At 35.9% G+C, this 121896-nt stretch overlaps 4 protein-coding genes and 1 long non-coding RNA gene across 6 annotated transcripts in view; 2 read left to right on the plus strand and 3 right to left on the minus strand.

The window, feature by feature from the left end:
• The window catches only part of LOC128999749 (E3 ubiquitin-protein ligase RNF185-like), a 13099-nt gene extending 7577 nt beyond the window's left edge, over nucleotides 1–5522 (plus strand). The window contains exons 4-6 of one of the 2 annotated variants that reach the window (XM_054426446.1): nucleotides 1371–1425; nucleotides 1926–2037; nucleotides 4448–5522. In XM_054426446.1, the coding sequence (XP_054282421.1) occupies nucleotides 1371–1425; nucleotides 1926–2037; nucleotides 4448–4557 (277 nt within the window). In that variant the 3' untranslated portion in view covers nucleotides 4558–5522. The remainder of the gene's footprint in view (nucleotides 1–1370; nucleotides 1426–1925; nucleotides 2038–4447) is intronic. The other variant, XM_054426525.1, reaches the window with a different exon arrangement.
• A 2616-nt stretch (nucleotides 5523–8138) lies between these two features.
• LOC128982463 (probable cytosolic Fe-S cluster assembly factor AAEL012261) lies at nucleotides 8139–30732 on the minus strand. Its single transcript, XM_054401426.1, has 10 exons — nucleotides 30544–30732; nucleotides 28297–28392; nucleotides 23418–23573; nucleotides 21732–21843; nucleotides 19403–19558; nucleotides 13029–13148; nucleotides 11886–12005; nucleotides 10898–11117; nucleotides 9607–9764; nucleotides 8139–8438 (listed from the first exon to the last, which is right to left on the minus strand). Exons 1-10 carry the CDS (start codon nucleotides 30607–30609, stop codon nucleotides 8197–8199), a joined length of 1446 nt encoding a protein of 481 aa, XP_054257401.1. The 5' UTR covers nucleotides 30610–30732; the 3' UTR covers nucleotides 8139–8196.
• A 6897-nt stretch (nucleotides 30733–37629) lies between these two features.
• On the plus strand, nucleotides 37630–81517 carry LOC128999947 (uncharacterized). The gene is made up of 11 exons (XM_054426779.1): nucleotides 37630–37755; nucleotides 56829–56928; nucleotides 59634–59754; nucleotides 63657–63867; nucleotides 64316–64491; nucleotides 65126–65306; nucleotides 65857–66038; nucleotides 67697–67874; nucleotides 77310–77507; nucleotides 79442–79639; nucleotides 80282–81517. The coding sequence occupies exons 1-11, from the start codon at nucleotides 37656–37658 to the stop codon at nucleotides 80419–80421; spliced, it is 1785 nt and encodes a 594-aa protein (XP_054282754.1). The 5' UTR covers nucleotides 37630–37655; the 3' UTR covers nucleotides 80422–81517.
• Nucleotides 68282–72993, minus strand: LOC129000017 (uncharacterized). The gene is made up of 3 exons (XR_008491332.1): nucleotides 72877–72993; nucleotides 69949–70051; nucleotides 68282–69468 (listed from the first exon to the last, which is right to left on the minus strand). It is a non-coding gene; the product is annotated as an uncharacterized LOC129000017 (long non-coding RNA).
• A 3227-nt stretch (nucleotides 81518–84744) lies between the features above and the next one.
• On the minus strand, nucleotides 84745–120328 carry LOC128999339 (ATP-binding cassette sub-family C member Sur-like). Its single transcript, XM_054425788.1, has 29 exons — nucleotides 120204–120328; nucleotides 110984–111214; nucleotides 110452–110622; nucleotides 109917–110072; nucleotides 109030–109194; nucleotides 108618–108755; nucleotides 103692–103854; nucleotides 101341–101519; nucleotides 100888–101028; nucleotides 100236–100313; nucleotides 99776–99890; nucleotides 99283–99388; nucleotides 98139–98400; nucleotides 97681–97818; nucleotides 96851–97063; nucleotides 96190–96449; nucleotides 95388–95498; nucleotides 94913–94990; nucleotides 94147–94244; nucleotides 92750–92955; nucleotides 91473–91694; nucleotides 91058–91215; nucleotides 89793–89988; nucleotides 88942–89179; nucleotides 88396–88514; nucleotides 87868–88055; nucleotides 86326–86429; nucleotides 85908–86104; nucleotides 84745–85114 (listed from the first exon to the last, which is right to left on the minus strand). Exons 2-29 carry the CDS (start codon nucleotides 111176–111178, stop codon nucleotides 84968–84970), a joined length of 4542 nt encoding a protein of 1513 aa, XP_054281763.1. The 5' UTR covers nucleotides 111179–111214; nucleotides 120204–120328; the 3' UTR covers nucleotides 84745–84967.
• Nucleotides 120329–121896: the final 1568 nt, after the last annotated feature.

Consider the following 121896-nt stretch of genomic DNA (forward strand, 5'->3'; position numbering starts at 1 on the left):
CTCTGACGTATACAGTTCTGAAGACGAAGAAGACGTTCTGCCTAATGTTGTCGAGATAAAAGAAGAATTTTCTTTTGAAGAATTGGTGCGAGGACTATTTGTTGTAGTGACATTTTTAACTGGGCCTAAATTACAAACGCCAAAGGACTACGTCGGCATACTTCAAAACGTTGACAGTCTAGATGAAAGAGAAGTCGAGGTAATGTTCATGAAAAGAAATAATATCAAAGACAATTCGATATTCTTTCCTAATGAGGCCGACCAATCGTACATTTCAGTAGACCAAATAAGAGGAATCTTACCAACGCCCCTAATCATGCCAGGCAACAGGCTCTATTACAAATTTGAGGGGCCAATTCATCTAAGATAAACGAAAAAAAATCAATGAAGACTGTGTAAATATGTAAATAGTGTTTTTTTTATGTGTTGTAAAAAATTTGAAATCTTTTTTTGTGTTTAGTTACGATAATATTAAATGAGTTGTTTACAAGATACGACAAAATTTACTAGATAGGCCTAATAGAAAACTTCAAGAACTTCCACTTGCCAAAAGGTAAGATTTTCACCTTATTTTTTTGTTGTTTTGCTAAATAATTTTAGGTTACCAAATTTGTTTAAGTTGGACCCTTTTTGTAAACTGAGATATATCTCAGACACTTCAATCGCTGCCGTTTCTCATTACTTCCGCGTCTCGTCGCTCACGGCCGCATCCCGTCGCCGACGCCGTCATGTCCCGTCGCCGACGTCATGTCCCGTCGCCAACGTTATTTCCCGTCGCTCACGCTCATACATTCGTTCTTAACTCGATACAATTCGAAAAAAAAAATATAAATGCTGTTTCACTATATTTTATAAATAGTTTACTTTAACATTAATTTGAATTTGTTATTTTCCTGTTGCAAAATAGTCATGTAAACTGAAAAAATAAGTTCAATTTTTCTTACTTACAAAATATTTAAACAAAAATGTTAGTTAGTTAATAAAAATAAAAATATTAATATCAAATATTATAATTATGTTAATTGATGCCTAATCAGTTGTTTGTTTAAGCATTTATTTTTATTATTCTCCCAATAATTATAAGGATTTTATTTTTTTTCTTAGTCAGTGATCTGGTTGTTAAAACCTGTACTCCAAGACTTAAAAAGTTTATAAATATTAAAAAAAAATTTTTTAAGCTCGACCGCTACTTGGAAGTTGAAGTTAATTATATCTAGGTCTTAATACATAAAAGGTAAAGTAAAAAACACATTTTTATTTTTTTATCTTTTTATTTTGAAATTCCATCTCAATTTGACATTCACCCTTAACTCATCAGACATTGCTGTTACAGCACACAATTCTTTATCAGCCGTTTATTTAATTTTCAGGAACAAGACACCACCTAGGCCTCCAGGCCAGAGATCTGAACCAGAAAATAATGGGGTGAGTATTATGTATTTAAGCATGAGAATATTTAATATTGTTACTGAGAAAATATGGCATTACAGAAATCTGTTTTTGCTATAAATTCAATGTTAAATTTTGTTTTAAGAGTGGATGTTAACCAATAATTTTATTTAAAAGCAAATATATTTGTTGGTAGACAAATTTCTAGTAAATGCATAATGTCTATAGATATACCAAGAACAAAACAACCTGCGCAGAAACGAAAAGATCACGTGGTTCGCGCAGGTAGGTGTGGCGTACCATTCAAACCTGCGCGGCTCGAAACGGCCCAGGGTTCTTTTGTTTCTGGTATTACTATAACCCATCTTCAATTTGGATCTTAAATGACTATTGGTATAGTCCTATTGGAAATAAGGTTAACATTTTTTATCTGACCAGTTTTATTGTCAAATTCTTCCATTGCTGTTTAACTTATAATAGAATTTCATTCAGTTTCATCCTATGTTTCTTTTTATTTGGCTTTATTTTATTTTTAGGGCTTCCCAGGATTTGGATTTGGAGAGGGAGGTTTCCATATGTCTTTTGGGATTGGAGCATTTCCATTTGGGTTCTTCACTTCATCATTCCAAGTTGGGGACAGAACTTTTGGTATGTGAAGTCTGTAAATTTTCTCATTTAAATTGAATTTTGTATACAGCTGTTTAATAAAGCAATTTTAATTGGTATTTATTGCACAGCCAGCTTTAACTCCAATCCGTGGCCTTTGAAGTGGCGACGTCACAAGTAGTGTTGTTACAGCTGTTTTGTTTGGAGGCAGCTAATCAGGCCTGTTTTTGACTATGTCAGCGCCCTAGGCACAACTAACATAGTAGCGCCCCTTTGCAATATATAACAGGGTGACCACCAACCGGGAAATCTGGTAATTAAGCGTGAATGTTTTTGAACCGGGAATTATATGTGAATTTTGTATTTCTACCTGGAATCGTCAATTTACCGCCATGGTGCATGACAAAAGTGACGTTTCTGTGCCCACGGGAGACGATAATATGTCTCCACAAGGCCTTGAGGGATGATCAGAACTTTTCCGCGATCGCATGAGACGATGATATTGTCTAAACGACCGCAGGATATGATCATGATTTTACCGCGATCGCTCAATACTACAATAAGATCTACAGAGCTGCGATGGATGATCAGAACATTGCCGCGATCACAGAAGACGAAGATAATGTCCACACAATGGCGGGAAACAGTCAGAAATTTTCCACGATCACGGAAGACAATAATGATCTCCACATGACTGCGGGATATTATTAGCATTTTGACCTAATCACAGGAGATGATTAGGATGTCTTCACAACCATTGGAGACTATTATGATGTCTACAGGACCACGGGAGTTACAATAATGATGTCTAGTCTACTCTGCACAGGGCTGCGAGGGATGATCAGAATTTCACCGCAATGTCGCGTAAGACGATGATAATGTCTACTCAACCACGGGAAAGATCAGAATTTTGCCACATTCGCAAAAGACGATGATGATCTCTAAACGACCGCGGGAGATGATTACCATTTGCCACAATGGCGGGAGAGGATGACAATGCCTCACGACCGCGGGAAGCGATGATGTCTTCACGGCTGTGAGGGATTATCAGAACTATATCGTGATCACGCAAGGAGATGATAATGCCGTGACCCCGGGAAAAGATTACAATTTTGCCTCATTCGTGGTAGACAGTGATCATCTCATCACGACCGCGGGATGTGTTCATATATTGCCACGATCAAGGAAGATGATAATTATGTCTACGCGTCCACCGAAAATAGTCAGAATATTGCCGCGATTGCGGGAGACGGACGATGATGATGTATACTCAACATCAGGAAATAATTACCATCTTGCCGCAATTGCGGGAGACTGTTAAGATGTCTACACGGCCGCAAGGGATTGTCAGTTTACCGCAATCACATACAAATACAGCCCCATACTTTTCCAATTTGTTGGCGCCCCTCAAAAAAGCCAATCGCCTCGCGCCCTAGGCACGTGCCTACCTTGCCTATTCGGTAAATCGGCCCTGCAGCTAATGGTATTTTTTGGTTACTGGGCTATGAACATATTGACTCCATTTTAAATGTTCAGAAATAGATTTTCAATTTATATTGTTTGTTTTGGTCTTCAATTCTATTTGTTTTAGTTTAAACTTTTAATAAATTTATGATCATAAATTTAAATTTGAATGATTATAATGCGAGCTAATGAGCTGGTATCACATGTCTGCCATGTTATCTTATGGGAAGTCTGGCGCTAAACAACACTACTTGCGACGTTGCCAATTCTACTAGTCCGCGGCCTGGAGTTAAAGGTGGCCGTGATGTATTGTTTAAGGAACTACATGTAAAGCGAAGAATCATTATTTTATTTTGTATAACAGGAAAATATCTTAAAAACCCCAGCCATAGCGAACCTGTACACAAAGCATACTTTCTGTTGCTTTATTGAGTGTTTATTCTAACAGGTCCTTTTAAAAGTAAACTATTTGATTGCATTAGGCTACTTGGTATCATACTTTCTGTGGTCCTTTAATGGAACTTGTGCCATTTATTTTTTTACCAGTCAAAATCATTCGTACTTACGTGTTATACTGTTCACACTTAACCTAACCTAAGGGTGGTTAGGTTAGGTTAGGAAGATTTTGTTATTTAAACTAGTTAAAATTTTATTTGGAATGATTTATCGATGTGTTCAGTATGATAAGTTTAAGTAATAAATCATTGTGATTTTTAATTGTTGACAATATACCACCTCTTTTCCAGTTGCACTGGCAAAGTCGATTTATTTTTAATCAAGTAATATTTGATTTTCGCTTGTTTAGAGTGTTGTAGATTGAACAAAACCAAATTGTACTTTTTTTTTAATAGTATGGCTTAATATTTATAACGTTAACTTAACAGAATAGTCTTAATTTAATAGAAACTAAATGTTCTTTTCATTAATTTGATCTACTTAATTTTAAGTAAATAAATAATATTAAAAATGTTAAGTAAAACATGTTTAGGCCATGTTGCAGGTCAGAGAGGACTGACTCCATTTGAAGATGAACAGTTCATGTCCAAGGTGTTTTTGTGGGTCGCAATCCTGTTTGTGTGTTGGCTTCTTCTTGCATAGTGCTGCCTTCCCCTATATTGGCAATACACATCGCTCACTGTACCAATTTACTGTGGAAAATGTTATATACCTAATCTTTATAATATTTAATAATTCAAAATGTGTGTAGGGTGTTTGGATGATTTTTATTACGTCTAATATGTATTAAAATTAAGTTGTAATAGTTTAGATTCTTTAAGAGATTTTTTTAAAGGATATAGTTTGCACTCAATATATTTAATGTATGATTTGCTTTTATGGAGTAGGCCTAATCTGAAATAGTGAGTGTCACATATTGATACCGTATTTCGTAGACAATGAGTAATGGAAATACTTGGTTCAGAGTTGAGCTTAGGCAGTTTAGCATGGAGACTGGAGAGTGTAACGTTTACACCACAAGGTCTTGTGGGTAAATATCAGGAGAGTTGGAATTATAGAGACGCTTTATCAAAGCCACTATTGCTGTGATTGTTAGGATAACATGCTATGTATATAGAAATCACAATTTGCCACAAATTGTACATAATATTGATATTTATGAGCCTTGTTAGTCTGTATTTTGAATAGGTTTAAGATAATTTCATGTCTTGTAAAATCCATTGAGTGGTCAATACAGTACTTTTCTCTTCAAAAACCATGTTTTTGGTTTTTTTTAATTTATTTCTAATAGTGCTGCAGTTTACACCATTTGAATTACTGCATTCTCTGGTCCTCTTATGTTATTTATTTTGTTTATTATTCTACTCGCTTATTTCCCATGTCTTTTTATTTTAAATATTTCATACCAGTATGTATTTTTTTTACTATTTGTGGCATTTTGAAATGTGGGTTGGATATCAAAGGAGTGTAAATAGTCAATAATTGTGTACAAAGCATATCATAATATTATGTTATACACTTCAGTTGCTCACTTGTAGCTATTATGTACCAGTATTTAATTTTACCTGTTTGTACAACTGAAGTAGGAATAAAAGTTTGTGAGTTAATTTGATGTATTTTATATCCTACTCTCTGCTTCTCAGTTGATTTAGTTAACATTTCAAACTAAAATAAATTTACAATTATAAACTGAACATGTTCTCACAATAGTGATGTGGAGCTGAGGCTAAAACTGAGATAAGAACAAAAACCAACTTTCAGGCAAGGTGCTGAATGTTTTTAGAAAATAAGAGTAACCTTTAATCAGTCACAAAGAAAACAACTGTGCAGGTAATAGTTATTTGTGTAACTAGTGGTGAAAGTGGCACTTTGCTGCACACGAGAGCAATGTTTACAATGAATGATCTTGAGTGCAGCAAAGGCCTTTTTCACTCGTGTTACACATTATATTTTTCCTACAGTCACTATAAAGCATATAAATAATTAGTCTTTCAAACACTATACAAAGCTTTTTTAGGTTCAGCTGGCAACAAAAATGGTGCCCTAGAGAAAGTAGTACCCGCGGTCCGTATCACTCCACTATTTTTCCTCGGCAAGAAATTTGCTACGCGTTTTGAGAATATAGTTCCGTATGTTTTAGTAATTTGAAGTGGTTTCCGCGCCTTAAAAAATGCTTAAAAGGTATTTTTTTTTGTTTATTTAGATCGTAGGAATATTTTAAAAACGTTTAAAAGAAAAGTCCAGAAAGTTCAGGAATACCGAAACTATAAACACGAAATGACAGGTTAAATCGTAGTTATAATTAGTCAATCAGCTGCTCATAGAATTATTATCTTTAAGTGTTGCCAACCTATTTCCAAGCGTACACGGATTACGTGCATAATAAAACCACGCTGTTTTGTGTTGTTTGGTTGGAATCCTGATGTGCGGCAAAGTATAAACCGTACGGCAAAGTATAAATTGTACGGCAAAGTATAAATATGCAGCAATTAGCAGCTTTCTGTACTATAAACAGTACAGGGAAGCCAACTTTGTCGGGCGACTGTAGGAAAAATCAATTTATTACACATCTTAGCACTCAAAGGCATAAGCCTATTTTTTATTTCTCTGTTAATTGTTTTTAAGGTTGTCCTTTTATGGCTTTTATTTTACAACATATTTACTTCAACACAATATGTTCATATTTAACCAAAATAAAAGTAAATACTAATATACCCCTGCCGCAGCAAACCTGCCAACTAAGCGAATTCTTCCCATTTGCATTAATTGATTTCAATTAAATCTATATAATTAACATTTAGGTTTAACGAGTTTGCTCCCTAGGTTTGGTTTACCTAAGTTTGCTGCTACGGGGAAATTTTAGTGTGTTTTTTAGTAAAATAACTATAAGTTATAAGATAATAAATTTGCCAAGTTTGATCAAAATATATCCATAAACAAGCAAACTACAACATTTTACAATATTCTCCATAAGAATGATATTGGAATTTTAAATTGAACAATTTTATGAATTTTCTCCAATTTACCAATAAACCAATAACCGTACAAAAAAACCATTTGATTTGATATACTAAATGTTTTGTTTTTTTAAGCTCCTTAAAAAGGTCTGGAGAGAAATTGGGAAATTTGGTGTTTTGAGGGAAAAAAATAATCAAACCCCATTTTTACCCCATAAAACCCTCGTTCCCATGGTCCGATCATGCTGGTTAGCAAACTCATTCAAGTTTATCCCGCTTTACACCTTTAAACCAAATTCCATCAAAATCGGACAAAAATTACTCAAGTTATCGTGTTCAGGAACATATATAACTCAATTTAAAATGTAAGAATTCGAACGAATGGTGTTTTTGGCCTCTAGGGACATCAAAATGAACAAGTACTATAAATCGGTCCCGGGCCTAGGTGTTACCGTGCCACCTACGGTAATAGCTACTACTTCCCTACACAGGGAAATTTGCTAAAAAGAAATCTGTGTCCTTCTCTATACTAATGTAACTCACACATCTGCCCAATTACTGACCGGATAACTCCTTTGGGGGACGGTCCACAAGGAGTCAGACAAATAGCAGCATACGTCGAGTTTGGTATCAAATTAAAGGTCTCCGTTAGTAAAATACAATGCCACAAACCCAAACTAAAACGGACAATGGAGTAAAAAATGACAGCTGTTCAAATCATCATGAATATCAGTAGATCACCCTTAACCTGTAGCCTGCTTTAAGACCATTAAGAGGTTTTACAACTGCAACAACAGACTTAAATTAATTCATGGTTTCCCATGAGCAAACAACTGGGACGGGTGGCGTCGTCCTGTAATCCAGCTACTAGGAGGTCACGAATTGTGGATATTTATAGGGATGCACTGTGGATGCGATGCTCCCTGGTGTGGATTAACGTCCGCACTAGTGAGTACTACGACTATCCGCAGTACTATCCTGATAATTAGACCAATTCGTAAATTACAAGGAAAAATGTGGTTCGGATTCCACTATTAACTGTAGGTCCCTTGGTTGCCATTAGCTGTATGGGCTATTAATTAACAGCTGTGTCTAAGGAACATGTCGGCCTAAGTCACTAACAAGACTACAAGATCGCGCCACTCATCCATCACTCATATTTGGGTTAAAATACGCACATAGTGGCGTCCCCATCTTAAATAATTGATATTGATATTGAAAAATTAAAGAAAAAAATACCGGTCTCAAGGAATTAAGTATACTCACTTTACAATAAAATTATATTTTTTTAGTTTTTACACTGTACAAATTCATTTAAACTCTTTCACCACTTGATGTTGAGCGCATTTGAGTTTTTCTCAAGCGCATGGTAAGTGGTGTGTAGCATTGCTTTAGTCTTGTCTGAATGTCGTCCTTGCAGCCATGTCTTGTAGAGGACTTCAACTGTGGAGTTGTCCTGGGACCTGTGTAGTGGTAATAATCTGTACAAGCTCTCCAACTGACCAGTCCACTCTCTTGGGGACACTCCGTCTTTGGGACGCACCTGCGCACCTCCATTCAAACATCCTGTTAGGACAATCACAGGATGTTCACATAAATAAACATAAATAAAGGATATGATCAAAATCGTAATCTTAAATTAAAGGTTCAATTACATATCAAATAAGCTGTGTTTCTATATCACATAGTAGCATAGTTGTAAATCAACATATTGTTGATTAAGCACAGGACAAATGCAAATATTAAGTGGAACTTAATTTTTGCAGAAATTTGTTTGCATTTGGCCTACATATTATGTGTGCATTAAATTTTACACAATGTTACAATTATTTCAACTTAGAAGCCAAGTTTTTCGATGTTACAATCAGTAGTTGCTATATCAAACCAAGAAGATTTGAATAAACAGACTTTGCACGCCAAAGTCTATCATTAGTAAAGCAACTAGAGGAGTATTCAATAATTTCAATTTCATTGAATTATTGGCTACTAGAAGGTGCATACATTTTTTTATAAATTTGTTATATTATAAATTAGAAAGTAATATTCTTAAACAAGTTAGATTTATTCCCTGTTTAAATAGGATTAGTTAAACTAGTACTTAGGTTCTCTTCTACAGGTAGGGTAATAAAGTGTATTTTTTAGTTACATGTTACTAGCTTTGTATAAAATAAATCAATTTGTCAAGTTTGATCAAATACAGCAATTTAATTATTTTTCCATAATTTTTTTATTTTCTCCATATTAACTGCATAAAAACACTTCATAATACTAAATTATTTGTTTGTTATTGTTGTTCTCTATAAGGTTTATAGAGAATCTGAGAGATTCTATGTCTTGAGGGTCAAAAATTAGAACAACCATTCTTTACCCTATAAAACCACATTCCCATAGTCTGTTAAAGCTGGTTCCCTAACCCTTACCAAATTTTATTAAGATCCTATAATTTTTACTAGAGTTATCATGCTAATGGACATGTACACACACATATGAATAAGAAACGATGGTTTTACATTTAACAACATAAAAACAAAAAAGTAAATCAGTCCTGGGTCCAAGTCTTACCATGAGGCGATGAGACCTTTGTTATATTCCCTACAATGGAAATTTTCTTATATGGGAAATTTTCTAAAAGATGGAACAACCTTGACAAATAGTTATCTTAATTCTAAACATAAGTAGGCCTATGCAATTGTATCTTGGTTTTTAAATTTTTTTTAAGATGAAACACACATACCTGAAGGACAAGCCATGACCTCTACATAATCATAAGGACATTTTCCCCTCTTAAGCTTTTGTACAAGATTCTGAATGTTGCGGAAACCATTCGCAATAGCAAATCTGAGCAACACTTTCCCCTCCTTTTCCAATGTTACTTCTTGGAGATCTTGGTTTCTGTAGGCCAAACACACAAAGAATAATAAAACCGTGAAATTACCAAATGGCAAGAAATCACTTCAAAAAGTTAGCAAACCAACCAATTAAAAAGAAATAGTTCATTGATTGAATCATCTGGGATTGTTACCAGTATTTTTGCAATTGTCCACAAACTATCTCTGATTATTAATGAAAATATTACATTTTTAGAGGAAAGTAGAGGACATTGCTGATATTGTGATCAACTTAAAACTATGAGTTATGATTGGATATTTAAGGAAGGATTAGTCTTAAACTCATCTATGCACTTTGTAGTTTACTGCAAACAAATTAATTAGGAATGTGAGTAGATCTGAACATGGCACGCTGGTGTTCGAAATGGTGTTGAAACATTATGGGAGTGAATATTTCATGTCTGATGCATTTTCCACAAAAACTGAAAACGAGATTGAAATTTTCAATAGAGGAGTGTTTTTTTATGAGTTTATTTTAAGTTGCATTATTAATACTATCATGCAACTTTGCAAAATCCAAATTTGATGGCTTTGTAAGGATTATACTGCATACAGTATTAGTATTCATATCTAGTGTTATACAAGTTTAATACTCTGCCATTCCACTTCAAAACAAAAACAACTAAACGTATATTTTTCAAAACGTGTATTTACAGTATACAGTATATCAACTTTGCAAATAATAAACCCCTTTTTCAAAGACAATTAGAGTGCATTAGTTAAAGATATGTACTTTGTTGAGTAGCAATTAGTCCTTTGTAGGATACATCTGACTCTTAGTTTTTGGTTACCTGTTGTATACCGTACTCTGACAAATTAAAATGTAAGGGAACTAAGAAGCCTATGAAAAATCTGCAAACAGCTAATCACCTACTTTAGCTGTTTGCAGATTTTTCATAATCATTAAACTTACAACATTAAAATTACAAATTATGAAGAATTCATCCACATAGATCCTGACAGGGTCAGAAAGAAAATGGAAGAAAGAAAAAGGACAAATTTATCAATAATTGAGAAATTGTATAGGAAAAGCATAGGTGTAAAGGTGAAAAGTGTTTCTAATATTTTGAGTAATCCATTTAATTTTTATGATGTACAGAAAACAACAACGGTTTTTTGAGGTTGATGCTAACTAACCTGAGAGTTCTGAAAGTAAGGTCAGGCTGGCAGTCTGGGAACAGTTCTAATGCAGCATATCTGAACAATTGGTGAGCCCAGCCTCCAGAGCCACTACCTTCACAGGCAGACAGTGGGTAGTGGTGGAGGGGAGGGGAGGGGGTCCAGGGGTAGTCAACCTCCCCCTCCTCCTCTGAGGTGAGAGAGCGGCCCTCAGCAATCAGCATCTGTTCTAGCTCAACTGTACAACAACCACAATGAACTCAAATCAACAATGAAATTCCAATAGCAAATACAAATGTGTGACATACCCTGGAAAAGGTTGATCTAAAAAGAAATTTCTTGTGCAAAAGGTGGACATTATAGCTCTGAATGAGCCAGGGTCCATAATACACTTTTGGTCCATGTGATGAACTTAATAAAATAATTCACAAAAACTCAATTTTGCACACTGTTAACCATTAGCTCTCAAAATGGTTTCCTTTTTGTGGCAAAACAAGAAAGTTGTATACAAACGGCTGTTATTGTTGTTTAGAATTAAAATGTTTTGTATTTTTTGTTGGTGGAAGGTTCTTTCACACTGAAATTCTGTAACATTTCAATTTGTCTAAATCTTGATAAAGGGGGAAATACAGTTTGTTCTCAAAATGTAGGTGGTGTAGGCCTAAGTGAAAGGTTTCCTGTGTTCCCACCAGTTTTCTAGCTTAATGTATACATACACTGATCAGCTGTTGGCTGTTATTTCAAAGTTCGGCAGGTTCGGGTGAGACGGAGGGGATGGAATTGCTTCCCCTCAATTGTGTATGGAGTATAGTGAAATAAACTATAAGACACAATTATGGCACAAACAAATTTTACAGAAAAAAAACAATGATTACTAGATTTTGCAGGAATTATTTATGTCATTACTTTTAGAAGATTTTGAACACATAATTAATAATTGATCATAGTAAACCACGTAAGGCACTAATAATACATTTTAAAGCTTAAAAAGGAGTGGTGAACTTACTTGCAGTGATAACACAATCAACCTCTCTACTTTGGTCAATGCTGCTCACAAAGTCCTGTCTGGAAGCTTCAAGTTTCTTGTCATAGCAAGGCATGACTGTGACATGGTAGATTGGCCTGCCTGCAATGATTCAAAAGATTTTTGCAAGATTTCTGCAATAATAGCAAGACTAAACATAGTAAAACACCTCACGACGTTCTAGGACATAGTTACTCAGTTTTGTTTTTTAAGGTGAAGCCAATTAAAAATAAATGGGTTTTAGTGGTTTTAGGGGACTAAACCAAAACAAATGCCCTTGTACTTGTTATAGTGTTCTAGTTAGACCACATATTGTCTATTAAGATCCATCTAGATAAAACTAATAGAAGGGTAAGATATGGGGCAAATATATAATGCAGAACCTAGCTGGTTGTCACAAGGAGCTAACACTCAAGTTCTGCACTTGTTGGTGCATCATCTCTTGTCTTCTTAGAAACTGGATACTGTATTGAGTTTAAAAAAAGGATTGTTGATGATTAAATTATGACAACATTATTAGAAGATGGTTCTAAATATTTAGCTCTACAATGGGTCAAACTTGAACATCTTGTGTAAAAATATTTTACTAACCTTCTGTTGTACTACAGTAGGTAATTGTTCAGTTCTTTAAAATCAGACTAAATAAACACATAGATATTATTATTAGTGTTACAGTAGACTCCCTCTTATCCGGACATCTTTTAACCGGACATCGGTTTAACCGGACTACACTCGGTAGAAGTGAAATCTCTTTATCTGGATAATTTTTATCAGCACATAGGTTTAACCGGACTAGATCGGCAGGAAGTGGGCGGTACTGAAACGACTGTTCTTGTGGGAAAGTTTTGAGACCAGTGATTACATTTCTGAATACAATGCTCTCCAAATTTTAAGTCAAATATTGTATAGAGTATACATTTAAATGGTCCGTTTTAACAAGATTTTGGGGACGTCGGTTTAACGGGAAAAACCTTTATTCGGACTGGCCTCAGTCCCGAGGAGTCCGGATAAGAGGGAGTAATTGTGTAAACAAATTATTTATATTATTGTGTAATGGGTGCTACTATACTCATTACTCATCCATCATTGATATATAGAGTAAAGTAGGCACCTGATGATACTAACCCACACTAGCTGCCAAGTGGTCCTTGATGAGCGAGCCCATCACTTGCTGAGGAGATCGAGTTGTACTGATGTATGGAAGAACAAAGTTGCCATGAGTCTTCTCTGCATAACACACCCATCCTGAAACATAGCCAACCCTTACTGTGTTAGTAAAGAAAGTAATACATTTTTGCTAAAGTATACATTGTTAACTATTGAGAAGAAATATTTAAGAGGGTCGTTTGGCACTTTCTAAACTCTGTAAAGTGTTATATTACACATTTACTGAATTTTTAACCCTCATTCTGCACTTATTTGTCACCAAACAGGATACAGTAGAAACTCAATCATATAGGGGCAGGTCAACAATGATTGATAAAGATACATCTAAAATTACTTACATAACAATAGTATCTCATGAAAAATACAGAGACAATAAAAAAATTTTATTTTATAATGCTAGCGTGTTAAAATGTATTGAATTAAACTAACCATTATCGATAAGCGGTAGGTCTTTCATATTATTGTTATTAAAACATCACATATTTGATGAAAATAAAAAATAAAAAGCAGAACAAAGTAATATCAATGAAGAGCTCCAAGGTGATGCCACGCTTGCGTTAACAATTGTCTGCTCCTGCTGTGCACTACGTCACAACAGATCTCATTAGCTCCTCTGATGATGACGTAACTCTTGGAAGTCTCTGATTGGATGATCAGTAACCATAACAACTTGTGGAATGCAAGGACGAAGAGAAAGAATAGAAAATTAAGAGAAAGAACAACAACATTTTGATGTTGTTATCTTATTGCCCTTTTTAGGTGTGTGATATTAGTGTGGCCTTAATATTAGCCTACTTTATAAAGTACTTGAACGTTTAAGTACCTGACGGCTCATATCCGATCCGATTCGAACTGTGCCTTAACTATATGATTAAAAAGGAAATTTCACTATCCCCACATCTCCACTAATAAGCCCTCTTACTAAGTAATGGCCTGTCTTGCTAATTAATCCATTCTCGAACTACTCCTTCGATCATCCTATTAGGTATCATGCACCTCACAAAATTTCCAACGAATAGCTGCAACCAAATACTTTTTTGTCGTAAAAATCTTGTCAGAGTTTGCACTTTTTACTTGGCAGGATCTACTATTATGTCAGTGATTTTGAGGAGCAGTAAAATCAAAATGAGCGACCATTCTGTCTTCACACTACCATGGCCACAGTGAGACTGCCCTGACACACAGATCTATACGAGAATGGCCGAGCTACCCCCACTGTTCTCCCTCAGTGACTTACCAGGTTAATTTTGGAACGGCTTTTGTAAGTTGAGTCAGCTAAATGCATTTTAGAATAATACTAGCTGTTTCTCATAGGCTTAACCCCGTTTGACTTCATAGGTATTAATTACTGATGGGTCAGTACTTCACGTCAAATGTCAGTTCCGCCGGTTCTTGGCAAAAGAACCGGAACCGAGAACCGATGGTGAAATGGTGGTACCGGTACTTTCGGTACCAATGTCGTCTCGATCGCACAAGATGACGATGATGTTTCCGTGACCGCGGGAGATGATTTTGCCACAATCGCTATCGCGGACGACGACGATGACGTTACCTCGATCCTGGGAGTCGATGATGACATCTAGATGGCCGCAAGAGATGTTCATGATTTTGCCGCGATCGTGGAGGAAGACGAAGACGTTTCCGCGACAGTTCATGATTTTGCCACGATCACGGGAGACGATGATGACGTCTACACGATGACGTTTCTGTGACTGCGGGAGTCAATGATGATGTTTACATAGCCGCGGAAGATGACTTGGCCGCGATTGCGGACGACATCGATGACGTTACTGCGATACCAGGGGACGATGGTCTACATGGCCGCAAGAGATGCTCATATTGCCGTAGTCGCAGACGACAATGAAGACGTTTCCATGACCGTCGGAGTTCATGATTATGTCTACACTGCCGCAGGAGATGTTCATGGTTTTGCCGCGATGGCGGGAGACGATTATGACGTCTACACGACCGTGAGTGATGTTCATGATGTTGCCGCAATCGTGGAAGATGATGATGATGTCTACTTGGGCCGCGGGAGATTTTCATGATCTTGTCACCATCCGAAAACCAATAATGATGTCTACACGGCCGCTGAAGATGTTCATGATCTTGCCGCGACCGTGAAAAACAGTGATGATGTTTCAGTAATTGAGAAAGATATTTTGGATTTTGCAGTGATCTCAGAGCACGGCGATTATCACGATATTACTTTGAGTTTAACCATACTGAAAATATCAGGCTGGCACACTTCTATATAATACCTTAAATATAGTAGTTATTTGATGTGATAAGAAGGGTTTACACTTGGAAAAAGTGGTACCAACCCATCACTAGTATTAATATAACTATTGATTGGTAAGTATTTAAGCTGAAATAAACAAAACAGAATACAGTAACACAAACAAATACTCACACCTGATTTTATACATTGAAAGAATCAATCAATCAATCAATCAATCTTTATTTGCCATAAGGATACATTTACATATCATTGACAAAGTCTATTTGCAGTTTTCAAACCAAGTCTTAAAATAAACATACTATTGAATATTACAATTAACATTCAACTCCATTCACATTCTTAACTGAAATTAAAACCAAACTAAAGGACAATTTCTCCCAGTTTAAAATAATCATCCAGACTATAAAAAGGGTTCTGAAGTAGATAATTATAAAACATAGCCTTAAATTTGTTAATTGAATGAAAATTTAGATTATTTTTTACTGAATTATATACTTTAATTGATAAAATTATGTGGCAATTACTAGTTTTACTAAGACGATGGGATTCTAACAGCGCAGTATTTTTAAAACGAGTGTTGTGACTGTGATTATTAAATTGAAGATATTCAGGGTTTTTTAATATATAAACAATCAGATCATAAATGAACAAATTAACTGCAGTTTGAATTTGCAGATCTATAAAAAGAGGTTTGCAATGATCAGGGTGCGCCCCTGTCATAGCTCTTAAAGCCCTTTTTTGGAGAATCAAAATTTCTTTTATTCTACCACTACCACCCCAAAGCACCAATCCGTATCTCATGATTGACTGGAAGTACGCAAAATAGGCCGTCCTTACATATTTCTTAGGAACCTGATTTACAAGACGATCTAAATGATGCACCACACGAGACAATCTTGAAGATAAATAATCTATGTGAGCATTCCATGTGAGTTGATTATCAATTTGAAGGCCCAAAAATTTTACAGCTGTGCTATTATTTAGATCACTCATGGTGGGGATTTGTTTTAGTGTAAAAATCATGTTTTGGGTTTTTTCTTCATTAAGCAAAAATCCATTCGCATTAAACCAATTTGATGCTTTTAGCTTTGTTTCATGGACAAGATTTTTTAGTTCTGTTAGGTTGGGGTTTACATGAAAAAATGTTGTATCGTCAGCATAAAGAATAGTTTGACTCTTTACTGCCAATGGTAGGTCATTAAAATAAATTAAAAATAAAAGTGGACCAAGGACTGAGCCTTGGGGAACGCCCCATTTTACATTCTTTTCTTGTGACGTATTGCCATTAATACTTACTATTTGTTTACGATTGTTTAGGTAAGATGAAAAGAATTGTAGAGATGGCCCTCGAAACCCATAATTTTGTAATTTGTTTATAAGAATTTTAAAATCAACGCAACCAAACGCCTTGCTCAGGTCACAAAAAGTGCCCTGAGCAAATAACCTATTTTCAAATGCCCCATGAATCTGACGAATTAGATTATCAAGAGCATCAATAGTGGACATTCCCTTTCTAAATCCAAATTGGGATACATTAAACAAGTTGTTCTCCTCAAAATACTCATTAACCTGTTCAAAGACCAAGATTTCAATTAATTTACCAATTACCGGAATTACTGAGATAGGACGATAACTTTGGGGTTTATCTCTTGGACCCTTCTTATAGACTGGACAAACACGTGGGACCTTCAACAAGTCTGGGAATACTCCAGCTTCTAACAATGAGTTTATACAATTAGCAAGAGGTACATGTAAACTATAAATAATATTTTTAAGTAAATTATTTGACATTCCATAAACATCATCACTTTTTGAGTTTTTCATTTTTAGAACTGCATTAATAACATTTAAAGGCGTTACAATTTTCCAACTAAATGCAACATCGTTTAAATTAATACCACCATCAGTAAGGTCTATTGGTGAGCTCTGCATTTTTGTGTTATCAAGCTGTAGTTTAATATCAGCAATAGAGTTAATAAAGTAGTCGTTAAGGACATCAGACTCAATAGTTAAAGGAAGCCTTTCAGAACACACTTTGTTTTTCTTTATAAGATCCCATGCTGCTTTACATTGGTTATTGCTACTTTCTATGAGGTACACATTATACATTAGTTTGGCTTCTTTTATGGATCTTTTATATTGCAATTTCAATCTTTCATATTCAACATTGATAATGAACTTATAATTACTTGAATCATTTAAACCACATTTTAAATTATACAGGTTCAACAGTTTTTGCTTAATATACGCTAAGTCAGCTGTGTACCATTCTTGTTTGAATTTAATTTTACAATTTGGCTTGTTGACATATTTTCTTTTCACAGGGGTCTTAAAATAGTTCAAATTATTAAGTAATATGTTGAAGACAAATTGAAATTTAGTTTCCGACTCCATATAATCAAGTTTTAATAACAAGTCTTGCCAATCATATGAAGCTAAATTATTACATAAATTATTAATACTACGTAAGGCTACTCTAAACTTAGTTTGTGGAACATGTTCTGTCATTGTAGGAACTGTTTGTTTAGTTTTCCTGGGTGGACAAAAATTAATAACTACTCCACTATGATCAGAGTAGGGAAAATCAAAAATACCTTTAAAACAAATTGAGGCCCTTTTTTTACAAACAAAAACGTTGTCAAGACATTTGTCCCCTCTTGTTGGTTTATCATTTAGATAATAAAAATTGTATTGTTTAAAGAGGTTAAGTAATTCTGTTACAGTTTTAGTTTTATTTTGAACGTTGAATTTGTTATTAAAATCCCCACCCATCACTATATTATAACTAGTCCAATTAGATATGAAATGTAAAAGCTCTTCCATGATCGTTAAAAACTCATTGGAATTTCCATTAGGAGAGTGGTACAAAGATACTATGATTAATTTTAATTCATCAATAAAAACAGCTGATGCTTCAAAAGTCAATTCCTTGCAAAACCTACCAACATCAAAAATTCTGGACTTATACTTATTATGTACAAATATGGTGGTGCCTCCTCTGATATGTGCAGATCTGCAAAAGGCACTAGCACAGTAAAAATTTTCTGGAAAGCTTTGATCAACCCCATTGTTAGAAAGCCAATGTTCAGATAAACATATAATATTAATCTTAGAATTAATTAAAAAACTATCTAAAGTACATATTTTAGAAAAATTTAAACCCTGAATATTTAGGAACAAAATATCTAACCCATCTTGACAAATATCATGATTTTGGAAGGTATTTCTGAGTGGTTTTATGCCACATTTCTCAGAGGTGACATCACCATAATCAACATCATTATTACAGGTTTCTAATACTAGACATGTTTCACTGGCAATTCCAATAAAAAATGACTATTATCACCTACACTTTGATCACAACCCACTACACCATCGGGAGCCTTTTCAAGCAGTATTGAAGAAGGTAGCGGTGGAAATTCCTCCATGGAAGACATGTTAGGTGACAATGGTAGACATGATTGGTCCTGCAGGTCTGCTGGTCTCAGCGGAGTGGTCGGCTTGGTAACAGGACTTGACAGCTGTAGGTTGGTGTTGGAGTAGTTGGTGGTATCCAGTTTGCTCTCCTCAGGCTGCACAGATCCCTCAGTTGGTGACTGAACCCCTGTAGATGGACTGCATTCCTCAGGTGGTGACAAGGGTTTTACACCATGGTTGCCAATACAGTTTTTTAGTTTTTCCAAAAACTGATAGTGTGGAAGTCCATTCCACAGTTGTCTTCTAGCCGTCGGTTGGTCATATGACACTACACATATTGTAGCGTTGGTGATTTTATACAGCTTTTTAATATTTGTAGAAAAGCGCTCCATACGTATCTTGGAGCGTTATCTACTAATAACAAACAAGTAAGAAAAGGTGAGGTATTTTTAACATTAGGTATATGGAAAGTCCCCTTTAGAAACGGATTACGACCTTAAAGGGCATATGAAATAATGGATAGTTTGGCGCAAGGTTTCTCGTCATAAGTATATGGTTTGTGGGGGTGTGACTTGTAGTTTTCTCAAAAGTCCATGGGTACTTTGGGATTTATGTATGGATATTTCAGCCCCTGGATGGATGGGTATGAGATATGGTGGATATGCTGACTAACCTGGACAGGAGGAGGCCAACATTGGTAGTGCCTGTTTGTTGCCCGCCTCTCTGGCACGGAATCTCTCAACAAACTCCAGCTGAGCCTCAGTCAAGGACAGATCATCTGCTACAGTCATGTCTAGAACCATGTCTGCCCCTAGTCGCTTCAGGTAGCCTTTAAACACAATGACACTTCAAAACTAAATGGTGAAGTGGTATCAGTCAAAATTACTTAAGGGTATTCCTTCTTATAATTTAAATTTTAAAGCTCGTATATCCACTACTGGACATTTATAAACGTAATTTCTTTGATTATTTAAAAAACTTGTTGTTAATACCTTAATACAGTACTTTTAACTGACATGGCGACCATATGAATATCATTTGTTAAGCCTGCCATATTGAAGTAATCTAGATTTCAGGGAAGCTAGTTTAGTTTATGGGTGAGCTTGTTACGTTTGGGTATTGCTTTACAAAAAGAAGGGATCAGACACATGACACTAAAACCTTGGATGGATTAAAATTTGTGTTGTAAAATGCCCAGTATAATTTTCAAATTGCTAGTGTTAAGTGATAGGCCTAAACTTGTAAAATTCAACATAAGAGTGTTAACTGTTCTACTCACTTGTTTGCAAAAATAATCCAAAAATCAAGACATACTAGTTTTTTAAATATCAGTTGATCTTTGGCTATCACAAGAACGTTTATTTTTATGTTTTCTAAATTGCTTCATTCAAAACAGAAAAATATTATTCTTTCATAGGTGTAATAACTGGTATATGATTTATTTGTACGAATTATTGATTTATACATTAAACCTTAACCTGCACAAATACATTCATATCATACTTCAAAAACACAAACACATTCTTTGACCAAATTAAAGAGTTAGACATGTAACAATCCTGCAATATGATCACAGTAGAAATCCTTTAATCCTACATATTTGAGACTATAGGGATACATTTGGCGTTCAAAAAGGGCCAGATGATCCAGAAAAAGACAATATTAGACACAATCAATAAATAAACCATAGTTGATGGTGAAAACTAGGTAATGTTGGGAAAAAGTTTATCCTTTTGAGTTTAAAGCTCTCAGAAAAGTAACAAAACGACTAACTTAGAGAATATAAACATTTTCTTTGTTTTATTCTGTGTTTTCTTACGAGTTTAAAATGTTCTCACTCGTTTATAAATTAAAATTTGTAATGATGTCAGGTTAAGTGTAATGAGAGAAGAAAGGGCCATGTGGCCCTAACTTTGCCTGTGTAAATAAATGATTTTTCATTTCATTTCATAATGCAAAAACTAGGTTTTTTAAATCAACTCATAACTTTGAAAATTTTCACTAAGTAAACCAAACTTCAGAACTTCATTAAACTTTAATGCAACATAAACACATACATTACGAATAAATGTGATTGTTTACCCAAAAAGCTTTTGTTGTTAATTTTGATATTTTTAGCTGTTAATCAGACTAATACTTCCGTGACATCAACGTACAATGTGAACACAAAATACACCACAGTACAAAACATAACACATCCACAATGACAGGTACAATATGAGATAAGGCACAGCAAGGTAGGACTTGCAAAAAGGCAAGAAAACAATAGACCTAGTGCATAATGTGCGATAGGAAGAGGGCCATCCACACGTCAACGCAATTATCAGGACAGCCATCCCTCCAAAAAAGAGCTCAAGTCTCCAGTCAGATTAACCAAATCAGTAGACCAACTGAGGACGGATTAGACGAGTTCTACTCATGAAGCCTACAGTGTAAAATATCATAAACTAGCTGACCCGACAGACGTCGTCCTGTCCTAATGTGGTTTTATGTGAAATGCTCGTCCATTTTCAAGATGAGCTCGTTCGCATGGCTCAATCACAACCTGGTTGAAGTTCGTTCGCTACGCTCACTCACCTTTGGGTTGCAAATTAGCTGTTGTCATAAATTTAGAAAAATAATAGTGCTGCACCCTGTTAGTAAACATATTAACTTTTTAATGCTATTGAACATAACATAATCAAATTGTTTAGTTGAACCAGCTGTTAAGATTCTTTTATTCCATTTAAATATGAGTACTCATAAGGTTAACGTGGGAAACTCCAGAGCCACTGGGGTGGAGCCCTTTTGACAGATCTGCACCAAACTTCACACAAACCATCCTTGAATAATGCTTAATAATGCCTGAAAGTTTCATTACAATATGTTGAGCGGTTTTGGAGTCCATAAAGGACAAACAAACAAACATACAAACAAACATACATTGGATTTTATATATTTAGATAATATTTACAAACCAGAACTTCACATACGGATAAACATGCAAGTAACTAAAGAAGAACCTGCAAGTTTGCGGAAAGTAGTTTCTGGTGACAAGGACTGTGAAGCTGCCAGCGAGAGTACAGGCTGGATGGAGACTGATACGATGATCAATTTAGCCTCATCACTGGCTGTCTGTCAAAACATAAAAATGTCATCAATCTTAAATGTTATTCAACAGAGTAAAATTTAAAATTTGTTCACTCAATTTATGAGAATAACAAGCAAATAAATGAACTAACATTAAATTAAAACTTGTGAAAACACTTAACATCAATGTCTCAAAAAATAGAAAAAAATCAACGACGTAAAGTTAATTTTCCTATACAGCTAAATAAAGAGGTAAAATAGAGTGGTTATGTACTTCAGGCTTCTAAACCTCTTTACCTCTTTAAAAAATCCTAATTTCTCCCTGAACCATTTTGAAGAGATTAAAAAACAAATAATTTAGTATGTATTTGCACAGTTATTGGTTATGAAGAAAATTCAAAAAAAAGTAAATTTAAAATCTGCATGTTATTTATATTATGGAGAGTAATTAAACTGTAACTAGTGTACCATTTGCTTGAATTAGTGCAACTGGAAAGTATTACAGGAGCTATTTCAAAATGAATAATAGCCACAATTTCCCATGAGTTTAAAAGAGACAACTCAAAGATTTGTAACTAATAGAAATAACTCAAAGATTGTGTAACTAATAGAAATGCTCTCAATGGACATATCAGTTGACAACAACAACGATAATAACGATAACATTAGTTTTTTTCCAACAAAAAAAAAAACTTAATACACAACTGCACACCAGGCTCAGTGATAGTAAGTAGGTTAGTTTAGTTTATAGGGCAATCCAATCACCCTCACACCAAACTAAACACGCTGTCGCCGGCTTACACAGTGAGGAACCGAGCTGAGTCCAAGGTGCCCTTTCGCTAAGGTGTCACCTACAGTAGCGGTCACCAATGTTGCGGTCGCGCCGGCAGCCATACACATACACTTACACCTACATGCCAACCTCCAACCAAAGTCACAACTTAGTTATTTTTTATGTACTTGATTAAAATTTGTGGTCGAGCCATAATTTTTATTTTTAAATTTCTACAGCTCGAGCCGGCAAACCGTGACTTGTGGACAGAGGAAGGCAAGCGCGCACATACACTTCCACACCCGCACACGCACACAGATAATTATATGGATATCTTTGTTAAATGTTTTTTGTTACCATCTTTTGTACATTTATTATTGTTCAATGTTCCATATTTATTCACACATATAAGCCTACTGCATACAGTGTACAAGTGCATGATATATTTATATTCAATACGAAAGTAGATTTGTGTTCTTGAATCTTGCCTCTATGGCTATATATTGAATTTTCTGTTTTTCTTGTATGCCACTTAATTTCTCTCATTGCTAACCGGACCAACGTGAGCCAACACCCACCCTGGGCCCACTCTCTTCTCTTTGGCTGCTGGTGGAAGGGGGGGGGAGATCTTGTGGAGTTCAACCTCCACAGCCACTTCAATATTCTACCAAAAGGTATGAATAATTTAGTTTTTAAGTCAAGCCATTGACCAACCCAAGACTTGGCTCTCGCGCATGCGCGGGAGGACATCACGTGGATCACGGGACGGAGTCGGTGGTCAACTGGAGAATAGAAAACATAGCTGACTAGAGTCACAGATTATTTGATTTTTTACCACTAACATTACCTGTTTCAGTTTTTTGTTTTCATTGAAAACACGTAGCATCTCGTCCTGAGATTGCTGAGTAATGAGGACACTCTCTGCAGATGTGATGCATCCACTACACGCAAGGCAGTCTGTCAGGGATATGTCTACCCGCTGTAGCTTCTGAGCATAACCGTCCTGCAATAGGTAAACTGTATAGACTGTGTGACTACCTCATACCCAAACAAGGAAATACAATTATTATACGTAAATCATCATAACTTATTTGCCATTGCTGGAAAGGGAACTCTTTTAGCTAGGCCTAAATGTTTGATTAAATTAAATGCTGCATGTTCATTTTGTTAGTATTGGTAGGTAATATCTTCCATTTTGACTCTCTGGTTTGTTCATTTTATGTTTAGGCCCTAAGTTATATGTTGTTAACTTATTACCTTTAACAATAGAAAATATGTCACTCACATAAAAAAGTCTGTCTCTACGTCTTAATCCCAAAAATAACAACCTCTCTACGCCCGTATTATTTGAAGTAGACTAGTATTTTTGGAAAGAGAGTTATTTCATTACTCACATCGTACAAAAAAATGAATTATTGAATTATTTTTTCAAGTGCGAATTGGCTCAAGTTTGCAATTTAAGATAAAAATAGATCTGTGAGTGCTAAAATGATAATTATTAGATGTAAATTACAATCAATAAATGTGGCGTAGTACAAAATTAGTGAAATTGAATTTTATAATGTATGTACAATCGCCCTATTAGAATAATTATAATTATTATAAGTTATCAATTTCTGTGAAATTTCAGTCTAAATTTACTTGAGTTAAATTTCATGGTTATATCAACTATTTAGTTATGACAGATAAAAGATTTTTAATCTTTGAGAGAAACCAAATTAAAACCGCATACCGTATTGCATACAAAGATGTACAAAAATGTATCCAACATTGCAACATTAATCAGATTATTTTACACCCAAGGCTCTTGGTTTTATTTAAAGACATTTTAATAGGAAATAATAGTAAGACAATTTTAAAGAGGAGTTTCATTGTACTTTTTTAGGTGCTTATTATTTGCTTCCTTAAATAGCTAAAACCCTGTGATGTACTAACAATTTTGTAGGCCTATATTCGATTTTTGGGCGTTGGACTGAACTGCTTATCATAAAAACATTACTTTTAATCTATTTTGGCATTCTGAATTTGTTATTCAAAGTAATAAAAAAAATTAGATGTTGATTAGAGCTGTTATTTTAATGTAAAATCATGTAAAAGTTTAATTAATGGAACAAAAGTATAGTGAGTGGTGCGGATTTGAACCAGCGACCCACCACGCGAGAAGCGAAAACTCTACCTCTGACCTACGCCCTGCAATAGCGTCTATTATGCCATGTTTTACTATACTTGAAAACCTACTTCTCCATTGCTTGTAACGTCGTTGCAATTATTTGTTACGTCAATAAACGTTTAGGCTTATTATTCATGGTTTGTAGACTCAAAATTAGAATATCACCTAATGGTTTTTAACCAAAATATTCTTATGCATTCGAATATTTGAAAACAGAAAACGTTCCAAACAAAATGTCCTAACACGATTTAATTACATTCAAAATTCGAGCATTCTTTTCTTTACTCATAGCAAGCTTAATTTTATATGTCAGAATAAAAAAAAACTATACAAATCACAGCGAATGCGGCAGCAACAGATCAACTTCCACCCAACTCTGTTGAGCGCCGCAACTAGGCCTACAACCGGCTACTACAATCACCATGTTGATTGCAGCGACGCGACGCCACGATGTGCCGGCGCGTCGGCGGGCTCATTGAGGAACATAAATAATAGCGGTTTGATAAATAATGTGTGATTGTTTTACCTATGTGTCTATATAGTTATTAATTAAAAGAAAACACTGCGTTTCTACAACTATTTACTTTTAGTATCAAATGAAAGAAAAAATTAAAACGCTTTTTGAAGCGTCAGAAAACCCGTGATTGAGGTTAGAAATTTGTTATGAGAGCTCACTTGTAAAGTTGGTCACGAGACTTGTTGGTTCAGTTCACGTGACTAGTAAAATTCACTAGTATTTACTAGCGGTATAAAAACGTATATGAAACACAAATTAGTAGGACAAGTAAATACGGGACTAGTATTTACTAGACTAGTAATTACTAGACTAGTATCTTTATGAAACAGGGCCCTGGTTGAAATTCCGGGTTGGTAATAATTTTAGTAAAGATTGTATTTAACGGGCCTTGGCAGTATTCACCGCCACTGTACCTCTCGCATATCTTTCTAGGAACATGAATCATTTTCCACACTCACCCTCTTACATTTAGTTTCTTGTTTGTTCGCATAACAGACTGTTCAGTTTGACCAAGTAAGAGTGACGGAGTTAGTGTGGTGCCGGTTTGTTCGACCGTGAGTGAGGGACCCCGAAAGTCAAATCGTAGTATTATGAATTTGATTTAGTTTTTTACTTATTTTTGGGCTGTGTTTTACTTGAAAATATCATAAATACTATGTAATAAATAACTAAAATTTGAATTTGAAAAAAATATGGTCTGTTAGTTTATGTCTCTCTTGATGAAATTTGCTGCAAATCCAAAGAGAAAATTTTAGCCTACTATATGTGTGCAAAAATGGACTCTATTGAATGTGTTCATTTTCCACTTAATTAATTCTATCCTATTCTATAGTGATTTTATGGTTATTTACCATATCATATCCAAGTTTTGCTTTTATATCTAAAGGCTATTTTTTATAGTGTGAAGTAACTTTATAGTATTTTTTTATACAATTTCTTTTAATATTTCTTGTTATTACTATTCGAGGTACTGGGGGGAACTAGTCTAGTAGGTAGTAGAGCGTGGGGCTTCAGTGCCCAAGGTCCCGGATTCAAATTCCGTCAATCTTCAGTGGATTTTATCTATGTTATGTGATGATGCGGCAACCCTCTAGGACCTTGAAGTAATGTGTAAAACAGTTCTGAGCTAGAACCAGTGTCCTGAGGGGGCATATTGTATATATCCAGGAAAACTATTCATGTTATTTCTACCAGCACCAGAAAACTGATACAGTAGAGTCCCGCAAACTCGGCGTGATGTAGACTGGAAGGGTACCGAATTTGTGAAATGCAGGGTTATCAGGAACTAGGGTTAAAAATAAGAACAACACAATTTTTAAAAGTCTTTTAGCTGCCTTCTTTATTTATATTATATTACAAGTCCGTATTAAGTCATCAAATATAGTACAACAAATCCTCGGTACGAGTTGCGAATGATTTGACTTGAGGTGGCTTGTGTCCATGATTAACTCGGACTCAAAAAATCACTAATTTTTTGAGCCAGGTGATGGGCGAGTTATCCAGACAGCCGGGTTAACGAGTGCCGAGTTTGCAGGACTCTACTGTAGTTACAAGTCAAACAAGAACACAATAATTTCCTATCTTACTATAGTTTATTGCAATTTTATCGTAATTTAGGCCTACCTGTTCCAATTTTTTGTTTTATGTTTTAAGCCTATTTTAGACTCAAACGTGTGCAGTAACTTTTATTACTTTTTTTTGTAAAAACTTTCCTATAGTATTTCTTGTGATAACAATTTTGTATGTAGCAATAATGAATTTAAAATTCAAAAGCACACATCAAACTGATTTATTGTTCTACGATAGTGGTTAGCCCGGGATCTATCCTCCTTAGAGTGTAGCTGGGCTGGTTCTCAAACTTAATTAAACATAATATGTTAATTTACATGTTTTGTAATAACTACATGAACATCAGAGCACTTATTACGAGTGGGTTTATAAATTCGGACTCGGACACTGGCACATTTATACTGTATACTTAAAATCAAATATGGCATTCCCTAACAATGAAAATTCACATTTACTTAAACAAATTATATAAAAAAATTCAAAATAAAGGTATTTTAACAGTTTAAGTGTGTTAAAAGTGTTTTAACACCAATAAAATACCTATATTATTGAACTTTCTTATATAATTTTGCTTGAAAATCAATAATAAAAAATAAAAAAATGATGGCAGTTTTTTTAACCCCGGTCAAAAAGACCTTGAGTGAGTACTTACGTTTTCAATTCAAAGTGAGTTCTGCAAGGTTAAGAAACAACTACCGGTACTTATTTAGTATGTTTTTAAGGTCAGTTGGCAGTAAGAGTTATAAAATAATTGCAAGAGTAAAGAAAGTGGGTCGATTCTGCCATACTGTAACTTACTGTGTATAAATATGTTTCAGAAAACACATTTAGAAAAGCTCAAGTTGAGCCGAGTAATGAAATACCCTTTCAAAAAAATTCTACCACTCAAGTACTTGCACAAACCTACTAATTACAATATAAAAATATATTCTAACTCTAACAGAGTAAATCAAATGTTTGCTTTTTAGAATTTTTAAAATACATTTGTTTTTGATAGACCTATTATAACGGAAGGTAAATAAAAGATATGTCTTATAACACTTAAAACATATATTTACGCTTATACTGTTACTCACAAGATGGTAAATATACAAAAAAGATGGTAAGTGGTGATCGATTTTGATTGGACACTCCAATTATCATCAGACCCAATGATTGGAGTGTCCAATCAAAATCGATCACCACTTACTATCTTTTTTGTATATTTACCGTCTTGTGAGTAACAGTATAAGCGTAAATATGTTTTAAGTGTTATAAGACGTATCTTTTAATTTAACTTCCGTAAATTTAATAACACGTACAATGCTGATCAAGAAGTTACCTATTATAAAAAACAAATGTAGCCTAATGGTTAAAAAGGTTCAGTAGCCCTATAGGGAATGACCTAAAAACAAGTTTACTATAGGCTACATTGCTAGTTTGTTATGTAGGCTAGTGATATTAGCTATTAGCATCACCATAAAAACTCACCTCTTTAACTTGCAAGTATGAGCCATCCTCTTCAATCTTTATCTTTGCACCAGTCCCTCCTGATTTCTTGTCAATTTTAATAGGTTTTATACACTCCTGAAATAATCACATAGGTTTGTTAGTCTGTTCTATTTAGCAGATTTAGCGATATGACTATGCAAAGGTAAGTTAAGTTATGCTGTGAGCTAAGTATGACAAACAACTGAGACGATATCATTTTAATTTTCACTAAGTACTTTCATACACTTAAGATAGCCCAAAGAGAGGCATTTAGTAGAATGACACTCTCCTTACTCCCATGGTATTAAGTTGAGTAATTTTTTTCCTCATCAACTCTTTCCCATATCCCCGGAGAATACCGGATCTTGATGTTAAAAATTTAGCTCTGGGGGATTTCTGCAAAAAGTGAGTAATCTCCTTGTTTTTACTCTCTAATATAAGACATTAGGCCCTACCTATATACAACAGCACTTTTGGAATAAAATAAATGTTTGTGTCATTAAAATATGCAGTGACTGAAAAATGCAACTCTCGTACTCTCTACCTACTGACAAAGTTTTTTTTATTCCTCACTCAGTTTCACTTCATGGCCAGCAACGTCCTTAGTTTATCGTCTGTTTTATTGCTCCCAGTCCTTCAATTCACATCTGCCGGCCAAACTAGCAGACAGAGCGTTTTGTTAACGTTATTCTGTTATTTGTTACGTTTAGTGAGATGTGACAAGCAAGATGCTGTAGACATTTTTTCTTTCACATCTAGTCTGCACTTTAGTTTACGCCCCACATTTAAGTTACTCACATACGGCATGTTTGTGTACGGTTAGGTTAGTTTAGAACAGTTTCATTTTGTAAGTTAATCAGCTAGGTAGGGTAGTCAGTTAGTTAATGTATAATAAGTTAGTAAATGTGGGGCTCAATTACTGGCCCCAATGTCTATAAGGTTACTAATAGCCGTAACAACTGGTTTGGCGGTTTTTAGACAGTTCCATTTAAATAGGCTTTTAATAAAAACACGTGTTTACTTTCGGGCCAGTGACATAATTTTCTTATGTCCCCATACCGTGTCTGTTATGACATCTGTGCTATACAAATTTGTTAGCCCGTATTCTTGTTAAGTTATAGTACTTTAATACTTTTCAAAGAAATGGCGACCATACGAAGTAGTGAGGACCGCTAGCTGAAATCTTTTTTTTACAAATTACAATAATGGTAACCCAGCAGATGACTCAAAACTAACTTGGTACTTTCCTGTTAAAAGGGAACTCATTATTATCGAAGATTTTTTTTCGATATCTCGATTATTGATATTTTGATTAAATTATATTAAAATATCAAATATCGAAAAAAATCATCGATAATAATGAATGTTCCCCTTAACACGTTCGCTGCTACGGACGTTCCGGAACGTCAAACCGGCTACGGCGCCAGATGTTTAACGTTACCATGAATCAGCCAGCTCGTCACGAGCGTCCTATATTTCTTTGCAGCTCGTGGGGACGTACTTTTCTAACAATAAAAAATATAGTTTCCCAAAATCACCACCAGGGTCGTTTAGAACAGGGCTTTGTCCCACCTCTTTCCTGCTAGATAGCGACACTAATTTACCAACTACAACCTGGGCAGTGCTGCTATCTATCAGAATCACTTAGTACTATGTCCAAAGCCAGTTTTATTGCAGAACATTGCCATCCAGTACAACTACTGTTGTTTTTACTGTAATTCAGTGTATCGGCAGCAATATTTACGTAGCGGCGAGCGTTAGTTCAGCTCCTGGTGCCGTCCCGGCATCTAACGGTCAGCAGCGAACGTGTTAAAAGGGAAGTACCACTATCTTTCCTGTCTGGTTTAAGATCAAGATAATAAGTTAATCCCATCACTAACTTAACATTTGGATTTGCATCATGCTGAATCTGATAGTTTGTTCTAGGGGAATAGACTTAAATTTCCTAAGCTTGTAGGTGACTTCACAAGGCTAGGGATAGGCGTAGTTGCGAGAACAACATTGACTGACAGTTACAACAACACACAAACACAACAATTGATGACATAGGGCCTTCAACATTCTAAATATATTTACCAACCGCATAAAACATAACCAAGGCCAATTAAAATTTGTTATTTGTAAGTTGATATCATTGTAATAACTTAGTAATAAATCCAATCAGTTGGAATAAAATAGCTACAACTTAAATCCTAGGTTTTGTCCTGAGTTGTTTACTTGTCAGCCTAGAGTTGCTGGATAGCCCACCTGTGATGGTGTAATGAAATCATCTAGATCTGTGAGTTGAAGTACTCCACTAAACCTTGATGCCATGATCCTTTCACGCGATCTCTTGGATACCAAACATATAGGAATAAAATGTCTTTGAGGAGCCTAAAACGATCAATAACAACGTAACCTAACTCTTCCTTCAGTCTTGCTCTTGTTTTTCCTTGCTTGACACTCTTGACAGCTTGACATTTGACATTTTATGAAATAGCAATACCAACCATATCACGGACGGAATGATTGTACTGATTGGTCAATAGTGATGTGCGATACGTATCGTATCGTATCGGAATATCGCGATACGCGAGGGACGATACGATATTTCGATACGATATTTGAAAAACGATACGTATCGTATCGCCTAAAACGATATTTGTATTTATATCGGCACATAGAGCGATACGATTCATGTCAAAACGATATTTTTAAGCTTTTTTGCGCAGGCCGAGCAAACTGCAAAATCTGTACTCTGTGGATGTGTAGTCTGAAATAGGAGTTTTTGATGTCTGTATTTTTGGTTTTTACTTGATAATGTACCAGTCCCATCCACTGAGCTAAAATTATAACTGGAGGTAGCACAGCCATGGCAGAAGTCTGTCAAAAGCGTGTCGCTGATTTTGTTAGGTTGGTATAGCAGTGGGTTTTCTTATCATAGCAATAACATGGCTTCTTATAACTAGGTTGGTATAGCAGTGAGTTTTCTTGTCATAGCAATAACATGGCTTCTTATGACATGACACCCGCCTCACGCAAACATGGCGGCTGGCGACACGCATCTTTGACATTCAGTGCTACCTCCAGTTAGATTGATAACTCAGTGATCCCATCCCAGTCCATCTCCACTAGCGTGCTATGGCTATCTGGCAGTCTGGCACTAGCAGTGCAGACTGCAGACTGCAGAATGTGGGAACTGTCTGTGGCTGTGGCAATTACATTAATGTATATGCAATCCTAAAATGCTATGGGAAGGATAGGGAAACAGGTCCAAGACGTAGGGAGTTGTGAAGGAAGTAGTAAAGGCGAGCAGTGTGGAGTGTGGAAATGGAAATATGTATCTGCAATACTAAGACTGTTTTCAGAGTAAACTAATGATTTTCCTCGAGCAAAGCTTGGTCCCCAGGTACTTATATAAATTTGCCGTTTCTAGGTTAGGTAGGGGAGGGGGGAAACGATACGATACGTATCGTTTTTCGATATTTTTGACGATACGATTCGCGTATCGCGATACAGACGCCCGATTCGATACGGCGATACGATATTTTTTTCCGATACGTATCGTATCGCTGTATCGCGATACGCGTCCGTATCGCCCATCACTATTGGTCAAGCAGTGTTTCCAACAGGAGCGTCTGTAAGTGCCGCGCATTCGCATTTCACACTAGCAGGAACGTCTGTTTGAAGAAATGCTGAGTAAACGTTTCGGTTACTTTTAATGTAACGGTTGTGAAACGTCACGTGTTGTACCAGTTACATAACGAAACGAGTGCCTGGTATTTTGTTATCTTGTTCCAAACTTCTATTTTTGTCTCACGGGAGTGTTACCACTTAACCCCCGAGCAGAGCTGACGCCACTAATTTACACTCTAGGTTTTATAATTTAATTTGTTCTCATTAAATTCAGAACCGTGAAAGGTGCGTTTAATTTCACCTTTAATTTATTTAACTCAAGTTTTGCAACTCCGAGGCCGGATAAAGGTCGATTCACACATATCAGTTCAGTCACAGTTCCGTTACAGTCCAGTAACAGTTCAGTCTCAGTTGCATCCGCAATTTCTCAGTCAATAGTCCGTCAGTTTGTTTCAGTCAGTCTTCCGTCTCTAAAATTAACAGTAATTTACAGTCAAAAGTTTTAAATTATAAACCTATATTCTATCAAGTTTTCATTGTCCATCTTGTTGATTGTTACAAACAGTACTCAAAATATAAACACAACCATTTAAATAACAATAACACTATTTTCTAACCTCAAACAGTTCCGTCAGGCGTCCGAACAATCAAAAAGTATCGTTGGAAAGAAATCTGAAATTGACTGACGGATGCCGGTAGAGCGACTGACGGGACTGCAACGGATAAGTGTAGATAGCGCAATAGAAAATCCATTAAAGAATATTTTTGTTAACTGTGACGTGCCTGAAGTGACTGGACTGTGACGTTCCGTAACTGATGTGTGTGAATCGACCTTTACCCCTAGTTTGTGTTGTCAGTTTTTGCTTAGGGAAAAATTCCAGGGTAATAAAATTCAGCTGAGTTACCTCCTGTTTTTTTATACAGGATGACAATTATAAGTCTTAGGACGACTTAATAACTTTACAACTAGAACACATATCACAACCAAATTCGGCATATGACTACTGGTAATAGTAATTAAACCACTTTTTTTGTGTAGATGGTGATCGGATGTCAACTATGGGGGACGGCCCTTGGGGAGTAAGTTTAAAATCCTCAAGGTAAGCATAGGTTGATATGCACATCAAATTAAAGGTCTTGTTGAACTATAAACAATGCCACAAACCGGACCATCAGATGGACAATCGGGTCAAAAATGACAGATGTTTAAAGATTTCTTGAATCTGCCATTTTTTACTCAGTTGTTCTTTTAGCTCAAATGTGTGGCATTGTATTCTACTGATAAAGACCTTTAATTTGATGTGCATATGACCTATGCTCACGTTTATGATTTTCTTCCGTCTTCTAGCGGGCCCCCCTGAGGAGATATAGCGTATAAGAGTGAAAATTTAAAAACGTACGTTTTCAGGAAAAGCACTTTGCAAATTTTTTTCCCCTTTTTTCAAAACTTTTATATTTTTTTTTATTTCATTAACATTTGAAGTTTCATAAAATGTCCATGGTAACGCAATATCTTTGGTAGTTTTCTTTTTAAAGAGCATCTTTAGTAGAAAAACACAAAATCCTGTCACGACCATAACGGACGTTTAAATGAATATTAAAAATAGTTAATATTATTTTTATAACTATGTTTTGCTATAAACTAATTTACTTTTATGACCATTATACAATAAAAAGGTCACTGAGCTTAAGGTATATTCGGTCTTTCTAGAAAAAAATATAAAAACTAAAAAAATAGAAAAAAGCCAATAAAATCTTTTAAAGTTTGTATAACTCCGAAAAAACTTACCTGAGACCCGAAAAGTCTTTATGTTTGTATAGAGGTGTGCTTCTTTTGTGTATAAAACATTGAAATATGACGATATTTTAATTTTTGAAATTTTTATGATAGAAATCATAAACGTGATGGTCAGGGACAAGCGGTACGGTCGTGAATTGTCTGAACTAATCTAAATCTTTCTAAACAATCCTTCAATTATACTGTTAGTTATAATAAAATTATGTGTTTCAATTGAACTAAACTGTTCAATTTACAATTATATTAAAGTTATTGTCACGACCAAACACACTATAATCCATAAGGCTGGATTGGTCGTGAAAAAAACCGCGATGGTCGTGAAACTTTGGTCGTGAAATTACGTGTTATTTGGCTCTGTTCTGGCGGTAGCCCTGCACCTCATGTTCGAGGATACAAAGTGTACTTCTAGGTTAATCTAGCAATTGAAATATCTTATAAACAAAAATTAACACCATGTCTACTTCATCAAATGACTACGTACGGTCATGGACACACCGAAATTACAAAAAACACAATCTTTCCTTTATTAATCTTGTGATTCCTCCTTTCAACTCAAAACGACCTGCACTACAATCCTGACGTACACCCCGAACTAGTCTCTAAAACCAACTGACTCCATCGACGCCAGGCTTGCCACTGTCGTGCTCCAAAGTTGAAAATTTTTCCCAAATGGTCGTGACGCCAAATCGAGGGACAGACTTATTTTGTCATGGTAGTCAGTCTGCAATGACAATAAAATTATAATATGCTCCTTTTTTGTAAGTTTAATAACCATTGATGACATAAAAATATGGCTTTATATATTTCGGCATGAATAATTAGTCTAAAAACAGCGTGAAAGTTGGAAAATGTACCCTAGGGACACGTCATGGTCGTGAATTTCGAGACTTTAAAAATACGAAAAGAATACCTAGAACCTATTTAAAACCAAATAAATGTGTGTAACATGTTGCCCCCGTCCCAAAAAATATTAAAACACATAATAATAAACTACAAATCCAGTATCTACGAAGTAAAAGGCCAGGGACATGAAAACGTACGTTTTTAAATTTTCACTCATAAATAGCATTGCAAATTTAACGGATCTTCAAACATCTTTTTGACTCGATTGCCCATTTGAGGTCTGGTTTGCGGCATTGTTTTTAGTTCAACAAGGCCTTCAATTTTATCTACATATCAACCTATGCTTACCTTTAACTTTAAGATTTTAAACTTACTTCCTAAAGGAGCCGCTCCCTATAGGTGTCTTCCGATCACCATGTACACAGAAAGTAGCTTTCTATTACCGCAGTAATGATGATATACTAAATTTGGTTATGATATCTCTTCTCTTTTTAAAATTATAAATTCGTCCTAAGATTTAATTGATTACCCTGTATAAACCAAATCAATTTTTCTGCAGCAAAAACAGCCGTTTTTAATGCATGCGTTGCGGGTCTAAAGTAGCATATTTTTAGTCTCTAGGGAGTAAATCAGCTTTTGTAAACGGTTGTAAATTTCGATTATGGCAATCGTATCGATCGAAACTATTTATCGGTTGATTTATTATGTAAAGTGTTAGCTTATTGTTGTCGATCGCTCGACACATCGATGGTAATGTAACATAATCGTAATAGACGAAATGATTGAATCACTTACTAAACAGCTACTTATTTGCATTTTTAGTAGAATTGAAAACAAGCTGGAAGTCGTTTTGAGAGGTAGCCTAATCTTCAAATAAAAATTATTTCGTTTTCTAGCCTTTGTTAAAATGATGCAATATGACGAAAAATATAGTTCACCACACAGGAAAAAAGTGTTTTTTGCCATCGCTCATTTTCCGACCTCGGCTTCGCCACGATCGTAAAACTCGACCTCGGGTCAAAAAGAGTCACGTTAGGCCCTCACTATACTTACAGTGATTAAGTATAGGCTACTACTCTCTAGCTACAAACTAACTTGTAGATTCCCCACGAATATTAGAACAGAAAGTGGTGGGTCATTAAAATAAACAAATGGTGTTACTGGTCCAAAAGTAAACATTACTTAACATAACTGAAATAGAACTGTCCAAACCATGAAATTATGTTAATGTTATTGTTATAATAGAATTCGTACCAGTTACCGGTACGTCATTTTGTTTACGTGTATGATCCATATACCGCTTTAGTTGCCGTTAGTGAATTTGAGACGAAGTCTTTCAAAATAAATAAATTAATAATAAGTATATGACTATTAATTGCAGGCTACAAGCAATATACAGTCCAACCTCAGTATAACGAATCTGAAGGGACCGAACAGAATATTCGTTATATCAAGGATTTCGTTAAAACGGGGTTCGTTATATAGAGGTTAGGTTTGCAGGAATTTCGCTAAGTCGAGGTTCAGAACCAGCGTCGGTCAATATAGGTCGGGATTTGACCACATTAAAATACAATTAAAGTAGCATAGCCTACAATACTTTACAGTACAGTGTTTACATTGTACAGTAGAACCTAAATTATTCGGCATAATAAAGGGGAGGGATCTTGAATATTGCGCAATCATGACAATGGCATTGACCTTGGTATAGGTTAAAAGCTGTAAGTTTAAAATCACAGCTTGTTCTAATCCTCCTAAAACCTAGCCAAACACTGTATTGCGTAGTCATAAACCATGTAAAGAACAAAACAAAACAGTAGAAAGATTTGTAAGCTACTGCCCGCGATAGGCCGGTAGGCTACTTACAGTACAGTACTGATTTATCACAACAGAGGAATGTCAATAATAATCAATAACTATAGCATTGGTGTTGCTAGTTGAAACAAATCGTATTGAAAACAATAAATTATTAGATAAGTCGTTATAAAAGTGTATAATCATAGCCAACTTAAGGATAATAAAAACACTCATAAAAGGAATGTTAAAATAACTATGTTGCTATTCTTTCTCTTTGGTTTTGTTTTTATATTCTTTCTTAGGTTTCTCTTTATCCAAAAATTGTACAATTCGCCATAGTTATCCCATATCGCCCTATCACAGCTTACTAACCATTACGTCGTCATCAGTCCTCAGAGAATTAAATCAGTTCTCAGTTGTAACATAGCGCGCGCAGTGACAGAAGACAAAGATGTAAAACGGAGCAGGAATGTTAGCGCAAGCGATGACGTGACCTTACCATTTAATTTGATAAAGAAACAGATTTTCCCAAAACAATAATTGGGTGGGGGATTTGTTATATCGAGGGAAAGACGTAGACAATTCGTTATGCAGAGGTTAAATTCGCAATGTAGAGGTTCTGACAATGACAAATTCGTTATATTGAGGTGTCTTATTTTAGCCGAAATCACGAAAAATTCGTTAAATCAAGGTCGTTGTTATGGTATGTTCGTTATGTAGAGGTAAAATATACATTGTGTCTTATGGAGAGTTCTAGGGGATTAAAAAAAAATCGTTATATCAAGGAATTCGTTATATCGAGGTTCGTTATATCAAGGTTAGACTGTACAGTGATACCCATTACCCATCAACGCCATACGGTTTCGTTCCAAAGTAACAGAAATAGCTACCCGCTATAACTAGTTTGACGTTTCACAACCGTTACATTAAAAGTAGCCGGAGCGTTTACTTGGTATGGTCTACTAGTGCGCATGCGTGGCACTTCTATACCCAAACGCTCCTGTTTCCACTGGCAGCTCTGTTAAGTGTTTACCGATCAGTTAAAAAGAAATAAAAGTATTTAACTATTATTAATATGTATTGTAAAAGCTGAAGAAATGTTCTTACCAAACTTGGATTACTAATTATCCATTATTTGTTTGAATGGATTTGTCAAGGTTCCATGGCTGTTTTATAAATATATTTTTGCGCAAACGTTGTCCGGCCTGTACGTTACTCTCCAGTCCAGTGTGGTACAGCTGATGTAAAAAAAACATACGTCAGTTTCAGATGCAGACGACACTTGAGTCGATATCTCGGGGAGTGAACGATGTATGATAAGAGCGTGTTTGTTTGGATTTTTAGATGTAGTGTTTTTGTCGGTTTATTATCTGCGGTTGTAACCGTTATATATCTCACGCCAATTCCAGGTGAGAATTTATTATAGGGTTATATTTAATTACAGAAGGTTAAAAACTTGATGAAAAATTACTAGCCATTAAAAGTGTAGTTTAATCCATATCTTATTCCAGTATATTTCCTGAATTTCTTTATCTAGCTGTTAAATTAATATTTTATAAAATCCTTACAGTAGTTATTATTTTTTACTGATAGACTTCGATGATTTTGCTTGTATCTTATATTTTCTGTTTGTTGTTTGCAATGGAAATTCGTATTGGTCGTTATAATTACGTACTCTTACTTAAATTTTATTTTAGAATATACACAATACAGTATAAATAAATGTATTATGAAAACACCCATATTATTTGCTGCATAAATACACAATGCGTTAAACATGTTTCAATCTAATATAAATATTAGACTATCTGAGACGATAATGAAAGAATCTAAAAGCCTCATTAGCCTACCACAATCTTCTCCACCATCAAAATTAAAACCTGAGAACTGATGTTTAAAATAGGTCTACATAGCAGAATACAATAATTTTACAGGAATTTTTTAAACTATAATTGTCAATAAAAATATTTGGCCACAGATTTCACTTCACACTAGAATTTGGGCTTTACAAAGTAAGATTTTTAAATATTAAAATTGACGGCAAATTTTATCAATACCTCTATGGGGCAAAAACAAATTATTGATGTCTTGTCATTACAGTCGTTTGATAAAAAAATTTTACCTTCACCTAAAAATTAAACAATAGCCTAGTGTTATTTGACGTCGACTACATCTACTTGACGAAATATGATTTTGCCATTATTGAACACCAATGATACGCAGTGTAGATTGATTGAAAACCCATCGACATCCAAGCCAAGTATACTGCGGTAGTACGGTATACTTTGATTTATACAGTTGATTAATTATCTTTCAAATGATTTCCAATTTCCAGTTAGAGGAAGACCACCACTCCATAATCCATCGCCATACATACAGTCATCGAGATACTTTTAGTTTTTAGGACGCCTTCTATACTACCCTTAAGTTTCAGAAGTTTGTTATATTTAAAAATAGGTATTTTATAAGGATCTTAATAAACTTAGCTTGTTTTAGCGAACTTCCCTACAGCTAAGTATCTATTACCGTAGGTGGCACGGTAAGACCTAGGCCCGGGACCGATTTACTTTTTCATTTTGATGTCTCCAGAGGCATTTATATACCGTATACGTATATGTATACGTCCGTGAACGCGATAACTTGAGTAATTGTTGTCCGATTTTGATGAAATTCTGTTTAAAGGTGTAAGGCGAGATAAACTTGAATGAGTTCGCGAACCACCATGATCGGACCATGGGAACGGGGTTTACGGGGGGGGGGGGGTTATAGGGTAAAAATAGGTTTTCCCATTTTTGACACTCAAAAAACAAAATTTCCCAATTTTTTTCTAGAAATTTTTAAAGACCATAAAAAACAAATAATTTAGTAGCCTATATCAAAGTGTTTTTGTACGGCTATTGGTAACGGAGAAATTAAAAAAAATTAAATTTCTAATTCTCATGTTATTCTTATGGAGAATATTGTAAAATGTTGTAGTTTGCTTGTTTATGGATATATTTTGATCAAACTCTGCAAATTTATTTATTTTATTCAAACCTAGGTACTCGTTAAACCTAATGTTATTTAAATAGATTTGATTAAAAATCAATTCAGACAAATGGAAATTCGCTTAATCGGCAGGTTTGCTGTGGTGGGGGTATTTATAATTATTTTTAAATTAATTTTAATATCAACCAAGAATGGGTGATCATAATCTTATGATAAGTAGATTACTATGAAACACTGTTCATTCACTACAATATTAAGGATATTCAAGTAAATGTTATGTGTTCACAAGTTCACCCCTATCGCATATTGAAAAAATATGTGCTGTTCAGAATTTACTGTTGATTGTATTTTTTTACGATTTATTTGGTGCATGTTTGGTACGTAGCTTCCCGCAGCACGATCCGTGAGCGAATGCATCAAACACGTGAACTTTTGTGACAAGACAGTTGATTATTACACTAAAATCAGGTGTTGATGAACAGCACCTGACTGGTTTGTGGTCTAGTGCAGAGCCGCGCGCGGGTTGACCCAGATAGGCCTGGTCCATAGGCGCTATTGCCTCATGAAACGAAAGTCACTTCAGCTTCCGCGTCTACGTTCCCTTTTCAGCTCCTGCCAATGAGCTTGCTATACGACTATCACACCTAGGACGTGTCGTCCTCAAAGATCCAAAACATGCATGTATTTTATGCTTGTACAAGCAAAACATATTTATTGGTTTTTAGATATGGAATTGTAATTACTAAAAATAGGTTCTACCTTTCGTCCACAGCTCGATCAGTTATAGCTAGCGTTACGGTATTTTCGGCATTAACATGCCATCATCAGACATCTTCAGCTGAAGCAGCGTCGTCACAGCAGAAACACATAACACGGACATATTTTACAATTACAAAAATTCGAACATTAAATTAACACATTTGAGTCGGCATCCAGTTCAGATCATCTCAACCGGTACCGCGTGTGCAACAGGCCTGTTAATTTTATATTCGTATTTTTGTAATTGTAGTAAAATGCGTCCGTGTGTTTCTACTGTGACGACGCTGTTAAGCTGAAGATGTCTGATGACGGCATGTTAGTGCTGAAATGGCCGTAACGTAAATTACAACTGATTGAGTTGTTGACGAAAGCTAAAATATATTTTTAGTTAAATCACTGCTCAGGGGCTAAAACATGGATTTTAATTGAATTAAATCGAATAAGTATATTCGGTCGAAGTATATTATACCTTAAGTGCAATTAAATGTTTAAAACCTTAACATTTAAACTGTGTAATACCATAGTCGAACTTTTTTTTTAAATCTAATTATAATTTTCCTGTCGGTGTAAGTGTTTGCTAGTTTAGTTAATGCACTTTGAACGTAAAGGGATAATTAACCCTCTAATAGACTAGCTGTTAAGGTTGATTAGAAACCTAGGTTATTAATTGATTTCACATATCATTACGAGTGTCTTAATCTAAATGGATGAGAAAGTGTCATTTACAAACCGTGATCTATAATTATCAACAAGTTAAAAATAAAATAAATTTATAATTTGCATTATTTGATCTCCTTGGTACCCTTTTTACATTCATTGTTTTCCAACTACTAGTTTCAACGCTTATCCGTGTTAACTTAAAAATCATCGAAAATGTAATTATTGTTTACGTAGTGAAACGTATGTAGGTGCTTCAACTAAATGAAGCATAAAGTGGGTATTGGTAGCATTCTGACGAATAAAACCCCTGAAAATGATATGTAATAACATATCTATCTATAGTTTATTCATACATGTGCATTTTGATAGAACTAGGAAATTGAGAGTTTACCTCCTACAGCGATACTATAACCGATTCCACCATTAAGTTACAGTCTAACCTTGATATAACGAACCTCGATATAACGAATTCCTTGATATAACGAATTTTTTTTAATCCCCTAGAACTCTCCATAAAAGACTATGTATATTTTACCTCTACATACACATCTCTTTTACACATCTCTCTGTCTGCTGTCGCTGCGCACGCAATGTTGCAACTGAGAACTGATTTCATTCACTGAGGACTGATGACGACGTAATCTGTAGTAAGCTGTGATTGGGTGATAAGTAAATATGGTGAATTTTACAATTTTTGGATAAAGAGAAATCTAAGAAAGAATATAAAAACAAAAGCAAAGAGAAAGAATAGCAACATCGTTATTTTAATATTCCTTAATTTACGAGTGTTTTTATTATCTTTAAGTTGGCTATGAATATGCACTTTTATAATGACTTATCTAATAATTTATTGTTTTCAATACGATTTGTTTCAACTAGCAACACCAATGCTATAGTTAATGATTATTATTGACATTCCTCTCTTATGATAAATCAGTACTGTAGCCTACGGTAGCGTACTGGCCTATCGCGAGCAGTAGCTTACACAACTTTCTACTGTTTTGTTTTGTTCTTTACATGGTTTATGACTACGCAATGTAGTGTTTGGCTAGTCTTTAGGAGGGTTAGAACAAGCTGTGATTTTAAACTTAAAGTTTTTAACCTGTACCAAGGCAAATGCCATTGTCATGATTGTGCAATATTCAAGATCCCTCACCTTTATTATGCCGGATAATTTAGGTTCTACCATTGACTATTAGATACAGAAGGTTCTACTGCACAATGAACACTGTACTGTAAAGTATTGTAGCCTATGCTACTTTAATTGTGTTTTAATGAGGTCAAATCCCGGCCTATATTGACCGACACTGGTTCTGAACCTCGACTTAGCGAAATTCCTGCAAACCTAACCTCTATATAACGAACCTCATTTTAACGAAATCCTTGATAGAACGAATATTCAGTTCGGTCCCTTCAGATTCGTTATACTGAGGTTGGACTGTATTTTCATATTTGGATATGGACGATATAGCATTTGGCATTGAATAAATAATTCCAAGAAAGAGTACGGTTTGTATCTCCGAATGTAATCATTACGTTCAAGCTAGCCACATTGATACGCAACTATTATTATTATTATTATTATTATTTGTTGTCATGAGAGCCGAAGCCCCCTGACTGCTTACCCGGTACCTATCCTTCAGGACATACCCGGGCCCCATGATGTAGGCCGAAGCTTACGCATCAACCTTTAGCACATCATGGGCGGATGACTTAAGGTCATCAGGCTCGCCGGCTGCCGAAGCAGACCCTTCGGAAAGAGGGTTGCCCCTCAATCCTAACCAGGGATTCCGGCTGCTTGTTTAAGCGTCACTCCACCTGGGTTCCACTAGGTCGGAACCTAGAGGTCCATAGTAGAGCGCCCCGACGCATTTAGTGCAAGCAACACTCGGGACCTATCTCATCCCTGACAGGCAGAACCCGCCATCAATAGCCAGGAGGAAGGGGACCATCAGCACGCTGACGGGGGGAACCCCAACCTCCCATTTACACCGCTGCCCGATCGAGGCCTTACCCATTGCTGGGAAACCAGAGATAACCAGAGCGATAGATCCCCAGATACCCATGGCGGGCTCGGACCCAGCACCCGATCTACTTCGTTTGCCCGTCAGACCCAACATCACTGCCAGGCCATCAGGGTTTCCCAAAAGGAGGCAGGTATAGAAGTGGGACCCACCCGGATGAACCTATCCACCAGAGGTGGCGACACCCTTGACTCAATTGAGGTTCCGGGAAGAACCCCCCACACTCAAGATAACCATACCGTCCGTGCAACTATACGCAACTAACATCTTTACTAAATAGAATAAAGATTTTCATAAAGTAAAACTACAACATTTAATCCTATGCTGTTTGTATCTGTGGTTCAGTTCGCCAATACATGTACATTATTTTAAAAGTAGCATGGTAGTACACAGCTAGTGTAGTCTTGCTTGTCAATGTCAAAGTCGACAATGGCTATCATTCTCCATTAACATTTATACTTACAAACGGCCAAGCCGAGCCGTAAGATACTTTCGGCAAAAATGAATACATTTTATCGGATGTGTTCTTTCGACATCTTTGTGAAACTGTTTTTTTATTCAGATTTCTAGTTGGTTCGTACGTCGTTCCCGTGGCACCAGGCATCTACGCTAAGGACAGAACGTCGCGTCGTATCCATATCCTCTCTATGTCACCTGTGAAAGTGACAATCTATACAGCCGAGGAGGAAAGTCAACTCTTGTCGCTTTCTGCATTGTCTGCATCCGAATCTAATAGAACGTGTGAAACCAGTGTCGAGATTGTTGTACAATATAATAAAAGTTTCATTTTGAAACATGCAGCATTCATGACCAGTCAGCTGTCCAGGGCTGGAGATGGAGAGAAGATGAACTGTGTTACTGTGTTCCGATTCCAACGCTCCATAATTGGACCTATACAATTTGTTAAAGTGATTACATGATAAGAAAAAGACAACTCACCCTAGATGGCCTGAGACCGTCATCGTGGTTTTTATTTGAATGCCAAATTGTCTATCCCGATTTTACAATCAAAGTAGATTGCTTCCTCCTACTTAAACCATAGACAAAAAGAACTTTTTGTCTATGGTATTACCCTACCACTCTGGTAGCAATCCTGATATACGTAGCAGTGTCACTATGGTTGTGTGTTGAACAACCGCTTGTGAATCTAAACTACAGGTCCATAGAGTAAGTTACTATATATGGCGGCATGACACTGTATAATAATATCCGTCGTTATAGTGAATCAATCCACGACTATGCACTGTGAAATGACGCCTTTTTTTCAACAGCCTTGCGAAAATTAATATAAAACACCCCATTGACCATTTAAAAATATCTATTGATTTTTAAGATATTAGTACTCTTCAACTGTTGTTCAATTCAAGATCATGTCTCGCATAGACGTGGCTATCAGTAGAAACTTGTGCCTTCTGTGATTGGACCAACGTAAATATCGATACTATTCATTGCGTTTCTGTTGAATACCCATTAAGTATAGGGGTTTGACCACTCAAACATTGATTCGTTAGTTGTCTCTAATATATTTAATTAGTAGTAATGTAATGATAGGAACATAATCTTCCCAGTATTTGTTACAATAAATAAAATGTTCTTATCTTTAGGGTTACTAACCACGTACATTTAGTATCTCAATTTAGCGAATCGTGCTGCGATCGATGATTTGTTGGTAAATGAGGTCTAACTTCATAGAAGGAGCCTCGAATACAATCCAGTTGCTATGCTATCCAGTGCGCAATGTTTCGTTGGACGTTGGGCGGTACGGGTTTATGACAGACCGTTCGTACCCTCTTCCCTATATAGGCACTAGATGACTTGACAATGGGACTTGAGTACCTTTCTCCATTTTCGACTTTACTTTCCCGCGCAAATCCGCACCATCATTCCCGCGCGACTTTCTACGGAAGAGAGGTTAGGAGACGTGCTTCACGACCTCCATCTTCATATAGTGTTGTGATAACGGCGGCTGTGGTTGTTGACGGGTGCTCGTTAAGCAGAAGTCTGTGACGGGTTCGCTGTAAATTTCGACAATTGTGATCTTCGAAGTGTGACAAACTGAAAATTATTGCATTAGTCCAATATTTGTTTTGTTGGCAAAACATCCAACTTTTAATTTAAACATTCAAAACATTGTGGTTCGCTCATTCAAGTTTATCCCGCCCTACACCTTCAAGCCAAATTTTATCAAAATCGGACAAAAACTACTCAAGTTATCGGTTCACGGACGTATATGTACATCTATAAAAATTTGAACTACTAGTGTTTTTGGCCTTTATAAGGCCTTATAGGGACATCGAAAAGAAAAAGTATATCGGTTCCGGGCATAGATTTTACCGTGCCACCTACGGTAACTAATAGCTACAGGGTGCTATAAGAAAATTCGCTAAAATGGACAATACAGTATCTATCAAGCCTGAGGTCCATTGGCTTTATTAATGCAAAATACCAGCTCAATTACTTATAATATTAGTTCCTTCAATTTAAGTCATTGACTTAATCGGTAATTAACTAAAAGTATTAACAGGCTACTCCGTTTCCCAGGCATTGTGTTTTTAAATACCCCCGCCGCAGCAAACCTGCCGACTAAGCGAATTTCCATTTGTCTGAATTGATTTTCAGTTAAAGGGTGTCCCAGTAAGAACGCCGGATTTGAGGAGCGTCTTACCCTAATCTGTATTTCAATAGAAATTCCCAAATTATCAGCGTTGTTATCAGTATTAGGTCCCATTTGTAGTCATGAATCGCTACATGGTGAATCAATGTGTGGTCATAGATAAAGTGCACTACAAGCACAGAAGCTGCGCGCTATTTACGGCCGGAACAATGCACCAAATGAGCCATCTGTCCGAAGATTGATTTCTAAGTTAGAATAAATTGGCTCAGTTTTATTCTGGGGATATTTAAAGTCGTTTGTTTTCGCCAATAATCCTCAACCAATCCAAGACTTGAAGGAGGAAATGATTCGTACCATTAATGGAATTCAACAGGAAGTGTGTGAAAAAGTGATGGAAAACTTTGTCAAGAGATGTCGGGCCTGTCAGTATTCAGCAGGTTGGCACTTACAAGACATAATACTCAATTACTAATCGGAGATACTATGCTTTAAGATTCATGTTTCACATTGTAAATTTAGCATGAAAATAAATGGTTTGTTAACATTTCAAATCCGGCGTTCTTATTGGGACACCCTTTATATTTCAATAACATAAGGTTTAACGAGTACTTAGGTTTGCTGCTACAAGCAAACTACTAAAGTGTGTTTTTGAGTAAAATATTGATAGCTTAGTACAAAATAAATAAATTTGCCAAGTTTGATCAAAATATATCCATAAACAAGCAAACTACAACATTTGACAATATTCTCCATAAGAATAACATGGGAATTTTAAATTTACAATTTTTTTAATTTTCTTCGTTACTAATAATCAAACAAAAATACTTTTATATACTAAATTATTTGTTTTTTAAGCTCTTTAAAAAAGTCTCAAGAGAAATCGGGAAATTTTGTGTTTTGAGGATCAAAAGTGAGAAAACCCAATTTTACTCCATAAAACCCCCCGTAAAGCCCCGTTCCCATGGTCCGATCGTGCTGGTTCGCGAACTCATTCAAGTTTATCCCGCTTTACACCTTTAAACCAAATTTCAACAAAATCGGACAAAAGTTACTCAAGTTATCGCGTTCACGGACGTATATATATATATATACATATATAACAATTTGAACGAATGGTGTTTTTGGCCTCTGGGGACATCAAAATGAAAAAGTAAATCGGTCCCGGGTCTAGATCTTACCGTGCCACCTACGGTAATAGCTACTTCCCTATAGGGAAATTTGCTAAAAACATACGAACACAATACATAAAAAAATAAACTAAACTAAATAATAAAAAAATAAATAAAAAATAAAGTTGATAAATTATGCACTTAAAAATAAAAACACCCTGTATACAAATTATTTATCTATTAAATTTAAAAACATAAACTAAATGCTATGACCTGTGAAACGGGTGTAATTAGACACACATTACACAGTTGATATTATTCAAGCGATTATATGTTTTTGGTTTGTAATAAAACTATGTTTGTAATGATAAAATGTGTCTGATCATGTATATTATTTTAACTGTTAAAGCCAATCAACCACAACCGAGCACAAGACTCGGTCCCCTGGTACTCAATTATAATATAAGGGAGTTTTAACTGACATAAAACTGTTATGCTAAAACATAATAAAATAGCAGAATCTCAATTCGATTAGAAGTACAGTAGTCGCGGGAAAGCGGAAAATAATCGTCACCGCCGTGAAATGAATACATTGGGTTTCTGGTTGCATGAGGAAATTTGGGAGCCATTTCGAAACCAATATAATTTATTTAATTATATATTTTTCTTCTGATTTCATTGGAGTACGTGAAAAAATGATGGGAGAAAAATGCTGTTTGAGTAGCACTTAAATTTAAGTAAGATGATATTTTTATGTTAATTACATTTATGACATATCTTTACAATACAAGATTGTTATTATTTCAGCGATTAAACTACTATGGTTTGCAAGAAATCATTTTTTCTTAAACTATCAATTGTGTCTGTTTATAATATTGATTTAATTATTAAACCCAAATAACCACAACCAAGCAAGGACTTTGCTGAGCACAATGGGTATGCAATCTTTGGCAGATTTTTGACCGCGAGTGCAGGTGTATGTACCCGATCCCACAAGGGCCCCCGAATTTGATGCGTTAGTTTATTGCCTACCTGGTGTCTAGAGACGGTAAAAATAACGAATAATAAATACGTGTCTATACACAGGTGCGTTAATAAGAACGTTGTGTGTCATAATTACCTAACAACCAAAAACAATTCAAAACAACTCCAATGCTAAACTGACAGAATATTACTGGTAGAGATGAAGAGAAGCATTTTTACAACACTGATGATCTCGTTAAGAGTTTGAGAGCTGTTGCATTTTTGTACGTAATCTCTCGCGAGTTACACTGTCCTCGGCCACTTGACCTATCTGTACTGCCTACTGTATGTGTTACTTGATAACTGAGTTACTGAATACCATACACATACCAAGGTAACTTCATTAAATTCTCCCAAGGCCGAGGCAACATTGTGTACTTCAGATGGAAACAATACGCCATATCTTGTTGCATATATAACTTCTTGGCTACTTATACTTTCTCACACGTTAATTTGTATGTTACATGATCTCATAGGGACATTTTACCTTAATTCTTGTTACATAATTGTTACTTAATTGTTCATAATTATTTAATATTACTGTATAGACTTCTCTAGTGTTGATCACTAGTAATACTCTTAAAATTTTCGTAAGTTTTAATTTATCAATTAATATTTTTATAATTTCAATGAGGTAAATTTTTTATAAATCGTTCATCGTGAGTACCGTACCAACATTCAAAAATACGATTTAGGATTCTACATGTCTCTTCTGTCAATGAAATATTTACGGTTCTTACAGATTATACTTAGATTACTTTCAAATCTTAAACTTAAAACGGAGTTTCGACTCCTCAGGTAAATTTAATGGCCATGTCTCGGCCTTCGTGAGTTATGCTCTGTAATATGATTTTATTCGTCTTGTCATCCGTCAGCCAACCTTGAGTCTTGGTATGACAGACGGGCGCTGCGACTCAAAGGTCATAACGTTGGAAATCCCCAACGAACATTTTAGGTATCCGAAAAGATGCAACTGATGCTCACATGCATTCAGCCTTGGCAAAATTGTGAAAACTAAAGGAATACAATTCTTTCAATATCTTTGAACCACGTGATTTCAGTGCAAAGAATTGAAACAAGTTCATACTATTCATAGATTATATTGAAAAGGTAGTACAATTTTTACGGATGAATGTCAGTGGGTTCAAGTATAGATTAAAGAGTGTACATAAATTTGTCTTCTCTTTAATCTATGGGTCAAGGAAACGCAGTCTTCAAGCTTCAAGGTGTAATGCAGGCTGGGAAATGTATTCAAATGAAAGCAGTTATAAGTTGAACTCAGGAAAACTTTACGCGATTGTGAAGTCTATACTTTGTTCACTATACACAAAAAAAATCTGCATCGCCATGTGTACATGGCCGAAAATTACTCATATCTGCACTCGCATAAACCGTCAATATGTTGCGAAGTGTTCATGACATGATTACAAGATACAAGATTAAGTGTCATCACACCTCTATGGCCCACGCTATACATAATGAGTTTAGCAAACCCCACAAGATGAAGTGTCATCACACCTCTATGGTCCACGCTATATCGCAAGAGTTTAGCAAACCCCACAAGATGAAGTGTCATCACACCTCTATGGTCCACGCTATATACCATGAGTTTAGCAAACCCCACAAGATGAAGTGTCATCTCACCTCTATGGCCCACGCTATATAGCATGAGTTTAGCAAACCCCACAAGATGAAGTGTCATCACACCTCTATGGTCCACGCTATATACCATGAGTTTAGCAAACCCCACAAGATGAAGTGTCATCTCACCTCTATGGCCCACGCTATATAGCATGAGTTTAGCAAACCCCACAAGAAGAAGTGTCATCACACCTCTATGGTCCACGCTATATAGCATGAGTTTAGCAAACCCCAGAAGATGAAGTGTCATCACATCTTTATGACCCACGCTATATCGCAAGAGTTTAGCAAACCCCACAAGATGAAGTGTCATCACACCTCTATGGTCCACGCTATATCGCATGAGTTTAGCAAACCCCAGAAGATGAAGTGTCATCACACCTCTATGACCCATGCTATATCGCAAAAATTTAGCAAACCCCAGAAGATGAAGTGTCATCACATCTTTATGGTCCACGCTATATCGCATGAGTTTAGCAAACCCCACAAGATGAAGTGTCATCTCACCTCTATGGTCCACGCTATATAGCATGAGTTTAGCAAACCCCACAAGATGAAGTGTCATCTCACCTCTATGGCCCACGCTATATAGCATGAGTTTAGCAAACCCCACAAGATGAAGTGTCATCACACCTCTATGGTCCACGCTATATAGCATGAGTTTAGCAAACCCCACAAGATGAAGTGTCATCTCACCTCTATGGCCCACGCTATATAGCATGAGTTTAGCAAACCCCACAAGATGAAGTGTCATCACATCTTTATGGTCCACGCTATATCGCATGAGTTTAGCAAACCCCACAAGATGAAGTGTCATCTCACCTCTATGGCCCACGCTATATAGCATGAGTTTAGCAAACCCCACAAGATGAAGTGTCATCTCACCTCTATGGTCCACGCTATATAGCATGAGTTTAGCAAACCCCACAAGATGAAGTGTCATCTCACCTCTATGGCCCACGCTATATAGCATGAGTTTAGCAAACCCCACAAGATGAAGTGTCATCACATCTTTATGGTCCACGCTATATCGCATGAGTTTAGCAAACCCCACAAGATGAAGTGTCATCTCACCTCTATGGCCCACGCTATATCGCATGAGTTTAGCAAACCCCACAAGATGAAGTGTCATCTCACCTCTATGACCCACGCTATAACTTATAGCATGAGTTTAGCAAACCCCACAAGATGAAGTGTCATCACACCTCTATGGTCCACGCTATATCGCATGAGTTTAGCAAACCCCAGAAGATGAAGTGTCATCACATCTTTATGACCCACGCTATATCGTAAGAGTTTAGCAAACCCCACAAGATGAAGTGTCATCACACCTCTATGGTCCACGCTATATCGCATGAGTTTAGCAAACCCCAGAAGATGAAGTGTCATCACATCTTTATGACCCACGCTATATCGCAAGAGTTTAGCAAACCCCACAAGATGAAGTGTCATCACACCTCTATGGTCCACGCTATATCGCATGAGTTTAGCAAACCCCACAAGATGTGTCATCACACCTCTATGACCCACGCTATATAGCATGAGTTTAGCAAACCCCACAAGAAGTGTCATCACACCTCTATGACCCACGCTATATCGCATGAGTTTAGCAAACCCCTGGACATCGTAACCTGACCAATGCACGATTAGTCACTGTAACACACACAACTGTATGTGTGTAGTCCACGTTATCACATACATATTGGCCAAACCCTGGACAACATAACCTAGTCAATGTACGATTGTCCACGCTCTGGTAAGACGTTTCTCAACCCACGCTGTCGGTGTCTCGGTCCAGACGGAAGTTATCTGACAATGGTCGTAACTTTCCCTCTCGACGGCACTCGCTACACATCGTCGGCGTCACTCTCACTGCGTCGCAGGGGGCGGAGGCCTACAGCTCTAGGATGTTGGAGATCCCAGGAGTAACTCAGCTGGTAGTTCGCGCCACCTGGGTCTTGTTGCTGGCTTCACTAGCCGGCTTCGTTCTTTGGTGCACTCCATTACCCAGTGAGTAAATAATTGTTAACGATGATGATAACAGTGCGGCATAGTGTTGTTCTATTTGTTGTATTTGTGTTATCAACGGTGTTGGGGTTTTTTTGGAAATGTCCAAACCCTGGCCTTGTTTACATCAATTCTCGATCTTACGTCAAAGCATCATAAATACATGCCCCGATGGTAAATAACACTATTTGTGTCCACCAAAATCGATCTCACCAGGAATCATACCAAGATTTGAAGGTAAGCACTATGATAGGATAGTTGACAAATTCGAACATTTAAAGCTGTGCACAAGTCTACCATTTTACATGATCAATATAACATTTAAACTAATTTGATATATCTTCTCATTTTACTTTGGGAGATTTACTGCCAATGGTGTCTACGCATGCTTATAAAACACTATAATACTTTAATACTTTTCATTGAAATTGCGACCATACAAAGTAGGTATTTTAAGCCAAGTGTATGTAGGTAACTGTAATGACACAAACATAAACTATCACGGTTAGTCCATGCTATCAGTAACATACAAACGCAAGAGCATAGAGAAAAAAGAGCAAGGGCAAAATTTTGAAATTAGTTAATAATAGAAGTTTGTATAATCGAATGTGGATTTTTTCTTTTTTACTATTAACAAATTTTCAATTAATTTTCCCGTAAACTTAATACCTCACCGTTGGATGTAGTTTCATTTTTTTATCAGAACATCCTCATACAATTACAAATTTATTTCATATAAAAGTAACTTCTGATCACACTATTTACACGTTTATGTACAGTAATAACATACATTTATAATCGGTCGTAGTAAACAAACCTTATCCCCAATAATAATCTTAACTTTAAAAAGTTATCCTTAACAATTCCCATTCATGAATGCATCTAGGGCAAAACTAATAATTCCAAAATTAAAAAGTCTATCATCTATATTGTCGGAAAACGTGCTTGTCCTCGGAACTGTTTATTAGTTTGTCCGGAAATATCAAAGTCACCAATCAGATTATAGTAGTTGGGTAGCTTATCATTAACACAAAGATTGGATCATGACTTGGCTTGCGACTTGTTGTGGAAAACAGTTTTCAGCACAAGACACTTTTATCGTAGTTTTAATTACTGCCCAGCCCAGTAATATTCAATAATTACATAACCGTATCCCTATAGGAAACTGTTATAAATTCCTAATATGCAATACAGTATTGTAATACAAATTCACTGTTTGAAATTGTTTACACACCGGTGGCGTAATGAATTTACATCAAGACCGAATAAAAGAGGTCTTTAAGTTAGTAAAAGTCCCACCACTATCGTCTACATACTTTGAGTTATCAAACATAGAACCACCAACGACAAATGCACCGTAACGTACACGCTAGAGCTATAGTTAATCAACTACTGGTAGCCTATTTGAGGTTCACATAAACTTCAGTCATTCCTTCAACTATACAAGTAACCGCTCTATTTCCGTGTCACTGTCATGTAGCTAACAATCAACAATCATATTCTAATTTTCATAGTACAAAAAATGTAGCAGGAGTTCAAGTTTAAAAAATCTGCGCACATGTAGAAAGCAGCTATTAATTACAAAATATTACAAAATCCATAGCGTATTGCATATTTTCATTTTTTACACTGCGAATAATATGGTACATATTTGTTTTCTATAATCATCTAAGTTATCTAGCGTGGCGAGAGCTCGTTATGTTGCATGTCGGTTTGCTGTAACGTATGTATACACTTTGTTTGAGGTTAACCTGCTTATAACTGGATCGATAAACTTGAGGTCCTAGGTCCATGTGGAAGAGCAGTTCATTGCAAAATTTGAATAGTACAGTACAAGAAACCTGTAGTCTCGGCCTCACCTCCACTGCACTTACTTATAGTCATCCTCGGAGTCAGTGACCTTGACGTCTCTGTGACCTTGGCTCGACCTCTGGTCTGAGGTCGCAGTGAGAAGCTCCTTCCTCAGTGAAGACTGAAGGGTGATCGGACCTTTTAAACAAACCCTGTCGCCCGGTCATCAAGGTGCAGTTTGTCCCGCGTGCCAGCAATAATCAGGACATTGACACCATTTGCCATGCTAATTTCTTACTTTCATGAATATCAAACACACACATGATTTAAACCAAAGATTTGTTTTTCAAATCGACCGAAAAATAAACTACCCTCATGCTTCTTGCGTGCACAAGTAAATATTGTAAGCCTAAAGATGAAAGAAATTAAGAATAAAAAAAATAATGATACATTGTAATGTATTTGTTGGAGCACACTTTATAAGTACCGGTATTACATATTCGCTGCCAAGTATAGGTTGATAGGATTTAAAAAAATACTATTATTCGTATTAATAGAACTGATTTGATCAATAGTATTCTGAAATAATGCGATTAAACGACGTTCCTATGTTGTCATGGTAGTGCAGCGCACAGCGCACTGTTGTAGGCCCAAAAGAGTGGAAGTCCTCTTCTTGAAAATACCACTCTCCGCAAAGTTACTGATTCATGGTATGTGTTTTCCTTTCTTTAATTTCTATCATTTATTATCATTTAAATTTTCTATTTCTGTAAGATATCGAATGCGACGACATATAGATCATAATAATGCATGCGTTTGATGTTAGTCCCGTTAAATACAAACATGCAATAATAAACGTTTGGATTCGTCAAAGCCTTTGATGACGTCACAATAATTAGCTTTGACAAGTTACCGCTCCTACCGCACCATCGTGGAGTCAACCATCATCTTCTCATTGCAGACATGGACTGACTGGCTCGTTGTTGTAAGATGCAGTAATGAGATGGTAGACATCAGACATTCCTCCTTCATTGCTGACTCTGACTCCGTTTGCGGCGGCGTTACCTGTATTATTAAGCTATACATGCTGTTATCACTTTTGGATTTATTTCATTGCACTTTCGGATCAGCATACACGGGAAGCTGGATCTTTTCAACACGTCCATTACAGTTTACGTTTCTTCTCGTGTAAAGAAACCTCACTGACTGAATCTTATACCATCCTTTTTTAAATTACTAAACGGGGCTGAAATTAAAAGGTTTGGGTCGTCGTCGAGGTCCCAGAGATTGTTCACTACATGCTCACACGTTGATCTACTTCATGGACGGTGCTGTAGGCGTACATGTGCCAGTCCCGGTCCCAGTTGACCTCGCACAACGCAGTTATTGTTCCTTCAGCGCGTTGACTCGCTGATTGGATGATTGGCAGTAATGGCCGCCGATGTACTCTGTGGCGGGATTCCTCTACGGATTACTCGATGGATCATCATGATGGACAATAAAGTGTATTTTGGCGGGAACCAGACTGGAAAAAAGAGGGAAACACGTCCGAGCTGTTTGTTGATTGTGCAGAAAAACACCTTCAGCCAAATTAAGCACGTAGTCTGTAATGGTTTGTACGTTTTGTCTCTGGCGTGTCCGCGGTGTTCGTCTGATGTTTTCTTTGCAGACAACCACATAGACTTTCGTAACAAAAACTTGAGTTTACACTTAATTCAAAGTTTACTTACAAACAAATAATTAAGGAGATACATGTAATAAGTAGATTTGTATTTAATAATTTCAAAGTTTATGATACAAATAATAAAGGTGAGGATGGAAATGTGCATGCAAATTCATTTCTTGAAAGTTAAAATCGTCAGTCTTTTGAATTGTAAAATGAAAATTAGATTGCAATCTACCCAAGATTAATTTTGCTCTCGTGGTTATGTAGACACATATAATGCCTATTATTTATTCTGTGCCGGAGACCATTTATAAATGTTTATCACCTTCGAGCGAGTATGCATTGTAGTCAGTGGCGATGTGACGAATATTAGAACTATCATCAGTCCGTCACGTGATGATGATCGCGTGCCTCACTCACACACGCACACTCAGTCGATTCTTTCTTTTGCAGTTAACGACCAGACCAGGACTACAACAAGTGAATTCTCAGTTACTTAACGCCTTTTTTTGCTAGAGAGAGTATTTGGCAATCATAATCCATACGATTTTGATAACACTCCAAGAACTTGCTATAGAAAATATTACAATTAATATGATGGATTTGTCATTAGTGTATACGCCTGAGTGTTTCACCACAAAGACTCTGTCACAGCTGCCTGCTGTGTTATTTACTTAACGTAGGTAGTGGTGTATAGTCAATGGTTCTGGGCTCGCTAGCGTTAGTACTTCTTTATTATCTCAGTAATTACTCAAGTTCCTGGTAACTAGCCTTAACATTCCGTCATAACACGTCCTTGAGTTACACAATGGATTGCATAGTAGTTCAACACTCTAATGGTCCACGTTACATTACTGATAGTGATATCAAGCAGCGCCTACTGATGTAAACCATCATGCATATTGGTGTTAGGTATTGTAATTGTAAAGTATGATTAATGTAATAAAATAAAACGTATATGATGGTCATGGACCCGAGCTCTATGTGTAAGATGGCCTTAATAATAATTATTGTGGGTGTCATGGCGTCAACCACATGTAGTTTAATTACCAAAGGCGACATAATTTGACCATTACTTAAAATGTTAACAATGTTTAATTTGAACCTTTGAACGGCTGCCATTTTTTTACTTAGTTACAGTATCCGTTTAAGTTGGGTGTGTGTTATTCTATTCTACTAATAAAAACCTTTAATTCTATGTGCATATTATCAAACTATGATTTTCATTGGTCATTTTCTTCTAGCCCCTAGTCTCCCTGAGGAGGTAGCATATCACTAAATAATGTTTTAAAATAGTTTCTATGCCTAGTAGGTAACTTTGTTCCAAGTTTCGTAGCTCTATATTTATTGTTGTTTTTTTATACTTAACTGTCCTAGGTTGTACAGGGATTTGTTGCTGCCCTTGTATGATATGTGTTTAACATAATGCACTGTATTAATTACAATGTATGAATTACGTACAACTGTTCTGAATTGTATTACATTTGCATCTTGTTAGTTCCTTTAATTTGTATCTCAATCTAATCATCTATGTATTGGCGTCAGCCGTTGAAATTATAAATGAACTAGCTGTAACCCGCGGGCTTTGCCCCGTTTAACTTATTAATTTTCAAGATTATCTCGTTCGCATGGCTCAATCACGTCCTGGTTGAAGTTTGTTCGCTACGCTCACTCACCTTTAGGTTGGAGCTCGTTCGCTACGCTCACTCACCTTTAGGTTGGAGCTCGTTCGCTGCGCTCACTTGCCTTCAGGTTAGCTCGTTCGCTACGCTAACTCGCCTCCAGGTTGAAGTTCGTTCGCTACGCTCACTCACCTTTTTGTTGCAAATTAGCTGTTGTCATAAATGTAAAAGAAATAATAGTGCTGCACCCTGTTGGTAATCATTGTAAATTTAATGCTATTGAATATCATAGAACAGAACGAACTTGTTTAGTTGAAACAGCTGTTAAGATTCAATAATTCCATTTCTCATAAGGTTAACATGGGAATCTCCAGAGCCACTGGGGCGGAGCTCGAAAGGATTTTTGAAATAAGAATATGCCTATATGTTAATCGGGAATGTGAGCTATCATCATGCCAAATTTCAGCCCAATCCGACCAGTATTTTTCGCGTTCACTTGTCACAAACATACATCCATACATCCATACATCCAAACTTTCTCATTTATAATATTAGTAGGATGAACTGTATTGTTCCAGAGCTGCAGCACGCATCATGTCTGCGGCAGTGCCACGAGCTGGACTGGCCGATGATCTGCCGTGTCAAGCTGGTACTGGAGGTCTCGTCAGCTGTTACAAGGTACAACAGACACAGACACTACATCATTTAAGGCTCATAAATATTTAAAGGCGGCTTAAATTGTTATTTGTGTAACTAAAGTGTATTAGTGTATTGGGAAACGCTGCACCAACTGATCGTTGATCGAAGTCGTAATAGGCTATCTTTAAGTGTGCCAACTTATTTTTAAGGGTACGTACGGTACATGTATTACGTGCCTAATAAAAGCACACCGTTTTGTGTTGTTTGGTTGGGATACTGGTATGCAGCAATGCAGCAAAAAAAAGCATGAGCAAAAATAAGTAAATGTAGCAATTTAACAACTTTCTGTACTATAATCATAGTGCAAAAGAAGCGCACTTTGTCAGGCAACTGTAGGAAAAAAAGGTTTATTGTAAGAAAATTATTAATTTGGGAGTCTTTGTTATGCTTAAAATAATCACAGTTTATGGAATGCTCATTTTTTATCAATAAACCATCATACAATTCAAATAAAAGAAAAATAATTTAATGCCATTGGGAGCCACACATGCTAATAATTATTACTAGAAATCACAATAATTTTGCAATACCAGCTCATCATAACCTGGAATTATTATTTAAAAAGAAGTCCAATAATGCTGGCACAATATTTTTCCAAATTTAGTTAATGTTAAAGAATGTATTAAAGGAAACCCTGCAATAGAATAGACCACATGCATATCTGACGACACCATATCTGTTAGGCCTAAATTAACTTAGGTAGGCCTACTATGTTTTATCTGGTAGGCCTACAATTGTGTCTGTACCTAAGAAAGTATTAATTAGTGAAATTAATCTGTATGCGTTGTATATAGTGTGTTTGAAAAGTCCCGGAACAATGTAATATATTTTTTACCGTTTTAGATAAAGTAATAAAACTTGGTATATCAATAATAAACATGAATTGCTACTCTTTCAAGCTATTTATTACTTTTTTACCTTTTAAGGGGGATGGCCGGATGGCCCACGAGGAGTAAGACAAAATTCTATTATAGCAGCATAGGTCACGTTTGGTATCAAATTAAAGGTCTCATTTAGTACAACACATTGCCGCAAACCCAAACTCAAACGGACAACCGAGTCAAAAATGGCAGCCGTTCAAATATTTCTTGAATCTGTCATTTTGAATCTTTTGAACGGCTGCCATTTTTTACCCAGCTGTTATTTTGAGCTCAAATTTGCGGAATTGTATTCTACTAATAAAGACCTTTATTGTGATGTGCATATCCTATGCTTACGTTAATGATTTTCTTCCGACTTCTAGCGGGCGCCCCACAGCATTGCAAATTTAAGGAATCTTTGAACGGCTGTCATTTTTTAATCCATTGTCCGTTTGGGTTTGTGGCATTATGTTTTACTAACAGACACCTTGAATTTGATACCAAACTCGACCTATGCTGCTGTTTAAGAATTTCGCCTGACTCCTCCTTGGCGGCATCCCTTAATTGGTAAAAAAGTAATAATAGCTTAAAATAGTAGAATTTAAGGCTATAACTGATTTACCAAGTTCCATTTCTTTACTCATAAGAGTATAAAATAAATTAAACCGTTCCGGGACTTTTCAATCACACTGTATTGTGTATTTAGCTGATTAGGCGCAAAACCTTAAGGGTTACTCCAATTCTGATGGGTTTCCACAAATTATAAATTTAATAAAAATTAGAATGATGCCAGGGGTTTTTTACAACAGTGTCTTCTTTCCAGGTAACACTTTTTCTCATAGTCTGAGTGGGCTCCCGACCACTGAAACTAATTGTAAAAAAACTACACCAGGGATTGAACACCTGGGATAGACTGATGCTCATCAATGACTTTGTTTATTTCCATTCATTTAATTTTTATATTGTCTTTGACTTTTGCTCGGAAAAATTCACCATCTCAACAGTGGTGGCGATATTGGGCCCCTAGGGGGGGGGGCTGCAAGCCTTGACCTGGATTTCCGGGAAATTTTAACAGGCCCGTTACAGTTTGACGGGCTTCGCCCGAATGATAATTTTGACACTCATAACAATATTTATTTGAGAATTACCTTAAGTTTTTTTTACAAAAATTTGTTAAAACCGCAGTAAGCGCTAGGACAAGTAGTTTACAACATAAACTGGCACCACACTTGACCCCTTGAACGATCGATAGAAATTGCATACAGTACTAACCTAAGTAAATGAATTGTCATACTGTATCAGTCATGTGGGTTGTATCAACTGACCTCGTGGACTGCGTGAAGGCGCTATAATAGGGCCGTATTTAGATCCGATGTGGCCTCTGGCGGATCACACCAGAGATCCTTCTATGCTGATTCAAATAAATGAACTTGACTATTTTTTACGATCAAATCGGCTAATAATCCTAGGAGATTAGGACACTAGCTAATAAATAATTCCATTCTTTCATTGATACTATTAATTAGGAGGCTACACTTAAGATTTGTTTACTTCGAGTCATGTAAAAAATGTTACTTACCTACTTTTGAGCCAAGCAAGAGTGCAGGTTTATGCGGAAATACCTGTGAAAATGTTTTTAAAGATTATTGGGATAGGGGGGCCCGCGACCTCTTATCACGGCCACTGAATCTCAAGAAACTTCTCAATAATTTAGTGATAGCTGTGTAGACAACTGAACTGTACACAACAGCTAATGGCCTTTATCTAGACCTACACCAAGGAGAAGTGTTCCATGACTGTAGATTATGTACCTATATGTTCCAGGAGCAGCAGTTCCTGTGGCCACAACAGTACAGAGTGTGTGGAGGGATGTGGCAGAAGAGTAGGACCAATCAAAGCCAAGCTGCTCACAGCTAACGGCCTCGCACCTGGACCAACTATTGAGGTGATGGAATCATGGATAATAATTTAGGATTGATATTAGTCATGCTATGTATAATGTCACCTAAAAAAATAACACTATCCCAGCCCACATTGCTTCTTTTTATTTATTTATTTCATACGGAAACACCATCATACAATAAGTGAATCTTATATGAATTAGTCCAAAAGAGTCTTTAAGTAATTATTTAGGAAATTGTTTCAACAAACAGGCAATGTAGTTTATAATATCATGTTAAGTGTTATCATCACTTACATGTATTCATTTTTTTTTATTTTTTTTTTTTTTTAGAAAACAAAACTTTATTTATACATTTCAAACAATTCAACATATGACTATGATTTTCAATCAAATATAAATGTTTAAAAAATAAAATGAAAGCTCAATAGAGCAATGGGGGAATTGCGGCACCATCTTCAAATTGAATACTACGAATTTTTCGTCTAGTTCCCCGTAGCCTAAGCGAAACCGCTCGAATGATGGAAAGCTGGCTTTGGATCCTCAACCATCCGATAATTTGGGAGTATGGTTTTCTCCATTTTAAAGCCAGGGCTTCGCTTGTTCTCCTCTGAAACGCTTCATATTCTTTGTGGGGGACTCCTTCCGTGGAACATATTAATGGTGTGAAGCTTCCTCTGATGTCTTCGGCTGCTTTGTCATATTTATTGTGTTTCTGAACAGCATGGTTTCGAGATATTGTTCCCCATTCTTGGTTGGCGTAAGAGGGAGCGTCAGCATTAACAATGCGATTATCAAAAAACGCTACTCTCTCAGCCTCCCAAATACCATTAACTTTAAAATCAGCTTTTAAAGCAGGCACATTGTTTGCAGGGTCAGCTTCTCTCATAATAGGCTCGACTTCAACCCCTTTCCAGGCCATATTTGCTATCGCAGCACAGTGGTCTCGATGTTGATCATGCCCATGTTTGATCAATCCTCCTTTTTTACAATTTAAAGCATGGGTAAGATTCATAGGTTGATCACAACCATCACATCGTACTGGTAAATTTCTTAGTGTGCGGCCATAGCGAATTGACAAAGCATCTCTGAATTGATCCGGGGACAAATCCGTATGATCAGATGCACATGGTGTCACAGTTAACCATTGGCTAGTATTCCCTGCTACAATTCTAATTATTGGCTTCTTTTGAGTTTCAGGAAGTAATTCCATAATTCGTTCATTATTTGCTTTAGCCAACGTGTCTTTTTCTAGTTTTCTCTTCTTTTTTACATCTTGTAGTGTTGATACATGATCATTAATCTTTAATGGTTGTCCATTTTTAATGGCTAATATTAATTTTTCTGTGCATTGTTTTGATGTTTTAAATGAAATACCATCGTTCTTTGTCGGGTCCTGAATATTTAAGCCTCCAAAACGAGTAGGGAGAGAGAACAAGTCATGTTCAAGTTCAGAAATCTCTTGTTCGAAAAGGTTGGGAGTGAAATGGCGATGTATGGCAGTTTTTAAGTCTTCGTATTCTTCACTAAATCCCTCTGTTACTCTTTGGAGAAATGCCCATTCATTTTGTAATGACTTAGTAAAGGCAGTATACGCTGCTTGAGGACTTTTATGTGCAGCTATGCCAAATTTCTTTATACAATCAACCCATTTTTTTACCTTTTCTTTCACGAATTCCTTCTTTTCTTCTGAGCTACCAATAATACCCCCTAAAAACCTGTACGATGTTACAATTTTCACTTGTAGGTCTCTGAAAATTTCTTCTGCTTTTTCTTTATATTCAGGTTTTACTATCAATACACTTTTCTTGGGTTCTGGGTAATACCCCCATTTTGGCCCTTCAACACGTAAAGCATTAAACCATTCTCTAACTTTAAGTATTTCACCGAAACATGCAGAATCATCAGCGTACCAGTTTTGCTTCCAATTTAGGCTTTTTAGTTTTTTTACCAAAGGTAATATGCCAATTGCATACATTAGCATGCCTAAAGGGTCTCCCTGAGTGGTTCCTTCTTGACTAAGGATGATTTTATTGCTTCCTCTAAACATAATGGTTGCATAGCCTTGGTATGTATTGAATAGGAAACGAGCGCAACGAGGCCAAAGCACCCTAGCATTCCACAGAGTTAAAGGCCTGCTCAAGGCGTTGAACGCATTTGAAGCATCTACAAGTAAAATACAATTTTGGTTATTTTCATTGAATAGGTCCGTCATAGCATGTATAGCACCTTCTATTCCAGCTTTCGTTCCGGCGCAGAGTTGGTCAGATCCACATATTTCTTGAACATCGTCACCTGTTACAAAAGCCATGGTTTTTGCACATAGTCTCTGCAAAACTTATCATTGAATTACATTACTGTAATTACAAATTCCTAACGCTGAACTCAGATAAATTAATATTCAACTACCTTTCAAACTTTTACTATTGATAAAACTTCTTTTCTTTATCCAATACCCAATTCAAGTTTTCATTCATCTGGGTTAAAATGAATTATAACATTAAATGTCGAAAAATTAAATAAGAAGAAGAATGCAGCCGAACGTTGAACGTCAGCATCGGACACTGTCGTTGCCATAATGGCTGAAAGCGTCCGTTGTCTGCCGATCTTCCCTACTTTTCATAACGTACAAAAGCATAGTCAGACTTGAACGATCCCAACCCAAGTTTTAGGTTAGACTTTGTAATTAGTCCTCTCGTTCGCTACAAGTGTAAAGACTACAACGTATTTCAATTTGGTAAAACGATCTGCAATAAAAATTATTTATGTTTCCCTGGTATAATAGTTTATGTATATAAAAAAATATTTTGGGGTGGGTCATGACCCCCCTGACCCCCCCCCCTGGGACCGCCCTTGCCTGGTTTAAGACACATCTGATGTTGCTAAAGCAATATCTTTAAGACAGCTGAGTTTTATTTTCTTTACCAAGGAAATCATTTTGATTGTAAACTTATACTGAATGAAAGAAAGTTGATACCAAACACAAAACTCTTAAACAATAACTTAAACTTAGATTAAATCAGTTAATAAAATAACTTCAACTAATCCACAGATTTCACGACATCTGCTCTTAGTAAAAAAGCCACACAAGTTAATATCACTCAATTCTACACACATTGTTAAGAGACACAAATTTCCTTCAGGTAAAAAAATTTTGCATTTTGTTTCATTTCAATGTTATAATAACATTAATACATAGTAAAATACCTAATTCAAGCAAACCCCCTAATTGCAGGGCTGCTGAAACAATCAGAGAGTAATATCTTCCGAATACAGATTGGAGACGCATAAGGGTGGTTTTAACGTATTGTGTCTGCTTTTAATGTAAAAATATTTGGCTATGCTTTTTAGAGGTCCTTTACTTATGGGAAACAATGTAATACAGCTGTAGTCCACTTATTTGCAGGTTTAATTTTTTTCTTTGAAGAGTCTTCTTTACATGTCGATGTCCAAGGAGCTTATGGCATCATTTGTTGTTGCCACTTCCCGTAAAATTACGTCCTTAGGATGCATCACATTTTGGAGATTGAACCTACATGAGAATTCTTTTGTATTTGTATTTAAGATGGGAATGATATCATGGGGTCCAAATTCAAAGTAAACTCGAAAAAGTTCTTCGCTTTTGATATAGACTTGCCATTTTGCACATACGCATCAAAGGCACATACATTGTTGTACCGTCTTTTACTCTATGGTTTCTAAAATGGCATCATATACAAAGATAAGTGACCCCATCACATTTATACTAGCCATTAAAATATATCTGGTTCCTGTCGGTCATCCTGTACAGTACTTGATTGTCTGCAAGGTCAAAAAACTCGTGAAGTTGGATAGTTGTAGCATGAATACATGTTTTGCAAACACATCCTTAACATTATTATTACAGCTACAATTAATCGTAATGGTGATTTGAAGCATCGTACCATGATAAGACTGACTATGTTCAGGTATGTGAGAAGGACATCCTGGTAGTGGACGTGGTGAACCGTGCACCAGGGGCAGCAGTGTCAGTCCACTGGCGCGGCCAGGCCCAGCGAGAGACCCCGTACATGGACGGAGCCCCCATGGTGACCCAGTGTCCCGTCAACACATTCACGACCTTCCAGTACAAGTTCAGGGCTACCAACCCTGGCACACATGTCTGGCAAGTACATACAGGTTGGTATCTATCTTTGAGGGTTTGTTCAGCATTGTCTATAGAGAGTTGCAGCAAATAAACACATTATAAATTGTAAATAACTGAACAGTGACAATTGGTGGTGTAATTTTGTTAGGTAATCATATTGGGTAAACACATTTAGCGACACCTCAAAAATTTATTTTGTGACATCAAATAAGGATTTTATTTTTGTATACATTAAAATTCAAGAATATATAGGATCCTTTTTTTTTAATTGTATGGAAGGTTTCATTTTTAGTACCGTAAAAAAAAAAACAAAAAAAAACTAAGCAACAGTAAAATTTATTTTTAGAGTCATACAGGGTAAATTAAACTTTCTAAATCAGATCACTTAGTGTACATTCATGTCTTTAGACTATTAAAGTTAAATAAACAAATATTCCAAATTGAATTAATTTCGATGCATTGGGTTTTCTTTCCTTACAGGTAACCCAGAGCTGGACAGCTTATTTGGAGCCCTGATAGTCCGTCAATCACCTAAGAAAGAACCTCATCATGACCTTTATGATGAAGATGATCATTTTGTTCTTATTAGCACTTCTCCTTCTATTGATAACTTGGGCTCTGGAGCCCTTCTTATCAACGGGAAACCATTTGGCCAGGTTAGTGACTTAATTTGTTGTCCAATTTACCAATCAATAATTTTAATGATTGGTCTTATATACCTAATCAAATTGTGCATATTTAAGAATTTAAGATGAGTGTAGGGAGTGAGATGCCTTTGGCCCCTCTGTTACTGACAAACTGGTTGATATTATTTCCAGATTCATTTATTAATTAATAGCAAAGTTTTCAGGTGGTTAAAGAACCTTCCTTGCAATCCAAAAGTTGTTAGTTTAAACCTGAGAAAAGCATACAGTATTTTGATGGTTCCAAATTGTACCCAGATAAGCCCACTTAAGTAATAAAGCAGATAATATTGGTCCTTTTCTGTTTCTCAGACATCCAATGCTTCCCACGTATTGAATAGGAAAACCTAATCTATGACTTGGAGGTATCTTCTCAGGTGTCTTTGCAGTATACACTCAATTTGTTTAGATTTTAAATCAATCTGGACCATTTAGAAAGGTTGTACATTTAGACTTAATTATCTACAAATTCTGCATGGCAATTCCATCTATTTATGAGTCATACACAATTTATCTCACATGAAAATTTGTACTTGATATAAATGCACATTTCAACCAGAAAACGTTCTCAAAAGATAAGACAACGGTGTGTTTTCTGTATCACCAGGAGGGCGAGGCTCAGTTGAATGTGACGTCATACAAGAGACACAGACTACGGCTGATGTATGCTGTAGCATCTATTAGTTGTCCTGTAACTGTGGCAATAGACAGACACTCACTGTTGGTCATAGCACTGGACGGTCACCCCATCAGACCTGTGGAGGCTCTCAGTGTAGTCATGGCTCCTGGTGAGTGTGAGGCAAACTAACAATCAATTGCAAGTGGTTTTTTATGAAATTTACTCCATTGGTTAATCCAAGGCACCACTAAAAACAAGGCCGTAATGCTCGTCCAGCATGACGTCATGATAGAAGACGGCAATGACGTAATTTTGCCGTTTGTGATCAGCTGCTTGTTTTAATCTTTCATTGGAAAATAAATAAATAAGTACTTATACATCATATAGCCGTCTTCTATTGAGACGTCATGCTTGGCGAGCATTACGGCCTGTTTTTTTAGTGTGGCCTTGGTTAATCTGTCTTTTAGCGAACTTCCCTATTTGACACTAGAATAGATACGGTAGTTTTTATATTTCCTCAACTCTAAAAAATCTATTGCGAGTTGCGACTGTTATTACCAAAGTTTACAGGAGCAAGCGGCTATATAATTTCTTCAATTTTTGATTGCAAGCCTGAAACCTCTCTATGAATTTAAGTTTCCAAGTAAAACTCAATATTCCTTTGTTCTGATATTTTATTTATCCAATTTCTAATTTAATTGTTTTTATGGACTCACCAGGAGAGAGAGTAGATGCTGTACTAACAGCTGATCAAGACCTTGGTGACTATCAGCTGAAGGTGACCACAACAGCTGAATGTACCACCAAGCTGCAAGGATTAGCCCTAGTCAGCTACCAAACTCACCAGAGCGCTCAGTCACCTCTCACGAGGCTCCCCCAACACCAACCTAACCTGGTCAAGGTAGGTCCCAAATACCACCAGTGTTTACTATTATAACTAACTAATAGACATGCGACATAAACAATGTCATTAATTTCAGTATTATTTGCATGAATCAACAAAACACATAAGAATAAAGTGAATGAAATTTGTGATTTTCAACTAAATTTGTATCAGCATAAGTTCTAAATTAATATTTTAAATTGAAAAAACCCGGCCTGACTAAAATAAGTTTTCATTTTAAGTTTATACAGGGTGGGACAGGGAAATATCCCTACTTTTAAGATGGCACTGTGAGTAATGGGGGTGTGCTGGAGGAATGGGGTTAGGCTCAAATGAAGCTTTTGTTTTGGGAATTTCTAAGAATATCACTAGTAGTAGACATGGCTTGTTCAAGTGAGCAATGTGCTTTTGCACTCGAGATGTTTTTTTTTTCAAAAATCAGTCTATTGTTGCTGTGCAGCTAGCGTTGGCTGCGAACTTGTTATCGGGTGGCCAGCCGCAAAGCTGTTACAATTTGGCGTGGGTGAAGTACTTCCGTGTATGTGGTGGTGTGTTGCAAAGGATATTTGGAGCTCAAAGAACCGTCCGGACTCCTGAAAACATTGACCTTGTCAGAAGATCGATTTTGCAGTCTCCTCAAAGTTCTGCTTGTAACCATGCATCTGCGCTGGCGTTGTCTAATAGTACTGTGCCTCGTATTGAGGACCTACACCTCCATCTATACAAGAGGGTAGTTGCTCAAGAACTCACACAACGGGACTGGCAACAACGAATGCAGGCATGTGAAATCTTAATTGCGGGACTGCCTCATGCTGCTCGGGTTTTGTTTAGTGACAAGGCACACTTCCATATTTCTGAGCGGTAAATAAGCAGAATGTGCTCTATTTGAGTGATGCTAAGCCTAGGATAGTTCAAGGGAAGACCCTAAATGCCTTGAAGGATGCAATTCACCTTGAGTTTTGCCACATTACACAACCAATGCTTCACAGAGTTATGATAAACTTCAGAACCAAAATACAGCAGTGCATTTACGATTAGGGACACCACTTGCAGGATATGCTGTTTAAAACCAATTAAAGTTATATTAAAATAAACTCCAAGATGTAACCTTTTAATCTCAATATAAAGTTTGGTTCTAAAATTTTTGGTTGTCTTTTAATGTACCTTCAAAATTAGGGATACTTTCCTGCCCCACCCTGTACACTATTGCAACAAATAGTAAATGCCTAATATCTTATTCAACGTAAGAAAATTATTTCTTCATTTAGAGGGTACAATCTTCATGACTGAGCTACTTATTGTTATACATTAATTATCATTGTTAGAACCATGTTAAAACTGCAACTAGTCCAGGCTTCAGCTTCATTATGAACACAGGCTGGATGCTGTATTTCAAGGAATTAATAACTCATATTGATTCTACTAGCATATATATTGTTTATTCACAATGTTTTACAAATATTTATAAAGTAGTGCAATATGGAGGCTGGTACACGAGGCGAAGAATTAACTGAGATTTGTGGAGCCACGACAGTAAGTAAGTAAGTACAATATGGAAGTACATAGTTATGGATAAAGTTCAAGAACAATAATACTATTTTATACCTGTAAATATGTAAAGTACCTACAATAACAGTCTTTGTTAAGTTGATAACTTGTATCTTCTCTTTCTACAGGGTCTGAGCACAGTAGGGAATGGAGACTGCAGCACAAGTGATTCTCAGTTCTTGTGTCTCTCCAAGATACAATCCCTGACTAAACTCCCCCCAGAACTCACCCCCGAGAGATTACCCTTCACGCTCTTCTTGCCCTTCGACTTTGTCAAGCCTCCTCCTCAGTACAGTGTCTTTGATGGTATGTTTAGTGAAAAAAGCATTAACCCAGTCAGCATAAAAATTGTTGGAAAAGAAAATAAATTGTTTCAAAATTGTTTCAAAATTGTTTCGAAATTGTTTTAAAATTGTTTTAAAATTGACAAATTTGGAATTTTGTCTATATTAAAATGAGTTTAAAATTGTTATAAAATATTTTTGAAGTTGTTTTAAAACAATTTTGAAATTGTTTTAAAATTGTTGTATAACAATTTTAAAGTTGTTGTATAACAATTTTGAAGTTGTTTGGAAATTGTTTTAAAATAGACAAATTTGAAACTTTGTTAGGGTTAATTTCTATTTGAGTTCATAAATAGCAACTGATTAAATATAACATTAATTGATTAGTTTACTATCAAAAACAATGGTGAATAAATAAAAACAAATAAGTATACTGAAATTCTTCTATTTGAAGTAAACAAATTAAAAAAAGTAGAGAAATAATAAAAACAAAGTCTACTACATTCTGGATTAAAAAAGTAGAAATGGATGCATGGATATAAAAATAAAATATTCATGGACAAACTTTAAGTTCTCTACCAGTCAGCACAGAATAAATTATTATCTTTTCAATTGCAAAGTTAACATTCATATATAGCAATCATTAGTTTGCCTAGGCCTAGACCTAATTATTTAGGAGGGCTTGTATACACTAAGTAACAAACAATGAGGTTATAATAGCAGCAAATTATCATCATTCTAGTTTATAAGATTTAGATTGCTTAAAGCATACAACACAATAAATAAATATGGGGAACAAAAAATATTGAAACCCAAACAGCCAACAATAAAAGACAAAGATACATGAAATGCAAGGACATGATTTTTTGAGACCAAGTAGGCCTGAGTTATGATAAAAAATTAATGCAAACAACAATGCTCGTGGTTTTGTCAATTGAAAGATAAAATGTCCATAAAAAAGGATTTAACTTATAAAATAACACTGTATATTAATTCGAAGTTTAATATGAAACCGTAAACAGTTTTGAAGGGAGTAGGCAACGGCCAGCGGCAAATTGAATCTTAAAGATGAAAGTACAAGTAAGAAATTAAATTTAACAGCTAATATAAAACTATTATTCCCATGATCAAAAAGGTTTGGGATCTAATGATAATTACCCTAGTAATAAATAAATAAGTTGTCAAGGAATGACAGTGATACAACTTTGATGAGCTTTGCTACTGAGTCATAAGTTTTTTGAAGTACTTGACTTGATGTGATTGTCGAGATAAAATATTTATGGCTTTGAGACTGCTAATGTGGTTCCTATTTCATAATTACTCTATAGTAATAAATGATGAAAATGTAAGCAAACATTTGATCAAAAACCTTTTATGTTCTTCTAACAAATTTTTATGTCATACTTAAAATGGCCCACACAATTATTTAAGGACAATTACCACTAAAAACTACCCATATTTACTAAAAACAGTACATTTCAGAAAAAAAATAAGTTCATTCCCAGATTTCCCAGTTCGTAGACACTCTGACAATACATTATTTACACATCATTTAAGCGTCGGCGGCTTCATGATCATCATCTTCCTGTTCTTCAGGTGCTCTTTGACACCCTGCCCTAAAATTATAACACACAGATTAATATTATATTTCGTTACTAGGGACCCCTGAATGTTTACAGCTGTTACATTAAGCAAATGGCATTATAGCAAAAGCTAGTCTAGAATGTTGACGTCGGCTGCTTGACTTAAAAAAATGAAAACTTAATTTCTAAAAAACTGAAACCCTAACCTGAAATTGTGCCTTTCACATTCCCTAGTTCTCAGAATTATCTTTCTTTCGACACCAAAATAGTGATAATCCATCAAGTGGTAGATTCAGAATCGTGAAATAAAAAAACCCTGTCAAGTATTAATGATTGTTGCAGTATTTGTCTGAGATAAAGAAAATCACCTGAGCTTTAGTATAACAATATACTATCAAAACTGAAGCATCCGGAATGAAGAGAGAAAGCTAGTAGCATATTGTTTTGTTAGCCTATGTTTTTATTAACCTCACTAAGTGAATTTTGTAATACAAATTATCACACTATACATACCCTTTCTAAGTCTTTGATTTTAATTGTGTCTGTGGCAGCCATGAAGCAACTGATTTCTCTATCTTGCTTTGTTCAATGTTGGCCCATCTCTTCTTCGTCATTTCTTCAAAAAACAAAATGCATTTAATAGAACATTGCAAAAAAAGATTTCTGCAATTTTTGTTGGGTTAACATTTATCAATAATTATATAATAAATGAATAGCCTAACATGTATGTTTGCGCTTAATATTTTGTTATAATTTATAAGTCTACAAATATTTTAAAATAGCCACTTTGTTCTAAATTTTATAAGGATTAGGCCTACAAAAATATAATAATATAAGGAAGTAAATTTGAAAATAAATAAGTTATGGGTGAAAAACAGATTTCGTTCATTAAGCGTTAGCTAAGAATGCATAGCCTAACCATAGCTAGGAATCTGGCCGATAATTTACATCAATATCCACTACCTACTTCTTCAGGATCATCAACCAGCCCTTCAAAATCACTTAAATCTTCTTATAATCGACCACGTATTTTTTATTTTTAACACTAAAACAATGGAAACGTTTAATAAAACACATCAGTCAGCGGTGGTTAACCAAGTTGTTTACAAATACGCACGTCAGCTGTCTGCTAAAATATTTTTGGAACTAAAATGAAAAGCGTCTAGAAACATACATCAGGAGAAAGCTTAGAATCTCCCGAAAACGATACCAATCTTGATCCAGTTAAATCTGATTAAGTCAGTCCCAGAGCCTTCGCCATAAACGATGTTTGTGTGTCGCAAAAGCGACGCTTAACACCACGGCGGATGTGTTGTGCATCGATTACGCGATGCTTAACACTCGGAGGGCTAAATTATGAGTTAACCAAGTTTCAAGATCTAGTAAGTTAACCCTCCGAGTGTCACGCGTCATAAAAACGACGCACAACACACTTTGTGTAGGGTCACGCGTCGCTTTTAAGACGCACAAACATCGTTTACGGCGAAGGCTCTATGACTGACTGAATCGGATTGAACTGGATCGAGTTAGGTATCGTTCTTTCCGTAATATTCTAAGCTTTCTGCAGAGGTCTGTCTCTAAGCGCTATTCATTTTAGTTCCGAAAATATTGTAGCAGACAGCTGACGTGCGTGTATTTGTAAACAGCTAGGTTCCCCCGGACCGATGACTGATGTGTTTTATTACGTTTATCATTGTTTTAGTGTTAAAAATCAAAAGTAGTGATATACGTGGTGCATTATAAGAAGATTTAAGTGGTTTTGAAGTGCTGGTTGATGATCCTGAAGAAGTAGGTAGTGATATTGATGTAAATTATCAGCCAGATTCCTAGCTATGGTTAGGCTATGCATTCTTAGCTAAACGCTATGTACTGAAATCTGTTTTTCGCTCATAACTTATTTATTTGATAACTTACCTCGCTATATGATTATATATTTGTAATCCTCATTAAATTTAGAACAAAGTGGCTATTTTCAAATATTTATAGGCCTATAATTTATACAATTTCATTGAGCGCGAACTTATTTTTTTTTTGAAAATTTTCGAAATTATTTTTTTTTTTACCTAAAAATTTTTTTTTTGAAAAAATGTTCCTTATGTTTTATATATAATATTGAAGCCCATGATTTTCCAAACAAAATGGTATATAGAACATTAGAATTAACATTGTTTTAAGCTTCTCAGATCCGTTTTAATAAAACCTTGCAAAGGGGCCAAAAATAGGTGGACATTAAGGCCTAAACTATGGACACTCGGAGGGTTAACATATTTGTAAACTTAACCCTCTAATTGTCCATTAGAAAACCCTGAAATGTCACGCGATTTTTTGCAATTTGGCAGTGTTTTATATAAAATGCTATGAAAAATTACAACGATGACTTGGTGGTATAAAAGTATAGCCTATATTTTCTTAAAGTAGATAAAATAAGCTTACTTTTGATATAAAATTTGTTGGCCTAAATGTCTGGTATAAATAGTTTGGTTTGGGTTGAAATCCAGAAAATATATATAGGCTACAAAAAAAATTTTAGGTAACGAGATTCGTACAATACATTTAGTCATCAGTAATCAAACATCTAAAATATACATTTTGTTCAAAATTTAATTAGGAAAAATAAAATATATACTTTTATGGGGTTTGTATTGAAAATTGTAAGGATATGTGGAAAAAACTAAAAGAATGTACCCGTGAATGTTTATGTGTTGCAAAAGCGACGCTTAACACCACGGCGGATGTGTTGTGCATCGATTACGCGATGCTTAACACTCGGAGGGCTAAATTATGAGTTAACCAAGTTTCAAGATCTAGTAAGTTAACATATTTGTAAACTTAACTTAGAGTTGAAAAACCCCTGCAGCCCTTAACACAACAAGTTTAAAAATAGGCTAACTTAACTTAAATCAATCCCTAGCTGATGTAACTTAGCTAGGCCTAAGCCTAAATACCTAGTCATATTACTTTTAAGCAGTTACCGCATCAGGCGACAGGCCCTACAATGTCATTTTCTATTTGAGTTGGGGACGCTAAGTGAGTAATTCAATTCAATTATGAGTTTATAAACTTAATGTTAGATGCCTTGTGTAAGTTAGGTCTAAGTTATTTTAGTTTTGGTTACTATAAATCCAACTGTATCATTGAGCAACGACCATTTACTAAAAACCCAACGGTAACTTAAGTTACAGTTTCAGTAACATAGCCTGTTATATTTATGAGAAACAAAAGGAAATTCATTAGAGTTTGCTCACATAGGCTAGGCCAATTAATTCTAGAGATGGGCCATAATCATGTTACCTACCAAATACCTATCAAAGTTATTGGTTAACTTAGACCAGGAACTATTGGAGTACCTCTATTTCATTTTAGGTTAGGCCTATAAGTTATGTTAGTTTAGAATAACTGAATCACCACTGACTGAAAAGGTCTAAGTAAGTTATAACTCACCTTTGTTTGCTGCTTAAGAAGCTATGTAGGATAAAAACAGTAAACTTAATGCACCTAGTAACTTTTCTAACATAAACAAAATGCCGTGATGCCCGTCTGCCCGTGATCATGACAAAATCAAATCAACAGACTGGAGACTGCTGTAGTCAGTGAACTGCGAAACTCTGATAGAGTCTATAAGTAGATGATACTTGTAAGAATGTTAAACCTCATCCAGTATACTTATACAATTACAAATAATAAATAATTTCTTTTCACGACTGTTAACCTGTTGTTATTAACCATTAAACCTATACAGGTCCCGCAATTGATGGTCTAGGTCTAACTTGAGTTTGGCAGTCTGCCCCTCCTCCATGACTCTTTCACTTGATTTTACCACTATCGTACTGTACTTTAATCAAAATCGCGGGGAACTGTAGTTGCTGACGCATTGGCCACATACAATGAATACACAAACTAGTTTGTGTATTCATTGCCACATACACACAGCACAACACACTGACTATTATCCTACAAGTATAAGTGTCCCATAAGGAAAAATAGAAAAAATGCGCGAAAGATTTAAAATTTGGGCGAAAAAAGACAAAAATCATTATAGGCTAAATCTTTTTACAAAACAGACATTTCAAGATTATGGATGGCCATTGTAATTTTTGTAACTTATATTACTGAAAGGAAAGCCGCTTTCATAAATATAATATCCAGAACAATTTTAAGATTGTTGTAAACTTATATCAATACAATTGTGATACGTGTTTTCGAAACATTATTAAAATTGTTTCAAAACCATTTTAAAACTGTTGCAAACTTATATCAAAACAATTTTGATATGTGTTTTCGAAATAGTATTAAAATTGTTTCCAAACAATTTTAAAACTGTTGCAAACTTATATCAAAACAATTTTGATATGTGTTTTCGAAATAGTATTAAAATTGTTTCCAAACAATTTTAAAACTGTTGCAAACTTATATCAAAACAATTTTGATATGTGTTTTCGAAATAGTATTAAAATTGTTTTAAAACAATTTTAAAATTGTTGCACACTCATATCAAAACAATTTTAATATAGTTACTAACCATCTATATTAAAACAATCTTGAAATTGTTTAAAACTTATATTAAAATTGTTTTATATCAAAACTTATTTTGAAATTGTTGCAAACTCTTTTAAAATTGTTGTACAACAATTTTTTTGGCTTTTCAACAATTTTTATGCTGACTGGGAAGCTATGGAAATAAGTTCTTTAATACCTCTGAAATTTCTACTTTTAATAAATGAACATTTTCCAAATTTACTTTACGAGACAACTTGGCATTAAATTTAACTCTGATCTAAAAGAGTGAATAATGGATAATTCTCTCTGTTGTTCTAACGTTCTGTTTTCAAAGTGTGTTCATAACAGAGTGTCCATTTGCAAAACAGCATACTTGGGAATAACGAATAGAAATTCTATCGAATAGCACTATTCATTAGTTTTTTTTGGCTAACTTCTATTTTATTAGTTTGTTTTTAAATTAACTAACTAATAACTTCTATCAGTTACTTTTTACGGGACTAACTAATAACTTCTAACTAGTTAGAATTTTCAACTAACTTTCCCAATTATGCGGAAGCATCTCAAATACTGGTTATTTACATCGATGTATATAACTCTACTTATTATTATTATCGTTATTGTTATTATTATTATCGATTTATTATACATCGATGGTTATTTATTTCACGTGATCAGTGAGGGTTGCGTGCGGCCGTGAGAGGTCAGTGCCCTTGTAGACAAACATCGCGGGGGGTGGGGAAAGAGAAAGTCAAAGTCCAGTTGCTTTGGAATGCAGTGGGCCTGTGGAAGGGTAGTGACGGCCATTATCAACACCCCAAGCACTGATGGGTGGGAAGGGGAAATGTTTGTTTGGTGATTGATATATCATCTCAAGTGTCAAAACATTGTCTTTAGTTGATGTTAATTATCTGACAAGTTTTATGTCATTTGTTTATGTTGTAGTAATGTAAAATGTGACAATGTTTGATTAAAACACAAGTACCAGGGGACCGATCTTGCTCGAGGTGTTTGATTTGTTCAAGAGGTAAAAAATAGAGCTTATAAGCCTACAAATATTTTCAGTCTTACTACGATTAATAAGGTAGTAAAGTCAATTCGTTTTTGTTAGACATCCACTTATCCTCAATTTAGTCTACAAAACTTTTTAATTTGGACGATCAATCTATAAAATGTCCACAATAAGCTTCAATCAATATAAAACTCATGATACATAACATCTGTTATCTGACGACCGTTATTGCATTAAGTCACTGGGATCGTGGAACGTTGCAACTATAATTACGGTATGGTGTAATAACGCATCAATTCGTGCGGTGCATCGTCGAAAAATACAAATCTCCTTGGCCTTTCCTTTAGATTTTTAGTTCAATGTCAGTGTATGAGTGAAAATTTAAAAACGTACGTTTTCATGTCCCTGGCCTTTTACTTCGTAGATACTGGATTTGTAGTTTATTATTATGTGTTTTAATATTTTTTGGGACGGGGGCAACATGTTACACACATTTATTTGGTTTTAAATAGGTTTTAAGTATTTTTTTCGTATTTTTAAAGTCTCGAAATTCACGACCATGACGTGTCCCTAGGGTACATTTTCCAACTTTCACGCTGTTTTTAGACTAATTATTCATGCCAAAATATGTAAAGCCATATTTTTATGTCATCAATGGTTATTAAACTTACAAAAAAGGAGCATATTATAATTTTATTGTCATTAAAAACTGACTACCATGACAAAATAAGTCTGTCCCTCGATTTGGCGTCACGACCATTTGGGAAAAATTTTCAACTTTGGAGCACGACAGTGGCAAGCCTGGCGTCGATGGAGTCAGTTGGTTTTAGAGACTAGTTCGGGGTGTACGTCAGGATTGTAGTGCCGGTCGTTTCGAGTTGAAAGGAGGAATTACAAGATTAATAAAGGAAAGATTGTGTTTTTTGTAATTTTGGTGTGTCCATGACCGTACGTAGTCATTCGATCAAGTAGACATGGTGTTAATTTTTGTTTATAAGATATTTCAATTGCTAGATTAACCTAGAAGTCCACTTTGTATCCTCGAACATGAGGTGCAGGGCTACCGCCAGAACAGAGCCAAATAACTCGTAATTTCACGACCAAAGTTTCACGACCATCGTGGGTTTTTTCACGACCAATCCAGCCTTATGGATTATAGTGTGTTTGGTCGTGACAATAACTTTAATATAATTGTAAATTGAACAGTTTAGTGCAATTGAAACACATATTTTTATTATAACTAACAGGATAATTGAAGGATTGTTTGGAAAGATTTAGATTATTCCAGACAATTCACGACCGTACCGCTTGTCCCTGACCATCACGTTTATGATTTCTATCATAAAAATTTCAAAAATTAAAATATCGTAATATTTCTATGTTTTATACACAAAAGAATCACACCTCTATACAAACATAACGATTTTTCGGGTCTCAGGTAAGTTTTTTCGAAGTTATACAAACTTAAAAAGATTTTATTGGTTTTTTTCAATTTTTTGAGCTTTTTATTTTTTTCTAGAAAGACCATATATACCAAAAGCTCAGTGACCTTTTTATAGTATAATGGTCATAAAAGTAAATTAGATTATAGCAAAACATAGTAATAAAAATAATATTAACTATTTTTAATATTCATTTAAACGTCTGTTATGGTCGTGACAGGATTTTGTGTTTTTCCACTAAAGATGCTCTTTTAAAAAGAAACTACCAAAGATATTCTGTTACCATGGACATTTTATGAAACTTCAAATGTTAATGAAATACAAAAAAAAATATAAAAGTTTTGAAAAAAGGGGAAAAAAATTTGCAAAGTGCTTTTCCTGAAAACGTATGTTTTTAAATTTTCACTCGTATATTGTTTTGCAGTAAAACACTAAATGTTTTTGAACAGTCGTACCGGTAATTATCCCTTTGGTTGGTAAGACATCATACAATGCAAATGTATTATACAAGCAATTTTCAATAGCATTGAAATTGGAGGAAATCGTAGTAGCCGTTTTTAAAATCATATCTTGCGCAATCTTTACTCGTATTATAGTATATATTAGTAACCAAGATGTGACATTAAAAAATACTTTAAAACAACTGCCCAACGAACAACTAATTTCTACTAAAACTAACTTTATTTTCTATCAGTTAGTTTTTCAACTAACTAATAACTTCTATCAGTTACTTTTTAAACTAACTAACTTATAACTTCTATCAGTTACTTTTTACGGGACTAACTTATAACTTCTAACTAGTTAGAATTTTTGACTAACTTTCCCAACTATGCAAAACAGACAAATAACACTTTAGCTAAGATTATGTTATGAAACATAGAACAACATGGAGTAACCAATCCTACTTGACTTTATACTTGCAGACTCTCTGAGACTGCCTCGCCTCAACAATCTCACTCTCACCTTCCCTTCATCGCCTCTGCTGAGTCATGCAGCAGACCTGGAGGTTTGCAACTCCAATGCTCGTCCGTCGCCTTGTGAGGAACAAGCCATGTGTCAATGTGTCCATGTTGTAGAAGTGCCTTTACACACTCCTGTCGAACTGATGCTCATTGACCAAGGTACAATTAATTTGACATCATTGTTTCTTATCTGTTTATAGTATATCAGAATATATTTTAGTAAATCAGAAAAAAATATTGATCTATCTATGTTCAGCAGAATTTACACACTTTTTTATGGTGTTGGACTAATTTATAATAAATTAGGTATTCGAATCATTTTGTGTACAACAGTTACTTTACTGCAGAAAAAGTTTCCATCAAACAGTTTTACCATCCAAAAATGTCATGTATACAACAAATTAAAACTTGTATCTATTAGACTGATGTTAAAACTAAGTTAATTTCAAATTATGTTTAAATACTTTAAATTACAATTAAAAACAAAATATACCCCCGCCGCAGCAAACCTGCCGACTAAGCGAATTTCCATTTGTCTGAATTGATTTTCAGTTAAATATATTTTAATAACATTAGGTTTAAGGAGTACCTAGGTTTGCTGCTACAAGGAAACTAATAAAGTGTGTTTTTGAGTAAAATATTGGTAGCTTAGTACAAAATAAATAAATTTGCCAAGTTTAATCAAAATATATCCATAAACAAGCAAACTACAACATTTGACAACATTCTCCATAAGAATAACATGGGAATTTTAAATTTACAATTTTTTAAATTTTCTCCGTTACTAATAACCGAACAAAAATACTTTTATATACTAAATTATTTGTTTTTTTAAGCTCTTTAAAAAGGTCTATAGAGAAATTGGGAAATTTTGTGTTTTGAGGGTCAAAAGTGAGAAAAACCAATTTTTACCCCATAAAACCCCCCGTAAAGCCCCGTTCCCATGGTCCGATCATGCTGGTTCGCGAACTCATTCAAGTTTATCCCGCTTTACACATTTACACCAAATTTCATCAAAATCGGACAAAAATTACTCAAGTTATCGCGTTCACGGACGTATATATATATACATATATAAAAATTTGAACGAATGGTGTTTTTGGCCCCTGGGGACATCAAAATGAAAAAGTAAATCAGCCCCAGGTCTAGGTCTTACCGTGCCACCTACGGTAATAGCTACTTCCCTATAGGAAAATTCGCTAATACAAACATTAAAGAGTGTGCAACATTGTGAGAGTGACAATGTATTATCTATTTGTTATGCCCCATATTTAAATGAAGTAGCCCTGTTTTGAAGCTATAGTTCTGAAAGTGCCAGATATAGGGTACCTGCTGCCCCAGGTTAAATGACCTGAAGCGGTCCCCGCCCCTAAGGTGGAAATTCTCCTCGATTGTGGCAAAATTGTCAAAATTTCCCACAATCAAGGGACCATCATTACTGTCACCAGTAAACACAGAGAAATTGTTAATACCTTCTCTGAATCAATGGACCATTATCATTATTGTCACTTGCAACCACAGCAATAGTCACGAAGAAAATCTCCTATGGGTTCATTATAGTCACCCTCGATCATGGAGAAACGTGAACATTTTCCATAAATCAAGGGAACAACTTATAGCCACAACCACGAATAATGAGTCACTGAGTCATCATTATTGACACCCGCAGCGGCAACAAATTAATAGTGAAAAAACAAAAAAATCAAATTTTTTATGAAAAACTTGTTTTTGTGGAATGCACTGCACTCCCCTTCGGCATGATCGGCCTAGTGGTAAATCCACCACTGATTACTGACCATATTCAGTTTCAGTACAAGACTTTCTTAATCAATCACCAAATGTCTGTGTAGCTGAACAGATTACTAGTGCTCACCTATTAAATAGAATGTTACCGGTTTGTACCCTGAGAAATGTCCAGTTTTGTTCAGATCATTTGGCTTTAAATAAATGACCCTGAGTAAATACCCTAGTTGATCTGTCAGTAACAAAAAGCTTCATCTCATTCATCAAACACGTTGTGCATGATCGTTTACCCATCTTTGTTTTAAAAACCTATAATAATAATTATAGACCACTGAACCATGTGTGTTCAGGTGGTGAAGGATCCCACACATTCCACCTGCACGGCCACAGTTTCCATGTGGTGGGGGTGGCGGGGAGGGGGGAAGGAGTGCGGCGTGGTGCAGAGTATGGTAGACTGCCACGTCAACTACACAATCCTGTGGTTAAAGACACAGTCACTGTTCCTGCTGGTGGTGCTGTGGCTCTGCGGTTTAAGGCTGACAACCCTGGTAAGTTTTTATCCATTATTATTTTAATTTTATTTGCTATTTGGTAGCACTAAATTATATCTCTATTAAGTACCTATCCATTTTACCTCAGAGTTAGAGGTAATATTACACCAAAACCCTATAGTCCATTCAATTTTTTCATTCCTTCATAGTTTATGCCCCACAAAGATTGTGGTTTTTTCTACTTTATATTTCTAAAACACATTCTTACTAGGGGTTTTCTTTTCTCCTTTACCTGGTATTTAACTTATTAGGTGAAATCACAAATGAGTGAGAATTCACAGAACATAAATATATTTAAGAATTAAATACTTTGGTTTAAACATTTTTGTTTTTTCTGCCCCTGAGCTATTAGACTTAATAAATGGTTTTAAGTTACCCTTGTCGACCATTTGAGCTACTGACAAAGGTAACTTAAAACCATTTATTAAATACTTTGAACTGTACAACTAGCTATCACTTACACTTATGATTTCCTTACAATATATCTCATTTCTTATAAATTATTATCAACTGTAAATTTTAGGATTCGAGTTTGGTACTAATAATTGTGTTGTTAAGTGTATGCATATACGGTTTACAACTGATATTCTGAGTAAATATTGCAATATTACATATACGCATGTTCTCTGTTCCGCCCAGGTTACTGGTTGCTGCATGATGAGAGGTGGCAAGGGTTGGGGGTGATATTCCGTGTAGGCTCCACATCCGACACACCACCTCTGCCTGACAACTTCCCTACATGTGGCGACTTTGTAGGGCCAGAGTTCTTCCTAATTTAAAATAATCCTTCAGGAGAAAGAGTGCATTGCTTTACTAGGATTTGTAGCCCAGCAGAGTTCCAACAATCAGAAAACGTGCCTGAAAACTCTAAGGTGCTGTAGATTTCGTGAAACTGGAAATACTGTGTTAAGAGAACCACTGTGACTGATAAGCTAGGTATACATGGGAGCATTGCACCGCACTCTGTAACGCGCTTCAGATAAGCCTTTAAAACCCATGACAGCGTTGCAACGCACGTTGGATCAATTGTCTCATGGCATGTCCCGGTACAGCCATAAAAGTGGAAGAGGCCATTTCTGTTTGAGTTTGTACCATAGATATAAAAATGAAAACAAACTCAAAGTACCCCCGTTGCAGCTCTTTGCCCCCATACCACTCTTTACCCTAATCTATGAAAATATTAACTTGTTTTGTAATTACCTGAGAATACTATCTTCTACATATTTAACAAAAGTTCAGGTCTGTCTAGCACCTAGTGAGAACATTGTTAGGGATTAAATTTCAACGAAAAGAACCTCATAGTTACCATGAGTTAAGTTTGTTGTAAATTGAAGTAAACACACAGCAAACATACTTAAAACCTACTCCCTCCTACTCCAAAACGCACGTTCCAACGCTCACATGTGTATTAGCCATTAAAACCATTGTAGCTCAAGACAAAGCTTCTGCTAGCGGGCGTTGCACAAAGAACTAGTGATGGTCAAAACCAGAAATTTTGAATCTCAAAACCAAAACCGAAACTTAAAAAATCAAATCCCGAGTCTCGAATCTCAAAACCTGAACGTGAAATTTTTAGGTACCGTAACTGGTCAAGTTGTTAAAAATACAGGTACTGTAATGATAACATTTTCATTATGATTATGTGATCAAAACTGAAAGAGATTGACTCCTGATCCAGACATAATAACTATAATAACATAAATGTGACGGATAAACTTCAAACCTAAAATAACATACTTTTTTATAAAACAACTACGTTAACATTAAAATAAATGAAAACTCTTAACATTGAAATAAACATGAATATTACATTACGGTAATTAAAACATTTAGTGGCCAATATTTCTTTGTGTTTAAACAATTTTGAATATTGATATGAAACTGAATTGTAATAAAAGGTTAAATTACTAGGATAGTAGGTTTTAAGTATGTTTGCTGTGTGTTTACTTCAATTTACAACAAACTTACCTCATGGTAACTATGAGGTTCTTTTCGTTGAAATTTAATCCCTAACAATGTTCTCACTAGGTGCTAGACAGACCTGAACTTTTGTTAAATATGTAGAAGATAGTATTCTCAGGTAATTACAAAACAAGTTAATATTTTCATAGATTAGGGTAAAGAGTGGTATGGGGGCAAAGAGCTGCAACGGGGGTACTTTGAGTTTGTTTTCATTTTTATATCTATGGTACAAACTCAAACAGAAATGGCCTCTTCCACTTTTATGGCTGTACCGGGACATGCCATGAGACAATTGATCCAACGTGCGTTGCAACGCTGTCATGGGTTTTAAAGGCTTATCTGAAGCGCGTTACAGTGTGCGGTGCAATGCTCCCATGTGTACCTAGCTTATCTGTCACAGTGGTTCTCTTAACACAGTATTTCCAGTTTCACGAAATCTACAGCACCTTAGAGTTTTCAGGCACGTTTTCTGATTGTTGGAACTCTGCTGGGCTACAAATCCTAGTAAGATCCTAGTGAATTGTAAGCTGTTCCAGTATTTAACCCTTCCCGGACAGGCGAAATTGTGACATAGAACGGGAAAAAATTATAGGAAAAAATAAAAATTAATTTTCCTTATTTGTGTTTTGTTATGCAAGTATACATAAAATAAACACAATGGATCACTTAATAGGCCTACTGTCAAAATAATTTTTTACTCGTTTTTAACTATGCGGATATCGTATGAGTAGAAAAGCAGCGAATATATCTGCCACCCGTCTTTGAAGACATGACCATGACAACGTTAGGCAATAAATAAAACCCCTAACCCCCCCCCCCCCTGGATACGCCACTGGGTACCATCATATACTTTCAAAAGTATAACTCACAGTAAGTGTTTTCATAAACTCAGGATATAAAACTGAACTATGAGCTTTTGATGAATTTTAGATGTAAAATGTACATTCCGACTTTCAGTTTTATTCCCATGTTTAAGTTAAATTTAGCCACTGAGTCCACTGGTGTAAATGAAAGATTTTGTTTAAACACACCAACTTTTTAACCAAGCCAAACTGATAGAACAGCTTATTGTAAGCTATGACATCTTTTGTTTTTGTGTTATATTAACCTATCATTAGCAATTGAGGAGGAAACCAGAACCTTGACGGTAGAGTAATCACAATCAATGTGTGTCTGCTTCAACTACCTATGTTATTAAAAAAAAAAAAAAAAAAAAAACAGCTACAGCTGGTCTAGGCGTATATAGATGGGAAATTAATTGTCTATTTCAGAATCTAACCATTTCCTATTCAACTTATTTGTACAATTAATTGCATGATTACTGAATTGGAAACAAGCATAAGTGACCTTATTGCCAATTTAAAATTTCCTTACTGAACATTTAGGGCTTTCATAGAGATGTGTTTGTGATTTGGCCCTTCACAGAATGGAGCAAGGTGAGGTAGTGAGAAGCTCAAATAATAAAGACGGAAGACGTAACTATAGTCGTTTACTTGTCGGGTTGTAAATATTATGTCTCAATTGGTTAATGTTGCAAAGAATCCATGATATTTTTTAGGATAATTCATAGTATATTGAAGCAAAACTAAAAATGCAAAAGGCACCAAATTGTTCTAAATACATGACAATAAAGCTAGTCTTCTAATTTGACCTTTTGGATTGTAACCTTTTGGAAATATACTCCTACAGTAATATCAGGCCCGCAGTTTGCATGTGACGAGCTATGGGCCCGAGAGATATTTGTGCCTGCCCCCCTCCACCCCCCCCCTCCACAGAGAATTGTTCTCTTCCTTGCATCCCCAATAAACCTAAAACCTATTTTGCCTTTATTTAATCCAGAGGTTCTGAAACTTTTAAAGTTACAAAATGCAACAATTAGTACAGGGGTAAAACGTTTAATGTGTTTTACAAATAGAAGCAATAATAAAAATGATCAAATTTAAAAGCTTTACATTCAAAAATTGTATTTTTACCTTTGAACTGAAACATTTCAGTTTATAAATAAGGTGAAGAAAAAAAGTTCAGATTGAAAGTTCAAATTCATTTTGTAATTTAATAAGTAAAGTTTGACAAGACGTAAAATCTCAATAACTAGTTGTAAGTATTATTTAATGTAAATAATTTTAAAATTGAATAAGTCAATCTGTGATTATATATATATAGGCATTGTCTCAACTTTGTTTTATTGTAGTTTTATAAATAATTACTAAACTACTGTGTAAATAAAATTAAACTTATTTTCTACAAGTATGCATTTTCTTTTCCTGACCTCATTTCTGATGTCACAATGCCTAAATGCTTGTCACAGGATAAGTTCAGACGATGAGAAAATCTACCAGTTCACTTCAGAAGAGTAATTTTATTTCTCATTTTCAATTTTGTTTGAATTTTTCAATATGGTTAATGGAGAAAACAAAGAAACGTCCATCTTAAAACAAGTAATGCAAGTATTAATCTTGAGGGATAAAATCACACACAAAAAAAAACTACCTTTTTAAAATGTTATTTAATTCATAATCAAAAAGATACAAAATAATTTTGACCTGTCAGGACATCATCATTACAGCTTTTTACAAAAGTTACGCTATTAATAAAAAATAAAGGCAACCAGTCATAACTAGGATGATCCAAGGGGGGGGGGGGGGTTACACCGAGGGGTCAGGGGGCCCTCCCCCGGGTCGTTTGAAAATTAGACCTGCAAACTTGTGTTTTTAGGATGAAAGAGTATGAAAGAGATTTTTTAGTTGCAGAAACAAAATTTTTATTGTAAATAAATCACGTTCAGGGGGGGGGTTGGTTCAACCCCTAAACCCCCCCCCCTGGTTATGGGACTGACCAAATATATATATTTTCTTCATAATATTGCCAAACGGCTAAATCATTTTCCAAAATAAACTTAACAAATATATATTTTGTAATGTCAATTACTACATTATTTAATTCATATGTCATTATAGATGATTTTCATTTACCTTTTATAAAATGTTATGTGCAGTTTAGGGATTAAAATTGTGTGCAAAAGAACCAAGCATATTGGCTGCATTTATGCGAGTACCAACTGCCTCAATGTATTTCAAGTTACCTGAGGTATTTAACCTGGCCACCTACGCATCATGTAAATGCGGCTACATGTCACAAAACAGTCAAAGCACAACTGTTTTCTAACAAATTCAACTAAGAATATGTATAATATTGTGTTTATACTGTACTAAGTTTGGATGTTAAACGGTAATACAAAAATACTATATTTCCCTGAGACAAAGACTTAATTATTAGTAAAATTTAAAAGTAATAGAAACATGTTTTGGTAACTCTAATAGTTTGTACATTAGGCAATGTGAAAGCACTTTGTCATATGAAGTGTTACAATGGGTCCTCACTCTTGCGAAGCATTGATGAGAAAAGTCCCATCTTGTGGTTCAGCAGCTCTGCAGGACTAGCATCCTCCACAACTCTGCCTCGGTCCAACACCAGCACGCGGTCACATCCCAGCAGACCTGATACTCGATGCTGCAAACATATAAACTGTTATACACATTTTGGAGGCAGATAAGCTTAAAAAGGGAGGAGCAACTATTTCATTTGTGGGGCCAGAATCACGCTGGGCTCTGCAAGATGAAAGATAAAAAGATCAACAATTTGGGGAACTCTATGAGGATTTAGGCAAGCTAATGTCTCTTTTTATTGGGGTTTCAAAAACAGGAGATCTGTGACTGAATAAATGAGACTGAATTATTAGACTAAAAATAGACTAAATAGAACTTTATAAAGATTACTAACAGGATTTCTGACTGGACATTGCATACATATTAAGTGGACCCCACAAGAAAATCGGTGGACCTACAACACAAGAGTATGAATGGTGATTCTACCAATCAGAAGATGGAAACCCAAAACCATCAGTTGGCATTACGAGGCATTCAGAGATCCAAGAGTCTGGCTGTATCAGGTAACAATTGGAGATATTCCCCTGTGAGATACTGGATATTGGCCAGGGTTTAGGGCAGGTGTGGGTGATCTAGGCTCTTGGTAGGACTGGAGACAAATTTGGGAGGCGCGATAAATCTTTTAGGCCACAGTGAATTATTTCCCGATAAACTTAGTACTTACTTAGTAGGTATCAATATTGAATATGCATAGTTTAAAATTTATTTCTAAAACATTTGAATTATTGTGCAAAATAAGTTTCAAAATACATCACCAGCACTAGGAAGTTTTCAAAATGTTATGTCATGTCTATCATGTTATCTCAAGTATGACGTTTTGTGATACACTTTGAGAAATGAAGAAATTTAAAAGTTACCGCTATTGTGATGACTGTGCGGTCGGCGAAGGCTTGTGTTGCAACTTGTAGCAACCTAGCCTCAGTCACAGGGTCCAGACAGCTGGTAGCCTCGTCCATGACCAGTAGTGCTGCTCGATGCAGCACAGCTCGTGCCAGACACATCAGCTGACGTTGACCACAGCTTAGGTTGCTACCTCCCTCTCTCACTGGCCCATCTGTCCCATCAACAAGGTTTGTTATAAATGTTAAATTATATTACCATTTAAAAACTGTAGTCCAATTATAAATATTCTAATGTTTACATTTGGCATAAACTAGAATTTTTAATTATAAAGTCTAATAAGCCGTTAGGTTATCAGACCAAGCAATTAGTTAATGTTTATTTTGTTTAAGTTGAAAAATATCATCATGTAAATTATTTTGTTTTGCTACTAACCAAGTCCTCCGAGATCATTAGCGACAACATCTTTCATCTGTGCTACTTCCAGACTCTGCCAGAGTTCAGCGTCCGTGAACTGACCTTTCAGATCTAGGTTCTGTCTGAAAAAAAAACAAACACTTCATCCAAAGACTTTATATTTCAGTTGAACTACGGAGAAGAGTATTTAATTCGCTACATGACCTCAGCCACCCAGACATTAAAGCTACTGCAAAACTTGTACCGGTAGCAGATCGATTTGTCTGGCAAAGTATGCAAAAAGATTGTCGCAATTGGGCTCGTACTTGTAAGCGATGCGAGGTAACGTGACATGTTCATACTCCACTAGGAACATCATACTCTTTGCCATCATCACGTTTTGAGCACATCCATGTTGACATCATTGGGCCTTAACCACCAGCAGGACCATGCAAATACTGTCATAGACCGTTACACTATAGGTGGCCTGAGGTTCATCCTTTAAAGAGCATTACTGCAGAAGAAGTTGCCGAAGGTCTAGTCTCATGCTGGTTTTCTCGTTATGGTGCTCCTTCAAGAATAACTACTGATCAAGGCCGCCAATTTAAATCATCCCTCTTCAAGTCCCTTGGAACAACTTTCGGCTCTGAAAGAATCACGACTTGCAGTTACCATCCCTGTGCCAATGGTGGAGAGATTCCATCGTCATCTTAAGATGTGTCATCACGATTCATCCTGGCTGGAAACTCTTCCGATTGTCCTCCTAGGTATAAGAAGTGCGTACCGCGAGGATCTTCAAGCATCAACGGCAAATATTGTTTTCGGACATCAAGAATTTTTTTATCTCCTTGTTCACGGACCCAGACATGAAGATTCTTCTGACTATGTTTTACGACTCTGTCAACACATGTCTTCAATCAGACCTGTCCAAGCTTCTTGCCACGTCAACCCTTAAACTTTTATAATTCAGGATCTTAGAAAGTGCACCGATGTTTTCCTAAGAGATGACTCTATGAAACGTGCTCTACAGCCTCCCTACAACGGACCATATCCTGTAATGTCTCGTAATAAAAAATCCTTAATAATATCATAGAATGGCAAACAAGTACGAGTGAGCTTAGACAGGGTGAAGCCTGCATATGTGTTACCTGACAAATGTAATCAGCCAACAATCATAGAACCTCAAAATATGCAACCTTCAAACACATCTCTCAAACCTCCAAACCCGGCATCATTATTCAGAAGCTATACAACTCTGTCTGGTTGAAATGTAAAGCTCAAGCTTTCTGGTCCTCCAGTCTCTGCGGGAGGCTGATGTGGCGTCAACTTAGCCACAGCTGTGATGCCTTTGATCTTAACTTTATTTTAATATTTATTATGTAACAGCTGTTACTGGATTGTTAAAATGTTTAGTTTTGACTAAGTTATGTCATGGTTTAGACACTTCTTCATTCGTTTGTAAACAAAACGTTATCAAAATATTCGTTCATACAGTGGTGCAATTATTTCATACTTATTAAACATCGCTATAAATACGGTATATAATTATGTATTACACAATTATTTTTTGTCTGAGCATACCTGATGGTTCCACTGAACATGATGACATCCTGTGGAATAATGGAGAGACGGGAACGTACAACTTTGAGAGGAAGAGTTGCGATGTCGACATCATCAATATAGATGGCTCCCTCACATATAGGCACCATATGGAACAATGACATGACCAGAGAAGACTTGCCACTGCCTGTTCTCCCACAGATCCCTACCTGCACACAATACAAATATTACAGAATTATCTTCAACTAAAACGATACTTTATATTGCCAGGTGCCTTTTCTAACTTGATTAAATCTAAAGGTATGAATAATGAGATGGTTACAATTAAAATTGCATACAATATGAGTAGCACTAGGTTTGATAACTGTTTTATTTGTTAACAAAAAGGAATAGAAAGTCCTTGAATCTTTATCGATACGACCCTGAAGATTGAATTTGTATCTCCAATAACCTGTAAGTCAAAGACTCTAAGAACTCAGCTAAGTTTGACATTAAAGCTTTAAAATAAATATAGAAGAATAACAGTAATCAATGGTTGAGTTAACTAACCTTTTGTCCAGCAGGTATATGTAGGGTCAAATTTGTGATGACCCGATTAGAGTCATACTGAAGAGAAACGTTTTGGAATTTTATATCTCCACTCGTTGGCCAATTTTTGGGAACAAATCCTGAAAAATATGTTTAGTGCATAATTTCAGAACTCCAGGCTCACAGAATGGAGCTGACTTTGCTAAAGACAGTGCAAAGATTAACTGTAACCATTTGATTGTTTGATTAATATATTTGACTCATATCCATGTAAGAATTCCACATCAACACTCATCAACTTAATAGGACACTTAAATATTATTATATTTAAATCGTGAGATTATGTTAATATGAGTCATCAGGACGGTTCTGTGTTTTAGGATCATAATTATATTCACCCAATTCATCTCTTGTGAGTTTATGGATACACAACAAAGAGATTTCGGTAGTCAATTGCAAATTAATTTAATTTACCCTATGGCTAATAAATTCAGTTTATTGATGAGGCTTAGATAAATGATTGGTTTTATTCCCTCCCCAGTCACTTGTAACAGAAAACAAACTTACTGGAATGTCTATAATCCTCAGAAGGAGCGCTGGCATACTGGGTGACTCGCTCCACTGAACCCATATACATTTCCATGTCTGCCAAAAACTTGACGACCCAGTTGAGATAGATGGGCACAAGAAGGGTATAGTTGATAGCTAGTCCTACCAGCGCTGGACTGACAACATTGGAGAACAGAGCTGCAGACACTAGAGATGTGATCATTGTGATGAACACTATCAGGCCACCAAGGTAGTCCTGAAAACAGAATAGCCTACATTAAAAGCTTAAGAGAATTTGACAAATTATTTATGACACTGATCAATGTATTTATAGGTAGTACAGTGTAGCTGAAAATTTCTGGAGTGGGTATACAATTTGGAAATCGTGATGATATGGTATGTCATTAGTTAATAGAGGTAGAATACTAATCTTAAGTTAAGAATTAAATACCTAATTGTAATGTTGAGTCGATACAATGTATATTGTCAAGACAAAAAAGTATTATTATTATTATAGAATCTTCTTCTCTAAAAAGAAGACTAACCACCAATTTTACTTAATTTAAAATTTTACTCACACTTCTTACTATGGTGAAATGTTAAAAAAAATTAAGTTTAAAAAATCCTCTAAAAACAATAATAACAAACTTAAAACCATTCTAAATGTTGTCATATGCACTTTCTTACCTTATGACAATTTTTAATCTCTTGAGTCCTTAATCAGAGATTGCAAAATCACTCGCTGTGGCTAACATGACAGATTTGCAGAAATCAAAGCCCTTGAATAAAGTTGTATCTAATATAGTGTAGTTTTGTAGTTAAGTTAAAACCCCACAATACATCCAGAAGTATGCCTAAGTTATAGTTACCAAAGCGATTCCAAGCCAGCGGTTGCATGAATTCCCGAGCAGGAAGACGTTGGTGTGGATATCAAGTCTGTGGAACAACACAGCAGCAAACCTTTGCTGTTGACCAAACGCTCTGATGGTCTCTAGGCCGGACAGAGTCTCTGCAAAGTGGGACAGTATCGGAGTCCGAGAAATGCTATCCAGCCTCTGCAGCTCCCTGTGGAAATTGTTAAATTACCAGTTGGTAATTAATTTGTTAGTTGGTTTGCTAGATTCAAATGAATAAAAAACTGTTGAAGTATAGCAATGAAAAATCCAGATAAATTATTGTGTCGTACACTGTTGTAATCGGGCATAGGAATAAATAATATTTAAGAGTAGAAGTGAGTAGCTCTGACATGCAGTGTCCCCTCAGCTTGTTATCCCAACTGCAAGGATTTTCTCGGCCAACTACTGCGGCAAAATCTAGCACACCCCTTGCAATGGCAAAAACATCATCAACGTATCCCGCTATTGTGAAAAAAAGCCATATCTGCTCCAGGGCGCTCCATGTCCACGCCACTGCTAAGTACAATGATGTTTTATCTATTTTCACAGTCTTTTGATAAATGTTTACAGAAGTAATTAAAATGCTTTCATGTGTATAAATGCAATCACCCATAATTTGAAAAGTTAATGTTTGACACCCTAAACATTAAAGTTAATCCATAAATAACAGAGGAGTTGCGCTCACACAAAACTATGCTCTAATACGAATAATTATAAACTTTAACTTTACTTTAGTTGTTAAGCTATTTGTTTGATGCATAACTGTTTATAAAAAAATATTGCAGCACAATACTTTTTATATTACATAGGACCTCTAGTATTATAAAATCTTTGTTTGAATGCTTTTATTTTATATGGGTAATAACAAGGCCACACTAAAAAAACAGGCCGTGATGCTCGTCAAGCATGACGTCACGATAGAAGACGGCAATGAAGTATTGTTTAATATTTTTGTGACAAAGGGTATTTGTTTATTTATTTTCCAAGGAAAGATTAAAACAAGCTTATAACAACAAGCTTATGTGATCGAGTGATCACAAACAGCAAACTACGTCATTGCTGTCTTCTATCGTGACGTCATGCTTCACGAGCATTACGGCCTGTTTTTTTAGTGTGGCCTTGGTAATAAACACACTTTGTGCCATAACTAATTCTAAATAATGGTTTTTATTTTTTTATTTTTGAAATCATGCAAATTTGTTGTTTATAAACATAATCATTGGTGTTAACATTTTTACCTGGTTGAGCTTCTATAAAACTTTTGGACAGTATAGTAGACAAGACAGATGGGAAGAGCAAGCACAATGAACCACGGAGTAACAATACAGTTGACAAGAATTGCAGAGAAGCACAATAGTAGGAACTGCAGCAGTCTTTGCAAAGATGTTGCTATTTTCTATAAGGAACATAAAAACATTGATTGGTAATTGATTGGTATTTGATTGGTATGGTATGGTTCTAACATTTAAGTCATAGTTAAATTTATTAATTGTAAATTGGTTTGTGGAACTAACTGTTTCTAAACCATAATTTCTTATGCACAAAACATTTGTATGGACAAGAATTTTTTAAGACATGTGTAATATTAAAATTTTTTACACATGTCCTAATATTAACATAAATTTTGTATGCATATAGTTTTACAGTACTCACTTTGTCAATGATGCCCAGATCAGTGGAGAATCTGTTCATGATGCGTCCCAGAGGTGTTGTCTCAAAGAAGCGGACAGGGCAGCTCAGCAGACCATCTAGCATGGAGTCATGTAGACGTTGGCGAGCTCTGGCCCCACAGTACTGGCCCAGGCCATTGGTAGCTAGGGACAGGAGGATAGAAGCCACAGAGAGCACACCGTACACCACCAGGTAGTACAACATCTGTAAAAACCCTTATAAGATATATCATTGTGTAAACAAGCTTATTACACCAATGGGATTAGTGTATGTTTTTGTCAAACTGCAGTGAATCTTATTAAGTCAAATGTCGAGTCCATCAATAAGTCAAATAGTAGCAAACCAAAATTTCAAGAAGAGTAAAATGTACTGTGTAAAAGAACAAGCAGGTGGATGTGAGGTAAAAACTAGAACTTGCCAATTTTAAAGCCTACTAATAACACACAAAATAAATACAATAAATAAATACACAATAAATACTAACAACAATTATTTGAGTTAGACTTGTTACCAGAATTATAACCCGCTGTAAGTGATAGTAATAAGTTTTGGGAGAACCCCAATTCAAAAACTTCTGAATAAAAGTTATCCAATTTTTTTCGTCTGTGCCACAAGAAATTTTGTGGAAAACCCATAAGATAATCTTCTTTAGTTATACTAACTTACCCCTAGAAGACCCTGTAGAAATGTTGCATTTGTTTCAGCAGTGATTACTGTACATTCATCTTTCTTTACTACTTTACGCTTAATTACGGTACGTAGAGTTTTAGACAAGTAGTCCTATCAAATAGGCCACATAGAATACTCATTTGGCCTGCGGAATTGTTCTAAAAGTTAGTCAAAATTCTTCTAACACTTTTGCGAGGATGACGATGATATAGCTGTACTTCAGCGTCTACAGGATTTCCTGAGCGCTTCTTAAATTAAATTACAAAACTAGTCATAGTTAAAACCATGAACCACCTTTTGTATCGACCACTGGAATTTATTGGCTCTTTCTGAGCACTCTGGGAAAGGTATTTTAGTTTGGCTGGTTTTAGGGACAGGCCTAGCCTGTTCTATGAATATAATTTAATTCCCCAACCCTGGACGTCACAAAACTAACTGAATAGGTACCATTTAATTAGACCATTAAAATAATAATCAAAAATATTTCTGATGCCATTTATTTGTTAAATCCCCAAACCTGATCCTTGGTAGGAGTCTGTAGCCAGTAGTTATCATGTAACAGGTAGATGTTATCTTTTACATAGGCCTACCTTGCTGGATGACTCCTCAGTCCACTTGCTGAGCCAGTAGTCAGTTCCCACACGTAGCCCCTGCCATGAGACTGTAGCCAGTAGATATGTGGCCCCTGCCAAGGCTCCGCAAGCCTGCAGGTATGACAGGTAGATGCGTCGCTGTATCTGACCATACTCTCTCTCCTCCCGGGCCCCGCCACCCTGGCCCCACTCACTAGTCTCTACTGAACATCAGGCCACATGATTCAAGTTTATTTTTGTAGTGACAGTTGAAGAGTTTTGTCTAAATGCATTTTTTTCAGGTTACTTGTTGATAATGTACACTACAAACATCATTTACACATAAAAAGACAAAACTCATTAAATAGGTAGGCTAGATGTTGTTTTAAAAAACCTACAAAGCTATAAGTCAATCCGTCATTGGAACCACTTTACTTTCTTTGTTTTAAAGCCATCATTGCAAGTAGTGAAGTAACAATGTATTTTCAGTATAAAAAATACTCATAAAGAAAAACACCACTACTATTATATGAATATAAAATTAAATGATTCCAAGACAAGAGAATACCAGAGGTATGTCTGTATGAGTAGTTAATTGACAAACTGTGTGGTATGTATCACACTTAAAGTATAAAAAATTAACGTCAAGTGCAGGGGTCTAAATCCTGGTACATATATTCTTGGTGTAGTAAGGGGTAACAAAAGTGGTTGTCCTGATGTTGAGTCATAATACATGGGAATAGCTCGTGATTTCACACTAATCTACCCTGGAGAGGTGGATAACTGAACACCTGATAATCTAGACTCTACTATAAAATCAAAACTTTTTTCCTACAGTTACCTAACAATGTACATGTTCTCTCACTGATTTGAGAAAGCAAAGTGGCCAATTCGCTCATCAGTGAGACAATGTTAACATTGTCTCACTCTAATTACCTTGTCTCACTCCAGATTTGCAACGTGAAGGCACGAAATAGTGAGCGCGTAACATGCAGGCAACGTCGTATGCGCACGAAATACGTTGGCAGCACTGGCTGTAAATCAGCTGGTCAGCTGTTATACTGTTGTATTTGTCACTTCACATTAAATGTTATATTAAAAGTTCACTTCTGTGTAAAAATAGGTTATGTTTCTTCACAAATTTATTTGTTTTATGGTAACTGTAGGAAAAGTATAATGTGCAACTCGAGTTCAAAGTACAATTGCCTCACTCGAGAAACCATTCCTCACTCGCCTAAGGCTCGTGAGTAAGGATTTCTCTCGAGTGAGTCAATTGCTCACTTTTCTCACTAGTTGCACAAATAACTATTCCTCTCTCTTAACTTTAAAGAATAAAATCCATTTTCACATGACATGTAAGTAGTAGTGCGGTTCAGTTCTCCTTAGAATAACGAGAAGGGTTGAATGAGTCTTACAAGTTTCGTCCTCATCAAGGAAGTCATCACTGCAGTCTGAGGTAGTTGAGGACAAGCGGTGTAGAGGCGGCCGTTCAGCCTCCACAATGGCAGCTGATCTGGGGATGTACTTTAAATTATTAAATAATAAAATAATGGGGATCGAAACATTTCATAACTTAGGTGTAAACTTAGAGTACCTAACCATTATTTTGTATAAAAGATTAATAAAAATTGATTGATTGATATTTATGGATGTATTACATGTTTAATAAATGGGTATCTTAACAATATGGGAAGTATATTTTCTGAAGTGCATCTTCATACAGTAAGTGTGGTTGATTTGTCCTTACAAGAATTCTACAGTTAACTATGGACGATAGTTAAGTATCAATTTTAACTAATGTCAAATTATATACAAATAAATTATGAAAAGGAAATACCAAGAAACCAAAATGTGATAATACTGTACAAATAAATAAATCAGCACTAAGCTTCAATATTTAGTTTAAAACAAAATTTAGGAATAACATTTTTCAAAAAAAAACAGAAGAAATCTTGCTGATATTGAAAAGTATTTTCCTATAGTCACCCACAAAGTGGGCTTCCTTGCACTGGTTATAGTACAGAAAGCTGCTAATTGCTGCAATTACTTACTTTGCCGCACCTTCGCCCACTAGTTACACAAATAACTGTTAGAAATAAATTTAAATTTTGTAATATAAATAGAAATACTATATGTTAAAAATAGAAAGTGATTTTCTAGAAGTTTAAAAAAGGCACTTACTTAACAGAAGATGTTGATATAAGTCTTCTCAAGAGAGTGTGTTCCCTGACTGTGGTGTCAGCAACTGAAGGTAAGTTTCTGTGTAAAAATAAGACTTGGTGAATTGATAAACTCTTCTAAAAAATTTTGGTTGCATTAATAAATCTGACTACTGTACAAAGCCTGTGCATTGCATTTTCGCTTCCGTAGTTTTTATAGGTAATTTATTTGATTTAAAGACGTTGAAGCTGATTTATTCCCTGAAATAGGTATGCTAACCATTAAAAAATATTATGATCAGAAAATTCCATGAATTTAAATCATAGTCCATCTAATTTAACAATGCAAAACCTTCAATCTGTTTCGTCTAATATTTTCAGTTAGAGTCAAATATTTTAAAACTCAATTAAACCTTTGAAACTGTATGTTGATGGAGTATGCTGACATTAAGTTCTCTATAGGGAATCATTCTTATCATTACCATTTCTATGTTTACCTTTGTGTTGACATTGAAAACAATTGCCTTAATAAGCCGCTTCCACTTGCACTTGGGTGTCGTTCGGAAGCTGATGATGATGATGATATGTCAAACGTATACGTTCTGGTCCTGAGTTATAATAAATCAAATGAAATACAAAACAAAAGAGGGCAAAATAAAAGGATTATAAACTTTATTGTAACAACAAAACAAAACCTTTAAAAAATTAAACAGAATAGTAATTGTCTTTGTGATAAATGGAAAATTTATAATATCCTAACCCAGGGTGAATCTCGTGAGGTGCCCAGTATTGATTCCAGACCAACCATTGGATGGTAAAATAAAACATTTGTCTCAAATTAAAACTGGCCATCTTACAAGATTCACCCTATGGACACACACAGTTCTTAAATATACTACGTAGGCCTACTCATTAAACATTTAACAAAATAATCGAGAATTAAAACATTTCAGTTATGATAAACACCCCCGCTGCAGCAAACTGGCATAGTCCTACTAAGTTAATTTCCATTTGACTGATCGGATTTACAGTAAAATATTTCCTTAAACCTGTTAAAATTATTCCAAATTTAAATAGAAATTTAATATAATATAACTTATACCATGTTAATGGAAAATTAGTACATGTTTTAAAACTGTGAACTCATTACATTACATAGAGGTTTCAAATAAACTTTATAAGTTTTACAAAATCGGGTTTAGTGATTACCGTACTTAGGTTTGGTGCTACAAGGAATTTATCTATAATTTTGGTTTTTCATTCAGTCTAAAAGATAATGAAATGGCAGGACTGCAGTACCTAGGGACATTGTTGATGGTGGGAGATGAAGCCTGGCGCTTGACAGGGTAGATGTAGTGTGACGTCGGTGTCTGTAGGGACGATGTGCGTGTTACGGCGCGCCGCTGAGGTAGAGAAGTGGTGGAAGCAGCTCGACGCCGACGTAATACTACATCCTCCCCATCACACTCGTCAGTCGGCAGCGGCAGATCATGCGTAAAGTATCGGGAGCCGGAGAACTTACTTAGTCTGCGGCGGAACGGCACAAATATTGGAGGTGTCTGAAATTGGTATAGGTACTAGTTTATAATTCAACACTAGAACTTACTTAAAACATGTTAATGGAAAATTAGTACATGTTTTAAAACTGTGAACTCATTACATTACATAGAGGTTTCAAATAAACTTTATAAGTTTTACAAAAACAGATGAGCTAAAATATCTGTGAGACCCTATTGCAACAAATGACAGTGTGTGATCTGGAAGTTTTTAAGATGTTCTACAATATGACACGTACAAAGTATCTGGGCCATATCTTGAAAAAATATCCAATAGTGCATATTTTTTAGTAATGAACTTTACAATACATACATCGGTTGCAAACTTTTAGAACAGCCAAAAACACAGCTTGTGCCTATTGGCTACCTGTATTACAATAAATTATTTATTTCTGAAACCTCACAATGTGATCAGCGTGCCATGTTCCGTCAGCTAGGTTGCGTTGTTTGAGCTGTAAGCCAATGCGAGACACCAGTTTGATGAGCTGCCACCTCTCACGAGCTGTACGGCCCTTGTGAGTCTCCCCCAGTGAGCGGCCGAGGACAGTCACTCCTGCCCTCTCTAGCTCTGCTGGCGACCCACACGCCTTCACCCGACCTTTGTCTATCACCACCACCTTGTAAAAACACAGCCGTATTGTCAGTGTTGATAGGACTCTATACCAATTACATTTGTACTAAAAATGGCATACGTTTCATTGTAGATGATAGGAGGAAATAAAACAGTCAAAGGTTTCAGAAATCGTTTGATGAAGAGTCATCTTGTATTATTCACAGAATAATTTAAAAGAAATTATTTTGGCCACAACCAACAGTTATTTTATTGTTATTGTATTAAAAGAAAACCCAAATGTTTGATTCATGAAAGTTTTTTAGTGTGTTAAGCAGTGTTTCCAACGTTACTTTTTCCTTACGTAACTCTTTACAAGATAAAAAAATCTTGCTTGCCACTTTAGTCATGTGTGATCTTAGACAAAATTTGTTTTCTATTTATTATTTTGCTGATATAATTAAAAGCCTGATCTGATTAAATCTTTCCTGAACGTGAAATGTTTAGCGTTATTGAATAACACAGATGCTGATGAACCACAAACTAATAATGCACCAGCTCAAACTATCCTGACACTCGTTACTCGTTAGGTATTAGATAGGCACCACGTAACATCAGAGTGGCCTCAACCCCTTGGTTGGGAAACACTGGGTTGGAGTACTTGTGTGTGAAGCTGTACAGTACCTGATGAGCAAGGGAGATGAGCTGAACACAGTGGGTCACCATCACTACACTCCTCTTCTCTTTGATTACCAGTCGTCTGATGCCTTCCTCAAACACTTGCTGAGCTACTTGTTGGTCCAAGGCAGACAGAGGATCATCCTGTACATTCATAATCTTTTATTCAACATCGCTAACTACATGGCATAACTATGTCTATTGCAGGACTTTCAAAAGTGTTTCTGATAATCTAATTGCCCTCCATTTATTTTGCCAAAACCTGTGTGCTTATGATTCTGTGGTGACTCACAAAATTTTCAACTACAGTAAATAGGCTGTTTGGATGCCAAGTTCAAAAATTTTAATTTGATAGCTAAAGGCTTTATACATTTTTTAGTGTTTATATTTAAACAATTTCCATTAAGGTATAAACAGAAACAAAAGTTTAATGTGATTTCATTTATTATATAGTGTTCAATTACCATGATGACAACATTGGCTCGGGAGTAGAGAGCTCTAGCTATGACCACTCGTTGCCTTTGCCCTCCGGAGAGGTTGATGCCTCGTTCCCCGATGTCTGTCATGTCCTTCCCAGGTAGAATGTCTATGTCTGGCTGCAAAGCTGTGGCTGCGATGACTCTGTTGTATCGTCTGCTGCGGTAAGGCCGGCCAAACAAAATGTTGTCTCGCAAGCTACAGTTGAGCAGCCAGGGCTTCTGAGAAACATACGCTATACTGCAGCCTCTGGAATATGTAAAAAACATTATGTACTATATAATACCAAAAATATGAGACAAGTGTTCCAAATTTGCTTATCCTCGATGCTACCCTGTAGTGTAGCCAAGGAAGGAGGTTTTGGGGTCACAACACCCCCCCCCCACCCACCCCCTGTTATCGAGAGGATTATGCCACGATAGCAAAAATGTTTAGGATTGTGTGAGACAATCATGATGTCTCAGTGACAGTGAAAGATCTTAATAATGCCCCCCTGATCCCCCTGATTAAAAAAATGGTTTTTGAAGTTATGTCCACGTGTGTGGATATGTGTACAGAGTTACAGACACACCCATGGTCCGATTTTGATAAAACTTTGTATGTGTGTACTAATCCATGGATACTCCAGTTTTTTTTTTATTTTTAGAAATTTTGATTTCTAATGATGATTTATCAATAAAAATCCATAAAAACATAAAAATATGATTTTTACAAACACCACTTGAACAATTTTGTAAAAAATTAAGTATGCTATGGTCTTTGAAATCTTCAACAACATGGTACAATCTTTAATGTTGTACAAATTACGGGATCAACAGTTGTGGTAACTTTTGTGATTTTATCCATAGACCCTATATTATACAGTATCATATTAACTACTATCGCTTCCCCATTATAAGGGTTGTTGATAAGCTAATGAGAGAAAGTATGAGTTGGTTCGCTGATATCACTATTTCTGTCCCAAAGATTACGGGGGTTGCCTTAACCACCTTCCCTTGGTCTGCAACACGGCTAAGTTTTACACAGTCCTGGCTACACTACTGATGCTATCGAGGTTGATTATGCAAAAGCAAATAATGCTATTTAAGTAGACTTTCATTTGAGACACACTAGAGAGTCCAAAGTACTTACTTAGTCCATCTAACAGCTCCCTTAATGCAAGGTATTTCTCCTAACATGGCGCAGAGCAAAGAACTCTTACCACTGCCAGTGCTACCAACTATCATAGTCAGTTTACCTGAAACAACAAAGAGTGTTATTTTGCATAAAATCATTTCATTTAGAGATCTACATTTTGCTCTATTTAGCAAACAATCCACTCAATTGCAAATTTTTCATTGAAATTTAATAGGAGCTTTGTCATATTTTGTCCCAAATAACAATCCTTTGCATTTGCTTTTTACATTAGGAAACCATCGTGTATTCAATACCGGTAGTTTAACTTATACTCCATGGCCTTCATTCAATATTTAGTCTTAATGTAAAATTTGTTTCAGGCATATACCTCAAAACATAAAGGTCGGGTCGTTTAGTTGAAATTGTGACTTAGCTTAGTACCTATTTTAAATTTGTTCCACCTTGAAAAACAGTTGGCATACTATAACTAACAACACAGTCACTTTACCTCGAGGGAAGTGAAGGGAGGGGATGACCAGAGTTGCCTCTTCTTGCGCTGCCCAGCTGAATGTGGCGGCTTCAATGGCTACTACCGGCATGAATCTGTCAAAATCTGGTTCAATCTGTGACAAACGTCAATGTTACATGACCTAAAGCACATTCATGATGTTTTAATGCACATGATGTTCAGTACTGGTTGAAATTTCAAGTTTGCCTCAAGAGGGTAGTGTTTTGTTACAACGATTTTACTGCTGGGCAATTTTTATTCAGAGTACAATCTTGCAAGACAATATGCATTTTAATTATAATGTAATTGATGGTTGTACTCCTACTTTTTTTCAAAGAATGAAAAAAGTTTACTATGTTCTTTGTACGGAATTGATTAAAAATACCCTTTTAAGAATTATTTACCTTAGTTAACTCTCAAATTAAAAGTTAAGATTTTACAAAAAATAGAATACAGTTACCTCATCACAATCTTCGTCAGGTTCATCCAGCTCCGTGATGTTGCCCAAACCGAACACACTATCTGCTCTACTGGCTCTCTACAAATATTAACATGGTTTATACTCAATTCAGAATATTGATCTGTTTAATCAAATAATGTTCTATTATATAAAAATCCTAATTCAATTTTATATTTTTTTAAATATTTTAATTGGTTAAGCATAGCATACATCAGGCCTAAGCATACTTCCTTATAAATCATCAGAGGAATGCATGTTTTAATACAGTGTGTAATATATGTTCAGTTACATCTGGAGTGGGTTTGATGTTCAACTAAACAATTACTATTTTACTATAACTTAACTTGTAAACTACTACGGCCAAATGGAGCCACCTATATGCACACTATAATGCATGTCTTTTGGTATTCTAGGCCATTAATAAAGTGATCAGTTAAAAAAACCCTCTTAGTAAGAACAAATATTCAGCCAACTTCAATAGTCAACACACTCTAGGTCAAAAACAAACAAACAAACAGGATTCAAATACATAGTTAGGATGAAAAATCTCCTTCCTGTCAATATCTGATTCAAGCAATATTAATTTAGTAAATCAATCAATAATTCATTGGTTGGTTATTTTATTGATGGATTTAAGATCTTCAATGCTTACACTTGTTTCAACCACATCAGGTTCTGGCTGGCGTGTCATGACTGGTCTTACATCAACTTGCTTTACTTGATGTTCATCTACTGGAGTGAAAGGCCGACTCTCGGGAAGATCAAGAAACTCCTCTAGTCTTCTTGTACTAACCTGGCAAACACTGTGTTGTGAGCTTAGCAATTACGTAACTTGTTAGACTTGTATAATGAGTATTAATTTAAGAATAGGTTTTAGCTCAACAATGTTGAGCCTCAGTAAAGGTAAAGGTTGTTGTGTTTGTAGGTGATAGATAATACTTTTTATTTCTGTGAGGTTTTCAGTTTGAAAACAATTTCAAAGCCTTTGGATTTCCAAAGTATAGGTGCAACAGTACAGTAAATTAGATAAAATTAAATTGAATGTTGTGAATGTAAATCTTGTAGACACAAAAGGTAAATAAAATTTAACAAAATATATACTTACCAATGCTTGTATTATAATAGGAACTGTTATAGGGAAAATAAAAAGAGGCACAGTCAGTTGGTTGAAGAGTGCAAGGCCAGTAAAGACATCAGCCGCAGAGAGATGTGATCCTTCCAGCCAATAGAACGCTGCCAGGGTGACAAGAGTGATGAGGGCAGAGGACGTGTGAGTCAGGAACGCTGGAGAAACAAATAGGAGACCTTGCTTGGATTACTCATAGTCATAAATTGAGGCTTTAAAAATATTGATGATGTTATTTTGATGAAAACAAAATCAAACATTTAACATCCATGTTCTAATGTGAAATAGCAATGCATTTCTCCCAAATAAACCTTAAAAATCAAGCTGCTACCTGTCAAGTTTAAATAAAAGTAAAGTAAGTAAAGTAATATAAAGTAAGTAAAATCAAGTTTCAATACTTGTTGACCAGTGGTGTAGTGGGGCGAGAACGTGTGGCAGCAGCGATCCCACGCTGCGTTTTTCCAAAGAATTCTATATTTTATTTCTATAATATGTTTGTCAGATTTTCGATAATGACTACACGTAAAATACAGTTTTATAAATAACAAAATTTGTACATTCATGAAATTTCACCTGTAATATTAGAAATGAAGATCCGATGAGTCCCCAAAATTTTGGGCATCCTAAGCCCCTTTTTGGACCCTTTTTGTTCGCAGGGGGGTAATTCCTAAATAATGTTGTTAATACGTTTAAGGTCAAGTGAGGTGTGGTTTTCGATGGTTTTAGTTATTTTAAAACGATTGGGACTAGTTTTAAGCATATTAAACCACTCCATACACAGGGTGTTCAACAAATATTATTACTTTTTTACGATCACATCTATTCATAAAGTAATAAAATTAGTTACCTCAATGCTCTACATAAAAGAGGATTATTGAAAATAACTGTAAATTCTTTACTAAATAAGGGGGAAGGACCGCAAAGAGGAAGAGAAAATCTTAAATACCCACGCCGCAGCAAACCTGCAGACCAAGCGAATTTCCATTTGCCTGAATTGATTTTCAATTAAATCTATTTAAATAACATTATGTTTACCGATTACCTAGATTTGCTGCTAAAATATAGGCTAATAAAATGGGTTTTTAGTGAAATATTAAGAGCCTAGTATAAAACAAATAGGTTTTACAAGTTTAATCAAATTATTTCCATAAACAAGCAAGTGAAATCATTTTACAATATTCTCCATAAGAATAACATGGGAATATTAAATTTAAAATGTTTGAATTATCTGTAACCAACAACCGTACAAAAACACATTAATATAGTAAATTATTTATTTTTTCAAGCTCTTAAATGGTCTAAAGATAAATTGGGAAACTTTGTGTTTTGAGGGTAGCCAATTTTTACCCCATAAAACCCCGTTCACATGGTTCAGGACAAAAATGCTTATACCGACGATGCTACGACGACAACCGTACTTGATGTGTTTGTTGATTAATAATGGTTTTGAGGAACTTAAGATACAAGTTGCAAACGTCAGTATATGTATGATAGGTGTTTTTGCACCACATCACATTGTTCGTGATTCAAGACTGGTGTTGCCTGTTCTGCAATCTGTAAGGTTTGTGAGGGAGAATTCTGCTTGAATACCAAATTGGACAAAATCGGTAAAGATGGATAAGTTGCCAATTTTGATGAAATTGCTAATGAGTTGCCTGAGAATAATTACTGTGATGATGAAACTGTTGAGAGAGATACTACGCGAATTGTAGAATAATGGCTTTGGTTTAAGTATTTCATTTTAATTTGTAATGTAAGGTTTTATGTAATTACAATTGTTTAAATTGTTAATGAATGTTTTTTAGAATTTTCAATTTGTATAAATAAGAAAGATACATATCAAATTTGAAATTGGTTTCAATAGAATAGCATTAAATATACAATGAAAAATACATCACACTACCTTGAACTAGAAATTATTGTGTAATAACCTTTAATGATATACAACTTAATCCATCCCCTTTTCCTTTTCCTTTTTTTTAATAAGCTATTAGGTACCGTAGGTCTCATGGTAAGACTACTATCTTTATTTCTCAATAACTCACAGGAGAAATTTCATGAATGTACCAATTTTGTTGTTTATAGGGTGTTTTTGTATTATTTAATCTGTACTTAATGGTGAGTGTTCCCAAACTGCAAAATTTATATACACCACTGCTGATGACTGTTTCAAAAAGCAGTACAGCAGAAGCTGTACATTGTAATCCCTAACAGTTCTACAATACTTTCATGTTTACACTATTTTTAATACATGTGTTGGAGGAATTAGCAGCTTGGCTTCAAATTTAGGTACCTATTTATCCACTGTTCTTATCACAGATATATCTTACTCATGAGCGCCCAGTACAGAGAGTCCTTGTTCAGAAACTCAAGTTCCTTTTGCCGTGTGGTGAGGATCCTGTTGGTGAACTCAGTCTCCCAGCCGCACAGTTTGATCAGTCTGATCCCCTGCAGCACCTCGTTGGTCTGCCGCAGACGCTCGTCACTCCAGTCCTGATATAACAAACAGATAACTAGTTTAGGACAGACTGCTATTTCAAAATGCATTGAACTTATTTTGGACTGTATTATTTATCATGGATAAGAGAATTGCTTCGCAAAATTCAAAATTGGCGAGCCTCAAAATTAATTTGTGATGGCAGGTAAAAATTTAACCTTAAACATATCAGACAATATTGTTTTTTACATTAAGCCTTGTAAGAGTTTATAGATAATTCCTTACCTTGTTGTATGGCTAAATCCATAACTATAATTTGGCCTACCTATGAAATCACATTTCTTTTGGATATGTTTTTGGCACTAAAGAGTACATAATTATTTTGCCAATTTGCTTAGCATTATTACCATCTTTCCTAAACTCTAACATAACCTCAAAGTATTAGTGATAAGGAACCAAAATTAATTATTAACTAGGTGGCGTTTGCAGAGGCATCCACAAAATTGAGCGGAGTCATCAGGGGTTCATACTATATTGTTTTTGTCATACTGCAGTAAAAACAGTCGTTTTTAATGCATGCGTTGTGGGTCTAAAGTAGCATTTTAGCGAATTTCCCTATAGGGAAGTAGCTATTACCGTAGGTCTCATGGTAAGACCTAAGCCCGGGAACGATTTACTTTTTCATTTTGATGTCCCCAGAGGCCAAAAACACCATTCGTTCAAATTTTTATATATCTATTTATAGATATATACATCCGCACGATAACTTGAGTAATGTTTGTCCAATTTTGATAAAATTTGGTTTGAAGGTGTAAGGCGGGATAAACTTGAATGAGTTCGCGAACCAGCATGATCGGACTATGGAAACGGGGGTTTATAGGGGGTTCTATGGGGTAAAAATAGGTTTTTTCCATTTTTGACACTAAAAACACAAAATTTCACAATTTCTTTTTAAACCATTTTGTAGAGCTTAAAAAAACAAATAATTTAGTATATTGAAGCGTTATTATGCACCTAATTGCTACGGAGAAAATTAAAAAAAATTGTAATTTTAAAATTCCCATGTTATTCTTATGTAGAATAAGTCAACTGTTGTTGTTTGCTTGTTTATGAACATATTTTAATCGATTTTGGAAAATACTTTTATTTCTTACTAAACTAATATAATTTTATAAAAAAAAATCTTTTTTACCCTCCCTGTTGCAGCAAACCAAAAGTACTCGTTAAACTAATTCTATTTAAATAGGAAATAAATGTGCTATTTTTATGGAGGCATTTTAGTGTAAATCCAATCAGGTTAATGGAAATTCGCTTAGTCTGCAGGTTTGCTGCGGCGGGGGTATTTACTCTTTAGGGAGTAAAGATCGTTTTTAGCCTCTATGGAGTAAAAATCAGTTGTTGACAACTCAGTTGTAAATTTCTATTGTAAACGATTGCATGTATCAAAATATATATCGATTTGTGCTTTGTAATCATTTTAACCTACAGTCTACAGTCTCTTCCCATAGCACTTTAGCATTGCAGATACATTAATCCATTCCCACACTTAACACTGCTCACCTTTACTACTTCCTTCATCGCCCCCTACGTCGTGGACCTGTTTCCCTCTCTTCCCATAGCATTTTAGGATTGCAGATACATTAATGTAATTGCCAAAGGCAGTTCCCACACTCTGCACTGCAAGCCTTACTACTTCCTTCACCATTTCCTACGCCATAGACCTGTTTCCTTCCCTTCTCGTAGCATTTAAGTATTAGAATTGACTATATATTGGTATATTGACTATATAATAGTATTATATACATTTATCTAACTGCCCAAACGGTTTCCCCACTCTCCACTGCCAGCTTTTAAAACTTCCTTCACCACTTCCTACGTCGTGGGGCCTGTTTCCTTCTCTTCTCTTAGCATTTTAGGATTGAAGATACATTAATCTAACTGCCACAGACGGTTCTCACATTATGCTCATACTTTACTACTTCCTAAGCTACTTCCTACATCGTGGACCTGTTTTCATCACTTTCCATAGCATTTTAGTATTTTAGATACGTTAATATAATTGCCACAAACATTGCCCACACTTCACACCGCTAGCCTTTACTACTTCTTTCACCATTTTCTATGTCGTGGGCATTCTTCCATCCCTTCTCATAGCATTTCAGCATTGCAGATACATAAATCTAACTGCAACAAAGGGTTCCCAGTTCCCACACTCCACACTGCTCACCTTACTACTTCCTTCACCTCTTCTTACGTCGCGGGCCTGTTTCTCTCTATTCCCATAGAATTTTAAGATTGTAGATACCTTAATCTAATCGTCATAAAGAGTTCCCACAATCCGAAAAGCTCGCCTTGACTACTTCCTTCACCACTTCCTACGTCTCGGACCTGTTTCCCTCCCTACCCTTAGCATTATTGGATTGCAAATACCTTAATCTATTGGTTATAAACATATCCCACACTCTGAACAACATTTCCTTTACTACTTCCTTCGCAACTTCCTACGTCACCGACCTGATTCCCTCCCTTTCCATAGCATTTTAGGATTGCATATACCTTAATCTAATCGTCATAAACAGTTCCCTCACTCCAGACAGCTCGCATTTACTGCTTCCTTCACCACCTCCTACGTCACGGACCTATTTCCCTCCCTTTCCATAGCATTTTAGGATTGCAGATACCTTAATCTAATCGTCATAAACAGTTCCCAAACTCCGGACAACTCGCCTTCACTACTTCCTTCACCACTTCCTACGTCACGGACCCGTTTCCATCCCTTTCCATAACATTTTAGGATTACAGATACCTTTAACTAATCGTCATAAACAGTTGCCACACTCCGAAAAACTCGCCTTTACTACTTCCTTCGTCACTTCCTACGTCACAGACCTGTTTACCTCCCTTCCCATAGCATTTTAGGTTTATAGATACCTTAATCTAATTGTCATAAACAGTTTCCACACTCCGGACAGCTCGCCTTGACTACTTCCTTCACCACTTCATACGTCGCGGACCTGTTTTCCTCCCTTCCCATAGCATTTTAGGTTTTTAGATACCTTAATCTATTGGTCATAAACAGATCCAACACTCCGGACAACTCGCCTTTACTACTTCCTTCACCAATTCCTACGTCGCGGACCCCTTTTCCTCCATTCCCATAGAATTTTAGGAATGCCTTTAATATTACCTTTATCTAATCGTCATAAATAGTTTCCACACTCCGGACAGCTCGCCTTGACTACTTCCTTCACCACTTCATACGTCGCGGACCTGTTTTCCTCCCTTCCCATAGCATTTTAGGTTTCTAGATACCTTAATCTAATCGTCATAAACAGTTTCCACACTCCGGACAGCTTGCCTTGACTACTTCCTTCACCACTTCCTACGTCGCGGACCCCTTTTCCTCCCTTCCCATAGCATTTTAGGATTGCAAATACCTTAATCTAATGGTCATAAACAGATTCCATACCCCGAACAGCTCGCCTTTACTACTTCCTTCACCAATTCCTAAGTCTCGGACCCCTTTTCCTCCATTTCCATAGAATTTTAGGAATGCCTTTAATATTACCTTTATCTAATCGTCATAAACAGTTTCCACACTCCGGACAGCTCGCCTTGACTACTTCCTTCACCACTTCATACGTCACGGACCTGTTTTCCTCCCTTCCCATAGCATTTTAGGATTGCAAATACCTTTATCTAAGGGTCATAAACAGATTCCATATCCCGAACAGCTCGCCTTTACTACTTCCATCACCACTTCTTACGTCGCGGACCCCTTTTCCTCCCTTCCCATAGCATTTTAGGATTGCAAATACCTTTATCTAAGGGTCATAAACAGATTCCATATCCCAAACAGCTCGCCTTTACTACTTCCATCACCACTTCTTACGTCGCGGACCTGTTTCCTTCCCTTCCAATAGCATTTTAGGATTGCAGATACCTTAATATAATCGTCATAAACAGTTCCACACTCCCTACAGCTCGCCTTGACTATTTCCTTCACCAATTCCTACGTCGCGGACCCCTTTTCCTCCCTTCCCATAGAATTTTAGGAATGCCTTTAATATTACCTTTATCTAATCGTTATAAACAGTCCCCACACTCTGGACAGCTCGCCTTGACTACTTCCTTTACCACTTCCTACGTCGCGGACCAGTTTTCCTCCCTTCCTATAAAATTTTAGGAATGCAGATAGCTAAATCTAATCGTCATAAACAGTTTCCACACTCCAGACTGCTCTCCTTACTACTTCCTTCACCACTTCCTACGTCATGGACCTCAAGCTAGTGTCGTCATTTGATTATATTTATGATCCATACCGTTTCTGTTCTAATATCTGTGGATTAATGCTATCAGCTATTTCTTTATCTACTGCATTCAAAAGTCAACAGCTGATCATATGTTTTTGTTTATGTGTCAAATACTGCTTCCATAAGGATTACATTGAAACTTTGAGACCAAGTGGGGCGGATTCCTGAGAGACTTTTTTAACGCCATATAGATGTTGGCACTCACCGATATAGTCTCTATCACCATGCAAAATTTGAAATCGATTGATTCATCCGTCTAGGAGGAGTTTGCGTATTACGAAATGCATAAGAGTCGACGTATAAGAGCTTCGCTCGCTTCGCTCGCTCCGCTCAATTACCTTTTAGACTCTTCTTAATTTTTATCTCTGTGAAATTCATCAAAATATTTTACGTCTATTCCAGCAATATGTCTATGAGACGAACTTTAAAATAAGACATAAACACAAGTAATGGACTGATCTAAATAAATGTCCACTGTAAAGAAATAATATTGGCTATTGACTTACTGATATATCTTTAGAGTTAACAGACATCTTCTTTCCCACAAGAAATTGGAGAGGTGTCAAGATGAGGATGCAGCAGGTGGCCCCAATAATGGCACTGATGCCCAACTTGCAATAAAGCAAGTACATCAGGATACCAATCTGGAATCAAGTTTAAAGTATGTCACTGAGAAGCTTAATATACACCCATTGTCCCTTTACATACACATACACGTTACACATTACATACACCATACATCCGTCCCTTTACATTTTCTGATACAGTAGTTAATTCTATTTTGGTTTTCTTCTATTCCCTCTAACTAAAAGATACAATGCCAATAACAATCTTTTTTTATTTGTTTGTTTCTAATATGGGCCATATAAAAAATAGAGTAGTCATTGATGAAACTGTATTTTATGTACTATTACATACCTTGAGAGGGATGGCCCAGACATAGTGGCCTATCCAGTAGCAGGACATGATGTTAAAGGTGTCCTCGGACATGAGGTTTGTCAAGTTGCCCGTCCTGCTCTCCTGGGCTGAGTCATCCTCTTTGCATAGGCTGCGTAACTTCAGGGCCTTGTCATAGACTAATGCCTGTGGACAATTATATCCACAATTCCAGTCAACTTTTTGATCAAGGACTACATTGTTTAGATCAATTTGCTTCATTTTTTAGACAGTTGAATATTTTTGACAAAATTACCCACTGAATTTAAAAATAGCGACGCCATGGACAAAACGATTAAATATAGACCGACAGCAGTGCTGTGGTTAGCATATCTCTGGCGTCTACGTCCACGTAGGAGTGCTGTGTAGTTTCACTGAAAAGAACTTGTTTACAAGAACCTAATAAAAAATAATCCCCCGGTAGAGGGCCCCTTCACAGCATGTAGCTGAGGGCCCCATATGGTCCCAGTCCGGGCCTGCTCAGCGCACATCGCTGTAGCAACAAGAGCTAGCGAGCATTGTTATGATAATTTATTAGTTAGAGCTAGGGTTGCCAACTTCTGCATAGTTCCCCGGAATACGGGAGTAGGAGTTTGTTCCATTATTTATCTGTGTTTTAAATATTTTCAGGGATTTTCGGGCTTTTCCGTTAAAATTACGGCATTCCAGAATGTTGTACTTTAACCGTATTGAAAAGTGGGTCTGATACGTGGTTAGAATTCCGTTTGCAAGGGTGGTAGTGCTGGTAGAAGACGGTGAGACGGAGACGACGACGGCAGCAGCGAACAATGAGCACTCTCTAGCGGCACATCGCGGAACCTTCCTTTAACAGTCTATATTTATTCTGTTTGTCCAAGGCAACGCAATACCTGTAAAGCTGTCTTGAGCCGGATGCCTTCTACATTGACTATGTGAGTGCTGGCCTGAGAGAAGCTGCCTTGTGCCATTACACTGACCAGTACCACAGCAGCCATCACGTAGCCATTACCCAGTAACTCCTCCACTGTCACATCATGGGGCTCTGGCTGGACATGGGCTCATGTTAGTATACACATCACATCCTCACTAGGTCCTACTGTAACCATGCATAGTCTTATTAATCAATTATGGTCATTTATTTGTTTACAAAAAATATCAAAAATTGAACTGGTTGCGAAACAAAGCACTCTTTTAGGTTTACAAAAGCTTCATCTTTCATTCAAGTGTCAATTATAAGGTATTAAAGTTTGCAATATATAGGCCTACTGTCATGTTCAATTTTATACTACATGTATTATAATGTGTATTCAGTATTCACTTTTTTACATCGAAAGTAAAGTCAATAAAATATGTCATCCTGCCCAAGCAAAAGTAAACTGTATCTTTACACAAGTTCTAGAGAAGTACCAACAGTAACACACCTACATGAGTGATGTTATCTTTTGCAGAGATGTAGTTGATTACGACAGCAATGCCAAGAGGAGGGATGAAGCCAACACAGTCACCGAGCAGCTTCAGTAGTCCTCCCAGGACAAAGTTTGTCCAGTAGCACCTCATGTAACAACCCCACAACCTCACAGGATGGCCCCCTGTAGCCTGTAAAATGTATGTAATGAATGTACAGTTTCTTTCATACTAATTCCCAGGCTCTTGGTTTGCATGTGATGGGCTATAGGCGAAGGAAGGAGGGGGCAAAATCATTCCCCATTTCCTTTTGGGAAAATTTTCTTTCTTTCTTTCCCCCTCTAAAACCCCTAAAACCTCTTGTACCCACCAGGACTATGTACCCCTAACTACGGTACCTAGGGACTATGTAGCCCTAATAATTCCACACTTTTTAACCCGAATACTACACAAATTTTCTGTCTATCCTTGAGCTAATGTAAAAAGTTCCTATCAAAGAACAACACCAAACACAAACAGTAGTTTTTCAGCAGACAACACAGGAGAAACTTACCTTAGCCCTTTGGTAGACGGAGTTAAACAGACTGAACTGATTAGCAGCTGTCTCGTTGGGATGAAGAGTTCCTAGGTCTTCCAGCTCAAGAGGGTGGGAGTACCCAGCCCTCAGGAGTGGCACCAGCCAGTAGAAGGTGACCTGGGAGAACCACTGGGCGCTGTGGTGGCTGTACATTTCACCAACCTCTCCCATCACCTCATCATCCCTCCTCACTCCATTCTGCTTCAGCTTTGTCACAAAACAATCATGTTTATAGGCCTACATTACTAGAATTAATTTTGATCTAAATATTAGGAATACAAAATATGTAGTGTGCAAATTTCACTACAGTAATTAGCAGGGAAGAAGCTTCCAAGAAGGAGTACATTAGACAAAAATGTTGACCATTGCATGGGCAATTATTAAAAAATAAGAACCTAAAAATATGAAGAGGATATTCAGAACAGGGAGAGGAAAAGTGAACAAATCTTATGTTATCATTTCAGTACAAATACCTATCTTTATTGTATAACAAATATTATCATCCGACCATGAAAGTCAACCAAATAAATTAATTTAATTTATTTATTTATTATTATTATTTATTATTTATTTATTTTTTTTTATTTTTTTTTGTATAAATTTTAACTTTTGATTGCCCCTATACATGATTGTAAGTCCAACGTAACAGAATATGATTTAATGAAAATCGGTAATATATATGAAACAGAATCGCTTAATTTTAATAAAGAAAACACCAACATAAAATATGTGACAGGTTTTGGAAAAATAGTGTTTAATACTATTTTATAGTCAAAGGTTGAACTACATAAGGCAATGATTATAGTGTGAAAGTGTGCCTTTCATCACAAGTCGAACAAATCCTTTAATTGAAAAGCCAAAAGACAAGTCACCAGGCAGATGTCTTGCATCTCTCTCTCCAAATCCATCCTCATCCCTTGTTTTAACAATATTTGGACCGTTCCCTTTCAAAACGTAAATAATGCAACTGGTGTAAGAACACACTAAATAAAAAATATACAAATGCAATATTTTTATGTTTTAAATAACATAGTCATTTTAAAATATTACTCTTTGTTTGAATATTATTTATTGTTGGAAATGCTATCAAAATAATTTCAAATTTAGATTCAGGTATCTCATGGGATGTCAACCAAATGGTGTTTCATTACATTATATCAGAATGTTATATAAGGTACTGATACATTATGTATAAGTACATAACTATAGTAATTCAATGTATTAATTTTAGCCTCGAGTAGCTGTGTAGGCTATATAATGAAAGCACTTGTATGATTGCTATAACTCCCATTTAACACTTTATGGCCTATCTTGTTAAAACTATTGTTATTTAAATAAATTTAATTGAAAACCCAATCAGGCATATGTAAATTTGCTTAGTCTGCAGGTTTGCTTGCTGCAGGATTATTTTTCGCTAAGCACACCTGTTAAAATAAGACTTGTTTTGCAAGTTAAGTCCGTAGAGTGTAGAACTGATTATATACTTAAATATACATAGCATACAAGCTACAATTCTTTGTTTGAAGTTCATTGTTGTTGATGGTGAGTTAATGTTGTTCAAAGGTTTATTGCGGACATTTTCCATCACGAATGTAAAAAACAAACACCACATGTGCTTTTTTTTGTTGCTTTTATTCTTTTTTTTTGCACATGTACCACTTTGAACAACAAGCTACAATGTTTAGTTATGTTTATTTGTCATTTAAAATAAGCTAAAAATTACATAAAGATCATGTAAATGTGAGTAAAAACCACATCTGTGAAAGAGTACACAAGTGAGCTGAGTAAATCGTATACACGAAGTACGAAGACTAAGATCTAGTTAGTACCATAAAGGATGAGGTGAAATAAACGCCAGCCCCACCACACCCTGGGCTATGCGGGGGCGACTACATTACGTAAAACACTAAACACACAGAGCTGTGGGGCGGTGCATCGCATCATCTCTCCAATTACATTTCCTTGCATTCATTTTCATACATATAAAATCTTTTCTCTTTTCATTTTCTTCTTTTCATTATAAAATAGGGAGGGATATATGTAGCTAACCACTTTTAGAGTAAACAAAAATTGCAATAGGGGTTAAAAAAACAACCAACCCCCGAATTGTTATTTTCGTAAATTTACTTTGTACTTCTAAGTAAACTTTAATTGAATTAGTTACATGAAACAGTAATTTTATAGTTTTTATCTATAAGAAACCAAACTTCCATATCAATCGTTCTGTACTCATCCCTCATACAGAGTTTGTAAATGAGGGTAAAAAATCCAATAATTATTACATATCATAGGCAAAAAGCCACAGTGGTTGACAACTTAGTCAGTGACTTTCGTAGTTATGTAATATCGAAATAATACACTAGCGCGCGCCCAGAATAACTAATAGCATAACCGCTGGCATTGTAGCGAGAAATAGTTCTTTCACCCGACAAACATTGACCACCAATCAAGTGAAGTTATCCAAGTGTCGAAGTGGTGTAGTGGTGTAGTGGTGTAGTGAGCAGTGTAGTGACGTAGGCGTCAGATCTGGGTTAGCCACTGCTTGTGTTTACGATCTGGGAATTAGTAAATTGAAGCCATAACTCTAATTTGTGTGACAAAAATCATGAGCTTGTTGTGGGTCTCTAACGGAGACAGGACACTAATGAAACTATAAACTGTCAAAGTAGGCTATTTCTGGAGATCTAGGCAATTACCAATTACGTTTAACACAAATTTTGACTGGTTAAGTAATCATATACACAAATTACCTAAAAGAAGCATGCTGCATACCGTTCAATGAGTTACAGGAATATGTCTCAAGTTCAACTTGACATGTCATAATAAACAGTTTTTATGAACTGTAACCATAAACAATTAATTGTGATTTTCACAATTTGAAAATATCAATATTGGAGTTTTGGAAATGGAATGATACGGCCATTCCCTGCTGGCATTGCAAAATCTGAAAGAAACCACCCAAAGAATAAGATTATAAGTTTTATGAAGGACGCACCAAATAGACGATGAAATGCTGCATTTTCAACTCATGTAACATTATTCTTTTGAATGGTACGTGTAGTAACTGCTTTTAGAGTAAATAAAAATTGCAATAGGGGTTTTAATAGGCTATCAACGCCTTAATTTTTATTTTTTGTAAAACTTCAAATGTGTAACTTGGTTTGAAGTAAACTTTAATAGAATACGTTATTTTATAGTTTTTATAGAAAAGTGAAAAATTTAAAAGAAACAACCCAGAGAATAAGATTGTAAGTTTTATTAAGGATGCATCAAATACATAATGAAACCATGAGAATGTAACATCAATGGAAGGTGTAAACATGTACATTAGCGTAGTCCTAGACTTCATTCTAACTACCACGAACAAGATTCTAAACTGTCAATATAAAATGCGAACGTTTGGTAAAGAATTACTTATTCTCAACCCAAGTGTACAAACTTTATTGTAATTGCTAAGTCATCCTAGTTTAATTTTGTAACTACGCCAAACGCTGAATAAACTTAACATCACACCGATGTACCTCACTAATAACAACCCCTATACCCTGAGGGGTGGGACTTATACAACTCATCAGAATAAGAGGAAACTGCTTTGATTGTCGATCTCCGAAGTCCAAAACAGCTGGCGAGGCATATAAAGGTCGCATCAAAGGTCGGGTCTGTAACCGGAGCTATGAACAGAATACCGTATCGATATACTGTAGTTCTTTGTTTGAAGTTCATTGTTGGTGATGGTGAGTTAATGTTGTTCAAAGGTTTATTGCGGACATTTTCCATCACGAAAGTAAAAAACAATACACAACGTTTCGGGATCTGGAATCTGATCCCGTCTTCAGGTGAAAAAACCTAACTAACACATTACAACTAACAATACACAAACGCCCAACCTAAGTTGGAATACACTACCGAGGGTAGTAGTCAAAAAATATGCACTGTATAGCAGTCAAGTCATGATACAACATGCAATTAATAACAAATCACAAAACACTATAATCAGTTTCATTGGTGGAGTCATAACGTACGGTGTTGTTAGTGTTCCATTGTGTGAGTTTTTTGTACGTAAACCTTTTATAGATTATAGTGTTTTGTGATTTGTTATTAATTGCATGTTGTATCATGACTTGACTGCTATACAGTGCATATTTTTTGACTACTACCCTCGGTAGTGTATTCCAACTTAGGTTGGGCGTTTGTGTATTGTTAGTTGTAATGTGTTAGTTAGGTTTTTTCACCTGAAGACGGGATCAGATTCCAGATCCCGAAACGTTGTGTATTGTTTTTTACTTTCGTGATGGAAAATGTCCGCAATAAACCTTTGAACAACATACTGTAGTTCATTGACTATCCCTAAGTTACAGTCTATTAATGTAATCTGTAAGGGGAACCTTTCCACCCAGAAAATTAACATATCAGGACACAATTGTTTTTGTTACTGATTCGAGAGATGAAATTGTGAGGTGTGAGGTTAAAATAATGTAGTCTAATAATAACGAAGAAATCAAGGCAATAAAGCATATAATTAAAAAAATAGTTCGTTGAATTTAAAAAAGCTTAAAACATAGTAAACTTATTCGATCGTTTGACGTCAACATCTTGTACAAAACTATGCTACTGTGCTGAATTTTATTTATTCCAATTAGATACGTTCCGCTTCAAAAATGCCTTGGCTGGTCCTATTTAAAATTAACATATTTATTGGCCTTGATTTTAAGTTTATTATTAGTCTTATGTTTAGTTCCAAATAAAGCTATGACATTTTTCATTCGCTAATTAGAGTAGACCCCGTAAAGATGTCCCGATTATACATTATGTATTTGGCACTTTGATGTTGGGAATGTGTAGGTCTATATACTACAACTCAATAGACATTACAAACAGATATTGAAATTTTGTTAAAGTTTGAATAGGCAAAAAGTGTGGTTATTTGTTTTAAATTTGATCGAGAGATAACTTAAGAACCCCTACTGCTAACACTGGTGTAAACAGACCTTTAATTCAGGTTGAATCAGCTGTAACAATTGGGCTGTAACAATACATGCAGCTGATCTCCGACAGTGATATGTAGCAATGTAGCCTGTATATTTGAGCGACAGGTGACAGATTACAATTATTGCAAGTCAAATGACGTCACGAAGCAGCTGTTTATGTTCTGGAGTGAGTTGAACAAACTTTAACAGCTGGTCGTTTGATGGCTGCTTATAAGTAATCGTCACTTGATTAAACATCAAACGTTACCCTGAAAGCTGTTCAGTTTATTTAGCTACGTGTATTCTAATCTCTGTTTATAATTATTTTTTGTCAGGAAAAGTTGAAAATCGGATTATTTTGAATAGTAATACGTAACGTATAAAGAGAAAAATTGACACCATTTTGTATTAAATATATTTTTATCGATAACATTGTGTGTAGATATTTGAACAAATTTCTCATATAGCAAATAAGCTATTGCACATTATGTTCTGTTTTCTAAAGTACTAAGACAGGAATAAACACGATAGCTGGTCTCGAATGTCTGTATCAAGAATGTAGCCTGTTTAGTAAAAAAATGTTAGGTATTGAATTATGTATTTATTCGAAAAAGTATTGATTTGGCTAATGCCATAACTAAATCACAATTCTACTCATGGTACGTATTTTGAAGTACAGGAAATGCGAATAATTTCACTATTGTTGTAATATTTGATATTTAACTAACTTGATTTTTTTATTAGTTTCGAATCATGTTGGCCTATATTTTTGTACTTGTCACCTTATATGTGTGGTATCAACTGAAAATAACCATAGCAAATGGTAAAAGGGTGGGCCAAGTTGAGAGTGGTTAATTAATCATTCAACAGCAGTGGGTCCAGTATGACGTCATCGCCAGCAGGCCACCTCAACAATGCATCAGCTGATCCTGACACGTTGGCGGAATTTCGCGGGAAACTGTGTACAAGACAGTATAGAAGAGACACTTTCTCTTTCTTGACATTGATTTATATGTCTAGCGCAGTTAACACTGTAACGAATGTATTGAGGCCAAACCGATGAAGAAAGATGAAATTAATGCAAAAGTGGTAGAGACAGTATATTTATGGGCAATTTGACTTTCAAATAATAATCTTTGATGGAAATAATGTATATTTTTGTTATATGAATCATTTTGCCCACAAAATCATGCTCGTTGGTTGTTCAGTAAAACGCCAATCTACAATCTATGAACCGATTCATATTATAATTTGCTTTTATGTCGGTACTCCATTACTTCCTTATTTCTGCATCACTCTTCATAAATAAGGTGTAACTTTAAAGCTTTAATCTTCCCCCACACCGTAAAATATATAATTCACTCATACTTCAGGAGTTTCTTGAAAAAATATATTTATTTTTTCATTTTTAAAATTTGAATTACAAATGTTTATGAACTTTTTTTGATCATAAAAAGTATTTTAAAGTATAATTTTTTTCAATCATTTTTCGATGATTTATTTATAAGGTGAATTAAATCAATCAAAACTTTTGTATATGAATACTTTGTCAACAGCTCGTTCAATTTATTCTCCGAACACTTTGTGTGGTCCAGCATGACGTTTGCAAGAATAACACCAAATGGATTAGACCATAATTTACCGTCAATCCCACCGATATCAAACGGTTTTATCTGTGGAAACATCTCCACGTTAGAGGCCCAAGTCTTTGGCATTCAGACGGAAGATGAGACACTTTGCTACTTCTATCAGGAAGCTACGAAAACTCAATAACAGTTATAATTTGTTCTTTTCTCCAGAAAACACCTCTACCTTGTATATGGGAATAAAAAATGAGTGGGCTTACATAAGAAATTATAGATATAAAGGGTTAGTTATAAAATGTGTTCCATAAGGATCAAAGTATAGGTAATTGAATTCGTAATTTAAAGTGTCTTCAACAATCAACATAGGCTATCCTTCGATAGTTGCGAGCTATACAGTGCAACTATATACCGTGGCTCTATGTATATTTGTATACCCCAAATCGTACCCTGTTTCCTGACACTTTGTTTTCCAAACAGGTGACCAATAAATATCACGTGGAATGATAACAGTGAGGTTGGATGTCACTGATAACACGATTGAACTGTGACTCCTTCCGGTTTACATCACCTACATCCTGTCACAAGCCACTCTACTAATTTCCTAAAGTGCGTTGAACTACACTTTGTGCCAAATGTTACAATGACATATCCACCTAGTTCGTGTTGATGTGGATATCACTTCACCATGACTATATGTTTTACCAGATGAGTCATCAATTGTATGCCAACAGTGCTGAAGTGGTTGGTAATGCTTTTACAGCGAAGACCTCTGTTTGCTTCATTAGTCTATAACAGAGCCACTTTATTGTCTCTTAGTCATAGATAAGGTTTCTCAACACTTAATTATTGTTTAGCTAGTAAAACAACGCAGTGTAGCCTACATGTCGGTCTCAAATGTTGTATAAATATGGGCGTCGGTTACAGGTTTATTAAATAAATTTAAAAAACGTTGTTCCCATAACAACAAATGAAACTAGTATTGACTGTTGGTTGTGTCATGTCATTTTCATCTACTGTATGCCACTTGTCAATAATGCTAGCGTTCTTGAATTGTTCCAGCACATTATACAACACACCACATGATAATACTGTATTACAGTATATTATAATTCATCAACTTGTTTTAAGCAGTTAACACATTTTTTTGTAATGGTAGCATAGACTAACCAACACAAGGGAGTATGTTTTATCTATGATAGTTTTGTTTGTTCGGAAACCTCAAACCTTGTAAACATTTTTAGTCTAGTGTTATTGGAGGGAAGAATGGTAGAGAAGAATGTGACTTTCTATAGGGCTTCGCCCTAAAGGGACTCTCTTCAAGATCCAGTGATGGTGACAACTCGCTCGTAGAGGAACTAAACAACCAGGCAGAGCAACAAAACACCGCCCTTTGTTCCTCCCGATAAAATCTCTTATTGCAACTAACAATTGCTTTCACTTCTTTTATCGACTAGCATAGGATTGAAATGTACGTAAAAACAACAAGAAGATTCCCATTTGTCTTTTTGAAAAAGCAGTATACAGTATAATATAGTTTTTTGTGGAGTCTTGTTAACAAAAAATGGATAGTTTACGTAATTTCTTTTACTATGACCACATTAGAGCTTAACACAGTTATCAGAGCTTCGTTAACTCCGTTGATGACAATGAATGGTTACATTATAGCATTATACCACTCTGAGGGTTGAAAACCGAGTTTGGAAACAAAAGCCAAGTTCTAGAGTGGAAGTAATTAATTTCATTCCAGACCACATTTATTTAGCAAGAGTTCCAGATTGCTTTGATTCTATTGAGCTAAACCAAAGTGTAATTAGGCTCCAAAAATATTATATTAATTAAGCCATCTCTTAGTAGCATTCTCGAATCTCATTAAAGAACAACACGGAAGTTATATAGAACAACAAATAACAAACATAACCAATTATCTATAGCCCGCGCATCAGTGGCGGTTCCAAGGGGTACAGGGGCTTTCCCCCCTTGGAGCCTGTAATGATAAATTTAAACATACATTTCGTCCTTAACACGCAATGTCATAAAACATACATAAATCAATGTAGTTTTTATTAAACTAACTAAGCGATGGCAGGAGTAGTATTAAGTTCCACATAGATAAACTTTGTGGGGCAATAGCACGACGAATAAAACAAGTTTACGCTATGGAAAGGGTTGTACGCATCATCCAATTTTTACAGCAGTCAGCTGTTGACATGCTAGGGCATAGGCGAGCGCGACAGCGAGGACGGGGAAACAGCTGATTTCATGTTCCTTGTTGTCAAATTGTCTGCTAGCTACTAACTTACACAGGAATCAGCCATCAGCAGTAGCACCAGTACGGTAGCTTATTACCATTGACTATATAAACCCTATAAGTAAAGTATTTAAGTTTATATAGTCAATGCTATTACTGAATTTGATACTATACATATTGTGACAGATCTATGAAATGGGGAATAAGATTGTATTATTTTGAATAATTTACAGTGTTCACAGTCACTGTGCATATTAGTAGTTATAGTCACTGCACATTCTATAATATAACTAAAAAACACACAAAAATAAACACAACTTTGAACTCAAACGAAAAACAAATACTTTCTCAACACTTTTGAAAAACTATATATTAAATTAAGTATCTGTACTTACCTCACAAATGACAGCGACTACATCAACAACAGCCAAGGCATGACAGAGTAGAGAGGCAGTCCCAGCAGTCAAGGGAACAACATGGGAGGTGCCTAGCCCAGAGTCGAGGGCGGTGTACAGGGAGGCGGCGCGGGCGAGGCCACAGGCCAGCCAGAACACGGAGGTGACGAGGAGGTACCTGGGCTGGTAGCGGGCCTCGGCCTTACAGTAGAGCAGCAGAGCTGGTGGCCAGGCTAGCAGGGCCGAGGTTGCGGCAAGGAGGCCGCGGACACCGAGGACAGCGGCGCAGACCTCAGCAGCGTGAGTGAGGAGCACCAGGAGTGACAACAGCGCTCGTAGTGAGTGACCAACGAACCTGCGGCTGCTGAGGCACTCATTCCTGAAAATACGGATCATTTAGAGAGGGAACAAAACTAAATAAGCTGTGACATGCGTCTAACATTGATACAGGGTGGCGCAGATGGATTGGGTGGTTTTAAAATACTTGTCAAACTGTCAATTTTAAAGGTATTGGATTGAAATAAAGTGTAAAACGTGTAGTTACAATGGAAGTTTATTGACAAAAAATTAGTTAAGTTAGTTTTTAAAAATTATATCAATTAAATGCCTTCCTTCTCGAGCGACGCATTCTTGGAGTCGGTCTTCGAGGTTCCGCATTTCTCGCTCAAGCACATCACCAGGAATTGATGTGATTTCGTTGTAAATTGCAGCCTTCAACTCCTGAATGGTCCGGGGTTTGTTCATGTAGACCCTTGCTTCAGGAGTTGAAGGCTGCAATTCACAACGAAATCACATCAATTCCTGGTGATGTGCTTGAGCGAGCAATGCGGAACCTCTAGGTCCGACTCCAAGAATGCGTCGCTCGAGAAGGAAGGCATTTGATGGATATAATTTTTAAAAACTTAACTAATTTTTTTTTCAATAAACTTCCATTGTAACTACACGTTTTACACTTTATTTCAATCCAATACCTTTAAAATTGGCAGTTTGACAAATATTTTAAAACCACCCGATCCATCTGCGCCACCCTGTACTTACTTGATGCTGGAGCAGCGCAGGTAGAGCAGAATGAGCAGTGCGAGGTAGGCGAAGCAGGAGTACACGGCGGTGTTGAGGAGGTCCAGGTGACAGCGCCAGCGGCTGTGCTCTTGGCTGTCCGTGAGGTTGCCGCTGGTACCGAGGCCGCACAAATCGTCCATCTCGTGCCTCACATGCCACAATCTGAACACGCAGACGAAGTGTAAAGTGAATGTTTCATAGGATCATAGACTGATAGAATTACATATATACCGACAGTAGTGCTGCGGTTAGCATAAGTTCTGGCGTCCATCGCTGGGAGCACCGTGCAGTTTAAACGCACGTGCTAAACAACTCCACGGCGCGGCGCTTCCAGCGGTGGACGCCAGAACTTAAGCTAACCGCAGCCCGGTCTATTTTTTATTCTATTTGCCTATGATAGACTGTAGTGAAAATGTAGGCTATAAAAAGGTCACTTTATTATAAGACACGACGAGAGTAGGTTTGTTACTAAACCATATTACAATAATTTACAATTTATATAGAGTTGAATGGGTTTCAGCTGCTTACAGGTAGATCTATTGATAACGTCCGAACGAAACAAACCTCATTTTAAAGCGACCATTCAGAAGGCCATTGGGCGCTGGAACTATGAAGTGAAAAAAACAAGACAGAT

The sequence above is a fragment of the Macrosteles quadrilineatus genome, unplaced genomic scaffold (genome assembly GCF_028750875.1).
Source record: "Macrosteles quadrilineatus isolate MER2022 unplaced genomic scaffold, UCM_ALF_1.0 Scaffold_1__1_contigs__length_201487025, whole genome shotgun sequence".
Lineage (NCBI taxonomy): Eukaryota > Metazoa > Arthropoda > Insecta > Hemiptera > Cicadellidae > Macrosteles > Macrosteles quadrilineatus.

Excerpts from the sequence above, each read along its gene's own strand:
- LOC128982463 (XM_054401426.1), bottom strand. The coding sequence starts at position 30,609 with ATGGCATCAAGGTTTAGTGGAGTACTTCAACTCACAGATCTAGATGAT. Across the intron at positions 23,574-28,296 it reads CATACTTGCAAGTTAAAGAG|GACGGTTATGCTCAGAAGCT; the intron begins GTGAGTTTTTAT and ends TACCTATTGCAG. Across the intron at positions 11,118-11,885 it reads TGATTGTGTTATCACTGCAA|TTGAGCTAGAACAGATGCTG; the intron begins GTAAGTTCACCA and ends GTTGTTGTACAG.
- LOC128999947 (XM_054426779.1), top strand. The coding sequence starts at position 37,656 with ATGTATGATAAGAGCGTGTTTGTTTGGATTTTTAGATGTAGTGTTTTT. Across the intron at positions 56,929-59,633 it reads GTCTCGTCAGCTGTTACAAG|GAGCAGCAGTTCCTGTGGCC; the intron begins GTACAACAGACA and ends TATATGTTCCAG. Across the intron at positions 67,875-77,309 it reads TCAGTACAGTGTCTTTGATG|ACTCTCTGAGACTGCCTCGC; the intron begins GTATGTTTAGTG and ends TTATACTTGCAG.
- LOC128999339 (XM_054425788.1), bottom strand. The coding sequence starts at position 111,178 with ATGGGAGAGGTTGGTGAAATGTACAGCCACCACAGCGCCCAGTGGTTC. Across the intron at positions 96,450-96,850 it reads CATGGCACGCTGATCACATT|ACACCTCCAATATTTGTGCC; the intron begins GTGAGGTTTCAG and ends TACCAATTTCAG. Across the intron at positions 94,991-95,387 it reads TTTTCAATGTCAACACAAAG|AAACTTACCTTCAGTTGCTG; the intron begins GTAAACATAGAA and ends ATTTTTACACAG.